Source organism: Pipistrellus hanaki (assembly GCF_964339955.1).
Source record: "Pipistrellus hanaki genome assembly, chromosome: 1".
Classification (NCBI taxonomy): domain Eukaryota; kingdom Metazoa; phylum Chordata; class Mammalia; order Chiroptera; family Vespertilionidae; genus Pipistrellus; species Pipistrellus hanaki.
Genome location: NC_140503.1, coordinates 19043252 through 19164094, shown reverse-complemented (window position 1 = coordinate 19164094; position 120843 = coordinate 19043252). Strand labels below are relative to the sequence as shown.

The window sequence follows — 120843 nt, the reverse complement described above, 5'->3', positions numbered from 1 at the left end:
CATGCCGGCCGGGCACTACCGGTTCTTAAGTGCCTGCAAGATGCAGCAAAAACCCACTGAGAGCGATCAATCAGACAAGACAGGACAGATGTTAAACATGAAACAGAAGAACCAGTTGAGGTCCCTCCCTCCTGTTCCTTCCTCCCTACTGTCCAGGCTCTTAGTGCCAATACAGCTCCTCTCTCACCCTTCTCGGATCCTCTCCACGGAGGATCTTGCCTGGGACATAAGTAATGACCTCCTGCCGGCGTCCCCTGGCACAGCCCAACAAGCATCCTCCTTCAGCCTTTCAGGGGTCTTCCCTAGGTGCTCACCTTTGATGGTGAGAAGACGTTCAGACTTTGTGTTTCAGTCTCGGAGGCTCCTGGTCCCAGAGGCAGAGAGTGTAGGGCAAAGCAAGGCCGTTTCTGGCTGGTAGCTATCGAGGCTCAGGTGTCAGAGCCTGGAAGCAAATGTCTCTTTGTAGTCACCAATCTGTTACCAATTTAGATCGTCCCTACTGTGGGAACCTGGGAGTTCATCTTTAGAAATTTTCATCCTTTTAAAAAATATATATATTTTATTGACTTTCACAGAGAGGAAGGGAGAGGGATAGAGAGTTAGAAACACTGATGAGAGAGAAACATCAGTCAGTTGCCTCCTGCACACCCTCTACTGGGGATGTGCCCACAACCAAGGTACATGCCCTTGACCGGAATCGAACCTGGGACCCTTCAGTCCGCAGGAAGACGCTCTGTCCACTGAGCCAAACCAGTTTCGGCAGAAGTTTTCATCTTGATGAAATTAAGTTTATCAAATTTTTTGTCATGCTTTTCGTGTTCTAAGAAATCATTGCCTACCCCAAAGTCATAGATTTCCTTTAGTATTTTCTCCTAGAAGTATTATATTTTAGTTTTCACGTTCATATCTATGACTTCTTTTATAGATGTTGAAAATGTGGACAAAAAAGGGGCCACATACTAAACTTCACAAGCTCAGGGGAGGCCAACCTTGCAGGCCCTACAAGGTACCACCTAGGATGGTCTGAACATAAAACTTCCTAACTAAAATCGATCATGGTGAGTCACCAGTCACAGCCAATAGCTTCCTTGACCAAAGTGCTTGCCCATGTGAGCTGGTCTATTGTCATTTTGCATCTAAGATAACATACCTTTGAAATGTCAGAGTAATCTCCTTTACAGACCCTTTAGGGCACAACATCCCAGCAGAACATGAGACCACAAAACCCCTCATTATTTATTTATTCCCAGAATCCCATCTCTAAGTGCCGTAAATATTACTCATTTCCCATCCTGTAAAAGAAGTGTGTGTCTATCCGTTTTACCTTTTATCCAATCCAGAGATTTCCCCACTTTACTTTTCCTGCTCCCTAATCTATCACCAGCAAATTTCATTAACCCTCCTTATGTCTCGATTCAAATGTATAAAACCGCAGAACTGCCAGTCTCCAGAGAATTTCCTCAATGCGTTGAGATTTTGTTTCCTGGCAATTGTCATCAATTAGGCTCAAATAAACTCGAAAAAAATTCTCTACAGGTTTGGATCTCAGCTCCCTGTATTTTTCTATTCTTAATCTCTCTTTCCCCCATCTCTTAATGTTAGCTACTTTTATACAGACGTCAGCAAAGGTCATTTCCCCTAAAATTCCAGCTGTTTCAACACCATTCACTGACCAACTGTACTTTCCCCATTAAATTAGCTTGACACTTGTCAAAAATCAATTAACCATGTATATGTGGGCCTATTTCTGAACTTTTGTCTGTTTTATTGTTCCACCCGGCTATCCTAATGCCAACTGTAGTCTCAGTTACTGCAGCTTTGTAGAGTTTTGAAATCAGGTAGTGTAATTTCCTTTTCAAAATGTTGTTTTGGCTATTCTAGGTCCTTTACATTTCCGTATAAATCTTATCAACTTGTCAATGCCTACAAAAAAAAAAGAAGAAAAAGAAAAAAAAAAAAAATGTGTTCTAACCAGTTTGGCTCAGTGGATAGAGCAGAGCGCCAGCCTCTGGACCAAAGGATCCTGGGTTTGATTCCAATCACGGGCACATACCTTGGTTGTAGGCTCCTTCCAATCAGGGCCCTGGTCTGGATTCATGCTTGAGGCTAGCAACCGATGTGTTTCTCTCACATCAATGTTTCTGTCTTTCCCTCTCTCTTCCACTCTCCCTAAAATTCAATGGAAAAATATCCTCGGGTGAGGGTTAAAAAAAACACCACCAATGGAATACTTATCTTTTCCAATGCTTTAACCTTTTCACCAGTGTCCCCAGAACACCAGACAGCCCACTGCAGCAGGCCGGCACCGCGTCCTCCCCTGCCCACCTCACCATCTCCCCTTTGCTCAGGGAGCACCAGCTACACTGTCGTTCACATCCTCCATTCCCTAGAGACGTTTTCTGTCTCAGCCCTGTCTAAACCAGACCCTGGTGAGTCTTTTACCGTGTTCTTTACTTTTCCTTTATGGTACTTAGCAGTTTGTAAAAAGACATTATGTTTACGTGCTTGTTTACTAGAAAGTAGGAACCATATCTATTATAGTTGTTGGCTGCTGTTATTGGTACTGCTCAGTGCAGGGCCTGGCATGCAAACAGCACTCAGCGTTTACTGGTTGATGAATAAAGGCAGATGTAGCTTTCTGAATATTTTATTGGGGCAAACCAATATTTGTGTGAGATGACTCTTAAGCAGTGGTTGCCAACCTTTTGGACTTCACGGACCACAGGTTGGTGACTGCTGAAGTTATCTCAAGTAGTTCCCCTTCAGTTTTTAAAATTATGAATTTATTGGGGCAACATTGGTTAATAAAATTATGTAGGTTTCAAGTGTACAGTTATGTAATTCACCACCTGTATATTGCATTGTGTTCACCACCCAAAGTAAAGTCTCCTTCCCTCACCATTTATTCCCTTTACCCGCTTCTGCCTTTTCCTCTGGTAATCCCCACACTATCTGTGTTTTTGAGTTTTATGCTTAATCCCTTCACCTTTTTTCACTCAGCCCTGCAACTCCCCTCCCCTCTGATACCCCTAAGTACTTAACATGCACCCTTAAAGCTTATACACCTACCCCAACCCACTTTTTATAGCTTTCCAGTCACTCAATAAAGTAAAATAAAATAAAATAAATAAAACCATGTGGCAAAAAAGGGAGACGGGATAAGGGAGAAAGAAAGAGGGACATTTTAACACCACTTACATTTTTATTGAATTTCCCCTTCTCTCCCTTTGTCAGATTATATGAGCATTGCAGCAATGGAGAGGGGTTATCACAGCACCTCTTGCAAATTCCAGGTTACAGGCAAATTGGTCAGTGGAAAAATATGGGCCAACAAAGTAAGATCTCAGCTCCCCATAAGCTATTTTTCTATTCTTATTTTCTCTTTCCCCTTCTCTTAATGCTAGCTACTTTTGTACAGAGAGGGATCATCGAGACTGTGAGCATGATTTCACCAGTTTCCTGTGAAGAACCATCCAGGATGACTCTTGTCATTCCAACCATTGGTTTAACATCACAGAAGTAAGACCTAATGTTTAGGGTGCAGACAAGTTACCATTCCACCCTAGTCCGTGACATGTCCCACACACCCTTGGAACCAAGGGACCACGCTTTTGCACAAGAAGCTTGGGAACTGTGTTGGAAAAAGCAGACTGTGACTTGGCTTAAGGCTCCACGTATATGGAAGGATCCACTTATCCATGCAGATGGCAGCAAGACGGGACACTTAGCCCATCAAGGTACTGCTCTTGTTTTACCTTTCATGTAACCTCCCCACCGCTGCTCCAAAAGAACAGAGCTTTGGGTATTGCTTCATTAAAAACACAGTAACTGCAGTTTAAGAGCCATTGCATTCTTTAGGGTCAGTTTATTATATCTCATCATACCACAAAGAATCACAGTTTAAGGCCATTTTTTCATGTGTACTATACACAGCTTCCCAATCAAGCCACTCCCAAGAGTGGACTGGGAATGTGATACCTGCGGACTCACCACAGAAGACTGGAATAAACATTTTCAATAGGGGCTCCAGCTAATCCCTTTGGTTTCCTCCCTAGAAAAGGCTCACTCCATAGCAAAAGACGCTTGGAATACAGGTCACTGGAAACAACAAAAGGGGCAAGAGCATTTTCCATACAACTAAAAGCAAGTGGATTACTGGCTAGTCCCAGCATTTCTTCAGTATGATAAGCAGAAAGCCAGCCTTCTAACTTGGCTATCTGGGCACACAGCAATTGACTAGGAGCCTGGACACTACATTTCATGAGGATAAAGCTGAGGAGAGAATGGACATGCATTCCGCCACATGGAAGTGTTTTGATTAACTGGCTTAATGGATCAAGATGCCTGCTGGGCACTGAGCTTCCATGATAAACAGGTAGCAGCACATCTATAGGTTCTTGGACTGCATTTAAGCAAACAGCTGCTTAACAGCTAGAAGAACCTTTTGACTTTTATAACCTTCACAATCCCTTTGGGCTATGCTGATTTTACCCGTGTGAAATGCACCAGTTCTGGATCTTCATGAAGGTAGACAGAAGGAAAACCACTACTCTCCCCACTGCCCAACCACACTGGTTTTAGCAAGTAGAGATCACAATCCATTTTGGTTTACCCAGAACACCAGAAGGCACCCTGGGAGTTAGGACACAGCAATTCTTTGCACAAGAGAACCAGGTGACAGGTTTTGCCACATCCCTATGAAGTCTAATAAAACAAGAATCCCCCAAATTCTTTTTCTTCACTGTCTGTGGAATTCTAAAAATCAAGAACAGAAAGAAAAGCCAAATACAGGAGGGAGGGAGTATAGAGACAAACCATGGGAAGAAAACCATTCCTTAGCCTCTGAAAGAGCACTAGGCACACACAGTCCTCAGTAGTTATGAAGGATATTCTGTCCACCTTACGTGACTACATGAGGAAGGAGCATGTTTTGATCATCTGAAATCCTCAGCCTATCATCAAAGTTTAATATAGAGACTTTGAGGTTCTGGAGAGTAGGATGTTTTAAATAGAGAAGAAATTTTCCAAAGCAAAGCCAAGTTGAAAAAGTGCTTCAAGCCCCTGAGCATTTCCCATAGTTCCTTGCTTTAGAATGTACACCACATTCTAGGGCAAAGGTGGGAGGATGATCTGTTATCTGCTCCATTCTTTGTGTGCAGTTTTGATGTCCCCTTTATAGATTTCCTGGGCTTTGATGTAATCTGCAGGAAAGTCTCCTAAGCCGGAAATGGATCAAGAATGCTAAATAGAGAGATGGGGAAATGTGATAAGGCTGAGTCCCACCTGCATTGATTAACTCAGATGATCAGCTTTGGTAGTCATGGTTAGCTGATGCCTGTTTGAATCCCATCAGATTCTCGAATCTGGCCCTGTTAAACTATGTACTAAGTAACACTTACATGTCCCAGATTTCGACTTGTTCTCAAGGACTGTATTTATATACACTTGTATTTCCCCAAGGGCTTGGTTCAAGAATGATACTTGCTATATGACTGGATCCTAGATTTATATTACAGTTTCAAGAAGAGACAACCAGCATGTATAATGTTTTGTCCTCTGGAAAGCAGAGGTCCTGAATAGCTCATAGGACTTTCGTTTCTTCAAAATAAACTTGTAATTTAACTACTTTTATACTGAAATAATTTTATGCCAGCAAAGTGATATATATTTTTAAATGCCCGTACTAACTGATATTTTATATTGCACTGTCTTCATGCAAGCCAAAATAAAGACTAGCAGTTAAGTTCATTGCTTAGTTTGTGACTTATGCAAACCCTACACCACTACATAGTAACTGTAGTGCAAAAGCCATCGGGTACTCTACGGGGTTCTAGGGTGAGACACTAGATGTGCAGGAAAGGGTAGCAATGCACTTTATTTTACAGGACGAGTTACTTGGTCACCACAATTTCTTTCTTACTGCAGCTTGTACATGCTAAGTATAGTCCCCGCATATCCACATGGTTCTTTTATTCACCCCTTGCTATTGTTTAAAAAAGTAAAATAAAACCTTGGAACATTTCAAGGGCTTAAGGCTCTCAGATGCTGAGAGTGACCAAAGACAACTTGAGACATGAAAACAAAATTTCACAAACAATAATAATGCATATATCCTTCACTACACGTATTAGCACAAACATACCACAGCTCATGATAAGATGCCCGAGAGAATCTGGACTGAGAATTCTTACCAATAAAAGGAGTGGTTTCACAATGAGAGATGTGCAAAAATACTTTCACAGGATTCTTTTCCATTTGGTGCTCAATCTTTCCCTATCATACCTGATGGCTACTAAAAGACAAGCTGATCTTGGGCAGAATAGAGTCAAAAGTTCTTTTCACTGAAGCTTTGGTTAACAGAAAAAAAAGAAAAAAAGAAAAAAGAACTTTAACAAGGTGATTTTCGGATGCGTTCTTTGGTCAAGCAGCATAAAACTCTCTGAAAGAAGTCCCCTTACCTGATATGAAAACAGAGTCAAGAGAGATATGTGTTCAGAATTTCTTTAAAAGAAGAGAAGGTAATGGAAGGCAAGGGAGACTAAACCCTTGGTGTCAGGTTAGAATTGTCTTAGACATCAAGAATAAAGAGAACCAGCACTTAGAAGAGTGGTATTTAAATGGGCCAACTTCTAAAAAGGGCAGGTTAATAACTTTAATCCTTATAGGAACATGACAAATGATTTCTGAGCAGAGGATTTACCAACATTTCCCTTTATCAGTTTAAATCCTAACCTGGACCCAGACCCGGGCGGAGGCCATCATAATTTTGAAAAGCAGATGGCATTAAGGAGCAAACCACAGTCAGTGTGGTTCTGCAAATAGTAATTAATTCTTCCAGCTGCCCCTGCCCCTCACCCAGCAGGACTGCACATCACTCCACAGAGCAGCTTTGAACACAGAATTGTGAAGTGTGAGTCAGCTTCACCACGGAGGGGCGGGGGCATTAAGTTAGAGTTCGGGAAGAATCTAGAAATTGGACAGACCCCCCAGACAGTGACCATCATGAAGAACTATTTGATGGTGAATGAAGACATCCTTGTTCCATTCCAGTAAATGGAACAAGACCACGCCTTGGGAGGCTCTTGACCAGGGGGTTACACAACGAGGGAGAATTTCAGCAGTGCTAACATTTTCTGTTTTTCTTAAAAGGCTAAACGTAAGACTAAAAGCAGAACACTTTGGTTGATTACTTGACTGGTTGAATAAGGATTCCCAGGTTGGCAACCTCCGGGATCTGGAGTGGAAGTAAGTGGAAGGCACTTGCTCCCGAGGGAGGGGGGTGAGGGGCCAGGTGAGTCTCGAGGCTGTGATGCCAGGCTGGCAGCTCTGGATGGGCCCAAAGCTGCGAGGCAGCTGGGAGAGGGCATTAGCCTGTGTGGTTAGCAGAGACAGGCTAGGGTCAGCGTGATTTCACAAATAGGATAGTTATAAAATAAAACATTTTTTAATGGACAAAAAAAGCAAAGTGAGTCACCTTTTTAAAAAGGTGAAATGCAGCAAAGGAAGACGTGGAGCAGTTTTTTTCTATTTACAAAATGCCATTTGGAGTGGAGGTGGCCACCGTCAGTAGTTGAGAAAATGTCTTTCACGTGAGACGGCCACAGAAGTGTGGTTCCTGGAACTGGCTCAGAAAGGCCACACGCTGTCCCGGGTGAGGGAGAGTTTCCGTAAGGGAGCACCAAAAAGGCTCAGTCTTCTGTTTCTTCATATGTGGTCTCATCAAAGGGCCTGTCCAGCAGCGGCACCAACCGGTGACGGGAATACTTCAGCTGTAGCAGGTCCCCAACTTCATCTATCTCCTTGAGAGCCTGAAACGTAAGACAGAGCAGAGGTGGTCAGAGCCAGACGCTGCAGGCGTGGCCAGTGCTTCGCATCCTTTGGTGGGAATGTCTGCATCCAGTGCATTTACTCGGGCCGGACCACAGAGCAGCTGTGCAAAGAGCTGCTTTCTGAGCAAGAACATGGGGCTGACTATGAATAATGGGTTGTGAGTAGCAGGTATTCAGGATAAAGGGTATAATTCATCACAGCATGTTATGCTTGGCAGGAAAAGGAACATGTGCCGTGGACCTGCCAGGCCGGCCACAATGTGTTCTCTCTCCTTTTATACTTCAGTGCTTACTCTTTCCGGAATCATGCTCTAGAAAACTGACGAGAAGTCTGCGCTGAGATGCCTCCCAGATGCAAGATGGAGAAAGTCCCCAAAGTGGACTGCTGCCCTGACTCAGTAAGACCAAGTGGGGAAGAGATGGTGTGGGTGAGGAATGTGCTGCAGGTGTGGGAGGAGCAGGGAAAGGACAGAGCTCGATTTGAGCTCCAGAACCCCAATCTTGGGAGATTATATCATCTTCCCATCATAACTCTGTCTCAGTATAATGTTCTTTCCTGTAAAATTAGCCCTTTATTTTTCAAAGAAAATAGGTTTCGTATAAAACAATTCAAACAGTAAGGCAAGCTATGAAATGCAAAGTCTTCTTGATTGCTACACTGGTCTACCTGGTAGCAGTAATCCATGTTTGTATGGTCCCTTACGTGTATTGAAGAAAGAAAGCTCTTAAAGTATGACATACATACAGCAACATATGAATCAAGAGTTCACAGAGTTAATGTTTCCAAAAAGCAGCATACACAGTCGAAATAGAGGATTCCAATACAAGAAAGGGATGTGTTCAAAATTTCTCAAAAATTTACTGCAAGGCGGTTCTCAACCTGTGGGTCTTGAACCACAGGTTGAGAACTGCTAGCAGGGTCGCCTAAGACCATCATAAAACACAGATATTTACATTACGATTTACATCACAAAAGTCAAACACATTTGAGTTTACTATGTTTATTTTGATAATTTTATTTTTGACATTCTTACTTTTATGCTACATTTTAATATTTTAATGTCAATATTTATTCATGGCTAATCAGTATGAATTTTAATATGTAATGCAATTTATGAATCACTAGTTTTCATCAACTGATTATTAATAAACTGTGATTATTTATTAAAAAAATTTACTGCAAGGATAGGGGAACTCTAAGCCTCATGTATAGCTCAGAAAAATTCAAGGAAGACGGAAAAATGTTTCAAATCCTAGATTCTAAGGTTTTCTAATAAAAGAACCTGGCACTGGTCAAAGAATACAGTTTTCAATTCACAGTAGCTCTGCAGCCCTGTTACTCCCCCCCGCCAAAACCCGTGGACGCTACCCAGCGCGTCTAATAACAAGCCTGGGGTGAATGTGCCTGGCTTCAGAGACAATGGCTCAATTTACAGCACCATCTCATTGATTAAGGAACAGTAAGGTGGGCAGTAGAAGCCCTGTAACTCTGCAGTCCATCATACCATCTACATCTTCTGCTCACTCTTATGGTTATAACATGTAAAAATGTACACCATCTACCTCAGAAGAGGGAATCAGTTCATTATTAGTAAAAAGACACATTTACCAATTCTTAAGTTTAAGGAAAAGCCACTAATAGTATTCCTTATTTATTCCAGCTCCAAATGTGAAAGATACAAAAAGTAAGTAAAAGCTGGATTTCAATGGCTATCAGAACAGTGGTGCTTTTGAGAAGAGGCTTAATTGAAAGCTCTATATGGAAACAATTTAAGGTTGAATTTCAGATGGGATAACCCATGAGCCATTTATGGTCCTGACCTTTGATATAGAGTTTTTATATTTAAAACAACACATGACTTACTAGGATCACAAAGTTAAGGACATTTATGAATTCAAACTTCAGAAGAACAATATTTTTCATCAATTTAAAAAGGAAAATGAATAGAAATAGGAGTAAACCCACAATAGCCCAAAGGGATCTAGATAACAAAATTTCTTCTGGTCCCAAACCAAATATTTCAGATGAGCAAGTTTTATTTACATAAAAGGTAAAATTGTAACTAGAAACTGCCTGCTATTATGTGGGGTTAGATTAGAAATAAGGAACCATTACAAAGACCAATATTTGTTAACAAATCGTCTACACCAGACCTCTGGATCACAGGGTAAGATGGGTTCTTAGTTAAAAAAGTGTTAATTGTAGAGTTGAGTGTGGTACTTTAATAAGAGTATTTTAGAACAGTTAGGCTCCTCAGGCCATAGCACTGCCCTTCTTATTTTTAAAAATAACACTTTAATGAGATACAATTTACATGCCACAAATTCACCTTCTGAAAGTGTACAAGTCAATGCTTTTAATATATTCATAGTTTGTACAACTTTCATCACTAATTGTAAAGCATATCACCTCAAAAAAGAAACCTCATACTCCTATCAATCAATCCTCATTCCTCCCTCGCCGCTAGCCCTGATAACTACCAATCGATTTTCTTTTCTTTCTTAGTTTTAAAGAGTAATTTTTAAAAATCCTCAATATGCAGCAGCTGCCAGGCTGGGAGCGGCCAGGCCCGGAGCAGCCGGGTCTGGTGCGGCCAGGCCCGGAGCAGCGGCTGACAGGCTGGGAGCGGCCAGGCCCGGAGCTGCCGGGACCGGAGCAACCGGGCCCAGAGCAGCCGGGTCGGGTGCGGCCAGGCCTGTAGCAGCAACAGCCAAGTCCAGAGCAACTAGGTCGGGAGCGGCAGTGACCAGACCCGGAGCAGCTGGTTGTGGAACGAACCAGAGCAACAGAGGCCAGGCCCGGAGCAACCAGGCCCGAAACGGCTTGCTCCTCGCCTGTCCCTGCCCCACGGCTGCCTCTCAGACATGGCTGCAAACTTTTGCGGGAACTTGAGGGTCTGCTGAATCAAGTGATGAAGGCTTAGATCTGGATGTGTTGAGTTAGTATAGCGCTGGGGTGTTGATCTGTGAGTGCCTTGGGTGGGGCCTGGATGAGGCTGGTTGACCTATTTGAAAATGTCTTTTGTGTGAAGTGTATCATTGGGCATGTGGAGGTATTATTGATATGAGAAAATGCTAAGTAACAGATTTACTATCTGAAAAGGGATTTACTATCGGGGAAAGGGAGGGAGGAAGAGACTGAACATAAACTGTGCACCTATGGATGAGGACAATGGGGGATGGGGAGGGGGCAGAGGGTGGGGTGGGAACCTGGTGGAGGGGGGAAGAAATGAGGAACCTTTGTAATAATATGAACAATAAAGATTGATTTAAAAAAAATAAAAAATAAAAATCCTCAATATGTTTATTAATTTTAGAGAGAGGAAAGGAAGGAAGGGGGAGAGAGAGAGAGAGAGAGAGAGAGAGAGAGAGAGAGAGAGAGAGAAAAGGGAGAGAGAGAAGAGAAAACACTGTTCGGTTGCCTCCCATACATGCCCTGGTCAGGAATTGAACCTGCAACCTAGGTATGTGCCCTGACTGGGAATTGAATCTGCAACTTTATTTTTTTGGGGGTGTACGGGATGACACTCAAAACTGAGTCACGTAGCCAGGGGCACCAATCTATTTTATGACCCTAGGAATTTGCCTATACAGAATGTTTTGTGTAAATGTGGTCTGGTGTCTGGCTTCTTTCACTTAATATAATGCTTTCTAAGTTCACCCATGCTGTAGGGTTCTGACTTTATCATTTTGCATGTGGTTATCCAATTGCCCAGCACCATTTGTTGAAGAGACTAGTCTTTCCCCATTGTCTAGCTTTGGCTCCCTTGTTGAAAATTAATTAGCCAGGTGCTTGGGTTTATTTCTCTCAATGCTATTCCACTGGCCTATAGGTATATCTGTATGCTAGAATCCCACTGTTTTGAATTTACTCTAGCTTTGTAGTAAGTTTTGAAATCAAGAACTTTGAGTCCTCCAACATCAATTTTCTTTTTTAATACTGTTTTGGCTATCTGGGGACCCTATAGTTCCATAAGATTTTAAGTTCCACTTTAAATTTTCTGCAAAGAAAGCCATTGGGATTTTGATAGGGATTCTGCATTGGATTTATGGATCTTGCTGTACTGCCTGCCATCTTAACAATATTAAATCTTCCAATCCACAAACTCAGGATGTCTTTCCATTTACTTAAATATTCTTTCAGCAATGTTTGAATGCTATCATAAATGTGCCTGACACTGTGTTAGGTCTTGGGATAGAGAATGGCAAAACATACTTAGCTCCTATCCTCAAGACTTAACTAATGGGGAGTATTTTAATAAACAATGAAAGGTGTGAATAATTCCCTAAGAAGAAATCTTTTAAAAAAATATATATATTTTATTGATTTTTTACAGAGAGGAAGAGAGTTAGAAACATCGATGAGAGAGAATCATCGACCAGCTGCCTCTTGCACCGCCTCCACTGGGGATGTGCTCGCAACCAAAGTACATGCTGCCCTTGACTGGAATCGAACCCGGACCTTTCAGTCTGCAGGCTGACACTCTATCCACTGAGCCAAACCGGTCTTGGCTAAGAAGAAATCTTTTTAAAAAATATTTCTTTATTGATTTCAGAGAGGAAGGAGGTAGAGAAACATCAATGATGAGAGAGAATCACTGATAGGCTGTATCTTGCATGCCCCCTACAGGGGTTTGAGCAAGCAATCCAGACATATGCCCTTTGCTGGAATTGAATCTGGAGCCCTCCAGTCTGCAGGCTGAGGCTCTATCCACTGAGCCAAACTGGCTAGGGCCCTAAGGAGATATAATAAGATTCCAAGGAAACATTAAGCAGGAGGGTTTGGGAATAGCCTTGGGCAAGTTTCCTTTAAGTGGAGATATGAAGAATGAGTAGGAGTTAGCAGGGAAAAGATAAGAGAAGGCTCAAGAGAGAAAAATCATACAGACAAAAAAACCATACAAGATCATTTAGAGTAGAAACACAGAGTGTATAGTTAGAACAAGGAAGGGTGTGGAACAAGATGAAACCAGAAAACTCCCCAGAGCCCAATGATCACACAGAGTCTGGTGGGTGATGCTAATGGTTTTTGTTTGTTCTTTTTTGGTAAACAGCAATGTTTTAAGTAACATTGTATATTCCCTACTCTACTTTACTGGTAAAATATCTTATGTGCTCAAAGGACATCACAATCAACAATTAATTTCACCTGATAATCAGGCCCTCTTAGTATAAGGTATTTTATACCAAGGTTAAAGTGTCTACTTACAGTATCAAGAATTTCTTTGGTATGAGCTGCTGACAGGCAAAACCTGGCTCTGGACTCAATAATTGGGGTGGCAGGAAATCCCACCACAACCACTCCGATGTTCCGCTTCAGCATCTCCCGTCCAAAGGCGCTACAAAGGGAAAGCAAGGAAAAGAAAGCAGCGAGAATCATAAAGCATACAGTACACAGGTCCTGCAGGGCTGAATGGGTTAAACTCCTGAGTGACAGGAGCTAGAGACTTCTATGAGGAATTTCCTCTTCAAGTTAACATGGACAGTTCACAGAGACTTTTTTGACTCAGTCCAAAAGTGGTTGTCTCCCAAATGGTTTTCTTCACAAAGGTGAAGAAGATAGTTGACAGAAACCAATTTTTAATGGGGCTTGTCTGAGTAACTTGCAGTTTTGGCCTTAAAGTGTCTCAGATTGTAACAGTGGTTCAGAGGCTTCAAAATGAACTAGCGTTTGAAACCTGGCTCTTGAAATGTTAGGCTTGGCAGTTTAAAAGACTCTTAAGGACGCAAAGGATCTGCTGTACCATGGACTTCGGCTGGTAGAATGGCCGAGTAGCTCTAACCCCCCAATAGCAGGCATTTCTTTGGCTGAGGGGGGCCTCAATCTGCCTCTGAAATTCAGGGTTTCCTTTGGTGTTGGTGAGGCCAGCGCATCCCCAGGCTCCAGCTGCGTGAGTACCCAGCTCTCATTATCCCCCCACTTCAAGGCAACCTGGTGGCCTGTGACCTTGCTCCACTTCTGTACCTTGTCTAAATAACATAATTCTCTCTCATGTAAATTCTGCTATATTTACTAAATTATGTTCTTTGTCTTTGCCTCTTTTTGACTTACTTTAATCCTTTTTTTTTTATTTTCCCCTTAGCTGTTTAAAGTGTTTGTTTAAAAAAAAGAAAAGAACCCACACATTTTAATTACATTAGCGCCAGCCAGTCCCCACTCCCTTGAGTACCAGTACAGTCTTCACAGTACTTCCTTTGTGGGAGCAAGGGTTCAAGTGCCTGCATCTTCAGCTCATACTCCCAAACTGTCCAGTGTCTTATTCCCATTCTGCTTCACTCTCTCTAAGTCTTAATTATGATGTACACAGTCAGCTTCACTGAGGCAAAATAGAGTCCTTTCTAAAGAAAGGGTTCTAGAATCAGTCAGTCTTCCAGACCAAAGAACTCTTCCAGTTTATTCATGATAATTGCATTTCCAGAATGAGGAAAATTCTAAACCTCTGCCTGGCTCATTTCCACCAATGCTTCTGAAGGCCACAAGGCCAACTGCCCATATGACTTCCTGTTGAAAACTAAACTCTTTTTTTTTTTTAATTTTTTTAAGTTTCATTTTTTTTAAAGTATATATTTTATTGATTTTTTAGAGAGAGGAAGAGAGAGGAATAGAAAGCCAGAAACATCGATGAGAAAGAAACATCGATCATCTGCCTCTTGCACACCCCCTACTGGGGATGTGCCCGCAACCAAGGTACATGCCCTTGACTGGAATTGAACCTTTTGGTCCACAGGCTGACGCTCTATCCACTGAGCCAAACCGGTTTTGGCCTGAACTCCTCTTTTTGCCTCAGTGAACACCTCTGCCCAATTTCCCCCTCATTATCATCATAGGAATCACCATATTTCCAGGTACCCTGATTGAATTTTCCTTCCTATTCACTTAATAAACATTACTGTGTGGCCTCTGAATGCCAGGGACTTTGGTTGGTAACTGGGGATTCAAAGATGAATAAAATATTTGCTCCCTTAATGAATTCAATTAAACCTTATCCAATTTTATATTTAATAATCAGTCAAAACTCTCAAATCTGAATTATTTTCTGTCTCTGGAACAATTTTGCATGTAATTACTTTGCAAATAATTATATTGGTTCATTTCATATTTGCTTTTCAAATGTCTTCTGGTTTTGTTATACACTGGAAGCCATTCTAAAACAAGGCTTCCTAGTATACATATCCAGTACAAGCCAAAGAAGCTGGTGCAAGCTGCACTTCTGATAATTAACATGGCCTGACCGCATGGCTCACTACTCGCCCTCAGGGGCACTGCACTTCAGCTCCACTCACCTCCGTGCTATTCTTCCCTTGGCTAAGCATGTTCCTGCCTGATGGTCTTTGCATAAAAGCTTCTTTCTCCAGGTGGCTAACTCTCTCTGCTCCTTTAAGTGCCGATATCATCTTCCCTTCCCACCGAGGCTCACCCTGACCATCCCATTTAATGCTGTAAACTGCCAGCCCACAGGACACACTTAATGCCCCTTATCTGCTCTGTATTCCCCATTGCTGTAAACACCGTCTCACATATAACATAATTTATTTATTTATTATGTTTGTCTGACTGTCGCCCCACTAGAATGTAAGCTCCACGGGAGAGGGATTTTTACTTCTGTGTTTTGTTTGCTGGTCTATCTCAACCCCACAGAAAAGTGCATTAAACTCAAATGTATGTTTCATGAAAGACTAACAAATTAACATATTTTACAAACTGAAATATACTAATCAATGTCATATCTAGCAAATACATGTTAACATGAAGAAGTCAAGACAATTTTCCCTGAAATTACCTAATCCTGAGTCTCACATCACAGAAACCTTTAAGTCTAGAGAGACCAGTTTGTATTGTGCAATAAAACGTACCCGATTTTGGCTGGCATATAAAGCATCAAAGGCACCACTGGAGAATCTTCATTCCCATAGATGATGAAGCCCATCTCTTTCAAACGTCTCCTGAAATACCTGGTATTTTCAGCTAATTGCTGTATACACGCTTTGCCTGGAAAATCATGGGAAGAGAAATAAAATAATACTAAGTAAAAAAGATAGCAATCGCCTCAATCTCCATTCTATCAGTCCTATAATTTATTTCTTCCTTTCCAACATAAAATATTTTTGGACAGCAAGCTGTATGAAATATAAATATATTTTGCTTTGGATTCTGTCATACTAGGTATTGACAACAGATTTTATAGTAATGCACAAAGTTTAACAACTAATATTTCCATTGCACATTAGCACCTCAAATATTGTCATCCTATTTAACAGCCTACCATCCCTTTGCAGTAGGTAGGGTATTTATTTTCATCTTCATTTTATAGATCAGGAGACTCTCACAAAGGCGGTGATTGGCTGGTAGTCACATGGTAATAAGTGGCACAGCGGAGGCTAGAATCTAGGTCTCTAAACTTTAATATTCATTCCACCTAACGGTGCTGTAAACAATTTACACATAAGACCAGAGATAGAGCCATGTAGAGACCCAAATTTTCCTATTAAGAGTTTGATTTTATGTTACTGTTTCCCTAAAACTCCTACCAGACAGCAATAGCATATCCATTTACATATATAAAAACCTAAGCGACCGGCTGACTGGTAGCTATGACTGACCACCATGGGGCAGATGCTCAATGCAGGAGTAGAAGCCACAGGCATTGAAACATGGAACAGACTAATGAATCTCAGAGGGAAGGTGGGAGGGGAGAGAGTGGGAAGAGATTAACCAAAGATCTTATATGCATACTAGAGGCCTGGTACACAGATTTGTGCACTGGTGGGGTCCCTTGGCCTGGACTGTGGGGATCAGATCAAAACTGGCTCTCTGACATCCCCTGAGTGGTCCAGGTTTGTGAGAGGCCTCTAGTAATAATATAAAACCATGTTTTAAATCCCACTTTGTCCATCTTCCCTATAACACCAATGGATGGAAACATACATTTCTCTAATTGCTAAGTGACTAAATGTTTGGCCTGTTTTTAACATTATGGTAGCTCAATCTATGAAGAGATGTCCCAACAACTGTTCTGTAATAGAAAGCAAGCCATGAGTTCAAAAGATGATCTTAATTACGAATACACCCAAGTAGGAAAAGGTTTGCTGAGGGGGTTGGGGGAGATTGGAGAGGGTGAAGGAAGATAAATGGTGATGCTTGAAGGACACTTGACTTGGAGTGTTGAATACACAATACAATATATTATAGAATTGTACACCTGAAACTTATATACTTTTATTAACCAATGTCATACCAATAAATCCAATAAGAAAAAGTTTTGCAGTTATTTTCTCATATGTATTAGGAAGCCAGAAAATTAATATTAAAAAAAACAAACATGCCGGGACCGGTTTGGCTCAATGGATAGAGCGTCGGTTTGGGGACTGAAAGGTCCCGGGTTCGATTCCGGTCAAGGGCATGTACCTTGGCTGCGTGCATATCCCCAGTAGGGGGTGTGCAACAGGCAGCTGATCGATGACTCTCTCTCATCGATGTTTCTAACTCTCTATCTCTCTCCCTTCCTCTCTGTACAAAATCAATAAAATATATTTAAAAAACAAACAAAACAAACAAACATCATACAGTTCAAAAGATAAATCAATCAACCATAAATACAGATGGTTAATATATTTCCTTAGAATTAGAATACTACTATATCCATCATTGATGGAAAGCTACTTTAGATATAGTTGCTACAAATAACCCAAAACTGCCCTAGCCAGTTTGGCTGAGGTGAATAATATCAGCCTGTGGACCAAAGGTCCTGGGATTCAATTCCAGCCAAGGGCATGCAGGCTTCTCCCTGGCCCAGGCCCTGGTTAGGGTTCATGCAGGAGGCAATCAATTGATGCGTCTCTCCCACATTTATGTTCCTCTCTGCTTTCACTCTCTCTCTTCTACTCTTCCTAAAAATCAGTAGAAAAATGAAAGAAATAGTGACAGAAAACTTCCCCCACCTGGTGAAAGAATTAGACTTACAAGTCCAGGAAGCACACAGAACTCCAAACAAAAGGAATCCAAAGAGGACCACACCAAGACAAATCATAATTAAAATTCCAAGAGCAAAAGACAAAGAGAGAATATTAAAAGCAGCAAGAGCAAAGAAGGTAGTTACCTATAAAGGAGCACCTATACGATTGTCAGCTGATTTCTCAACAGAAACCATGCAGGCCAGATGGGAATGGCAAGAAATATTCAAGGTGATGAATAGTAAGAACCTACAGCCAAAGATAATCTATCCAGCAAAGCTATCACTCAGAAATGAAGGTCAGATAAAGAGCTTCACTAATAAAAAAAAAGCTAAAGGAGTTTATCACCACCAAACCAGAATTATATGAATTGCTGAAGGGGGTTCTTTCAGAAGAGAAAGTAAATAAAGATAAAAATTATGAACAACAAATATGTAACTATCAACAAGTGAATCTAAAAACCAAGGAAATTGAAAAAAAAATCTGATGAACAATATTAACTGTTGAATATAATAGAATCAGAGGCATGGAAGGGGAGTGAACTGACGATTCTTGGGGAAAAGGGGAGAGGGGGATGTGGGAAGAGACTGAACATAAACTGTGCACCTATGGATGAGGACAATGGGGAGTGGGGAAAGGGCAGAGGGTGGGGTGGGAACCTGGTGGAGGAGAGCAATGGTGGGGGGGAAAGGAACATTTGTAATAATATGAACAATATAAATTTATTTTAAAAAAATAAATAAAATATTTTAAGATGAAAAAAAAAATTAAAAAAATTAATAATCAGTAGAAAAATATCCTTGGGTGAGAAATAACAAATAACCCGAATTTAATATTCCGTGTGTAAATAATTTCAAGTTGACCGAAATATAACACTCAAACATAGATTATTTTAGTATGAATGCTAATGAACATCACTAAAATTATGATATAACTCTTACAAATAATAAAACAGACATTAAAGTGTATTATATTTAAGTATATTAAGGAATGATGAGCCATGTATTATACTTTAGAAATAGCAATATATGCTTACTCTTATTTAAAAGAAGAGAATTCTCTGGCCATGATAGCATACCAGTGACCAGATTATCTTCCTGCTATAAACAATAGAAAACTGAATGAAGTATATAAAGCAATGGTTTCCAGGCACTGGGCCATAGGCAGTGGACTGAGAACGTTAACAGGAGGTGAGCCTTTGGATTGTCCCCAGGCTACTTAGAGGTCCCAATCTGTTGCATAGGGCGGGGAACCTAGTCTTGTCAGTTGAGGACACCAAAGATGGGAGTTGGAAAGGCTAAGGAGGCTAGGATTTGTTGGGCAGTATACAGGAGAGGATGAGGAGGATCTATGGAAGAGCCCCTTGAGAGCTACTTGCAGAGTGCTGCCTGCATAAGTATGAGAAGAAACCATCAGAAGCCAGGGAAGAATACAACAGAATGCAGCCAAATGAATTGGCAATAGTTTTTATTTTCACTCACCCACATGGAAAGACCTCAGAAGGGTATCACATTAGTAATGGAGCTAAATTAGTCTGTGACTGAAAGTTGTGCTGGGCTCACTCTAACAAACTTTAAAAGTGAGTCTCAAAAGGATCCAATTGATTTCAAGAACAAAATCCAAAATTATCAAAAGGAATATAACAAAATGCAACACCCAATAATGGAAATATATCTGACATATAGTAAAAACAATCCACGCATTCATAGAAATGGGAAAATATGACCTACCACTAGGAGGAAATTCAATCAACAGAAAAAGACCAGAAATAACAGAGCAATGCTATTAAAATATGCTCCTAGCCTGGCGAGTGTGGCTCATTGGTTGAGCGTCCACCCATGAACCAGGAAGTCCTGGGTTCAATTCCCAGTCAGGGCACATGCCTGGGTTGTGGGTTCAATCCCCAGTAGGGGGCATGAAGAAGGCAGCTGATCAATCATTCTCTTTCATCAGTGATGTTTCTATCCCTCTCTCCCCCTCTCCCTTCCTCTCTCTGAAATAAAAATACATTTTTAAAAATGCTTCTATATTTTGAAAGGTAGAGGAAATGAGACAAGAAGATAAAGAAAACATATAAAAAGAAACAATTGTGCCGAAACCGGTTTGGCTCAGCGGTAGAGCATCGATCTGTGGACTGAAAGGTCCCAGGTTTGATTCCGGTCAGGGGCATGTACGTTGGTTGCGGGCACATCCCCGGTGGGGGGTGTGCACGAGGCAGCTGGTCGATGGTTCTCTCTCATTGACATTTCTAGCTATCTCTCTCCCTTCCTCTCTGTAAAAAAGTCAATAAAATATATTAAAAAAACAAAAAACAATTGCTATAACAATGCTGATGAATCTCATAAGCATTATGTTAAATAAGCCAGTCACAAAAGACTATATACTAGTACACTGTATGAATTCATTTATATAAAAATTTAAAGAGACAATTATAGTGACAGGAAACAGATCTGTGGTTGCAAAGGAATGGAGTAAGGATTGGCAGCAAAAAGGATATGAGGAAACTTTTGAGGTGACAAAAATATTCTATCCCTTCATTGTATGGTTACATGACTATACATCTGTCAAAACTCATGGAATTATACACTTAAAATTGGTGAATTTCATTGTATGTAAATGCTATCTCATTAAAGATGGTTTCTAAAAAATTGAGTGAACTTTGCATAATAGTGTACATTAATTTTTCTCATGCTCACTTTATCATTTTGCAACTTGCTATTTTCTTATCATACACTAAAAACCTTTTATTTAAAAGTCCCAAGAAATATATTCCAAGAATATCAAGAAAAATTATCAATAAAGAAATGTTAAGAGATTTAGACCTTAACTTATCCACTAATTGCTATATCATTTTAAATGTTGTTTTTTTTTAAATGAAAGAGGTGGAAATCTCACTCTCACCATTCATCATCTGTTCCCTGACAATAAGAGTCCCCCCCAAAAATATATCTAAATTAACACATGTATACAAAACCCGAAGATACTAGGAATAGGCATTTAAAATCCAACTTATATATCCTTTATATTGCTGAATAGTATTCCTTTGTAAAAGTATACCAGAATTTCTTTATCCTTCAAACGTTAATGGATATCAGACTTGAGATTATCAACCTACATTTTGGCAGCTATAAATTCAGATGAAAAACAATTCTCTATTTCTAAGGACACTGATTCAAAAAGGTATATGTTCCCCTATATTCACTGCAACATTATTTACAATAGCCAAAAAACAGAAACAACCTAATTGTCCATCAATGAATGAGTCAATGAATGAGTGAATAAAGAAGATATGGGATGTGCGTGCCTGCGATGTGCGCACACACAGTCTCAGTCATAAAGAGGATGAAAAATTGCCATTTGTGATAACATGGATGGATGTTGAGGATATTACGCTAAGTGAAATAAATCAGATGGAAAAGAGCAAAACCTGTATGATTTCATTCATATGGAATATAAAACAAAAAGGTAATAAATTAATTAATAAACATAATAAAACAGAAAGGTAGTAATCAGAGGGAAAGGAATGTGGGAAGATGAAATGGGTAAAGAAGGTCAAATATATGGTAACGGAGAGACACTAGTAAATTAATTTCAGAATGTTTAGCTTTGTTAAAAAAAATATAACTCTTAAAAGGCTTTATCCTTGCCTAAGAGCACAGATGGTTTCATAAGAAGTCAGCATTCTTTCTACTTTTCAAACATAAATCTTTATTTTTAAGTGCAATAAAAAGCATAAGAGCAATTTGGAGAACACCTCTATTAATTTCTCATGAACTTTACAACTGAATCTCACTCTGTGGTGGTCCTTTAAGACTGCATCAATATGGTTTGTTAGAATGAAACCATTTTTAGAGCCTCTTTTATAAAAATCCACAGCTTGGCATGAAAAAGTAAATGTGTGTCATTTATTTCTCAGAGAACCCAGCATATATCTTTAATAAACTTTATCTCAGGAAAGAAGTCATTAATTTGAAATTATCAATAGATGGTGATGGAATTATTAGATTTAATTCCTTTAAGGAAACAGGAAGCTTTTTTAGGACAGAGATGGAAGAAGCATCACAATTATCTATCTATTGATAAAATGGTATAGTGATAACTTTTTTTTTTTTTTTAACAGAATGAGACTTTTGTTTTATTACTCAAAAAAGCTCTTCATTTTTAAATTTATTTAGCTTTCTGACTCTGTGCTTGTGCCTTCAACACTTTCACAACGATTTTCTGCTCCTCAATAAGGAAAGCACGCTTGATCCTGTCATGGACACATTTAGCACACGTGGATCCACCATAGGCCCGTTTTAGACAACCTCATTAGAACTTTAGGCCTCACAGCACAAACTCCTCGAAGTCGGCCTGGCACACACCACATGCAGATTTGGGTGCTTTCCCAACCTTCTTGGTATAAAGGCAAACAATTCTATTACCAGGGGCTCGGGACAGCCTAGTTTTGTTCGAGGCTGTACTGTAGGACAGCCTCCGGCGGTATGTCAAACGCTGGACCAGGGTGAATACCTGAAGTCACCGTCCCGGAAGAGGAAAAGGAAGGCGCTTGCGAGTTCAAAGGTCAAGCAGACTGCTGGTATAGTGATAACTTTAACTCACTTTTACAAAACAGAATGAGATTTAGAGGACTATATTTATTATCCACTGCCAAATAGATTGTGAAGTTGTACCTCTTGTATTTCAGCAATTTTCAAAAGAAATATTTTAATCAAGTCTTAATCCAGAACAAAATTCTCAGCCATGTAATCTTAAGGTCTGAAAGAACTACGCTATTATTACTCATTTTGTCTTAAGGCAAAGAAAGTATAGAATTAGTGCTATTTACACAGAATTTATGTTTCAAAGAATATAGCATGTACTCACCTGCTTAAATAGTAGTATAATTTTCAATTTAGCTGATGAACTTTTTTATATAACATGACATAATCAACAAAATGTGTTTGAGTCTGAAACTTCAAAAATAACATTCATGGTTTTAACTGAACTTTTTCAAAATAAAGGACAGAAATATAAATGATGTTCAGCCAGAGTTGCTTTCCTAATTTACAGCTCCTAATCTTCTTAGATTTCCTGGATATGCTGATATAATCTGCCTTCCTGGGGAAAATAAAATAAAATTACTGCTACTCTTCAGACTTATACTTTCCAGTTAATTATAACGGGCTGGAAAAATCTGAAATCACAGTACTTCTTTTCCCCTTCTCCTGTTCTTCCTAAAGGTCACAATCTCGAAGCAGATAAGGGTTTTCTAAATTTAGGGCCCCCCAAATAAAACAGCCCCCAAAATGGTTTCAGTTAGTTAAGGTACTTTAGATGGGATAAAATATAGAAAAATTCTACTCATTGCCATGTTCTAATTTATACTATCAAAAACATTACATTGTGGATAGTTCTTATCTCTTTATTTTAATATTATATGTCTAATAAAGTATTAACTATCAATCATTTACTTTAACCATCTGTCCAAGGTCTTGTTTTACTATTTGGAAAATTAGTTTTTCTAATATATATTACTTTGGTTGAATTATACTGCAGAGTAAAAAACAAATCGACATTTCTCTCTCTCTCCTCCTCTCCCTCTCTAAAATAAAAAACTAAAAATTAAAATGCACACACACATACACACACACAGATGAAAAACAGAATAAGCCCAGATAGCCTCAGTGTTTACTTGGCCTATATTAAGAATATGTCTCCACCGATAATCTAAAACTGGAGTTTATATCTTAAAGACCTTCTATACAAGTGTTTACAGTATCAGATAAGTCAAACTGCATGCAAACTATGTTTTCAAAGGCTAGTCCCATAGTAATTATGGAAGCTTTTAGTACAGACTCCTTTTAAGGCAAAGAAGTATGTAATATAGCAAGCACAATGCCAGGTTCGATAAGTGCTTTTTTCCCTCCCCCTTTTCTAGGAAAGTAATTTCCAACCATAAGAAAATTATATTTGCTTCAGTTACTATTAGCAGGTCAACTACCAACCCACCTTACCTCTGACAGATGTTGCCCAGTGGTTGAGCAGCAACCCATGAATAAAGAGATTATGGGTTTGATTCCTTGTCAGGGTACATGCCTGGGTTGCGGGCTCAATCACTAGCAGGGAGCATTCAGGAGACAGCCAATCAATGATGGTTCTCTCTCTCATAGATATTTTTACCTCTCTATCCTTCTCCCTTCCTCTCTTTCTCAAAAAATCAATTAAAAAATAGCATTAAAAAGAAAGATATACTGAGGCCCTAAATGGGTAGCTCAGTTGGTTAGTGTCATCTCGATACATCAAGGTTGAGGGTTTGATTCTTGGTCAAGGCACATAGAGGAATCAAACAATGGATGCATAAATAAATGGAACAACCAATCAATGTTTATGTCTCTGTCTTTCTCTCTAAAATCAATCAATTAAAAATTTTAAAAAAAAGATATACTAAACCTGAACATACTAGTATGCCTACTCTATGACCCAACAATTCCATTTCTAGGTACATATATGCAACAGAATTGTGTACCAAAAAACCCCCAAGGTAAAACAGGTACAAGAATGTCACTCTTGATAACAGCCAAAATCAGTACACAACCCAAATGCCCATCAGCACAATGGATAAATTATAAGAGTCAAACAATGGGAAACTAGGTAGCAATAAATATTTATTCCTACTAAACATATGGGTGAATCTCAAAGATATACTGATTAATAATATGACAGATTCAAAAGCAGGATTATACATAAAGACTGTACGTAAGCCTGGCAGGCATGGCTCAGTCTTTAATCATCGACATATGAACCAGAAGGTCACAGTTTGATTCCCGGTTGGGGCACATGCCCAGGTTGTGGACTCGATCCCTAGTGTAGGGAGTGCAGGAGGCAGCCAATGATTCTTTCTCATCACTGAAGTTTCTATCTCTCTCTTCCTCTCCCTTCTTCTCTGAAATCAATAAAAAATATATTTAAAAAAAAAAAAAAAGATTGTATGTAAGATTCCATTTATATGAATTTCAAGAATGGGCAAGTGAGTGAAAATATTGGTTTATTTTTGGCAAAGAGGAATGAACAAGAAGGAGCACAAGACAGTCTTCTGGGACACTAGAAATACTCTATTCCGTGATCAGGTGGTGGTTAGATGAGTGTGTTTTTATTCATTGAATTGAATGCTTAAGATTTGTGCACTTCACTGTATGAATATAAACACTTAAATAAAAATAAAAATTTAAATACTTGGAAAATCAACTGCAGTTAAAAATCTGGAATGAGCCCTAGCTGGTTTGGCTCAGTGGATAAAGCGTCAGCCTGTGGACTGAAGGGCCCCAGGTTCAATTCTGGTCAAAGGCACATGCCCGGGTTGCAGGCTTGGTCCTCAGTGGGGGCATGCAGGAAACAGCCAATTAATGATTTTCTCTCTCATTGATGTTTCTCTCTCCCCCTCTCCATTCCTCTCTGAAATCAATAAAAATGTTAAAAAACAAAACAAAACTAATGAGGTTGAAACTTCTGATATCTCAATTCATAATCTTAAATATATCCAACTATTTTAATAATCACCCTTTCACCATGCAAACAAAAAAACCAAACCCATATAGATTTTACAGTGAAAGACTCAGGCATTCTCTTAGCCTTTGTTGTTTCAGTTAAATTAGGAAAAATAAAAAATAAAACTTTTCCGCCGGGACCGGTTTGGCTCAATGGATAGAGCGTTGGCTTGGGGACTGAAGGGTCCCGGGTTCGATTCCGGTCAAGGGCATGTACCTTGGTTGCGGGCATATCCCCAGTAGGGGGTGTGCAAGAGGCAGCTGATCGATGACTCTCTCTCATTGATGTTTCTAACTCTCTATCTCTCTCCCTTTCTCTCTGTATAAAAATCAATAAAATATATTTAAAAAAATAAAAATAAAATAAAACTTTTTGATGTTGGGTGTTCCAGGAATTAAGACAGGGAAGTGTTATGAAAACCACTTCAGAGTTAAAGGCGGGAAACGAAAGGATAAAGAGCCTGGGCCTTACTCTTTCCTCTTTTCCTATTTATTTATTTATTTATTTATTTATTTATTTATATATATATTTTATTGACTTTTTACAGAGAGGAAGGGAGAGAGCTAGAGAGCTAGAAACGTCGATGAGAGAGAAACATTGACCAGCTGCCTCTTGCACACCCCCTACAGGGGATGTGCCCGCAACCAACGTACATGCCCCCGACCAGAATCGAACCGGGGACCTTTCAGTCCGCAGACCGACGCTCTACCACTGAGCCAAACCGGTTTCGGCTCCCTTTTAAAATAATCAGATGAATAAATGCACAAATCTGACAATGTTGGCCATTTATTTTCTATCTTTCATTCCCATAAAGTCATCTTTCCCCCTGGATGTTTTACTACTAGGTGTTTCTTGTACATATTCAGCTAAGAGGGAGCGGTTGATGGAAGCCTGGCACAGTAAATTGGCAGCTAATGGTGTTCAGGCTGCCTACAGGAAGACTGCCTTTTAGTAGCGCGGTGGGACATTATAACTGAAACTTTCAGGATGCAATGGAGTACAGAACAAATGGAGACAGCAAAGAAAAAGTTTAAATGACATCACTGTAGTACTAAAGCATGGACCAATATGTCATGCTCATGGAAAATGTCAATTTGGAATTTAAAAGCTTAAACATCTCTGGGTGAGCATAATATCAACGTATAACAAAAATTCTCCTGAAATTGTAGGGGGAAGAAAGAAGAATTTTCTAGGAAGACTGGAAACTGAAATTCTGAAGGTCAAATATAACATTGACAGTAAGTAATAATTTTCTTAGGACTAACACTTGCTGAATTAGAAAAGAGGGATGGGTTTGTTTGGAAAGTAGAGGGCTTGAGTTCCATTTTAAAAGAGGTGAAATTGAGCAGAATGAGTACACACAGAGAGTTTAAGGAAGGCTGGACTGTACCAGGGCTTAAGATGTTTTTAAACTAAACAGACCTTACGTAAACAGAACATTCCTTACATGTGCAAGCGTATTCTTTAATAGTGAGAATTGCTGGGATTCCTGATTCCACTTAATCAGGAAATCATTTACACAAATAACTTTTAATTCTTTTAAGAAAGGGAAGTAGGGTTGACAAGTGAACATTTAGAATTGATATTTACTAACTGTAATAAAAAATTTTTTCTGAGGTCTCTGGGGTTTTTAGGATCCCAGAGGTTGTTCCATATTATCTTATATAATTAAAGCATAGTAGGAAATTGTCCCCTAGACCAGGAGTTTGTCCAGGAGTTTGATCAGGGGGCGGGGCAGGCCAGGGAAAGGGAGGGAGGCCCCAGCTGGCTGCGGCAGGGGCAGCAGGCGGCTGGGGGAAGAGAGGGAGTACCCAGCTTACAGCTGGCAGCCTCTAGGGATCCGATCCAATTAATCCTAAAAGTGGGAGGCAATCAATTGATGTCTCTCACATTGATGTTTCTCTCTTTCTCCCCACCTTCCTTCCACTCTCTCTAAAAATCAATGAGAAAATATCCTTGGGTGAGGATTAAAAAAAAATATCCTTGAGTGATGATCAATTTTCATATCACTCTTTTATTAGATAGGATTTTTTAAAATCCTCACCAGAGGATATGTTTTAATTGATTTTAGAGAAAGAAGGAGAAAGAGAGAGAAAGGAGAGAAAAACATTAATGAGAGAAAGACCACAGAGAGAAACACCAATTGGCTACCTCACACCCTGACTGGGGGGTTGAACCCCCAACTTAAAATGTGCCCTGACTGGGAATTGAATTTGAAACCTTTTGGTGTATGGGACGACGCTCCAACCAACTGAGCAACCTGGCCAGGGCTGTTCTACATCATTCGATATGAGGGACTTGAGCATCAAAGATCTTGGCATCCACGGGATCCTAGAAACAGTATCCTGCAGAAACCGAGGGACAATTAGTAGTATATTTCAAAAGTAGACTGAAATGAATCTTGTCTAGGAGGGACAGACCAACTAGAGTCAGGAAAGATATCAAGGAGTCAAAATATTTTACTGCAACTCTTTGCATAGATTGTCTTCTAATTTTCAGCCCTGTTTATTTATCTTCATTCTTCCAAGTCATTTTTGTTTGACTGATCCATCTGCTATGTCTGACTATTAAATCCAGGTGAAAGGAGATAGGAATCATGCTAAGTTTAAGTAAGAACAATCCACAGGCTCTGGTGATTAAATACACAGGGAATAAAGAAGGATAGAAAATACAATAATAGAGATTCCTTGTTTTGACCACTTCATGAATAGTGATGTCACTATCTGAGATGGAGAACATAAAAGAAAAAACAGGTTTGAGAAGAAACAAATAGAAAAGGCAAGAAAACTTTAGAGAAACAAAACTCAATTTTTATAAGCAAGTATTTGTAGAATATAAAGGCTTAAGATTAAGTAAGTCAAGCTACTGCTTCCAAATTTGGATTGTATATTGAAAGCTAATTACTAGGGTGACGAAAAGATTCTGGAAATGGATAGTAGTGATGGTTGCACAACATTGTAAAATGTACTTAATGCCAATGAATTGTGAACCTAAAATTGGCTAAAATGATAAATTTTGTTATGTATATTTTACCACAACGTTCATTCATTACAAGTTGTTTTTTAAATTGAGACATAATTCACATACTATGCAACTAACCCCATTTAAAGTATACAATTCAAAGTTTCTTAGTATATTTACAGAGTTGTGCAACCATCACAATAATTAATTTTAGAACATTTTCATCATCCCTCCCAAAAAATAAGAAACCATTAGCAAATAATCCCCAATGTACCCCAATCTTTCCACCCTGTATCAGGTTTAATGTAATATATTTTATCCCACAATGCCTTTGTTTTCTATTCAATACATAAACATAAGCCTTATGGGACAACTTCTGAGGAAAAAAATACACAATCCTCTTTAAACTCTTAAATCTTTCTCTACCATTACTTGGGTGGTCAAGATAAAACTCTACTAATGAAAATTTCTATGGACACTTTTCTTGCAATTACATGAAAATCACACAAATCAGTAAATATGAGCAATTTATCTTTTCATTTTCATTTTGTTTTTGTTATTTTCTACTAACATGTATGTATTTTTACGCCAAAAGAACCAAGAGCAATGTGAAAGATGATGGCTAGAAGTAAAAAAACATTGGATATGGAAAAATTCCTGGCACATTTTAAGACATGCCTTTTACTTTGTACTTCATTAATTTGCTCTTGTTTATAAGTTCCTGTTTCTGTTCTTATGCCTTTCATGTGTGGTCTTGTGCCCTCAAAACCAACTCCAAACGCTGAGGGCAAATACTGTCTCCCTCCCGCCTGCCCCCCTACCTCTCCCAAGAATACACAGCAGACATTCAAGTTGAAATTTTCTGAGAAAATGAAAACCCTTTTATGTGTTCAAACTAATTTAAATTTCACAGCGGAATTACCTATGTTCATTACATTAAGGCAATTAATAATTAAATATCTCATACACAAAAAGCATTCTGGCACTGGACACCCAGGTGCAAATCATGGCCTTGGGTATCTCTCGGGGCTTCACTTTGTAAAGTAAGGAGAAGTATGTCTAACAATTTAATGAAAAGCACTTAGAACCCTGCTCAGTAGATAGTAAATACAATAAATGTCCACTATTTTATTGAATATTTCTTTCCATGCTTATATTTTTCCCTTAAAATTATGCCATTTAGTCCAGCTGGCATGGCTCAGGAATTGAGCATCGACCTATGAACTAAGAGGTCACAGTTCAATTCCCAGGCTTGATCCCATACTCCATATTGGAGGCAGCTGATCGATGATTCTCTCTCATCACTGATGTTTTTACCTCTCTCTCTCCCTTCCTCTCTGAAATCACACTCTTTTTTAAAAATATATTTTATTGATTTTTTTACAGAGAGGAAGAGAGAGGGATAGAGAGTCAGAAACATCGATGAGAGAGAACCATCAATCAGCTGTTTCCTGCACACCCCCCACTGGGGATGCGCCCACAACCAAGGTACATGCCCCTGATCGGAACTGAACCCGGACCCTTCAGTCCGCAGGCCGAAGCTCTATCCATTGAGCCAAACCGGTTTGGGCTGAAATCACACTCTTAATCGACAACTCAGGACACAGTTGACATTCTCCAACCCTCTGAGTTAGTTTGTAAACATGCTTCGTATACAAGGTGTCCCCCAAAAATGTATGTATACTTTGAAACCATTCCTTACTGTAACAGGGATAGAACCTGGTTACTGCCTGGGCTAAACTGACTCTCTCACCTAATGATCTGGAAGAGACATAAAAGGTGAAACCATCAAACAGCTATTTGGATGTAATATATCAAAGCAGTAAAAGCAGGTCTGAGAAAGAGAGGAACAAATACAATAATTCCACTATCTTCCTAAATTTCACTGATAACTTGTTTAGTTTGACTCTTTGGTGGTATAAGTATTTCGTAAGTTAGACCATCTGGGTTTGTATTGTAGTTCCATAATCTACTAGCAGTATGGATGGCTTTGGCCAAGACAGTTAACCTCCCCCAGTTTCCTCATCTGCAAAACAGTAATGATGATTATGATTACATCTACTTCATAAGGTTGTTTTAAGGATTAAATGAGATAATGCATGTAAAGTGCTTAATGAAAATGCCAGATACATGGTGTTTAAAAAACTCCTTTTTCATTTACATATCTAAGATGATTTATATTATTTTTATTATTTTACTTATAATACTTTAAGGTATTGTCCTTCTGTCTTCAAATTGGAAAAACCCAGGCATAGATGAATATATATACTTTTGTTTTCTAAGGAGATGTTAAAGATCTTGAGTAAAAAGAGAAAAAGCATGCCAACTGATTTTTCTAACTCTAAGACCTAATCAGACACCAAGAAAGCAGAGAATAAAATTAATAAAACACAGAAAGGGTTAAGAGGTATTTACAAATGCTAAAGACATGTCATTTTGAGAATTCATAAAACAGAATACTTTGCCTTAAGAAGCTGTTGAGGATACTATGTCATTTGTCATGGGTGGAACACAGAAAATAGTAAAAAAAAAAAAAAAAAAAAAAAAGCTGAATGAATGAAATTCTTACTGTGGCTGTGATGGGGCAAAATTTGCCACCTCAAGATGTGTCTCACTGCTTGGCTGACAGAAGCTGCCCTCTCACTGCAATAAGACTTGTTTGAGAGCTCTTGTACCCATGGTGTGGGCAAGTGGGTTTTTAATATCCAAGTCCAGCCTAGTAGTAGGAATGCTCAGGCCCTTCTCAAGAAGGCAAATAACATTTCCACTAATACACACATGGTAAATAAATACACGGCTAATGGAAATAAACAAATATTCTAGAAAAACTGATTGTACTGTACAAAAAGCTGTTTCTAAAGTGTTAACAAAAATTCTTATTGGCAGAGCATCTCATGGTAAATTGCATAACATGTAATGAACCTAAAGCAGTCATAGTTTAGCACAAATAATTAAAATGTAAAAACTATCAAGACTACATTATAAAATTTCCAAAAGCCTTCTATTAAATTAAAAAAGGGGGTGACAGTGGAAGAATATCATGTAAGGAAAAATATCCTGAGAGTAAATTACATCTAAAAAATTTGTACTTTAGGAAATTAACCTACATTCGAAACACTAACAGCAAGATACCCATGAAAATACACACATGGTGTCAAAACAAGCCAGAGAAAACACATTTTTTTGGAGGGGAGTGGGGAAAGAAAGAAAAAAGATCCCAAGTAAAATTTATAGAAAATATCCCTTTATTAACTTTTGGTCGAGAATATGTTTGTATATTTTCAGAAAACAACTCCGAGACCATCTGGAATCCTGTAACAGAGAGAAATAGACAGAAGTGCTCCAGCCATGAAGACAGAAGAGAAACAGTTCAGAGATTGAAGACGCTGATGATACCTCGCCATACCAGCAGACAGCAGCTGCGTGTTGCTGAAGGATGCTCAGGACCAAACCAGAGATGGTCAGACCTGCATCATCACCATTTGTCCACCAACCAGATCTGAAATATCATGGCTGACATACACATATAAGAATTTTTTTGACATTAAAATTGGGACTCAAAAGAACTGTTGGTCCCGAAAGAAACTCACTACAGACTGATCAAATAGAACTTATCTACTTTTGTTCTTGCCAAAATTATGGAGGAAATTCTAACAACCCTATTATGAAAATATCCCCAATAACTGCTGAAAAGGCAATAAATATTCTTATCCCTCCCTCCCATAAAAACCAACTATCAAACTCTCCTACTCAAGTGGCTATTGCTTGATTAAAATATATTGCTAAAAAGTAACAGCAGTTACCCTAGCTGGTTTGGCTCAGTGGATAAGAGCATCGGCCTAAGGACTGAAGGGTCCTAGGTTCGATTCTGGCCAGGGGCACAGGCCTAGGTTGTGGGCTCGATCCCCCAGTGGGGGACATGCAGGAGGCAGCGGATCAGTGATTCTCTCTCATCATTGATGTTTCTATATCTCTATCCCTCTCCCTTCCTCTCTAAGATCAATAAAAATATATTTTTTTAAAAAGTAACAGCAGTAATAAAAATCATTTGTATATAAGTACATGCACATGAAGAAATCTGTAGATTATATGCCAAACAACTGACACTGGTTAGTGAGATCACAGAGAACTGTTTCTGTGACATGTATCTGTACTATTTGGGTTTTTGAAAAGGTATATGTACTGCTTTTATGAACAAAATAAATATGAATAAATAAATAAGCAATTAAATGTGATATTAAAAATCTCATATTTGTGTGATAGGCACTTAGATAGACATGAGCGAGAGCAAGGACGATGGGTCAGGTACAGGTCACGGTGGAAAGCCTGGTGCAATAGGAAAAACTGGGAAAACAAGGAGCTCACCCCAGGGTAACCTTTCCTTCCTTACGTACCAGCTAAATGGCACTGGACATGTTCATGACTCAGTGAACAGTCTCGTAAAAGCTTTATTTATAAGCAACTTCTAGGCAGCAAGAGTTCAGTACCTTTATAACACTGAAGCAAAATGAATGAGAACTACTAGGTTTACCATCTCTTAGGGACAGCTCTTATATAGCTAGACTGGGAACAACTATGAAAGTGCTCAGCATGGGCAATTGTCAAGCGGATGAGCATCAAATCAGATTCCTCTCCCTACCCTAGAGATACTGTTTTAAAGCAGCCCTTGGGTTTGTTTTTTACCTCTGAACAAGAATGTGTCCAACTATTTTAATCTACTTTCCCATATTACTATTGCTATTTCTCTCATCTGCAACTAGAGCAGCCTTTGTTAACACCAGGCCCTGCACAGTAAATTTCTCTCACAAGCAGTCTATCACCCACTCCCTAGTAGTAGCTTAATCCTTTAATTAGTTTCAATGCCAAAAAATAGGATTTCCTGAGGACAGCGGCAGGATGTGCGACAAGCAGCAGGGGCCAAGGCTTAAAGTTGTTGATTCAATATAATCAAGAGTTTAAAAGAATGGTTGCCAACGAACAGCTAAAAACAGAGGGTCTTAAACAAAGGAAGAAAGGAGCCTAGTACCTTTGAAAAATTAAGGCACTGAATTTTAAACACTACCAGCTCACAGGCAGGACAGAAAGTCTTAATTTGTCCAAAGATGATCCTACCATCCCCCTTCAGGGCTGGAAAGTATCACAGGACCCTTCTAGACAGAGCTAAAAGGATGAGGACATATGTGTACTGTGGTCAAGCATCCACCTTCAGATGAAGAAGGCTATTAACAAATAAGGCAATAAAGGCTAGACTTGGAATGCAACCAATAGTTTTAGAGGTAGAAGGCAAGGCAATAAAGAGTTTCACAAAATGATTAGTATTGAAAAATTTTTTTAAGTTTATAGTGGGCAAGGCCATTTGTAAGTTATGTACTAGAAATTTTGAGATTCTGGATAATTAATACTTTATAAAAAAAAAATTAAAAAGGTAATTCTAACCAGCCTTAAGAAGCCTGACCATAGATCTCTGAATCCTTAGCTTTCTTTTTTCCTCTCCCTAATTGGTTTTGAACTTCATGTATGCCAATTCATTCAGCAAGAATCATCAGAAGGAAGCATCGAGGCATTTAGATTTCCCAAAACAATGAAAATTAGCAACTTAGCTTTACCACCAAAGTCCTGTTCCAGAAGTCAACATTTCCCTTATTTTTTTAAAAAAGAGATCATACATCTTGCCTTCAGATTTCCTTTCTTTTCCCCAATTAACATCAATCAGTAGAGTTCTTTTTGGTTCTGTTAGATGCAAGCAAGCTCAAAAAACAGGGCAATTCTTTTCTTTTTTTTCTTTGTTGATTAAGGTATTACATATGTGTCCTTATCCCTCATTTTGTAAATAATGTATATTTTTTATTGATTTTAGAGAGGGAGAGGGAGATAGAAACATCAATGATGAGAGAGAATCATTGATCCTGCATGCCCCATGTTGGAATCAAGCCCACAACCCAGGCATGTGCCCTTGACCGGAATAGAACCAGGGACCCTTCATTCTGCAGGCTAATACTCTATCCAGAGCCAAGCCAGCTAGGGCTATGGGGGAAATTTTAAAAGATATTTTATTATGAGAAGAAAAAAAAAAAAAAAACTACAGTAATTCCCCCACTTCAATCTGGCAAATACAGTCTGACTCACAGTACCATACTTCAATTAAGAGGTTAGTTCCTTTATATCATCTTACGCCATCTACTAAAGGAGGAACATCTAGTTCAGGGCTCCTTTCCTGTCCCAGAGGAACTCAAACTCCTTATTTATGTTTTGAATTAAGAACGATATTTCACTAAATGAACAAGTCTACATTTGTTCAAAGGTTAGCTTTCAGCCTGCTGCCTGTGGGCATCTTAATAGCCAGCTTCAAACAAACTCTGAAACAAGACAAAAAGGAGAGACCACTCTTGTGGCAGGAAACTTTTATTAGCATTTGGATTTGGAAGAAAGAGACGGGAGTGGAAGAAGAAATAGACAGACCATGATATAAAAGTTCATGAGTACTCAGAATAGATTTCTGGAGCAGAGAGGGTGGTGAAAAGGATTACTAATCCTCAGAGAGGAAACAGGTAGGCAGAGGCCCCAAAGGGCCTTCATTTGTAGGGCCGATCACTCACAAGTCAACTTTGCTGCCTTTTGGAAAAGAAGCAGACCAGAGATCACCAAATCAGAGATAGGCTGTAAAATACCCCGTTTTAATAAAATATTAAATATCATTAATGCAATTTTAGAAGTAGAAGTGGATGGAGTTCAGGCAAGTACATTCTACTCAGAGACAAGCTATTAAGAAAACTTGGTGCATTTGTAAGCTCAAGTTTCTTCACCTATAGTGTTCATATTGCTTGCTGATGTCAGAAAGCTTAAGTCAATGGTTAAAAGCTCTATAAGCTAGATGATAATGAGGCTACTTTACAAAAGAAAAATCTTTATTTTTCTTTGCTTGCTAGTAATTTAGTACAGTGAAATTGTCTAAGAAAAAAAATAGACATAGAAAGGTTGATAAACAGAAGACCTGAGTTTGCTTCAAATAATTAGCTGGTGTTAAGGAAGTTTAAGGTTTTGGGGGGTGGTGGATGAGCGAGAAAGAAGAAACAGAAAAGAGGAAGCTGAACGAAGGAAGAATTTATCTATGGCTCTGAGATCAGTCCTTCAACGGACTCCAACCCCTACCACTAGACTAGACAAGTAGCATGCACTGTTCAACTCCACACTCCTAAAGAGCATACCCACCACAGGAGTAGGTTTAATTAATGTCTGATTCATGTGAAACTGAATATTTTTTAATGGTGTTCTAGGTAGTAAGTTATAAGACAGGAGGAATCTAGTCTGACCTCAGGTGCACTACTAAACATACCATGGCTAGGCATAAAACTGTGTTCACTAGAAAACTTGACTTTTATTTAGATGAATTTCTAATAGTAACATGACAAGTTATGTAAAACAGACAAATATAATAAAGAAAAAATGACACCCAAACATTACTGGGCTCAGAAAGCACAGGGTTTAGAGAGGGGAGTACCCAGGCCCAGCCAAAGGAAAATTCTGCCTGCCAAGCATAACAAGTGAATGTTAGAAGCTGTTAGCCTCCTGGGGAGAAGCAGGAAATTCTCTTTATAACACCCACCCCCAAAACACTGTTTCTTGAACAGTTCTGCCCCTCAGCATGGGAATCCTGGAAGGCTTTTTAGTTTATTTGTTTGTTTGGTTTTTAAGTTTTCTAGTTCTCTTAAATTTATTTTTGACAGTTCCTGGGCTTCTCAAGGTGGTCATTCAACACCTCATTAACAAGTCTATTATAGGAATTAAGGCAAATGAGGCAAACCTAATTTTAATTACACCTCAATCTGCCCATACCAACATTGCTCAATGGTCCTAATTCCTTTCAAAACAAAGTACTAAAAGTAGTTTTCTAGAAAGTTATCTGTCATCATTTATCTAGTAAAAGGTTTCTATCTAGCTTACTTCATTTCATGATTTCACCATTCTGGCTTAACATTCCACTATATAAGAACCCACTCATTTTCTAGTTATCTCTGATCACATGTGCACTCATTCATTCAGCAAAATTACTGAGAGGCTTATACTAAATGTCAGACACTAAGCTGGGCACATTTTATTAACTATGTTTTTATCCAGAAATAAAACACATCAAAGCAAAGCTCTGAAAAATGGACAAGCACAATTTTAGTTGCTTTGGTCAGACAATTTGCCTTGATTCATAAATAGATCTTACAGCTACATTTCCATTACTGGACTTGGATTAGTAATGTGAGAAGTAAAAGCTAGAACTTCAAATGTCTAAAGGAATTTGTCAGAATTTCCTAGGCTTCATTTTTTTCCTCTCCACCTGCCTGTTCTAACTCAATATACCCACTTAAGATACAAGCACATAAACAGCACAATCTCCACCCATTGTCAACCTATTTTGGTTCCTAGTCACATGTCTCTCTCTTCTTTGGGAAAAGGACAGGAACTGGAGAGCAAATGTGGGGAAGGTAGGGAGGAAGGAGAAAGGAGAATTTACAAAGTAGGTAGGGAACAGATCTCAACCCTTGTATTGGTAAGCTGCAGCTTTTCTGAAGGCTCCACTCTAGTCCCCAAAGAATAACGTGTCTTCCCACAAAAAGATGAAAACATTTATTAATAATCAACTATATACTATTTGTGTATGTGTTTAGGCCTTACTTTCAACCTTGTAAGCAGGATTTATTTCCATATGTTATAAATGTACTCTGGAATCTAAAAATAGAACAGTTTTAACCACATGATAAAATTCCACTAGTATAGAGTATGAACTAAAAATTAGAAGTCTCCCCCTCTGACCAGGAAGTGGCTCCAGGTTGGGTTTCTGGCTTTTCTGGTAGCTAATACCACAACGCTAAGCAATACACCTACATCTCTTTATCCTGTTCCACCTACATGGTATGTGTTTGTACTTCTATTACTTTCCATGTTGGCTCCACTAATCACAACCTATTTTGTAATATTACTATTTATAAGTCTTCTCATGGCTGATTACATAACTTCATAAATTTAAAGACTACTTCTTAACTTCAAAATGTGTTATTTACAAACCTGATTTAGTATCTAATTGTCAGAAATAAGGCTAGCCCCCCCCCAAGTCAGGGGTCCTGGTAGAATACAAAATACACTCGGGAGCCAAGCAGCAAGGCAAACATCTTTACTTTTACGTAGAAGGGTGCGCACACATGGTCTGAATGTACATGCACACCTGCTCGGTTGTCTGCTTGGCTTTATAACCCCTGACACACGTGATCTGTCCTTTGCTCTTGACTAGAGCCCAGGTGCACAGCCTTTCGTGATTGGCTAATTCAAAGGGAGGGGTTGGCCTTTGCTGCTTTAAGATGGCAGCCCCCGGGGAGCTGTAAGCCATGTGGCTTACCGAGTCATGCAGTCCAAAATGACAGAAAAAATGATTTGTTTATTTCACATACTGACTTTCCAACAAGCATGATGACAGAAATGGACACACTTGCACGGCCTCAACTTCCTCTCCCTACTTTCTACATCTCCAGCCTTCTTGTGGCTACTTTTACATTGTCAAGATTTTTTATTTTACATCTGGTTTATAACCATAGCTAAACCTTGAATGCTTAGCTATAACTGGCCCTAAACACTAGGAACTAATTAAAAACAATATTATTTCACTACATTTGTGTTTAAACCAAAGAAAATTTCTCAAGTGTCAAGGCTAAGTGTATTCTCCTTTTTTAACACCCTAAAACTCAATTCATATTTTAGTTTTGACTTCATCTTAAATAAAAGAGTTGTTTTATATTTCATAGCTCATTAAGTATTATCATTACGAAACAACTATTTCAGATCCACTAACTCTGGTTACGGGGGCAAAAAGATAAAATTCATACCACGCCCACAGAGAGAGAATAGCAGCCACTAAATGTGAAGGACATATAGTGCCATAAATTCTATAGATCAACCGAAGGACTTGTATACATCCATATAAGTACAACCAATGGACATAAAACTCTGGGGAGGGAGGGTATGTACGGGAGGGAGGGAGGGGGGCAAAAAAAAAATCAATAAAATATATTAAAAAAAATAAAAATAAAAAAAATAAAAAATAAAATTCTACTATCTGACACAGGTCATGTCTTTGCTTGGAATAAAATAGATATTAATAGACAACCCTAAAATCAACTGAAGTGTTTAATGACAAGTATTTACATTTTAATTGAAATCTAACCTGCTTTGTAGTTACATGTAAGTCCTTTTTATAAAAAAACTAAGTTTAGCTTCTCTATCCTAATTTAATTTTTAATGTTTTTCCAAGAGTTAGTTTCCATATCTATATCATTAATGAGATACAGAATCTGCAAGTTAAAATGGAGCAAATGCTTTCCTGGCTCTGAAACCTAACTTATAAATGATTGCTTCTGGTTACAAGAGGACCTGGCTAAGATAGTAAAGGCCAATGTCACATTGGTCAGTATACATGAGGCTTCAATTCAGAAATAATCCTGAAAGAATGAATGATTAATGTTATCCTCTTTAGGTGACAGAATTCTTACCTTCTCAGAGTTTAAGAATATAATAAAGAACTAAATCATAGGTAACTAAGTCATAATTGCCTCTCTTCAAGGCACCAAAAGATTATTCATTTAATCATTCACCAAGAATTTACTGCATACCTACTATGTGCCAAACACAGCTCTAAACAGAAAAACAAAAGGTGGCCAAAACTGCCTATTTTCATTCTACTTGGGGAAGAGAGATAATAATTTTGAGAACAATGAAGTCAAACAATTATTGACTCTAAGGGTCTTGAAATAAGCACTATTTAAGATAGAAAGGAGCCCTGGCCAGTTTGGCTCAGTGAATAGAGTGTTGGTCTGTGGATTGAAGGGTTCTGGTTTTGATTCCAATCAAGTGCATAAACCTCAGTTGGAGGCTGGATCTCTAGCTCAGGTCACAGTGAGTGTGGAAAAGAACCAATCTGTGTGTCTCTCTCAAATCGATGTTTCTCTCTCTGTCTCTCCCCTCTCTTTCACTCTCTCAAAAAAAAAAAAAAAAAAAAAAAATCAATGGAAAGAATATCCTCTGTTGAGGATAAAAAAAAAAAAGAAGGAGCAAGACATGGGTCCCTGCCCTCAGAGAATTTATAATCTGATAGGGGGGGATGACGTATACTTTGAAAAAATTTAGTGAAGTGTTAGTCTCCTTTCATACATTCATCTTTGGTATAAACTCATACTTTCATACATAATACAATGAAATCCCTAGCCTATCTACTCTGACTGACCAGTGGGCTTTTAGTGTTTCTGCCCAATAATATTGCCTATTAACTGAAAGCTCATTTTTGGTGAAGTCTCCATCTTTCTATAACAGCATTATTCTAATATTTTATTACACTCATCCTTGTACTACCAAAAATGTGTCTGTTTTTGTATCAACCTAATACTTTTATAAGATAAGACTGCCCCCTGCTGGAACTTCTACACTCTGCACAGCCTCTATCCTCACTTCACTCACTCAACTCACCCAGTCAGTCATTCATCTACCTGTACTATTATGCTCTGGCCATAGTAGCCTCCTTGCTATTCCTAAACACAAAATAAAAGCATCAAACATTTTCATTACCTCAGGCCTCCACCTGAGGGCCTTCTATCCCTGGATTTTCAGGGCTAAAGCTTCCCCTCCTTCAAGTCCTTGCTAAAATCCTACCTTTTCAATGACCACCTTATTTAAAATTGCATACTGGGTCCCCAGAACCCCTGATTGCCCGTCTTCCTGGCTTACCTTTTTCCCAGAGTACTTACCACTGGCTAACACACAGCATGTGTTATGATTAATAAAACTTCAATTTTTCTATGCAGCACTAGTCTCTGGTACTAACAACTACTATCCCATGCATCCCTAATACTCCCCACATATATACTTCACTTAAATGATCTCTTTATATGCCTATTTCCTATGGATTCTAATTTACACAGTCTAACATGTAGTGAGATACTCAGCGTTTGTGAGATCGATGAAATGCCATGTACTGAACGCCAAAGATTAAATTTCTCTTAAAGCAGGCCATCCTATTATAAAATCACACTCAGGTAATTAATTGGAGATGCCTCTTTTCAAGGCCACTTTAAGACATAGTAAAGAGGTTCTTGCATGGTTCACAGCTCTTTTTCTACAAGGACAATAAAAAGATGCTTTCAGTGGTGCCATAAAAATAAACATTACCTTAATGCACTCAAATCTAAAATAAATTAGGCCAAATTAATTAAAATCAGTTAAAAGAAAAATGGTATCTAAGTCTACTTTTGGTTAGATTTTTATTATCCTGTATTTTGGCAGAGAAACAATGTAGGCAACAGAAGTTTGTCATACTAATTTAAAATTTTAGTGAGGAGGGTGGGAGCTGGGTGAAGGAGGGTAAAGGGGGACAAAATAACAGTGTCAAAAATGAAGAAAAGCTTTAGGGAGTAATTTTAAAAATATATTATTTAAAAGCTAGTAGTGGCAATTTTTTTAAAGGGCCATAAATTCTTTGACCCACCTCGCATTTGAGATGGAGTATTATTTCCCATGTCCTGCAATCTGGGTTGGCCTTAGTCACCTGCCCATTACAACAGATCGGAAAAGGTCACAAGGTTGCAGCAGGTTCCTTGGATCTCTTGTTTGCTGACGCATCCTCTCTGGATACCTTAGTCATCATGTTATGAACCAAAGCCACATGGTGAGGACATATGAAGGTGTTCTGGTCAAGAGCCTCAGCTGGGCCCAGCCTTCTAGTCACTCCAGCCCAGGTTAGACTCAAGCTTAAGCCCCAGATATTGTGGAGCAAAGATAAGCCATCCCTGACCGAATTCCTGACCCGCAGAATCTGTGAGCATAATAAGGTGGCTGTTGTTTCACGCCACTAAGCTTAGGGGGGGTTAGAGAGGCAATAGATAAACTGGAAAACAAATGATAACCCAAAGTCTATTTAATTACCATATTTCATTTTCTCACCACCTAGATTTCATTATTTAGTACAGATAATCACTTATCCTTATCTAGAGGTCATGCATCACACAAATTCACGCTCTGGGGTAGGGCAAATAAATTATCCAAAGTTAACTTTGATAATTGTTAGCCGCCCATTTTTTTAAATTGTCTAAAGCTGTCTGCTGAATCAATAAGGTTGATGCACCTATGTGTGCTAGCTATATAGATAGCTAGGTATATCTCAGATCAAAGCACACTATTTAAATAACACAATGTGGGGAGGAGAGAAGATAACGTTATGACTGTTGAGAGGGAGCTACGCTCAAGGCTCCATGTTATGTTCACAACATTATGAAATGTTTTTTCTCCAGGAATCAATTCATCAAATTGAAAACGATCAACACTTCAAAAATGTATTTCCAAAAACTCTCACTAGAGATAACAAGGATGTATCACAGATCAGAAGTAATATTAAGGTAAAATTATGACTTAAGAAAACAGATTTAAGTCAATCAAAATCAGACATATCACTTCTTTCTTGTTTTTCAATGCAAACCAAATTAATCTTACCACAGTGTTATTTAACTAAAAAGTCTAGAGCTCAAGGCTGAGAATGTGAGATCTTTTATGACAGTAAAAATTATTTTAGAAGCATTAAAAAAATGTACAATTAATGTATAGTTCTTTAATGAAAATACTTTTAAAAGTGAAAAAAACAAAACAAAAATCCACCTGTTCCCCTTTCACTGTAACTTTTTTGCAGTTAACACTGCCCCCTAGTGATACAGAATAAAAGTGAACTATTGAAAGCAAACGTCACACCTAATTGTTCATTTCAGTATTTTAAGTTAGGGCACCTAATCTACAAATTCCACCAAAGACAGAATAAACAAATTCAGGATGAACTATATTAGCTACTGTATGTTAAATTATAAATTCTTTTCAAGGCACCAAATCAAGGACACTAATTCATAAAAACAGCAGCTTTTAAACACCATGGGAATGAAATATCACTATATAGTGAATTCTATTTTCACATAAAATTGTGCACTTCAAGAAAGACCCTAAAGGCTTATTACCTGTGATTTATAAGGGTAGGGAGGATTGTTAGATTGAAGTCTCACCACCAACAGAGAATAAAATTCAACAGGAAGCAAGCCAGACTATTCTCATGGCATATGTATCAAACACTGAAGTGTCCATAGAAACCAAGGCCTCACAGACCTGCCAGCTTGCTGATTAGGGTACCTAGCTCATTTTAGGAAAAAAGCTCTACAACAAACCTGTTTGGTTGCTCAGTATTTACGGAGCCCAGGGCACTTTCTAAGGAAAGAACAACTCACCAAGGGTGGTGCCATCCTTCCCCATGATGCACTCCATCGAGGTGATGATCTGCTGCACAACAGGTGGTGACAGTGACGTGGCATACACTGCACTATGAGAATGTGTTCGCAGATAGTCTATCAGCTCCTGGGGAGTTCACAGAAGCAAGGCATCAGAGGCAATGTCTGAGTTCACTGGCAATGTCACTGCCTCCCTTCCTGGAGGAAGCAGGCTCCTCCTCCCTTCAGCACACTGGAATATGGACACTAATCTGAGAGGCAAGGGCAACCAACTGGGTTGGACACAGGGCAACGTCCTTACGCTTTGTTTTATATTTTAACCTGCCACACGGAATGAGGAACTAGTTTTAAAGAACCCCTCTAAATTTGGAAAGCGTTATTATTTAATGATATAAATAGATCTACAATGCAGAATTAAACAAGAAAGTGTTTAATTCCTTTTGGACAAGTGGTTTACTTGTAAGTATTACAGAAAATATCATCTACATCTTACCCCACATCTGCAAAGCCCTCCTTACACTCCTAAATCAGAGAAAGGCAACTCTCTAAATCATTTTAAAGGTATTCAATATCCTCCACACAGATATTTATAAAATTTTATTTGTCAGAAATTCACTGGGTCTTTCACAGAACACTAAAGCCTGCAATAAAGAATAAAGAAAAACCTTGTCTGTCAGATACAAGGTTTTCAAAGCAATCAGTTGTCTATCCCCAATCTTTGATGTCTTCTAACTCCACTAAGTCTTTAAACATTCACACAAAAAAGTTTATGTACCAGAATCAAGAAGACACATAATGTGGCTTTTTTTTTTTTTTACAGTGTATCACTTCAAAAATACGCAAAATTATGTAAAACCCACAATAAATATAATGTACCTAAAATATCTCCCAGAGTATTATTGTCTGTCCTCTGATTTAGCAATAAATCTCACCAAAAGGCAATCAATTTTCCAAAGTAGCCTGGTCCCATTAACAAAATTCAAGATAAAAAATCTACCAAACTTGACTACACCCACTGATAATGGATTTTCTCTAAAGGGCAATCAATTATTAAGTTTGGCTCAGTGGATAGAACGTCAGCCTGCGGACTGAAGGGTCCCAGGTTCGATTCCGGTCAAGGGCACGTACCTTGGTTGTGGGCACATTCCCATTGGGGGGTGTGCATGAGGCAGCTGATCGATGTTTCTCATCGATGTTTCTAACTATCTCTCTCCCTTCCTCTCTGTAAAAAATTAATAATATATATATATTTTTTAAAAGAGAAAGTCTATGTTTTAAAATTTCCAAAATATTAAAGAGGAATTAAAGAAATCTATGATTGCCTACTACTAGTATATGCCACATACAAATACTTAACACACACTGGTTTTTTCCCTAAAACTGCACTTTTTTAAAGTAACAGGGTTTGTTTTTTTTGTTTTGTTTGTTTTTTCTTAATCCTTACCTGAGGATATTTGTCCATTGATTTTTAAAGAGAGTGGAAGGGAAGGAGAGAGCAGAGAGAGAAAATCTGATGTGAGAGAGACACTTCAATTGGTTGCTGCGGAGCTCCGATCATGCCAGGGAGAATCAAACCTGCAACCTTGTCTGGAATCAAACCTGGGACCCTTCAGTCTGCAGGCCGACACTATGTCCACTGAGCCAAACTGGCCAGGGCAAAGTAACAGTTTTAATGAGATGTAATTCCTATATGATAGTATTCCCCTTTTAAAAGTGTACAATTCAGTGTTTTTTAGTATATTCACAGAACTATACAACTTTCATCACTACCTAATTTTAGAACATTTTCATTACCTCAAAAAGAAACCTCACACCCATTAGCAGCCACTTTCCACCTCCCCCAGCTCCTCAACCCCTAGCAACCACCAACCTACTTTCTATCTCTATGATCTGCCTATTCTAGATAAAGCATATTGAAGAAATAATATAATGTGTGACCTATTGTGACTTCCTTCTTTAACTTAACATAAGGTTCATCCATATTGCAGCATGGACATACATTATTATTTCTTAAACCCTTACTACAATCTTATAAGCCAGCATATTTATCTCTGTTTTACTGATAAGGAAACTGAAAAGTTAAATGCTCTGACCAAGGTCTCACAAAGTTAACCCTTTGCACTCCACTGTCCCCTCTCAGGGGACATCGGAATTCTAGCATATCACTCGGATGTCCCCTCTCAGGGGACATTGCAGTTTATTAGTGATTACGGGTTACTGAGTTATTTCAACGCACAGTAGCGTCGAGTAGCTGGTAGCCAATGTCCAGAATGGTTCGGAGTGCAAAGGATTAAATAATCAAACCCAGACCTCTGTCTCCATGGTTCAAACATTTCTACCATGCCACACACCTCGAATGCCTTAAGTCAGTATATGATTTTTAAATTGAAAACACAAAACACACACACATACACAAACCCACAAAACAAAAAACAAAGCCTTATAATACACCAGAACTAATGAAATAATCTTTTTTTCTTCCTGACTTTATGTTCACCTAAGAGAACTTGTATTTTATTCCCATCGGCTCCCATGACAACCCCACTACTCGAAACTGTGAGCACAACTCAAACCCAGCAAGAGTGTGGCGAACAGGCAGCACCACTGTGTGTTCTTTCATACAAGAGGGTATTCTATATCTCAAACCAGCATGTAGTTTAGAACGAAGCTCAAAGAAGAAAACAACAAACAATGAACAGAACCAGCCTTCAATGCCTCAGTCACTCACCAGGCAGCTGAAGTGTGAACTCGCTGGCACCATGAGCCTAAGCCACAAATTCAGGATCTCCGCACCCAGTTTGGAAGCTATTAGATGTGACTTAGCAAACATAGAAGTCAGTGCCTTTATTCTTAACTGCTCAATAATCACAGCCCATTTACCTTCTTCCCACCAATGTATCCTCCAGAAGCACCAAAGCTCTTGGTAAATGTTCCCATCATAATGTCCACATCCTCAGGATCCAGGCCAAAGTAATCTACCACACCTCGCCCCGCAGGGCCCAGAGCCCCAATGCTGTGGGCTTCATCAAGATACAGGTATGCCTTGTATTTCTTCTTAAGGGCAATCACCTCAGGAAGGCGAACAATGGATCCCTCCATGCTGGCAAAAGAGAGTAAAACAATACATACACTGAGACTTCTTAACTCTCAAAATTAGGAGCGGGCCACTTCATTAATTTCTGATTTTATTGCTTTTTGAAATAATCTAACAACTCTGTCGGTGGTTTTAAACTGGCAAATTCAAATGATGCCATGGCTAAACGATCTTTTATTTTTTAATATATTTTATTGTTTGTTTTTTTACAGAGAGTAAGAGAGAGGGATAGAGAGTTAGAAACATCAATGAGAGAGAATCATTGATCAGCTGCCTCTTGTACACACCCCATTGAGGATGTGCCCGCAACCAAGGTACATGCCCTTGACTGGAATCAAACCTGGGACCCTTCAGTCCGCAGGCTGATGCTCTATCCACTGAGCCAAACCGGTTTCGGCGGCTAGAAGATCTTTTAAAACAAGTATCAGAACACAATTAATCTTAATTCACTACAGAGGAATAAAAGTCACAGCAGATTCTTCTAAAGCTTATAATTATAGTCAACATTAGACTCTGCATCACATAGGTATGCAATTAAAATTCTACAGAAAGAATTAAAAAACATTAGGAGGTAAGAAAATAAGTGAAAGGGCTGCAAACAGATAAAATAAAAATTTCTTAACGTTAAAATCTGTATAACTTGTTTTGACATATTAGAAAACGTATTTTAATTATTGACCTATAAACAAATTCCCTCTACAAACAGAAAAACAAAGGATCCAAATAGAAGGGATATTTGAGGATCATGTAGCATGATGGAAAGATTAAAAGCCAGACAAAAAGGCTTCTGTCCCAGAGCTAACTCTGCTTCCAGGTAATTTAGCAAGTCAGAAACACTGTCTCCTTAGTTTCCAGAGTAGTCTAATTAGTGTTCCTTGAAAATGAAGTGAGGCCCTGACCGGTTTGGCTCGGTGGATAGAGCGTCTGCCTGCGGACTGAAAAATCCCAGGTTCAATTCCGGTCAAGGGCATGTGCCTTGGTTGCGGGCACATCCCTGGTGGGAGGTGTGCAGGAGGCAGCTGATCAATGTTTCTCATTCATTGATGTTTCTGACTCCCTCTCCCTCTCCCTTCCTCTCTGTAAAAAATCAATAATAAATATATAATAAAGAAAATGAAGTGAGGCTGAAAAATTCTAAGACTTCATGGAGCCAAATCAGAAAGATTAGAATCATAAAGCAGGATTACCTATATATTCCCTCCACAAGGATTAGAATCTTCTTCCAGGGTCTTCGTGTCCGAGGCTGACCACAAACAATAGCATCTTTCAATAGCTTCTCTAGGCTCTGCATGTCTATAGCACACACAAAAATATGTCAGCATAAAGTACCTTCTTCTTTCCTAACTTTATTCCAGAAATGAAAATAAACATTTCTTATTTAGGAAGAGTGTCTTGGACAGCAAAGGACATTAACAAAGTCAGAACAGGGCAGAAAAAGATGGGGCAAAATGAGTGAGCTACTGCTATCTTTAATTAAAATCTCACCTGAAATGCAACAAATGTTCAAAGTCACAGAAACTCAACAAACGACTATGGCACAGTTGAGTCAGGTTGTTAGCAGGCTTATGAAATGACCAATGTTTCATGTTAAATACCTGGCCATTCAGTTAGCTTTTTTTTTATACTTATAAAGTCAACTGTATCTTTAATCTTAATGAGTCATTCAGAAATAATGCATTAGAAGACTGAGCAAGACTATGAAAACCACTATAAATATATACACCTTCTAAAAATCATATATGGGGAAAAACTTCAAAGTACATGCCCATTTCCTTTCACAGAAGATATACTTGATAAATGCTTGTTAAATAACTTTATCTTAGTAGTGGGTTAAAAATACAATAGCCTGGTTAATGCTATAGAATAAATCCCTAAATGTATGAGTATGTGTTAAGCAAGCTTGGCAATCAGTTGAGATTGTTTCTGTTTGATTTGATCTGCTCTCTGTACACAACCAGTTCTTATGGCTCTATTGGTTAGAAGATGGTTAAAAGGTCTAGAAAACAACATGGCTAGTACTAACACTAATGAGGGTCATAATTTTCCTGTTAAAGATAAATGTTTTGAAGACCATTTTTGCGCCACTATCGACTTCATATTTAAATTTGTTTGCCCTGAAGCACTGCCCTTAAGAAACCCCCGCTCAAAAAAAAAAAAAAAAAAAAAAAAAAACCTAAAAAAAACTGCAGTATATTTAACAAGGGTGGGAGACATGCCATCAAAAAATCTGATTTTATAGTCTTTATTGCTCCTCACTGCAGGAGGGCATTAAAAGGTACATGATTTTGCTCTTTTCATAGAAAGGACTAAGTAGAAAAGAGAAATAATAAAAACACCACAAACACAGAGAAAATGGCCATAGACTGTGTTGCGTTGACACCTTCAGTTATTCATAAGAACACAATCTGTCTGCTACCTGACCCAGAGACAGGAGATGCTATCCCGGAAATGTTGAAGCGTCTAATCCTGCTGCAGAGGGCAGCATCTGGCAATCAGCAAAAGCCAGTAAAAATGTAGTCATTGTTTTAGTTTCCTCTGTTTACATACAGAAAAGAGTAGAAAAAATAAATACTGATTCAAAATTTTAGATGAAAGGAAATATCTGTAGTAGAATGCTTAAGCATATTATCAACTTGGGGGGGGGGGCGGAATCTAGTATCCATTTGAAAATGGCCAATTTACAAAGAAAATAAGAGAATAACCTTATTATCTTAGAATATGGAAGGCATTAACACAAAATGCAAGTTGTAAGACAATAAATGTGACAACATAAGCATTTTAATAAGTCTACAGAGCAAGAAACTAAAAACAAAGTTAAAAGTAACATAAAAAATAAGGCAACATTGCCAAATCCAGTTTGGCTCAGTGGATAAAGCCTCAGCCTGCGGACTGAGAGGTCCCGGGTTCGATTCCCGTTAGGGGCATGTACCTTGATTGTGGGCACATCCCCAGTAGGGGGTGTGCAGGAGGCAGCTGATCAATGTTTCTCTATCATCGATGTTTCTAACTCTCTGTCTCTCTCCCTTCCTCTCTGTAAAAAAATCAATAAAATATATTTAAAAAATAATAATGTAACATCAAAGAAAATAGGAAGGGCTCTTACAATCAGTAAAAAAGAGAAACCATTTGAAAATGGCCAATTTACAAAGAAATTCAAACACAATACTGTATTCAAAGTTGCTTGACACCTAGTAATTAAAGAAATAAAATTAACATGTTGTTGATTATTGGAGAAGGGAAGTTTTAAAATGTTTCATAATGGCCTAGGCTGGCGTGAGTCACTGTCATGTTGCTGAGTAAAAGTCTGCTTGGAGGCAATTTGGAAAAGTACAAAAATATTTGTGCCCTTTTAACCAGGCATTCTAAGACTGCTAGGAATTCATCCTAAGGCACTAATCACACCATTGAGCAAAAATGTGGGTAACAGGTAGTACCACTTCTAGTAGAAAATTTTAGAAACAACCTCGATGTCCAAACTGAGAGACAATCTGAATCAGGGCGCTTCTAGCACTGCCTGCCACCCTGACATTAGGGGAGGAGGAGAATCACATGTATTGCCAAAGTTCACGATGTGTTGTAAGAAAAGAGCAGGTTCCACAGTGGTGTTTAATAAGCCCCATTTACATAAAGCAAAATGCTATTTGCATCATTCTTATTGTAAAACATTTCAGATAAGACAAAGACAAAAGGCAGGAAGTTATTACCATCTCTAACCTTCCAATTAGGAGCACAGACCTACTATATTGGTGTATATTCTTCTAGACTCGTTTGTACGCGTACTCACTTTGGTGAAAGATGATATTAAAAATAGAGTTGGTAATCTTTCTTCTCTACATGTTTTAACTACAAAAGTTATGTATTTTTATTGCAAATAATTATTGTAATAATACATAAAGATATTTCCATTTAGGAAGTTAAGGCTTTCAAAGGGAGAAGGGAGGGTGGGAGGGAGAGAGATTTGTTGTTCCACTTATTTATTCATTCATTGGTTGATTCTTGTATGTGCCCTGACTGGAGAATCAAACCCACAACCTTGGTGTATTGGAATGACACTCTAACCAACTAAGCTATCCGGCCAGGGCTCAGAAAAAAACTTTTTAAATGTTGCTATCTTCATTTATATTTCCTATTATTAATATACCACTGCCACTAATCCAAAGAATACCAAACACTAAGGCCTCCACAACAAACTCACTGTTGTGTTTGAAGACTCGAATGGTTGCTCCTGACAGCCGGGCTCCCAGAACCAGTGACGCATGGTTCAGTTCATCACTCAGAATCAAGCAACCCTGCAAAACCACAAGCACAGGAAGTAAGAAGCTGGCGTGGAGGCGGGGGAGGTTTCATTACACAAAAGACCAAATGCTAAAATCATTAATAATATTTATATCCTATTAAGGAAAGCTTGTAAAAGCAAACTATCAAATTCAAGAAGGAAAAAAAGTATAGTTGGTTGGTTTGTTTTATAAATATATTTTATTGATTTTTTACAGAAAGGAAGGGAGAGGGATAGAGAGTTAGAAACATCGATGAGAGAGAGACATCGATCAGCCGCCTCCTACACACCCCCCACAAATGATGTGCCCGCAACCAAGGTACATGCCCCTGACCGGAATCGAACCCGGACCGACGCTCTATCCACTGAGCCAAACTGGTTTTGGCTAGTTGGTTTTTTTACAAAATTAATTTAGAAGTAGATGCAAAATTCTAGCCTTTTAATTTAATTTCTTCATTCCTAAGATGGACATAAATATCCAGATATATAGCAATAGATTTTTTTATTTATATCTAAAATCTGATATACGTATCAGATAGTCTTCATAGTTTCAGTTATGTTGGTCTGATATCATTTCATGAGTTTGGTATGATGTACTATTTGAGTCATGGAAGAAGTATGTGGGGGAGAAGGCAGCTGAGGGAGTAATGCTTGTGGAAACAGTGCATTCTTCTTCCCGCTCCTAACCATCCAGAGTTCAATGACAACCCCACTTATTAGTCTACTAGAGGCTCAATGCACGAAATTCAAGCAAGGGGAGGCCCTCGCAGTCACCCTGGCTGCTGCCTCAGCCCTCACAGCCCCAGCTTCGTCCTGAAGGTTGTTCTGCTGTTCAGTCTAATTAGCATATTACATAGGATTCCCAAAATGACATGGAGTATAGGCTTAGTTTTGCCCTTACAATCTCTGAACAAGTTTTTCTTTAAATCCATGTAAACATGGGTTTCTGTTAAGGCAACAAGATACATCTGAAGCTCTCAGAATTTTTATTTCTTTCCTAGTTCTTACTCTTCCACATCTCATGCAGGTTCCAACCTATAAAGTCTGAACTCAGAAACAGGTTCTTCTCTGTCAACAATGGCCTTCAAAATATCCGATTAGATGAAAAAAGTAAGGAGCAGAAAGTGTCAGTGTGTTCCCAAATAAAAGGAAAAGTATTCCTGGCTGGATACTTAAGAACTTGCAATAGCAGTCGTCTGCCTGAAATTTTTACTGTATGTAAAGTTTTCATTATTAAGATTTTAAAAAGCTCCCTCATTAAAAATGTGCAGATTAAAAATAAAGAGAAGTAGAGTTGGAATTATCCATATGGACTAATAGTTTTTAAAATTTATAAATATACACATGCACACTAATCAATATGCTTATGCATGAGTTAGTATACATGTTTTTATTTTTCTAACTCTATCCATTGAGAGGCAGATACCCCAGTAGCAATAAACATACCAAAACTTGGTTTCTAAATATAATCCTCCAATATAAAGTATCAGGACTCAATGAAGAACTTACTGGTTGACCCCAAGGTTAGGATAGGTTAAAAAAAAAAAAAAAAGCCTGGGGCATCTTGTTATGCTACAAAGAAAGTGCTTTAGGAAAAAAACAAACAAAACAAAAAAAACGGGGCATATTCAAAGGGCATAGGAGCCCACCTGAAAGATCACCTAATGGCCAAAACTGGATCAACTTGAGCAAAAAAGTTAAAAGTAATCATGTTGAACCCAAATGATAAAATATTCATGAACCCATCTTACTAATACAAGCTTAGGTGGTCCTCACACCATCATGCCGTCACAAGATGCCCTCACGCTGTCACAAGATGGCCGTGTGCACAATGGAGACGGGGTTCCCATGGCCCTGCACCCACCGCGGAAGTGGAACCCCTGACTCCAACCTACCTCTTTGGGGCTATCAATCGCGGGGCTTCCACACTGAAAGGGCACAGGCCAGACTGGGGGACCCCCCCGCCCCACTTAGAGTGCATGAATTTCATGCACCAGGCCTCTAGTACTGATATAAATAAATAGGAGAGAAGCAACAACTCTTCCTTCAGAAGAGTCAAGGTAGGAAGGACAAGAACTCAATGCAATGAAGATACTCAATTGGATATTGGAACAGGAAAATGGTTATCAGTGGGAAAACTGTTGAAACTGAAAAAAGTTCTATTTTTTAGTTAGTAGTATTGAATCAAGATTAGTTTTTTAGGTTTGGTAAATGCTCTACTGTTATGTAAGATATTAACATACTGGGAGGCTGAATGAAAAGTACCCAGGAACTCTCTATACTAGGGGTGTCGAACTCAATCAGAGAAAGGGCCAAAATCTAAAATCCAGCCAAAATCGCGGGCTGAATGGTTTACTGAACAGTCATAAACTGACAATGTCATAAACTGACAGCGGAGTGCAGTGATGACAGCGCGGTGCGGGCCACATTGCAAGGCCTGGCTGGCCGGATTTGGCCAGCAGGCCTTGTGTTTGACACATGTGCTCTATACTCTCTTGTAACTCTTCTGTAAATCTAAATTTATCTTTGAAAAAAAAGTGTTAAAATTGAAAAAAATGAGAAAAACTAGGGGGGAAAAATGGAAAGGCTGAATTCCTCTTCTGCAAATCTTTAAATCCTTTCCTTAACCACTCTTGGCATTCCACTGCACCTTAAAAAGGATGCAATTTTCTTTTCCCATCTAATTTTTTTCCAAAATTGCAAATATAATTATGTTCTTTTTGTCATCTCCTTTTTAGATAGCCTAATTCACTATTTCTGTGTACCAACCTATTTTCCCTTCTAATATACTAGGAGGGTCTATTATGTCATTTGTGCAAAAATAAAAATTAAATGCCAGCAGTTATCATCTAAATGCTTAATATGGTTTCAGGCACTATGTTAAGGGTTGTAATCACATTGTTATTTTTAATCCTCACAACAATCTGTGAGATAAGAACTATTATTATTATCCCCACTTTACCATATGAAAACAAAGAGTTACAATCTTGCCCAAGGTCATAACTTATACTCATACAAAGCTTTTGCTTTTAGGATACATGCTCTTAGTTAATATACTGTCTGCCTCTGACTTAATGCTGAATAATTGATCACCTCCCATAGAAATGTAATATAAGTCTTAAAGAAAGAGTAAAACTGGAGTAGTTGTGAAGGAGAAACCAAGATGGTGGCATAGGTAAATACCTGAACTTGCTGCCTTGCAAAACTATAACTAAAAGATAAAACGGACATCATCCAGAACCACAGGAAGGCTGGCTAAGTGGAAAGTCTACAACTAGAAGGAAATAGAAAAGCACACTGAGACTCAGAGGAGCTGCAGAAGTAAAGTGCAGAGGTATAGAGGCGCGCACATGGAAAGGGCTGGCAGCTGAGTACTCGGCTGTCTTTTTCAATCCAAAGGAAGACACAAGCTCCCGACTGCTCTGAACTCCAGTTCTGAGCAAGACTCTGGGGACCCAGACTCATACAGGGAGAAAATGGACTGCCTGGCATTGGGTGGAACTCAAGGGCAGCTTTCTCTCAGAGGTGCTTGCAGTGATTATCTCAGGAAACTGAGACCCAGGGGCCTCTTAGGGCAGGGCTGATGGGAAGCAATTGCTGTTTGCTCCGCCCTGAGACCCCACCCCACCCAACCTGTGTGCAGAGGCTTTTGCATATGAATGGCCTGATCCTTTGAAATCTAAAATTACCTAATAAACTACAGCTGAGACAGAGAGACCCAGAACATACAAAAGAAGGCCTAAGGCCCCACAACAGCTTGCATTGTTTCACAGCTGGGGCTCATCTGGGCACCTCCAAACCCCAAACAAAGAAGAGGAATCTGCAGATCTCTCCATTGTGCCTGCTGAGTGACCTCAGGCAGTGGCTGACTTTGCACCTCCTTGGAGATCCAAGAGCCAGTGTACCCAGTGGTCAGAGTGGGACCATCCAGAATACAACTCCTCAGATCCATATGGGACACACCCAGGGGCAGACTCAGTGAGCACCAAAGCCCCACTGAAGCAAGTCTTGCCTCATAAGGGTATCTCCAGCACAGAAGTGCTCCCATTGTAGACACAGCTGATCCTCACAGACAATTGGCCTGGAGGTCAATTCCTCCCAGTGATACCAACAATAATCAAGGCTTAACTACAACAAGACTGTGCATACTGCCCACAAAGGGGTGCACCAAGAGTGTCCACATCAGGTAACTGGGGAGGCTGAGCCACTGGGCCCAATAGGACACCTAGCACACAAAGCCACTCTATCAACACAGAGAAGCAGCCAAAATGCAGATACACAGAAACGGGCCACAAATGAAAGAAATTGGATATAGAGTTCAAAACCATGGCTTTTTATAAGAATTTTCTAGAATCTGCTGATAAATTTAGTGAGAGCCTTGAGGATATAAAAAAGGATCTATTATAAATTAGGCATACACTGACTGAAATAAAGAATAATATACAGAAATCCAACAGCAGACTAGAGGATCGCAAGAATCAAGTAAAAGATTTGAAATACAAAGAAGCAAAAACACCCAACTGGAAAAGAAAAAAAATACAAAAATATGAAGATAGTGTAAGGAACCTCTGGGACAACTTCAAGTATACCAACATCCAAATTATGGGGGTGCCAGAAGAAGAGAGAGAGCAAGATATTGAAAACCTATTTGAAGAAATGACAGAAAACTTTCCCCACCTGGTGAAAGAAATAGACTTATAAGTCCAGGAAGCACAGAGAACCCCAAACAAAAGGAATGCAAAGAGGACCACACCAAAACGCATCATAATTAAAATGCCAAGAGCAAAAGACAAAGAGAGAATCTTACAAACAGCAAGAGAAAAACAGTTAGTTACCTACAAGGGAGCACCCATACGATTATCAGCTGATTTCTCAACAGAAACTATGCAGGCTAGACGGGAGTGGCAAGAACCTACAACCAAGATTACTCTACCCAGCAAAGCTGTCATTCAGAACTGAAGGGTAGATAAAGAGCTTCACAGACAAAAAAAAAAACAAAAAAACAAAAAAAACTAAAGGAGTTCATCACCACCAAACCAGGATTAAATGAAATGCTGAAGGATATTCTTTAAGAAAAAGAAAAAGGTAAAGATAAAAATTATGAACAACAAATACATTATCTATCAACAAGTGAATCTAAAAATAAAGTGAATAAAAAATCTGACGTACAGAATAAACTGGTGAATATAATAGAATTGGGGAATAGAAAGGGAGTGTACTGACAATCCTCAGCGGGAAAGGGGTGTGGGGAGTGCAGGCAGAGACTGGACAAAAATCATACACCTAAGGATGAGAACTGTGGGGGTGGAGGGTAAGAGCATGGGGTGTGATGGGAACTGGGTGGAGGGATCTATGGGGCGGGGGAAGAGGAACAAATGTAATAATCTGAACAATAAAGATTTTTTTAAAAGAAAACTGGAGTAGTTGTTGCCTTGAATAGATTAAAATACATTTCATAACATTTCAACTATATTTGATTTATACAATAAATATTTAAGGAAGTATCTTCCATGTCTGTATATAAGACATCTAATTCTAGATAGTAATTATTAGTTTGTGAGCACACAGGAGAAGCAAAATGAAATTATTTAACCCTTTAGTGTAAAAAATTCTATGAAATTCCAAATAAGAATATAAAGTTTATGATACCAAAATGTACTATAATCAATGAATCATACATTTATTTTTTTCTCAAGAAATTTGTCCATTGCCATAACTGATTTGGCTCAATGCCTGCGGACTGAAGGTTCCCAGGTTTGAGTCTGGTCAAGGGCACATGCCTGGGTTACGGGTTTGATCCCCAGTAGGGGGAGTGCAGGAGGCAGCCACTCAATGATTCTCTCTCATCATTGATGTTTATCTCTCTCTCTCCCTTTTCCTTTCTCTCTAAAATCAGTAAAATATATTTAAAAAGAAATTTGTCCATTGTAGCTAAGTTGTTGAATTTATCAGCATGAAGTTGTTCTTAATATTTCCTTATATCCTTTTAATGTCCATAGGATATGTAGTGAAGTAGCCTCTTTTATGCCTACTACTAGTAATTTTTGTCTTCTCTCTTTTTTATCCTGACCAGTCTGGCTAGAGATCTATCAATTGCATTCATTTTCTCAAAGAATCAGTTTTGGTTTCACTGATTTCACTTATTATCTATTTTCTGTTTCGTTGATTTCTGCGTTTACCTGTATTCTTCCTCTGAAATCTTTGGTTTTAATTTGCTCTTTTACTAATTTTGTGTGGTAGAAATTTAGATGGCTGATTCGAAACTTTCCCCCCCATAATATAAGCATTTAATGCTATATATTTCCATCAAAGCATGGCTTTAGCTTCCTCCTACAAATAATATTAAATTTCTAGTTAGTTCAAGTATTTTTGATTTTGCTTTGCTTTGAGTCTGGGTTATTTAAAAGTGTACTTTGCAATTGTTTGAGGATTTTCTAGATATCTTTGCAATTGTTTGAGGATTTTCTAGATATCTTTCTTTATGTTACTGATTTCAAATTTAATTCTATTATGGTTAGAGAATATATTTTGAATAATTTCAATTCTTTTAAATTTGTTAAGGTTGGTTTAATGGCCCAGAAAATGGTCTCTTGGTAAATGTTTTGCTGTTGTTGGTTGGAGTGTTTCATAAATGTGAAGTTGGTTAATTATGTTTTTAAATGTTCTATCCCCTTAGATCAGGGGTCTTCAAACTTTTTAAAGTGGGGGCCAGATCACGGTCCCTCAGAGAGCTGGAGGGCCGGACTATATGAACTACTAATTCCTACTGTAACACCTTGGCTGCGCTCACTGCCCAAAAAACCTGGCGGGCAGGATCAGACTCCCCTGGGGGCTGCATGTGGCCCGCGGGCCGTAGTTTGAAGACCCCTGCCTTAGATTTTCATACTAGTTCTATCAATTTTTTTGTTCTTCCTTTACTTTTTTTAAAATTTTTAGATAGGAAGAGAAACACCGATGTGAGAAATTTTGATCAGTTGCCTCCTGCACGCACCCCAAGTGGGGATTGAACCCACAACCTGGGTATATGCCCTGACTAGGACTCAAACCTGCCACTTTTTGGTGTACAGGATGAGGCTCCAACTGAGTCATCCAGGACTGATGATTTTTTCAATATACCATTCACAGATACCACTGTTAAAATGAGAATAAATAACCACTGAGGAACAGCTCAAACTGAAAGTGTTAATCTGCTAAAATGTGATTTACAATGTCTCATCTCTTCTCTCCTAACTGTCACCTCACAAAAGCTCTACCCACATTATTAACATACATTATTACTAACATATAAATAGGCACATATATAATTTGCTCATATGTCTTTCAGTAATATACATTACAGTGAGGACAAGTATATATTTTCAATTAAATAGCTTTCCAAACAAAATTCTTTCTTCCATAATTTTAGCCATTTATAAGATTTTATTTATTAGAATCCCTTTAAAACCATATGAAATGGAGAAGGCAAGAGTCACCTAATGGGAGAGGAAGGGATCATGGGTTGTAATAATAAAGCTTTAAGGGATGTAAGTCTCCATGGAACATACTTATCAAAAGTTTATGATAGAAATATCTTTGGGCAGACTATATTTAACCTAAATTTACGATAGTTCCTGGCTTACTCTGAATATTTTATAAAACCAAATATGATACATACAAGGAGTCTTCATTAATGACAGACTAAGTCTTACTTTGCTAACAAGAGCAGGAATGTTCATTGAATTTGTTGCAAATCCCATGCCATATGCCATAGCAGCTTCTACTCCCAAAAAACTTGCCACAAGCTTTTCTAGTTCTTCATGCTTGTCCAGATTTCCTGTGTGAAGAAATTAATGAAGTCAATATCACCAAACCCAAAATTTAAGAATCATTCATTACTTTACTGCCTGAAATCTAGCTGAAGAAAAAACCTACAACTAATATTTTTTTAAAAGCCACATTGAGATTGGTTGGAGAGGGGAGATGGAAGACAGCAACCAAAGACTTGTGCGCATGCATACTAGTATAAGCATAACTCATGGTCCACAGAGAGTAGAGGGCTGAGTCATGTGCTAGGGAGTGGGAATGGCCAGGGAGAGTTCAATGGGGGGAAAAGGAGACATATGTAATACTTTAAACAATAAAGAATTTTTTTAAAAAAATCAGGAGGGATATCTAAACTGTGGAGGTCCCCTCTGAGAAGTGAGGGGCCCCAGCCCTCAGCCCAGCTTTCCAGCCCAGGGTTCCAGTGCCAGGAAGAGAAGTCCCCATAACTTCAAGGGAGAAAAGCCTGTGTTGACTGTGGCTGAGATGGAGGGCTGCTGGAATCCTAGGCAGTTCCTCATAAAGGGTCCATGCATAGACTTGCTCTGACTCATACACTCTGGGTTCCAGCATTGGGGCAGCAGCTCAAAAGGCACCAGGGAAACAAAGGAAGGAACTGAACTGTCTGGCATCAGGGCAAGACCTGGAGGGGCAGCTTTCTCCCAGACAGAAGTGCTGGCAGAAGCCATTGTTCCTTTTTTGAGACCCTCCCCATTCCCAACCCACAGAACTGGTAGGTGTGCACCATATTTGAGTCTCCATCAAACTGGCTAACGCTGTTTTCCTGGCCCTGGTGATGCCCTGAGACTCCCATCCCATCCAACTGTGGGTCTACCCAACCTGTTTCCAGTTGCTTTCCCAAACAGAACAGCCTGTTTTGGCTTGCGCTTCAGATTTTCCTAAAATCTCTCAAACAACATGCCCTGTTGTTCTCATAAAGTGGCGCCAGGCCCAGCACTAGCAGCAGCCAGCCTTGGTTTGCAGCTTGGCCTTTCTGGGGCACCCCAAGTCCAGCATAAGTAGCAGCCATCTGCAGATTGCTTTGTAGCTCATGCTAGGTGTCCCCAGGCAGCAGTTGACCTTGCCTGCACTTTAGAATCAAGCACTTTATAAAATTTAAACTGCCATAAAGATGTGTGATTTCTATATGTTGTTAATGCTCCCTTAACCACATCATTAGGGACCCTAAATGAAAACAACCCAGCTGTACTTGCCACTCCCATGAGAAAACAATGAATTATTGTTTATTTTTTATTACTTCAGAGAGAGGAAGAGAAAGGGAAAGATACATCAATGATGAGAGAGAATCATTGATTGGTTGCCTCCTGCATGCACCCTACTGGGGATTGAGCCCACAACCCGGGTATGTGCCCTGACTGTAATCAAACCATAACCTCCTGGTTCATGGGCCCATGCTCAACCACTGAGCCACACTGGCTATGCTGAATTGTTTTAATCCACTAAGTTTTAATGTGCTTCACAGTAATAAATATCCAGAACGATGTCTTATAACTTCTATGGTTATCAGTAGCTGGAACAAAATGGAAGAATTTGAAATTTTCCTTTTAACTAAATAAATCTCTTTACATAAATTTGTCATCTTTTACATTTTATAGACTTGTACTACTCATAAAAAGAATTGGCACTTAATGAGTATTTACCATGTTACAAGCACTTTACATGAATTAGCTTCTTATAACAGTCCTATAAGGTGGGCATTATTATTAGCTCCAAATTACCAATACAGAAATAGGTTAACCTCCATATGTCCACAGGCTCAGATATGAAGTGGTGCTCTTTAATGAGCTATCATTTGCCAAAATCAATAAAGTCAACACTAAAGTTATAAGTAAAACAATAGGAACATACTCTGTATGTATAACATAATGGAAAAGATAAATACGTCTCAAAATGTGTTGAAAGCATTAAAATCATCCATTAATTCAGAAAAAATAAAGCATTCTTTATCTGATCTAAACTACATGGCAAAGTATGTATTTGGACACATACTCTATCCATATTACTCCCTCCTGAGTAAAAAAGTTAAGAACATCAGTTAGTCAAAGAGCCTACACTCACCAATTTCCTGCCGAGTGCTGCACACGCCAACTCCATACTCCTCTAGGATTTTGGCAGCTGCCTCCTGACATGATCCAGTATTCCGTGCAAATCCAAGATAGTTGTAGGAACCCATGTTTATAACATCTTTAATTGTATTCCCTGTGTACCTGTATTTCAATAGGATGAAAGTTCATGAAACCCATGAACAAGGTCTAATACTTACATATGATAATAAATGTACTGTAATACCAAAGGAAGCAACATATATAGGAAATAGAGAGAATATGGTCTAAATTAAAAATAGCTCAAACTCACTACCAATTAAATGAAATAAATGAAAGTTAAAATACCAATTTTTGCTTATCAATAATGATAATAAAGATTTAAAAACTGACCATAGCCAGTATTAGCCAGGACTATTTCATACACTGTAGATAAGAATATCAGAGTACTTTTTGGGGGGGAGGGCAGTTTGGCAGTACTTATCCATGAAATGATATCATTCAGTGAGGATTAACCAAAGGAAAAGAAAGAGTCACTATACAACTGACCATGTCCCTTTCCCAGGCACACAAACCAGTGACATTCCTAATTGTGGAAGTTCAGACCGTCTGACTCCTCAAGTGCAGACGACATGGTTTAGAGACCCATCTAACTTAAGATGGACATTACGTATGAACAAGAAATAAATTGCCAATCTTTTAACTTGAGACTTTGGAGTTTTAAACACAGGATGATGCAGCCCTACCTGCATGTGTATACTATATACATCAATATTATAGAATACTAAGTAGTCACTACAAACAATGAGCTTGCTGTCAATATACACAAAGATGTTACTGATTGTTAGCAAGTAAAAAACAAGATGCAATATCACTTCTACAGTATGATACCATTTTTGTAAATCAAAAACTGTGTGTAATCCTAATAGATACATCATATACATATCCCACGGGAAATATCTGGCGGAATAACACTACAAATTGATAACAACGGTTACCTCTGGGGAGTGAGGATTAGTAGGGCAGTGGATTTGAAAAGGTATAGTGTTAGTTTTCACGGGAGACTTTCAATTTATCTTATTGTTTGTCTTTTTTTTTAATAGCAATGCAATCATGCAATACTTGAGCAATCTAACAACAAAAGTAAGTTTAATAAGTATCATTTTCTAAACTACTGAATCCATTTAAGTAAAAACTGTACATATCCTTGAATCATTTGAGAAATCAAAATATCCAGAAATAAATTCAGATATTTGATTCTGGTAAGTAGTATAATAGAAAGGACAGTTTTTCTTTGTGTGTGTGTGTGTTTTGTTTGCTTTTTTGTTTTTTTGGTTGTTTTTTTAAAAAAAAATATTTTTATTGACTTCAGAGAGGAAGGGAAAGGGAGAAATAGAAACATCAATGAGAGAGAATCATTGATTGGCTGCCTCCAGCATGCCCCCTAATGGAGATTGAGCCTGAAACCCATGCATGTGCCCTTGACCGGAATCAAACCAGGTATCCTTCAGTCCACAGGCCGATGCTCTATCCACTGAGCAAAACCAGCTAAGGCTTATTTTGTTTTAATAGGTCAAATTTTGCTTTCAACTATAACCCAACACAGTATCAAACTAATAAAAAAATGTATTTTAAACATCCCAATAACAATGAACAATATGCAAGGAAACTAATCATGTTGTACTATATTTTCTGCTTCTACTGCTGTTTTGACAAAATACTGTCAAATTTGCAATATAATATTTTAAAAAGTAAAAAAATCCCTTTTTCTGTTGTTAGGAAATAATTTCCCAAAGAAGACTTACCTGAATGACCAGTTGTAATCATGAGACTCTCTCTCCATGATGTCCATTCTGGCTCCAGGCACACTACAGATTGGTCGATTCCAGTTGTCTCTAATCCTCATGTAGAGGTTCCTTGTATAGAAGTTTTCGAAATCCTGATACAACGGCACAAAGTCCTACCAACAAATGGTGAAATACCATAAATTTAACTGAGTTACTTTTTAAAAATTTACATCTTCCCTTTTCATATGGCAATAACGCTTGAGAATAACTCAATTATACTGAGTTAGCTCAGCCAGCATGGCTCTGTGGTTGGCCCATGAATCAGAGGTTGAGATTCAATTCCTGGTCAGCACACATGCCTGAATTGTGAGCTTGATCCCTAATAGGCGGCATGCAGGAGGCAGCTGATTGATATTTCTATCTCATGGATGTTTCTATCTCTCTATCCCTTTCCTTTCCTCTCCCTAAAATCAACCCTATATAATAAAAGGGTAATATGCAAATTGACTGAATGGCAGAATGCCAATTGCTTGAATGACCGGTTGCTATGATGTGCACTGACCACAAGGAGGCAGAAGCTCAACACGAAACTGCCCCCTGATGGTCAGTATGCTCCCACAAGGAGAGCTCCACTCAAGCACAAGCCGGGCTGACAGCTGGTGAGCTCAGGGGTGGTGGGGGGAGCCTCTCCTGCTTCTGTGGCAGTGCTATGGATGTCCAACTGTGGCATAGGCCCACTCCCCGCAGGTCTAACCGCAGTCGGACATCCCCCAAGGGCTCCCGGACTGTGAAAGGGCACAGGCTGACTGAGGGACCCCACCCAGTGCACAAAATTTTGTACACCGGGCCTCTAGTAGAAATATAATTTTTAAAAAGATTAAATAAAATTCTACTGAGTTAACTGACACAGAAGACATTTTGAGAGGCAGAAATTCTGTTTTTTTAGAAACAATTCTTAATCAGGTAAACGTCATGTAGCTTTGATAGTTGATCTATAAGAAATGGTTGAGCCCTGGCCGATTTGGCTCAGTGGATAGAGCGTCAGCCTGTGGACTGAAGAGTCCCAGGTTCGATTCCAGTCAAGGGCATGCACCTTGGTTGCTGGCACATCCCCATAAAGGATGTGCAAGAGGCAGCTGATCGATGTTTCTCTCTCATCGATGTTTCTAACTCTCTATTCCTCTCCCTTCCTCTCTGTAAAAAAATCAATAAAATATATTTAAAAGAAAGAAATGGTTGAATGTAGAGCCAAAGAATTGAATAAAGCAGGCCTCAAAAAATAAACTTAGTTGTGCATTTCTGTCATTAAAGGTTTTCATTCCTAATAAAATCCAAAAGACTAGTCTTCTGCCCCTTATCCCAAGTAAAATACTGATTGGGGGAGATGCCATAAAAACTATCATTTCAGTTTCTAAAAAGAAAAATATTTCCAAAATTAAGATTCCATTCTTGGCACATTTTCAAGAATCAAATGAAATTAATTCAAAGAAAAATGATAAAATATAGCTGAAACCGTTTGGCTCAGTGGATAGAGCATCAGCCTGCAGACTGAAGGGTCCCAAGTTTGATTCTGGTCAAGGGCATGTACCTTGGTTGCGGCACATCCCCAGTGGGGGGTGTGCAGGAGGCAGCTAATGGATGTTTCTGATGTTTCTCTCTCTCTCATCGATGTTTCTAACTCTCTGCCCCTCTCTCTTCTTCTCTGTAAAAATATCAATAAAATATATTTTTAAAAAGAAGAAGCTTATAGAAAGATCCCTACATGTGGTTTCTTTCCTTAAATGGGAGTTTTTAATAAATATTAAAAAACAGCCCTACCCGGTTTGGCTCAGTGGATAAAACTTTGGCCTTCGGACCAAAGAGTGGGTCCAGGATTCGATTCTGGCAAGGGCATGTACCTCGGTTGCAGGCTCCTCCCTGGCCCAGGCCCTGGTCAGGGCGCTTGTGGGAGGTAACCAATCGGTGTTTCTCTCACAGCAATGATTTTGTCTTTCCTTCTCTCCCCCACTCTCTCTAAAAAATCAATGGAAAAATATCCTCAGGTGAGGATTAAAAATAAATTACTAATAATAAAAAATAATTTTTGCTGAAACCGGTTTGGCTCAGTGAATAGAGTGTCGGCCTGCAGACTCAAGGGTCCCGGGTTTGATTCCAGTCAGGAGTATATGCCTTGGTTGCGGGCACATCCCCAGTGGGGGGGTGGGGGGGGTACAGGAGGCACCTGGTTGATGTTTCTCTCTAATCGATGTTTCTCTCACCCTCTCCCTTCCTCTCTGTAAAAAATCAACAAAATATATATATTAAAAAGAAGAAAAAAATACATATATAAAAAAGATTCTCAAAATGAATCTCCACAATCAAGAACTTAACACCCTTTTTTCATCGCTGAAATTAAGTCATACTAAAATTAAGCCTGTAAAAAAAATAAAGTCACAGTAGAGCTAAAATGAATGAATGAATATGCCATGTCCCATGTGGTCTGACCACTGCTCAGAATACACATGACTAGACCAAATAAAATCTACTTAAATCCTGAAGGTAAAGTGTAAAACACATAAATAAAACTGTATTACAGTTTTACTAGTCAGAAAACCACTGAGCTTCAAGGTCTCAGGTCTGGGCTTGGTGCCAAACAATAAAAGGGTAATATGCTAATTAGACCAGACAGCCGAAATACCTTCCAGATGTCCTTACAGACGAAGCAGAGGTGGCAGGGGCCAAGGCAGAAGTGGTTAGGGGCGATCAGGCAAACAGGCAAGTGGTTAGGGGTGATCAAGCAGGCAGGCCAGCAGTTAGGAGACAGTGGTCCCGGATTGCGAGAGGGATGGCTGACTGCTGGTTTAGGCCCGAACAGTGGGACATCCCCACAAGGGGTCCCGGATTGCAAGAGGGTGCAGGCTGGGCTGAGGGGACCGGCCCCCATGCACAAATTTTGTGTACCAGGGCCTCTAGTTTGTCAAATAAAGTTGTTGTTTTTTTTGTTTTTGTTTTTTAATATATTTTATTGATTTTACACAGAGAGGAATTGAGAGGGACAGAGAGTTAAAAACATCGATGAGAGAGAAACATCGACCAGCTGCCTCTTGCACGCCCCCCACTGGGGATGTGCCCGCAACCAAGATACATGCCCTTGACCGGAATCGAACCCGGGACCTTTCAGTCCGCAGGCCGACGCTCTATCCATTAAGCCAAACCAGTCCCGGCTAAAGTTTAAGTTTTATTTTATAAAAGATTTTCATTGTTAAGAAGACCCTACATGAAACTTTGAAATCAATAACCTTCTATAATATTGGACTCTAAAGTGCCCAGTAAATAAGCCTCACAATAGATGAAATTTCTTTACAAAAGTCCAGCATAGTCAGAAAGGAGCCTATGTATTTGCAGTACCTGATACCATCTGTCTTAAAATTGGTTCTAACATTTACATTTCTTTAAGAGAAAAATATCTATAAATGATATGTTTATCACAATTGGAAATTTATTACTTAAATAGTATGTGCTTTTTGATAGTTTCCTCTCCTGTTTGTTAAATGACAGAAGAAAATAGACTTGCACAGTGATGTCACTCCAAGGAATATTACAGACCAAAAGCAGTTGGGGCAGAAGGCAGAAGAGAGGATTCCCTTAGCTAAGCTCAAGGGTAGCAGCTTTACTAGTAACTGCAGTTAAAGTTAAGTAGAGAGCACTGAAGGGTAGCTAACCAAACTCCCCGCAGCCCAGCAATGAACTAAGAAAGGAGACAGAAGGGGATAGCTACTTGGGATTCCAGTTCTGTGCAAGAGGAATATCTGTTTCCAAAAAATACTTGAAATATTCTAGGACTAGAGGTAACTGAGAGGACTTCTCTTTTCATTCATTCATTCAAATACCTTTACCAAACATCCTTTTAAATGGCATACTTATTTTTAAAAAACTACATTCTCACTGAGGGAATTGGATACTAATAAGGCAAAAAAAAAAAAAAAAAGGAGGGGGACTTTGATCTAAACCTTACATCCCATAGAGAAATTAATTTGAAACGAATCAAAGTCTTAAGTGTAAACTATGCAACTATAAAATCTTTAGAAAAATCTTCACACAGTGCTGTCAATGTAAAGTGGTGCAGTCACAGTGGAAAACAGTTTGGTGGTTTCTTAAAAGGGTAAACATATATTTCTGTATGACACAGTATTTTTAGGTATATTCCAAAAGAACTGAAAATAGATATTTAAACAAGTACACAAATGTATATAGCAGCACTATTCACAACAGCCAAAAGTTGGTAACAATCCATCATCAATGGATGGATGGATGGATAAACAAAATGTGGTATACCCATACAGTAGAACAGTATCTATACTAATAAAAGGGTAATATGCTACTTAGACCGAGTCCACCAGACATCTTCTGGTCATCTGATCCTCCTTCTAGACAAAGGCACGGTGGTGGGGGCCAAGGCAGAGGCGGATAGGTGCAATCAGGCAGGCAAAAAGAGGGGTTAGGGGCCATCAGGCAGGCATACAGGTGAGCAATTAGGAGTCAGCAGTCCCATATTGCAAAAGAAATGTTGGACTGCTGGGTCAGGCCTAAACTGGCAGTCAGACATCCCCTGAGGGGTCCCAGGCCTAAACCTGCAGTCAGACATCCCATGAAGGGTTCCAGATTGGAGAGGGTGCAGGCAGGCTGAGGGAACCCCCATTCCCGTGCATGAATTTCATGCACTGGGCATCTAGTTAATAATAATTAATCTTTCTCCACAACAAAATTCAATTAGTGAAAATCTTATATTTAATGTTTTGGCCAATTTAAGAACACAATAGAAACACACAAAATTAACACAAGGCTCTGCCCATCACAGTTTACTGGACATTAAAACAGTGCCACAATAGGGGTAGAAGAGTAAAAGCTGAATGTGCTTTACATGACTTGTGGTGTGAGTCTAAGTTATGATTGCAAATCTAGAATTTCCCAATGTCTCCAGATAAACTCCACAGTCCTATTATACAAAAGGACTATTGCTCCTATGATAAAGAAGCTTTCTCTGAAAAGCTAAATATTGCTGAAATATTTCAAGACATTTGATGATAATAAAAAACATAATACTGTACACCAAAAACAGGCTAGTGAAAAACTCCAGTGTTTTAATTTCTGGTAACATCTTTGCTAGAGAAGGAAATAACTCCATAAGATATATAGAGATATGGTTATAACATAACAAAATTGTTTCAAAACTTCAACTAAGAGAATTTTTAAATCCCAAATAATTTCCACCTGAAATGTTAAAATTGGAGTCATCCTATGGTTAAAAAGCATTATACAGTTAGGAGTATTTATTTTATAAACCAACAATGTTGTCTTTACCTCTATCTAATTAAGAAAACTAGGTGATATAACTTGTAAAAGGTTATTAGACTGGTGACTAAACTCTGTGAACCACAACTAAGAGCTTTCCCTACTAGTCATATAAGTCATACTATTATTTGTTCTTTCCTGTTTTTACAGACAGCTACTTCCTTGCTGTTTCTATGCTGTCCATCAAGGCATAAAATGTGATTTCAAGATAAAAATGCTTGTTTTCCCTAGATCTAAAACTGAATCATCTATGTGTTTTATATGTGCATATGTATTATATATACACACACACCTTCAAAAGACTCAAGACTTTTTACTATTACCACCAATCACCATACCACTCCGATCTCAAACATTTACTAAATGGATAATATATGTCAGGCACTCTTCTGGCACTAGGTAGAAAGTAGTAAATAAAAAGATAACAATAGATGCTAAGCAAGAAAAATGTATAAAATGTAAAGTATGTTAGTGAAAAATACTAATGGAAACAGAAATCAAACAAGAAAGGAGAATGTAAAATGCTAAAGTCATGCTAAAATTTAGCTTAGGTGGCAAGGGTAAAATAAAGAAGGAAAAGGAAGCAGGAGAACTATCCTTGATACCATCTGGAGGAAGAGCTTTCCTGGCAGGCAAACAGCAAATGGCAATGAGGCAGACGTGTACTTGGTGTGTTCAAGAAACTGCAAAGGCCAGTGTGACTGGAGCAGATGAGTGAGGGGCTAAGCAGTCAGAGATGAGGTTTGGGTGATAATGAAGGCTGATAAGAAGTAGCTGATTTGGCCAAAACTGGTTTGGCTCAGTGGATAGAGCGTCAGCCTGCAGACTGAGGGGTCCCGGGTTCAATTCTGGTCAGGGGCATGTGCATTGATTGCGGGTGCATCCTCAGTGGAGGGTGTGCGGGGGGGGCAGCTGATCGATGGTTCTCTCTCATTGATGTTTCTGACTCTCTATCCCTCTCTCTTCCTCTCTCTGTAAAAAAGATCAATAAAATGTATTAAAAAAAAAAAAAGTAGCTGATTTGGATCTGCTGATGGACCACACATGGCATGTGACGGAAAGAAGAATCAAGGGTAACTCCAAGGTTTTTTGCTTAAGCAACTGGCAGATGAGAACTGAGATTCATAGAGACTGAGAAGACAGCTAATTGGTTAGGGGGCAGGGCAGGTCAGTTTTAGATATGTAAAACTGAAATTCCTATGTGAAGATGTCAAGTGGGCAGTTGGATATAAGGTCTAGAGTTCAATGAGTTAGTCAGTATAGAATGGAATCACATTCCATTCTACACAATGGAATGATTCATCAATTAAAAGGAATGAATTACTGAAATATATAACATGGATTAACCTCAATAATACTATGCCACGTGAAAAAAGCCAGTCACAAAAGATCTCATGTTGTGTGTCCCATTTTAATAAATGTCTAGAGACAGAAAGTAGCTTAGTGGTAGGGAAGAAAAGGAAGGAGTGTCAACTAATTGGTACAGGGTTTCTTTTTCAGATGATAAAAATTTTATAGAAATCAAATAAGGATTTGGTGCTGGCTGCACAACTCTATAAAAAACACTGAATTGTACATTGTAAACAGGTGATCTTTATAGCATGTACTAATATGTTTTCTCAAATAAAGCTGTTGGCTACTGGCCTGGGCTCCACACATACCACAAAACAATGGAAAGTACCGCTCTTTTTAAATCCATGGAACCAAAAAGATAAACCAAGTGATAATCCCCAGCTTACTACATCAGGCAACTATACTCCTTTAAAAGTTTCCAAAATTACTGCTAAAATGACAACTGTCAAAATATTCATAGTAAGCTACTTTTTGAAGGAGATAAAAAGTAAGACCCTCTGAATATATTTCAATCAAGTTCCTTCTTTTGTATTTTGAAAATCAAACATATCAGGATGTAAACTATCTTATCCCTTCCATTTTTGATCATGAACAAATTGTAGAGGCAAAATGTTAAGTTTAAAATTTAGTAAGGGTGTAGCAACTTCTTATCACAATTTGCTCCTTAGACTTCTAGGTATTTCCTATCTGACCACTAGAACATTTTCATTAATTCAAGCTTTTGCTTTACCTATCACATTAATGTTTCTGGCTTACTAGCTTCATTTCACATGAAAACAGAAATAAACCACAGACTAGTAGAAACAACATTCTCATCCAAATCAGGACTGTTAATAAGAGGATACAGCAGCAGGGAATTCCAAAAATTTTAAGCAATGTATATAAAATATAACAAACTCATACAAATTCATCTTTTTTAGAAACTAGAGGACTGGTGCACGACATTTGTGCCCTGGGTGGGGCGGAGGTCCCCTCAGCCCAGCCTGTGCCCTTTTGCAGTCCTGGACCCCTCAAGGGATGTCTGCCTGCCAGCTTAGACCTGGTCACCCTGGACCTAAACCGACAGGCAGACATCCCTCTCGCAGTCTGTGGCTCTCACAGTCCGGGACCCCTAGCTCCTTACTGCCCGCCTGCAGCAGAAGAGGCTCCTGCCACTGCCACTGCACTCACCAGCGGTGTGTCAGCTGAGTGGTGCTCCCCTTGTGGGAGTGCACTGACAGTCCTGTGTTGAATGTCTGCCTGGTGGCCAGTGCGCATAATAGCAACCTACCACTCGTTCTGCTGTTCAGTTGATTTGCATATTAGCCTTTTATTATATTAGAAATGTGTAATTCAGTTCTACCCAAAGTAACATACTAAGAATTAGCATAAATAGTTAAAATGGGCTCTCCTTTGTAATGGAATGAGGAAGAAAATAAGACTGATTATGAATACCACTCACTGGGTGAAATGAGGAAGTGGCAACCTTATACCGGTATTTGCATTTTATGATCTCAAGCAAGCACTTTCCCTCACCTCTTTTCAATGTTAACACTAAAATTTGCCTATCCCTGGACTACATCTAATCCAGCATCAAAAAACAAGCTCTAGCCGAAACTGGTTTGGCTCAGTGGATAGAGCATTGGCCTGCGGACTGAAAGGTCCCAGTTTCGATTCAGGTCAAGGGCATGTACCTTGGTTGGGGGCACACCCCCAGTAAAGGGTGTGCAAGAGGCAGCTGATCGATAATTTTCTCTAATCGATGTTTCTAACTCTCTATCCCTCTCTGTAAAAAATCAATAAAAAATATATTAAAAAAAAAAAAACAAGCTCTACCATAAGACTGAATTATTCTTTCTTTCCCTCTAAAAGTAATCAAAGAATTATATGCATATATGCAAGGCCCATGGACACAGACAATAATGTGGTGAAGATTTGGGGCAGGGTCTGGGTGGAGGGGAGAAAGGTTTGAGAGGATGGGGGACATCTGTAATACTGTCAACAATAAAATAAATAAATAGTCCTAGCCGGTTTGGCTCAGTGGACCAAAGGGTCCCTGGTTCGATTCCAGTCACGGACATGTACCTCAGTTGCAGGCTCAATCCTTGGCCCTGTTGGAAAGCCTGAGGGAGGCAATCAACTGATGCATTTCTCTCACATCGATGTTTCTTTCTGTCTCTCCCCTTCCCTTTCACTCTCTCTAAAAAAAAAAAATCAATGGAAAATATCCTCAGGTGAAGATTAATATTTGTTATTACTTCCTCCAAGAATTATTTCCTGACTAATCCTATGCTACTCAGTTTACTTTTTTGTTCTAAATTTGCATACAATTCAAGGACTATTTACCTATAGAAAGCTTTGCAAAGGCCCATAAATTCAAAGTGTTAATGTTTCTTCAACAAATTTAGAAACTGAAAGAATAAAATCTATGTGTTCCAATTTTTTCACATAGAGTTAGACACACGTAGATAGTCCCAATACTTAAACAATTTACCCTAAAACATGAAACAAGTTCCAAAGATTATTCACCAACTTATTCACCAAGTAATTCAGATGAATCCCCTCCATCACACTTGGCAGAGCACCAGCTGTGCAAACTCTATGGTCATTCTCCTGCTCAAAAACTGCCCAGGACTCCTCGGTGCCTACCAAACCTCTTAGTTTACATTCAAAACACAATTTTTCATATACCCAAACACTTCTCATATCTTTACTCACACTATCCTCTCTATACCACAATCAGCTCATCCCCACCTCTACCCCTACCTGTCATTTATTAGTTCTCTACAGGATGTTGTCACTATAAGAAGTCCCTGTAGATAAAGACTTTCTAGTTTGAGTATGTGATAAAACTTTAGGTCCCATCAGTCATAACTGCCATCAATTCAGTCTAGTAGGAAAAGATTGCCTGTAAAAAAGTAATTGCAATACCACACAATACAGTAAGTGTAGTGAACTACAAGTTGTGGTAAGTAAGCCATACCTGAGAGATGTAAAAACAAAACAAAACAAAAACACACACACAAAAAAAAAAACCACATACACATCAATATAATATGGATGCATACTAGCTAAAAAGTCTATTCAGGCCTTAATCGGTTTGGCTCAGTGGATAGAGTGTCAGCCTGTGGATTCAAGGGTACCAGATTCAATTCCAGTCAAGGGCATGTACGCTGGTTGTGGGCACATACCCAGTAGGGAGTATGCAGGAGGCAGCTGATGGATGTTTCTAACCCTAACCCTAACCCTTCATCTCTGTAAAAAAATAAATAAATTATACATATATATATATATATATATATATATATATATATATATATATATATTTTATTGATTTTTTACAGAGAGGAAGAAAGAGGGATAGAGTTAGAAACATCGATGAGAGAGAATCATCGATCAGCTGCCTCTTGCACACCCCCTACTGGGGATGTGCCCGCAACCAAGGTACATGCCCTTGACCGGAATCGAACCTGGGACCTTTCAGTCCGCAGGCCAACGCTCTATCCACTGAGCCAAACCGGTTTCGGCAAAATATATATATATATTTTTAAAAGTTTAATCGGGACAAACAGGGGTCAAAAAATGGTAAAGAAAATTTTAATTTGTTCTGGTTTTCAATTATGAAAATTAGTTTGGCCAACTGGATCAAGTTCTGAATGCAGGGCTTTGTTTGCATTACGTATTTAAAAAATACCTTTTTAATGAAATTAAGTTCTAGGGATTTCAGGGCCAACTTGTGCTTGAACTGGGAAGGATGCAGAATGGTTGAGATGACAAAGAAGAATGCCTGGGCCCTGAGTTTTCCCAGAGCCAGAATCTTCAACCTATATCCTGATTGGCTTTGGCTTCCTAGTTCCAGAGAGGTCCTTTCCCTCTCGCATGTTTCCGAATACCCTCACATGATCACAATACATTCCTAGTGTTTCCTGGCTCCTCTCTCAGTGGTGACCTTGCTGCCACTTAGATCTGCCCCTCTCCTCTAACACCCACAAAAGTGTAGGACAACAGGAGTCTAACTTCTGCCGAAACCAGTTTGGCTCAGTGGATAAAGCGTCGGTCTGTGGACTGAAAGGTCCCAGGTTCGATTCCAGTCCAGGGCACATCCCTGGTGAGGGGTATGCAGGAGGCAGCTGGTTAATGTTTCTCTCTCATCAATGTTTCTAGCTTTCTATCCCTCTCCCTTTCTCTCTGTAAAAAAATTAAAAAAAAAAAAAAAGTCTAACTTCTGATTCCCTTCCCTTCTCTAATCTAGTACACACCCTGGGCTTCAGGACAACCTCTCCATACCTCACAGACCAAGAACAATTTTCTTTTTTGTAAAATCAGGCATTTCACTCTAACTTTATTTATTTATTTATTTATTTATTTTTTAATAGATTTTATTGAATTTCCACAGAGAGGAAGGAGAAGGGATAGAGAGCTAGAAACATCAACCAGCTGCCTCCTACAAACCCCCTACCGGAGTTGTGCCCGCAACCAAGGTACATGCCCTTGACTGGAATCGAACCTGGGACCTTTTAGTCCGCAGACCGACGCTCTATCCACTGAGCCAAACAGGTTTCAGCCTAACTTTATTTCTTTTTGAGAATAAGTAACATGTGTTTATTGTACAAAACTCTAGGGGGGCAAAGTAGTATCAGAGAAAAGAGAAGTGAATTAGGTCCTCCCCCCCAGAGACATTATCACTGCTGTTTACCATTACTAACATAAGGTGGTTTCTACTGTAAACAGAGTAGTTCAGCCATTCTGCTTATTTGTTTGTGGACAGGACCTGATTTGTGAACCAGACATTTATATATAATGTGTCTATGAGAAAACATCCTGAGTTCTAAAGAACAAAATCTTTTCAGGTGACTGTGGACACAACTTTGGATACAATATGGTATTGTGAAGAGAAAGAACATGGGTTTCGGCTCTTCACTAACCTGTGCCTGCATACCAGTTCTGAAACTAAGCATCTTAGGAAAACATTACTTAACTTGGACACATATCCAGGTTTCAGGTTTGATCCCAAGTCATGGTGTACATTGGAGGCAAAGGCTCAATGTTTTTCCCTTACATAAATGTTTCTCTCTCCCCCTCTTCTCTTCTCTTCTCTTCTCTTCTCTTCTCTTCTCTTCTCTTCTCTTCTCTTCTCTTCTCTTCTCTTCTCTTCTCTCTCTCTCATCAATGAAAAAACATATCCTTGATGAGGACTGAAAATAAAGTTAAGTACTTTTTTTTAATTTATATTTTTTATTGATTTCAGAGAGGAAAGGAGAGGGGGAGAGAGAAAAATCAATGGTGAGAAAGAATCACTGATCAGCTCCCTCCTGACCACCCCCTACTGGGGATTCGAGCCCACAACCTGGACATGTGCCTTTGACCAACGCTCCATCCACTGAGCCAAACCAGCTAGGGCAAGAAAAGTTAAGTTCTTTAGTTTCTCCATGCCTTTAACTTTGTTTTCAGCTTTCTTTGTGAAAACTTTAACTGCATCTGGAATATTTTTATTTTAATGTGTACCAAAATATATAATAATAAAAAACTGAGTGAAAATAGCAAGATTTCTATAAAAGGCTTCCATTCACAGAATTAAAAATTCTCTTAACAATTACCTTTTGTTCTTCTCTTTCTGTTGCATAGTGACACTTTTCAATTCTCCAATACCTCAAGAAATCTCGAAGGTATCCAAAGAGGGTGAGTACACCATACCCCACATAAGTAAGCACAGCAACCAGCATTGGTGTTTCTTCAAAAGCTTCGTTAAAGGGTCTTTTATACAGTCCTCCATTTTGTGTAACATGATGGACCTGAAAGAGAGATTTAAAATGTTTACTTCAATAACACTAAGAAAGATTTCTATTTAAAAAATCTAAGCAGTCTTCACAAATTTGTATACCTTTGAAATTCTCTACATAATAGTTTAAAAAACCCACAAAGATCTAAACAGGGCATCACTTTTTTTCCCAAGAGAAGTAAGTTACACATAATTGAGATGAACAGCAAATAAAAAAAGAGAGGGAGAGAGACTGTTTAAGAACAATGCCTGACTCTTTTCTCTTATTATTTGATTTCATGAATTAGACCCTAAAATATTATTGTTGGAGAATACATAATTTCCTTTGTTCTAATAAAGAAAACAAGAAATACTGGGGGGAACACTTTGTAAAGTATGTGACTGTCTAACTACTATGCCTGAAACTAATACAAAATAATATTGAATGTAAACCATAATTGGGGGGGAAAAAGCAAACAAAAATATAAATCAACCGAAAAAGCCTATCCTGAAAAATAGTATATTAGCTAATAAAGTGATCAAAAGTAAACTCAGTTTTAGAATTAAATATTTATAAATGTGTTTTACTGCTCTATGTCCTTAAAGACTCAATCATAGTATTCCAAATATCAGCATTAGGCCCCTGTGACAACATACACAATGCTTACTTTTGTGAGTGGTCCAGCAATGTGTAAAAGGAGAAAGTGAAATCCAATGCAAGGGATATAGTAATCAGTAACTGTCATGAAATCATTCTGCCCCTCCATCTAAGTGTCCATTCAAATGCTATAAGATTATCCCTGGTTTCATTCATTCTTTGAGGGACCTGAATTTCATATTTTTAAATTTATTTTTAAAATATATTTTATTGATTTTTTACAAAAAGGAAGGGAGAGAGAGAGTTAGAAACATCAATGAGAGAGAAACATTGATCAGCTGTCTCCTGCACACACACCCCCCCCCCCCCCCCCCTGCCCACTGGAGATGCGCCCGCAACCAAGGTACATGCCCCTGACCGGAACCAAACTCGGGACCCTTCAGACAGTCTATCCACTGAGCCAAACCGGCTTTGGCGGGACCTGAATTTTAATATACAGATACCAAGTCACCTTACTTTTAATATCATAACTTAAAGCTTTTTATTTTTTGGTCAATTTTAATGGAAATCTTATTTTACAGAAAAAATTCACTAGAGCATTTTTTAATTGATTACAGAGAGAAAAGAAAGGAGGAAGGGAGGAAGAGAGGGAGGGAGGAAGAGAAGGAGAAAGACATCAATGATGAGAGAGATTCATTGATCGGCTGCCCGGCCTCTTGTATGCCCCACACTGGGGATCAAGCCCACAACCTGGGCATGTGCCCTGACCAAGAATGGAGCCCTGACTTCCTGGCTCATAGGCTGACGCTCAATCACTGAGGCACACACCAAGCAGGAACATATTTTTCAAGTGAGCTATGTACTAGAGTTATGAAAAGTCCCAAAGGAAGAAAAGACTTTTGCCCTCTCAGGTAACCTGATCAGAGATCTGATGTAAACTAATAAGAACAAATTAATAAAAATTTACAAAACTGTAGAAACTAATATATACATACCCTTGGGCTAAATATGGCTTAGAATATTGTATCCTGATAATGTTAGTTTGAGAAAGTTACTTGAATGCTTCAAATTAGAACAGTTTGAGAAAAAATAGCTGTATTTGACAAAGAAAAGACATACAGATAGGCATAATACATGGGATCTATTGGTACTGATTCAATTTGACTGCCCAAAGAACTTAGGAAAACTATTCGTAAAACTGATTTAAGTCTTCATCAATCTCTTCTTTAATATTAATTATTAAATACTGATACAAAAGATTGTATCAATATTTAATACTTAAACTTTCTATGCAGAAGTAAGGTTGTAATATGTTTAGAAGAGAATAGCTAGCAATGAGCCAATATCTAAAGACAGAAAATTATTTTAAAGTTAATAACACATAAGCTATTAAGGTAAACAAAACAAAATCAAAAGCATTCAAAACACAAGAAAAATAACATTCTGATCATCACTTTAAAAAAACTACATTTAAAAATATTTTGTCATACCAGTACCCAACTCTCCTTTACTCTAAAATTGTTTCAAGTATTTTCTCTCAATTGAACAGAAAAGTAAAATGTGAGGAAATTTTCAGAGCTCCTAAGTCTAAAAAAATGTATGACACATTTATGCCAGGAATGCTGTGGTTAGATCTCTTTAAAAGATATCCACCTGGATTTGAGACACACCCAAACCAGCAGGTCCAAGTAAATGCAAACAATTGGTTGGACTGTCTAGGAAGAAGGAAGTTAAACCATTAGTTTGCTTTTAAATACTATGTGATTCTATCGAAGCCCCTTTGAAAATGGAATGTATTTGAAGGAATTGAGATTCAACTCTGAAGGAATTTTTGGAATGTGGCCTCAGTAAAAAACTCAGGTCATTCTTCTGTGTCACTGAATCTGCTGCTGATTCCATCTAAGTAGTCTTCATTTCAATTATTATATCCTTCACCTTCTGACTGTTGTTGTTTATGGTTTCTCTCTGTGTCTAAGTTCTCTCTGAGTTCACCTACTCATTGAGCATCCTATAACCAGTGTCTTAAACTCTGTATCTGGTAGATTGCTAGTTTCCATTTTTGGTCACATGCCTATAAGCAACCAACCATACTTTTAAGTCACAGGAAAGACACTAACAACCAAAGCAAAAATGGGGTGCTGTATAATAAAAAAAAAAAAAAAAAAAACCATAAACTTAATATATATGCATTAAAATCATCTGGAAGGAGACACAAGAAACTGGGATGGGAGTAAAATGGGGGAAGGAAACATAATTCCTACTTATAACCCTCTGAACCAATTTATTTTTCATTTCTAACTAAGACTATATATTATTGAATTTTTGTTTATCATTTTATTTTTTAAATGTTTAAACTAAATTTTTTCACTGATTTTATTCACTATTTGGATAAAATGTTATTAATAAAAGCAACATACACTTCCCATCCTAACTTCAGGTCAGCTCACAGTCTACAAACTCTCTAGAGAATTCTCATCTACTTGTTAGATCTCAAAAGGACTTGACATGCTAATGAGTAAGTGAAAATTTACATTTTAATCTCCAATTCCCCCACCCCCACCCCCCCAAACTCTAAATTTCCACCAGCCTCCTATCTAGCTCCACTTGGATATGCCAAAATCAACAACTCTGAAGCTGAATTTATCTCACCATCTTAACTCCTCCCTCAATTCAAACCTGACCTCCTCTCTCCTGTATTACCTACCTAGTTGACAGAATCACCATCCAGTCAACCCAGTCTCCCAAGTTTGGAGTCATCTTTAGCTCCACCTTATCTTCTGGTTTCCACCTAGAACTAGTAATGAATTTTCATGCCTTAATTCAAAACTTTCTTGTGGGACACCAAGGAATTTTAAAGAGACTGGGAATGTCCTACATCTTGAGGGAAGTATTGGAGACACAGTATACATACAGGTAAAAAATCATGGAATTGTACAGCTAGCACATATTATGTACTTAACTGAATGTATATTACTCCTCAATTTAAAAACAAAACCTCAATACCTCTTCCTTCAGTGAGCTACTGCAATACTCTCCCCACACTCAATTATCCTTCCAGTCACACTAAACTTCTTGCCACAGTCTTTCCAAAAAGAATCCTCCTCCATGAGGAATGAAAATCTAATAAGTCAATGACTAGTGTCCAATACTGGAAAGTCAAGAAGCAGTAATATAAGCATGTTAGATTATGGAGGTAAACGTTAAAAGAATCTGCTAAAATATAAATTAGTTATCTCTGAAGATGAAGAATATGGTAGAAGAGAGCAGAAGACTTGTATATCTGAAAACAAACCTTGTGGTACTGTCCGATGCTCCATACCAAGTGCTTTAGATAAAGGGTTGCTAGGAATTCTTAGGTCCTACGGCATTGGACCACAGAGCTACTTTGGCTGTGAATGTGCACTATTTTCAAGACAAGGGAATAATGACTCCAGCCCTGGCCAGTGTTACTCACTGGATAGAGCGTCGACCCATGCACTGAAAAGTCATGGGTTCCATTCCTGGTCAAGGGCACATATCGGGTGACAGACCTGATCCCCTGCTCCAGTTGGGGTGCATAGGGGAACCGATCACTTTGTCTCTCTCTTCCTCTCCCACCCTACCACTCTCTAAAAAAAGTCAATGGTAAAAATATCCTTGGGTAAAAATTAACAATAACAACAAAAATGGCTATAAAGTTGATTCAGAGATCATTGAGTTCTAGGGGGAATTCACCTCAGATTCAACAGTTCAGAGACTCAGAATGACAGCCTGGAGCATGGGGAATTGAGAAGGCTGGAAAAACACATGACCTCCATACTTCAAAAGGTCCAGAGGGCAAAGCACTGAACACTGAACCTAAAAGGATTATTCCTGAGCCCTTGGGAGATAATTAGGTTCAGATTAGGTACAAATTATGTCATGATATGATTAAGGCCCTTTAAGAAGAATAAGCAAAGATCTCCACTGAGGAAATTCCATGTGAGCACGCTATGAGAGGACCTCTACAAGCCAAGAAGAGGACCCTCACCAAGAATCAAGTCTTCCTGGCCTTCAGAACCAGAAGAAATAAATGTCTGTTGTTTAAGCCAGCCAGTCTTAGGTATTTTGTTCTGGCAGCCTGAAGAAACAGACATAATGCATACAACGCACTCTCAATTGGTTTAGGATAAAATAATCATGTTTGTGCATGAGCACATGTGTAAAGAGAATGATAGAGAATTTTCTTCATGGACCATTTGTGAATCAGTTGCATTTACAATGTACCTTTACCTTTTATTATTATTAGTTTTAATTCTCACCCATGGAGTGAGGATATTTTTTCCATTTATTTTTTGAAAGAGAATAGAAGTGTGGGGGGCGGGGAGAGAGAAGAGAGAAACATCAGTGTGGAAGAGGCATACTGATTGCTTCCCACACAGCCCAACAGAGGGAGGATCAAACCTGCAACCCAGGTAGATGCCCTTGACAGGGAATCGAACCCAAGACCCTCCATTGAGCAGGTGGACATTCTAACCATTGAACCACACCAGCCAGGGTATGTATCTTTACCATTTATTTTATTTTGTTTTTATTTTTGGTTAATCCTCACCTGAGGATATCTTTTGCATTGTTTTTTGTGGGTTTTTTTGTTTGTTTTTTTCATCGACAGAAGGAAGGGAGGGAGGGAGAGAGAGATAAACAGGGAAACATTGACGAAAGAGACACTTTGATTGGCTGCCCTCTAGGGAATTGAACCCAAGACCTTCTGGGGTGCAGGCCAACACTCTAACCACAGAACCACATTAGCAATGGCTTATTTATTTTAAATTTATCTTTATTATTTAAAGCACATGTGTCAAACACAAGGCCCGCGGGCCAAATCCAGCCCGCCAGGCCTTGCAATGTGGCCCGCACCGCGCTGTCATCACTGCACTCCGCTGTCAGTTTATGACATTGTCAGTTTATGACTGTTCAGTAAACCATTCGGCCCGCGATTTAGGCTGGATTTTAGATTTTGGCCCCTTCTCTGATTGAGTTCGACACCCCTAATTTAAAGTATTATAAATGTACTTCCTCCCCCCCTCCCCCCCCATTGACCTCCTCCATCCCACTCCCATCCCACCACCAGGCATTCACAATATTATTGTCTGTCTCTATAGGTTATATATATATGCATATAAGTTCTTTAGTTAAACTCTTTCCACCCACCCCCTCTGAAATATGTCAGTCTATTGCTGCTTCAATGTCTCTGGACCTATTTTGTTTATCAGTTTATTTTGTTCATTAAATTCCACACCTAAGTGAGATTATGTGATACTTGTCTTTCTCTGACAGACTTATTTCACGTAGCATAATACTCTCCAGATCCCTCCATGCTGTCTCAAAGAGTAAGAGATCCTTATTTTTTACAGCCACACAGTATTCCTTTGTGTAAATGGAATCAGTACCTTTTAATACTTCAGTATGACTTCAAAACAGACATTCTCTTACATAACTACAGAACAATTACCAAAATCAGAAAATTGATAGAATACTAATAACTAGTCCACATTCTTAATTGTCCTAATGATGTCCTTTACAACAAAAGAAAGTCCTGGATCACCCTGGCTAGGTAGCTCAATTGGTTGGAGTGTCATTCCCATACACCGGGTCAGGGCACATACAAAAGTCAACAAGTGAATGTATGGATGGGTGGAACAAATCTTAGTCATTCTCTCTTTCTCTCTCTCTCTCTCTCTCTCTCTCTCTCTCTCTCTCTCTCTCTCTCTCTCCCTCCCTCCCTCCCTCCCTCCCTCCCTCCCTCTCTCCTTCCCTCCCTCCCTCTCAAAAATCAATAAATAAAAATTTTAAAATAAAAAGCTAATAGAAAAAAAGAAAGTCCTAGATCATGTGTTGCATTCTGTCTCTTTAGTTTCAGAAAAGAAAATATTTTGACTTGAACTGAATGATTTTGAGCAGAGGTTTCAAGAATCCCATGAAAGGCCTTAGCTCAGTGGTCAACAAACTGTGGTTCGCGAGCCACATGCGGCTCTTTGGCCCCTTGAGTTTTTAGCAAAGGCCAGCTTAGGAGTACCCTAATTAACAATGTACCTACCTCTATAGTTTAAATTTAAAAATTTGGCTCTCAAAAGAAATTTCGATCATTGTGTTGATATTTGGTTCTGTTGACTAATGAGTTTGCCAACCACTGCACTAGTTGGTTTGGCTCAGTGGATGGAGCATTGGCCTGAGGAATGAAGGGTCCTGGGTTTGATTCTGGTCAGGAGCACATGACTGAGGTGCGGGCTCAATCACCAGTGGGGGGGTGAGAGGGCTGCGTGCAAGAGGCAGCTGATCAATGATTCTCTCTCATCACTGATGTTTCTATCTCTCTCACCTTCTCCCTTCCTCTCTGAAATCAGTGAAAATAAAAATAAAAAAAGAATCCCATGAAAGGAACAGAGTATGTAATTATACAACAATGAGGAAGTAATTATTGGGAAACAGTGTAAATTTCTGATAAGAATACAAAAACCACATGAGTATCTTTGTTTAAAGCAAATAAACATTCCTACTGAATGTGGCAGTAGGATGAGTGAACCTGCCCCATCACCAGACACTGCCCACCTGATGTACAATTTCGAACATTATATTAAAAAAAGTCAAATGTCCAATATGAAATACCCATTATTCTTCAACAATCAAAGGGATGTTACTATGCATTTTCCAGTAAATAAGCCCTATTCATTTCCAGTGGTATAGCCTGCTATTCCTTAGAAGTTTTGCTTAAATGGCCTTTTCTTGGAATTTTACTGCAGTGTTTTGGTCTCTCCTTACTGCATACTATACATACTAGCGAAAATAGTTTAGAGCTTTGAGCTTGTCACACAAGCTATTCCATGTTCCGAACATATCTATAATAATTTATAATAATAAAAGCATAATATGCTAATTAGACCAGACGTTCAGGACGAAGCAGGGGCTGCGAGGGAACCCGGTGCCGGCCGCCAGGGGAAGGAAGGCCTACTCTTGCACGAAGAGTTTCAAAGTCTTTTTTTTTTTTTTTTTTTGAGCAGGCATATTTTGAAAAGTAGGGAGCACACATTTTTTTTTCTTGCAAACTGGATAAGTTCCCTAATTTTGTCACTAAGTATCTCATATAGAATGCACTGAAAAGTGCTTCCAAAATTGCCCAGCTCATGTGCTCGGTGGTTGAGCGTCAACCTATGAACCAGGAGGTCATGGTTCAATTCCTGGTGAGGGCACATGCCAAGGTTGAAGGCTCAATCCTCAATAGGGGGTGTGTAGGAGGCAGCCGATCAGTGATTCTCTCTCATCGCTGATGTATCTATCTCTCTCAGCCTCCATGCTTCTCTGAAATCAATAAAAATATTAAAAAAGAAAAAGTTCTTTCAAAGCTATCTGTAAACAAATTCATATTTTGACTATTTTCCTATTAAAGACCCAAAAATGGAGGCCTCAAAGTACATGTGAACTGGACACTGCAGTTCATTGGCATCCTGTGTACTGTGCATGGGTGTGACCACTTTCACTTGCCACCCACATCTCCTCTGTAGCACTTTCCTACCCCTAGATAAGCATCATGGAATAACAAACAATGTGATAGTTAGGAAATGAGTACCAGTGCAGCTCTGCTGCGGATTCTGCATCATCGGCGCTCTCTTCTGCCTCTAATATGTTCTGAGCCTATAACTCCATGCCCTCTACACACTCCACAGAGGTTTTGTAAAGAACTCCAGTTGGAGAGACAAACGGGTTGACATCAATTTTCCCTCTCTGGAAATATGCCCTGAGACACAAGGGTGGTCCCCTGGTGGTCACATCTGTGCAATATGACTGTATTTCCTCGGTCATAACTGACTGACAAAGGGTAAGCCAAAATAAACCCAGCACACCCTCTCATTGGGATTGGAAATTTCAATGGGGAAAGAGTCTGAAGGCATTGTACCAACATCCTGGAGGAAAGAGTCCATAAGCTCCTGCCACTAAGGTCCCAATCGCTGTGCCATTTCTTGCACTTCTGACTTTCTGAGACTTAGCTGTTCATCAATTCCTCCCCATCCTGTTTTTTGGTTTGTTTGATTTTTTGCATATCTATCATCCTCAAAATAAATCCCCTTTTTGTTTAGCTAGAGTCAGTTTCTGCTATTATCAAAACTGACAGAAATCTGATACAGACTCTACATTAAAATCTCTTAGAACTTCTTTTCTACTTTTACTGTTGTTTTTTAATCCTCACCTGTGGGTATTTTTCTATTGATTTTTATAGAGTGGGAAAGAGGGAAAGACAGAGAAAAATAAAAATTGAGAGAAACACATCAATTGGTTGTCCCCTGTATGAGCTCTGACCAGGGCCCAGGGCCAGGAAGGAGCCTAACAAGGTATGTGCTCTTGGCCAGAATCGAACCCGGGACCCTTTGGTCTGCAGGCCAATGCTCTATCCACTGAGCCAAACTAGCTATGATACTATGTATTTATGTGTTAAGATTGCCTGAAACTTTTAGGTCTTCATTTTTTTTTAAATGGTTCCCAACCTAGTCAATGTTGTATATTTGGACACTGTTTACTATCTTCTCTAGGATAAGGGATGGCTGGTTCAAAATTATTAGTAGGCACTTCATTATACATAATTAGAGGCCCAGCACATGAAATCATGCGCATGTAGGGTCCCTAGGCCATGTACGCTGTCCTGTGACACCCCATGAATCTGCTCTCCATCGCCCTGGAATGCTCTGCAACACCCTGCCACCACCCCATGAAGCTGCTTGCCACTGCCGCCGGAGTCCAGTCCCCAGTCCCACTCCACTGCTACCCAGCCCGGTTCCGTGGTTCCCGGTTGGCCATCTAGCTATGGGAGCATGCAGGCTGGAGGGAGGGACCGAGAGGTGGTCAATGTACCTCATAGCGACTGTATGGAGCATCTGCCCCTGGTGGTCAGTTGTTCTGGCATTCCTCTGTTCTCGGCACTCTCTTCCGCCTCTAATACGTTCTGGGCCTATAGCACCATGCCCTCCACACACTCCACAGAGGTTTTGTAAAGAACTCCAGTTGGAGAGACAAACCGGGTAACATCAATTTTCCCTCTCTGGAAAAATGCCCTGATACACAGGGATGGTCCCCTGGTGGTCACATCCGTGCAAATTGACTGTATTTCCTGAGTCATAACTGACTGACAAAGGGTAAGCCAAAATAAACCCAGCACACCCTCTCATTGGGATATACATAGATGGACATCAGAATCTAACTGCCTGCTATAACCAATTACTTCTCAGATTATCATTCATACACATGAAGACAAACCAAAAAAATAAATTCAGAGCTAGTATTTAAAAAGGGCAACAGAAGACCACAAATCAAAATTTAAAGTGTCTAACTACATAGAACATGCTCATAACATTATTTTAGACAGTGTCCAACTACAGAGAACATGTTCATAACCATTAAACAAGATGAACTCTTTCGTGGCAAGAACAATCACAAACAAAAAGGGAAGTATTTGATTACTTAATACAAGACCTGAGGAAAACTGACTATTTGAAAAAAATAACTCCAGTTAGAACTTCTCATGCCATATTGTGGCAGAGACCATTAACTGCTCCCGTATAGATTCTCTCTATCTCCCCTTTAGTAATGGAATCTGTTTTCGCTGAGTACCTGGTCTCCCAGCTACAAGCTTAATTCCCCGTCTCTCTTGCAGCTAGAAGTAGCCATGGTATGAAATTCTGGCCAACAGGAAGTGAACATGGTGATGGATACCAGAGCTGGATTACATCCTTTAAGAAAGAAATTGCTTTCCCTCCACTTTCCTTCCCTCTGCCTATGGCCTGCAATATAGATGTGGCTGAAGAATCAGATGTCAATGAAGACAAAATGCTAAAATAATGCAGAATAACAGAACATACCTCACAACCTACCTACCTAGGACTACTTATCTACCTCCAGACTCTACAAAAATTATAATAATTTATATATTAATGAACAACTTAATTTTCTTCCAAAAGGAAGATGTTTTTATTTTCTTTAAAAATTTATTTTTCAATTACAATGGATATATAATATATTAGGTTCAGGTACATAATATTACAATTAGATATTTATATACCTTATGAAATGATCACCTGATAAATCTAGTAACCTTCTGAAATCATATATATATATATATATATATATATATATATATATATATATATCACAATATTATTAACTATATTCCCTATCGGATAGGGCCTATCCTGTACTTTTCTTTACAACTGGCAATTTATACTTAATCCCTTTCACCTTTTTCGCTCATCCTAATACCCCTTCCATCTGGCAACCATCAGTTTGTTCTCTGTAAATAAATATTAGTGTGTTTTGGCAACTTTATTTTTATACCTCTTATATAAACAAAACCAAAAAAATAAAAAACCAATATTGAGACATCCACTTCCAGGTTGGAGTTAAAAGTTAGAGGCAAGCCATCACTTACATAGAACTTAGATAAAACTACAGATTATTCAAAACAAGAAACATTTTTTTTAAAATCGGTTATTGATTTTAGAGAGAGGAAGGGAAAGGGATAGAGAGATGGAAACATCGATGGGAGAGAAACATCGATGATCAGCTGCCTCCTACACTCTCCCTACTGGGGATGGAGCCAGAATCAGGGCCTATGCCCTGACTGGGAATCAAACTGGTGATCTCTTAATTCATGGATTGCCAGTCAACCACTGAGCAATACCAGCAGGGCAGAAAAAGAAACAATTTTTAAAAAAATATATATTTTATTGATTTTTTACAGAGAGGAAGGGAGAGAGATAGAGAGCTAGAAACATCTATGAGAGAGAAACATCGACCAGTTGCCTCTTGCACACCCCCTACCAGGGATGTACTCGCAACCAAGGTACATGCCCTTGACCAGAATCGAACCCAGGACCTTTCAGTCTGACGCTCTACCACTGAGCCAAAGCGGTTTCAGCAAAAGAAACAATTTTAATGACACTGTAGAGTTGTCTTCAATGCAAAGCAAAGAGCACATGATGAACTAAAATTCCAGAGATGGAAGAGCCCTTGGTAAGTTGAAATTGCTAGCCATTTTCTTTCTTATTGGTATCTGCAGGGTTTGAGCATGAACTGATCATAATTGGGCTTGCCATAGGCAGAAGCATTCTACCAACAGGAATAAAAACCAGCGGAGCATATGATAGCTGCACAGGCTGGTATGACTGAATTCCAGATGAACACCAAACACATGGCCAATTTTCTGCATAGAGCATCTACCAAGTTCTAGAAAAGCTAGAGGGCTGCACTAGAAAGGTGACTTGAAACTAACCACAATCTCAGGAGATAAAGTCATACATACTACAGGGAGGGCTCCCAACAAACACACAATGGATCCCACCCTTGAGGCACTGTGCTCACTAGAGTGGATGAATCTACCCAAAAATTCAGCCCAGCCCTACTCTATTCAATCTCTGGTTAGATGACAGTGCTTAGCCCCTTACTGTATCTACCTCAGAGGGCAAAAGCTGGGGGGGAAAACACCGACTTTAGTCTCTGCAGGTCTTTTATTCATACTGTCCAGCAATCAAAAGCTTCTGCTTTCCTAGTAGGCAGGGAGGGAATATGAATATGATTGAAAAAGAGAGAAGGCACAGTGTACAGTAGTCTACACATTCACCTCTCATTATTTCAGCACTGCTAGCCTTGGGAAATCTCTCTCAACCTGATCTTCCCTTCCTCCCTTTAATTTCACCTGCTGAGAAGTGGAGATTCCTCCCATTTAATTTTTTGACATTTCCAAAACTGCAAAAATAATTTTCATACATCAAAGTCTCTCCTAAGAACCCAGAGTCCCATTCTACCAAGGTGCTCAAAATCATCGTAATTATCTTTCTTTTTCACTCATTCAAAAAATATTTCATTTCTCTATATATGTCAAGTGTAGTTGATATGAGTAAAAGATAATTCTTGTCTTCAAGCTGAAACAGGTTTGGCTCAGTGGATAGAGCATTGGCCTGCGAACTGAAAGGTCCCGGGTTTGATTCCGGTCAAGGGCATGTACCTTGGTTGCAGGCACATCCCCAGTAGGGGGTGTGTAGGAGGCAGCTGATCGATGTTTCTCTCTCATCGATGTTTCTAACTCTCTATCCCTCTCTTCCTCTCTGTAAAAAAATCAATAAAATATATATTTTTTTAAATTCCTGTCTTCAAGAAGTCTGCAGATTTTTTTAAGAGGGCAAAACAATGCAAAGATCAACATTTTTGTGAGGTATTTTTTATTGAGGTATAATTGACATGTAACAACACATGACTTTCAGGTGTATAACACATAATTTGATATATTTGCATACTATACTGTAAAATGATTACCACAAAAGTCCAGATAACATCATACATACATAATTACATATTTTTTTATGCTGAGAACTTTCAAGATCCATTTTTCTAACTACTTTCAAATATGCATACATGGTTTTTAAGATAAGAGAATAACAAAAACTATTTTAAAGAATACTGATTGAAGGGATTTATATTTAAACTAAACGAAATTAGTGCATGCAATTAGTGGGGGGGAGGGGGGGCCTGTCCCTCAGCCCAGGCTGCACCCTCTCCAATCTGGGATTCCTCTCACAATCCAGGACTGCTGGCTCCCAACTGCTTACCTGCTTGCCTGCCTGATTGCCCCTAACCTCTTTGCTTGCCAGCCTGATTACCCCGTAACCTCTCTCCTGCCAGCCTGATTGATACCTAACTGCTTCCCTGCCGGCCCAATTGCCCCTAACTGCCTCCCCTGATGGCCTGGTCACCCCTGAATGCCCTCCTCCCCTGATGGCCCAGTAACCCCTAACTGCCTTCCCTTGCCAGCCTGGTCGCCCCCAAATGCCCTCCCTTGCAGGCCTGGTCCCTCCCAACTGCCCTCCCCTGCTGGCCTGATCACCCACAACTGCCCTCCCCTGCTGGCCATCTTGTGGCAGCCATCTTGTGTCCACTTGGGGGTTGCCATCTTGTGTGTTGGAGTGATGGCCAATTTGCATATTGCCTCTTTATTATATAGGATGAAATGGCAAAATCAAGGAAAGGAGATTAAGCAATTTGTCTAGGCACAAAAAAGTTAAATTCAAAGTTGGGACTAGAATCCAAGTCTTTACCTTTCCCACTTATTGGCATTTCTTAACCATATTCCTGAGATTTTCTATGAATCAAATTTTCTCTGGATTATATCAGAGATATTACAACTTAATCTGATTGTTTTAAAATCATCAAGTGGCTTAATATTAGAATTTCACTTCAAACTCACCCTTCATGCTTATTTTCTATTCATATAATTAGCAGTTTTTGCTATTTGTATTACTAGCTATCCTAGAATGGAGGTAAATGATGTTATATGAATTTTCTCTGTTAAAAAAAAAGATGTCTTTTTAGGAAACCAGAAGTAATTTAGATGTACTGGAAATAACCTGCTTCTTTTGCCTCTACACAAGCCATGCTTATGTAGGAGGTGATAAAGATATCAATTACCTTTAGCACATACAGCTGGAGTCTCCACAGGTAGTTCTGTTACAGTCTAATCAGTGATCACAGGCCAGGTTTCTCAGCCCAGCTTCTTGGCATTCCAAGTCAAGGTGAGAGAGGGTGGCAAGGCAGAAAGAAAGTCAAAGCTGATAGGTTTCCTTTCCTTGGAAGCACCAATCAGCATCTCACAGCTTACACTCCTTGTAAGACTATTGGAAGGGGTGCTGCAGAAGTGATTACTGGCCATGCTGGTTCTTAGCAGAGCTAACAGAAAGGTGATTAAATATACTGAAGTGTGTCCGTGCCATTTCCTGACTATTAGGAATGTCACTGACCACTTCCCACTCTTCCTCATGAGCAGTCACCCTTCCTAGTAAGAACCTTCAGTAAGCCCCTATTATTTTAACCACCTGGAAACCTGGAACACTAAAAATTATGCTATGAGTTTCTTTACTGGCACAACCTATTTCTCTTATCTACTAGTATAATAATAAAAGTGTAATATGCTATTTAAACCGGACAGCCAAATGACCTGCTGGATGGAGCCAGGGCTGCAAGGGCTGAGCCCTTTGCACAAATTTCGTGCATTGGGCCTCTAGCATGTTTATATTATTTTGGGAAACTGGTTTTCATCAACAAGCAAGCACATATAAAATACCATACTATAATTAATTTTTAAAAATAGAGATAAAAATATAATCAACACTTACAATTATCAAAATTTAACAACTAGCTTATATGATTTAGATCTTATTTTTCCTTTAAATAAAACACCGAAGTTACCATTCTTTCCCTCATTCATTTACTCCATTAATACTCATTGAGTCCCTATTATAAAGTAGGCATTATCTGAGCACTAAAATGCATATATTCTGGTGAGAGAGGCAGACAATAAATAAGCAAAAAGATACATAATTTAATATCAGGCAATTATAAATGCTATAACTAGAAAAATATAGTAATAAGTGGAAAACATTTTAGACAGGGACACGTTGTCTGAAGGATGTAAGGGGTAAGCAGAAACCTACATGGATTGCAGAAATGAACTAAGGAAAAAATATTTTTCAGGCCAAGGTAAAAAGGGCAAAAGCCTTGAGGCAAGCATGCTTGATGTGTTCAGGAAAAAGCAGAAAGGCCAGCTTGGCTGGAGTGACCTGGCAGGATGTGAAGTCAGGGAGGTATGGGAGAGCCACATGAAATTTGTCCTTTTAAGAAATTTGCCCTGGGGAAGTGTTATTTCACTTCTTCGCTATAAGTATAGAAGTTATTCTTTTCTTTTAAATATATTTTATTGATTTTTTTACAGAGAGGAAGAGATAGGGACAGAGAGTTAGAAACATCGATGAAAGAGAATCATCAATCAGCTGCTCCCTGCACACCCCCCACTGGGAATGTGCCTGCAACATGCCCTTGACAGGAATCAAACCTGGGACCTTTCAGTCCAGAGGCTGATGCTCTATCCACCGAGCCAAACCGGTTTTGGCTAGAAGTTACTCTTAATTTGGTGTTTATCATTCCCATTAATTTAAAAATACCTTTACTATAAAAATACATAGCCATATAGTCCTGCATGTTTTTAGTCCTTAAAAATCACATTATTCTGTATGTATTTATCTGCAACTTTTTATAGTATGTACCTGAGATTTACCCAAGTTCATAATGTAGAGAGCAATTCACCTTTTCACTACTATCTGGTATTGCACTGTATGACTGTCTTTGTTGATTTAAAAAAATATATTTTTATTGCCCTAGCTGGTTTGGCTCAGTGGATAGAGTGTTGGCCTGAGGAAATGAAGGATCCAAGATTCAATTCTGGTCAAGGGCACATGTTTGGGTTTCGGGCTTGATCTCCAAGGTAGAACGATGATTCTTTCTCATCATGGATGTTTCTATCTCCCTCTTCCTTCTCCTCTGAAATCAATTAAAAAATGTATTTAAAAATATTTTTTATTGATTTCAGAGAGGAAAGGAGAGGGAGAGAAACATCAATGATAAGAATCATTGATGGGCTGCCTCCTGCATGCTCCACACTGGAGATCAAGCCCGCAACCTGGCATGTGCCCTGACCTCGTGGTTCATAGGTCAATGCTTTATCACTGAGCCACACCAGTTTGTTGGGCTTGTTGATTTTTACAGTAAACATTCTTAAATATGTCTCCTGTGACAGTGAGCAGAATCTGTTGGCAAAACATTGTCTTATGGGCTGAACTAACCCCCCCAAAGTTGATACGTTAAAGTTCTAACCCCAATACATCAAATGTGACTATATTTGGAGATAAGGTTTTTAAAGAGATAATTAGATTAAAATGAGGTCATTAGGGTAGGTCCTAATCCAATGACTAGTGTCCTTATAAGAAGAAATTTGGACACAGAGGGAAGACCAGGTAAGGATACAGGGAGAAGAGGCTCATCTACAAGGCAAGGAGAGAGGCATTAGAAGAAACCAACCTTGCCCAAACCTTTTAGTCTCCACAACTATGAGAAAACACATTTTTGTTGTTTAAGCCACCTATTCTGTGGTACTTTGTTATAACAGCCCTAGTAATGTTCAAACTGTGGGTTACAGCCAATCAGTGATTCATGAAGTCAATTCACTGATTTGTGATCAGCATATTTTAAACTTGCAGTTTAAAACTCTCATTGAGTAGTACAAAATAAAAGACAATCAGATGATCAGTGTTGCATGGATAAACACTAATTTGTGAAACCTTGTTTCAGTTATATATATGTAGACATAAAACATTTAAAGCAGCTGAAACTAGTTTGACTCAGTGGATAGAGCGTTGGCCTGTGGACTGAAGGGTCCCAGGTTCGATTCCGGTTAAGGGCATGTACCTTGGTTGTGGGCACATCCCCAGCAGAAGGTGTGCAGAAGACAGCTAATCGATGTGTCTCTCTCATTGATGTTTCTAACTCTCTATCTTTCCCTTCCTCTCTGTAAAAAAAAAATCAATAAAATATATATTTAAAAAAATTTGTAAAGTGCATAAAATATACATACATTATGAGTGCACTGGGTTGTGATATAAAAATGTTACTTCTTGGTGTGGGTTGAAATAAAAAGATTTGGAAACCTCTGCTATCATATATATCTAATAGAGACTTAGTAGAACAATCATTATAAATATGCATATCTCAACTCTTCTAGAAACTGTTCTCCAAAGCAACTGTACCATTTTATAGTAAGAGCACCCACATACACATTTCCATTGCTAAAATTTTGTCAACATTTAATACTGTCACATTTTAAGTTTTCAAATTGGAAAAGATGAAAACATTATCTCACTGTTTTAACTTACAGTAACTCAAGAACTAGTGAGAATTAACATATTCATATATTTATTTTTCAATCAAGTTTTTTCCCTACAAATTGCCAATTCCTATCTTTTGCCCATTTTTACTGAATTGTATGCTTATTTCAGAAAGCAGACTGATTTACAACTAACAATATTTAAAAATGAACCCCCAACACAGGGGCATCCCAATATTTAGGGCCTTATGATACACGTGCATTATTTCTAATCAGAAGCAAAAGTTATTTTAAAATATAAGGAAAAAATACCCACTTTAACATTCATAATGGGTCTTGAAGGTAATCTTAAACACAATAAAAATAAGCTAAATTTTCTGAAATTAAATGGGTCAAGAGCAAAAGGCGTATTTGCTTAATCAGTCACAAAACACAAACTACATTATTGAAGGCTTCTTAGAAGCTATTCAGAAGCCAACTGACTTTTGATGCCACAAACCATGTATTTAGTCAAAGAAGGCACACCCACTCAGAATGCAAACACAGCCTCTACCCATTCCTCTCAATTGCCTATTCTGCCAATAAACACTGCTTCTTTCTTTCAAAAATTGAATCTCAACCAATTAACTATCTTGCTCTGAGCACTAGGAAGTTCCTAGGGCACCTAGGCCAACTTTAAAAAGCAGGCAAGTGTGCCTTCCCTGAATATCCAAGTTCTAAAGCACTACTGGTCTCATTTCTCAAGAATTTTTATTAGATAATTCCTGAGTTCATCAAATGACTCTGGAATCTTTCAGCTCCAGATAGAAATGCTCTTCCTGTTGGAACAAAAACATTTGAAACAATAACTCAGTCCCAGAAGTTGTAAACAGTTACAACATTTTTGCAAAGCCTTGGGGTCTTCCAGTGTCTCATCAGGCCCTGGGAAACCTGAACAGGTATACTGGACATTCTAGCTCCTCCTATTCTTGTCTCATAACTTATTTTCAGAGTTACAGTTTCTATTAAGTGGAAACAAAAGCTAGTAACTATTTAGTAAACCACCCTTCATTAGTTATTCATTTGCAGCCTTCTAAGAACCTTATAAGAAGCAGGACCAGCACTTTGTTCTTCCTATTTCTCCTGGCTTATTACTTAAATAAGAACATAACTTGTACCTTAATTCCTCTTTTAGAATCTTACTTATTTTGGTAGCTAAAAGGCTATCATCCTCCTAATATCTCATTAAAATTAGTACTAAAGAAAAGAAAGTTAGGTTCAAAACTTACTCAAAAGCAGATAATTTTTTCCCTTCTATACTTATTAATTAATTAAGGTACATCTCACAAGGTTCTATAAAGAAATTAAAGATCTTTAAAAAAAAAAAAGTGCCATTAACAAGGAGCTTTAAAAAAAAACATCCCAACTCTTAGAAATTAAGATCACTGAATACTGTAACATACTAATGAGAAAATTTCCTGCAAATCCTCCAGAGGTCTTTAAAAATAGGATGGAATCATCTATTAAGATTAATTTTAATAAAGTCCTACAAAGAGATAAAGAGACTGAACTACATAACCCCCTAAAGGTTCCTTCCAGTTCTAATTCTGCCAGAGCTTCCAATTCTCTTTCAAAGTTTCCCTAATGCTAATAGAACTCTTTACCTCCAATAAAGGCTAATGACCCTTTTCTCATTCCTCTGAATGGTAGGGAGAAAAAATTACTGCTTTATTGCTATGCTTCCTTGTGAATCCTGTCTATTGTCATCATTAAAAAACAGTGATAACAGTAATATCGTCCTGGACCGTGTGGCTCAGTTAGCTGAGTGCCATCCTGTGCACCAAAAGGTCACCAGTTTGGGGCTCAGTCCCTGGTGGGGGGCATGCAGGAGGCAGCAGGTCAATGTTTCTCTCTTACATGGATGTTTCTTCTTCTGTCCCTCTCTCTTCCTCTAAGAATAAAAACATTTAAAAAACAAAACAGTAATGTCTACCCCCCTGAGAATGACTAATGTAAAGAAAAAAACTAACACCAGCACTCCTGTGATGTTTCTCATTTATTCCCACTAATGTGTTACCACACTCACAACACTTTTGACACCAGAATGGGGGGCAATAAGCATGTGTTTCCACATCAGCAAGCAACACTTGGACAACAATTCAGTGTCTTACAATTAACTCAATTCTAATGCTATTCACCTGGAGATATCATCACATTCCACTGGTGAAGGGCTCAGTCACATAAAACTATCTCCCATCCCCCAACTTCAGATGCCAATGACAATCCTAGATTGTCACCCGTGCTTCTCAAGATCAACTATAAATTGGAGGTATCCACCATCCCCCTCCTCCAGTTTAATTTGCTAGAGCAGTGCACAGAACTCAGGAAAATTGTTTATTTACTGTTTACTAGTTTATTATAAAAAGATATAAAAGATATGGGTGAGCATCTAGTTTGAAGAGAAGGTGTGTGGGAAAGGGGTATGCTCCTCTCCCAGCACCTCCATGTGTTCAGCAACCCAGAAGCTCTCTGAACCCGGACTTCTGGGAATTTTTATGGAGGAGGCTTCAGTATATAGGCATGATCAATCATTAACTCCATGTCCAGCCCCTCCTTCCTCTCTGGAAAACAGAAGGTAGGGCTGAGCATTCCAAGCTTCTAATCATGGCTTAGTCCTTCTGGTGACCAGCCCCCATCCAGAAGCCCACCCAGAGTCAGAACAAAGAACATCATGATCAGAACAAAAGATACCATGGTCACCCAGAACACGCCAAGAGATTTAGGGACTCTGTGGTTAGGAATCAGGGTCAAAGATCAAATATTAGAACAAAACATGCTCTTAATACACTTCTCACTTAGGAAATCACACAGGTTTTGGGAGTTCTGTGCCAGAAACAGTGGAGATACACACACACACACACACTCTAGAGGCCTGGTGCACAGGATTTGTGCACTGGTGGGGAGCGTGACCTGCGGGGACTGGCCCGCTGTGGGAGTGCCGCTCATCCCATCAGCAGAGCCCCCGTGGACCTGCCCTCTGAGTGGCTGCTCCTTTGTCCGGCATCTTCCATGGAGCAGGAGCAATCGCCTCTCCAGGGGTCGGGCCCAGGAACAATAGCACTGAGAGATGGCAGAGTAAGCCTCAGTCCCACAGTGGCCAGGAACCTGCCTCCCAGCCTCCAGGGTCAGCTCTGCCAGCCCAGCAGCAGCGCTGCATGGCCTGTGGGCATCCACAGGAGGTGGCAGGGAGCAATGAGGAGCTTGGGGCAAAGAAGTGATAATTGCAGCCTGGTTTCCTGCCCATTGGCCCAGGGTTCACAATGGGAGCAGCCACTCGTCCTGGTCAGCGGAGCTGTGCTCCCACTGTGGTAGCGCACTGACCAGGGGGGAGAGGGGCGCGACAGCAACTGGTAGATCAGTTGTTCTGGTCATTCCACCATTCGGTCACTGGGCTTTTATGATACAGAATATATATGGTGTCCCAAGAAATGTTTGTACACTTTAACAGCTAATAGTTGTTAAATGAAATGCATTTTAATAACAGTGCCTTTATAATTATATTCAAAATGTGTATACATTTTTGTCACATCCTATATTTCCTATTATCTCTCAGCTATCACCAAGGGAAAAAAAACAACAGAAAATGTTACCCCATTGTAAGTTGAGCATCTGTACATTTGTAACCCACCCACTATTTTTCTGACACTGTTCCTGTAAATGCTGATTCTGACAAATACGTAGCTTGTAAATAAACAGTACATATGTATAATAATCCTAGGAACTAATTTCAGAAGTTACAAACTCCGACCTTCAGTCATCCCAGTCCCAGGAGATTTGCTGACCTTCAAACACAGAACCAGGATGACGAAGAACCAGGATGACCCACACTAGATTATCACTTGAGCAGTTTTGAAGGTCTTACTAGAATGGACTGTGCGGGGCTGCACATAGAGAATTTTTCAACCCCCTTCCCTTGACTTCTTTGTTCTGCTTTGCCTCTCCCTCCTTATAAAAATTTTGCCTGCACTGAGATGTTGAGATGGGCTTTGTGACAAGAGTTCCCTATCTCCTCAGCTGACTGGCACTTGAATAAAACCTTTCTTTTTCACCAGCATCTGTCTAGTGAGTTTGGTTTTTGTGGCAGCAGGCAGCCCACCTTGGGTTCCTGTTACACATTCATCCCTTCAAATACATAGACTCTGGAGAATGTAAAGAGATTTTAAAAGTTTCTAACTTCTCTCCTGTTCATAAAAGATAAATGTAGGAATATGTGAGGAAATGAACTTAAATATTGGGTTTAAAAACATGTTGTACTATAAATTTGTAGTAAGAGCATGATGCACACCTGTGCATTTAACATCTTTTTTTTTTTTTTAATTTATCTTCATTGTTGAAAACATTACAGATGTCCCCAGTATTTAACATCTTATGTGTATTTTTATGGCACACATATCCCATAGAAACTGCAGATCGTAGTTAGAGCAGTAGCATATCACTTTAAATAAAACAAAATAAAATATTTTAAAGGCCCCATCTGATTCAGCTCAGTAGACAAGAGTGTCAACCTGTGTACTGATTCCAGTCAAGGGCATGTGCTTCCATTGCAGGCTTAGTCCCCAGCCCTGGTTGGGGCATCTGTGAGAGGTAACCAATTGATGTGTCTCACATTGATTTTCTCTCTCTCTGTCTCTCCCCGCCCCTTCCACTCTCTCTTTAAAAAAAAAAAAAAAAAAAAAAAAAAAAAAAAAAAAATCAATGGAAAAATATCCTCAGGTGAGGATTAACTAATATATATATAATTTCAGAGAGGAAAGGAGAGGGAGAGAGAGATAGAAACATGAATGATGAGAGAGAATCATTGAACGGCTGCCTCCTGCAAGTCTCCCACTGGGGATTGAGCCCACAACCTGGTCATGTGCCCGACAGGGAATCAAACAGTGACCTCTTGGTTCATAGGTTGACACTCAACCACTGACCATGCCGGCCAAACTAAAATGTATTTTTAAGATGTTCTGGTTCTCATGAAGTTACCAAAAATCTCTTTTGCATAAAAGGAAAGAAAAAAACTCACACAATACAATATACTTAAATTCTTTGTTTTAAAAAGACTTCTAAAAGACTTCCTAGAAGCAGCCCTAAACATTCTTTAGGGTACTCCATTAGAGCATTCTCCCAAATACCATCATAGTGCTTTGAGAGGAATTTCCCCCTAAAATATATTAGGAAAGTCAGGAAGATTTTTAAGTTTCATTTTAACAACTTGATATTTCTTCATCATATTGGTCGGCAATGCTGCAGAAACATTATGCTTACTAATGCTCAATTGTTAGGAATTATGGGAGGGAGAAGTTTAATTTACTACTAAATCAGAACATAACTCCTATGATAAATGAATAGAACACTTAAACACAAAACACCTGGAAAATGTGAATACCTTTCTCTCAATTTCCTTTTCCCTTTTAAATAACCCACTGGGCCCTGGCTGGGTAGCTCAGTTGTTAGAGCATCGATCTGATACACCAAGGTTGCAGGTTCAAGCCCCAGGAGCACATACAAGAACCAACCAATGAATGCATAAAGAGATGGAACAACAAACTAATTGATAAATAAATAAATAAATAAATAAATAAATAATTCACTCATTCACCTGCAATGTATTTTCTGACTCCTCCTGTTAGGTTTCCCTGTTACATTCTATACCACAATTTTGTCTTACTAGCCACTGACATGACTAGGAAAACAATTACTCCCAGTGCTTATTTTAACATTCCTTTTTTTTAACAAAAAATATATTTTATTGATTTTTTACAGAGAGGAAGGGAGAGGATTAGAGAGTTAGAAACATGGATGAGAGAGAAACATGGATCAGCAGCATCCTGCACATCCCCCACTGGGGTTGTGCCCGCAACCAAGGCACGTGCCCTTGACCGGAATTGAACCTGGTACCCCTCAGTCCGAAGGCCAACGCTCTGTCCACTGAGCCAAACCGGTTTTGGCTAATGAGCCCATTCTTATCATTTCCTCTCTCACACAGTTATTTATTTAAAGAATGAAAACAAATCTTTTGAATTTAGTATTATACTGCCTTACGCCTTACAAATTCTGGGGAGGTCGAATCTCTTACACATATTCCTCTCCTCAACTCTTAGTAATATGTTTTCTTCTCTCAACATGACCTGGAGAAATGTTTTATTTTGTTTCACACCAAACAGCAACAGGCCTATCTAGAATATCTACTGATAGGGGGAGGAGCCTGCCAGATATTTATGTGAAAGCCAAATTAAACCACAGTCACAAGCCTAATACAGGGAACAGATTACTTTTTTGGGGGGAGGGGGGAGAGGGAGTTTGAATATCTGAACAGATTTATAAAAGTATGAAAGACAATTGCAAATATCACAGCACTCTGAACCAGCAACACTGATCTTACATCCTTTTAACCGGTGTGTCTTTAAGAGCACATTTCAGCAGACTATACCACTCCAGAGAATTGGGAATTCAAAGGTTAATAAATAGTCTCGAATGGAGAACTTTTCAAAATATTTCAGAACTGCCTGGATTTGCTTGATGATTCAGCCTCGGGTAATTAGAATAGAGTCATCACAAGTCACCGCCAGCTTAAACAACCCCCCTTTGGGTGACAGAACTGCCGTTCAAAGGGCCCAGGGGACCACCTCCCTCAACCTGGAGCCTGGGATGAGGTCTCACCACGGGCGAAGGGCTGAACGCTCTCGAGGCACCGGACCTGGAAGGACCTGGTTTACTTCCAGGCGGCTGGTCCAATGTCTCGCTTGCAGAAGGGGTAGGGTGTGTGGTAGGAAGTGACTAATTTCGTTTCCGCCTGGTACCACCTCTTAACTTTCTTTGCCTTCCGAGAAGCCCATCGAGAAGCCCAGGATGGTTTTCCTAGGAGGGCTTCAGGGCTCCAAGAGGAAGCAACCAACGAGGGCGTGAGGAAGGCGCCTGGGGAGAATCGAGAGCACCCTAAGCGGTTCCTCCAGGGTCCGAGGAGTCAACCCTGCCTCCGCATTTCTGGCCCCATCGGAGAGAGGAAAAGTACCCGGACTTGGAGCACACCCCACACCTCCAGGCACTGGAGAGGAGTACCTCGAAACAAGGAGAGACCGGGGAGCCCCCGTGCTGCCCTTGAAGGCTCCAGCTCGCGACAGGCCCGGCTAGCTAGCGCCAGGAGCCGCCTGGAGCACACACCTGAGCCGCCGCCGCCGGACGCGCACCCGGCGGACGGTCATCGCGACCTCGCCCCGTCCGGCCGCCTCCTCCGCCGGTTCCGTGCAGGTGCCAGCTCGTGGGGTCCCGGAGCCCCGGCCCCGGCCCGGCCGCCCGCTCCCACCGTACCTTGCTGGCTGCGGTGGCGGCGGCGGCGGCAGCGGCGCTGCTCCTCACGTACCCGTTCCGCACCTCCCCGTTCGCCACGCAGCCGTTCGCCCGCAGCGGGCGGCGGCAGCAGCAGCCTCCTGGCTCCGGCCGCATGGTCCAGGCAGCACCAGGCGCAAGGCAGACTCTGTAGGCGGTGGCCTACGCGGCGGCAGCCCCGAGTCCCGCTCCGCACCCCACCCACCTCCCCGAAACCGGAAATGGCTGCACGCTGCCGCCAATTCCCGGCTGTCACAGGGGGGCGGGGCCCGCTCCCGGGGAGGCCCGGCCGCCTGCGGGAAGTCCGGGCGGGGGCGCTGGGAGGAGGGTCAGGACATTACGGACCACTGACCAATCTGGAGGAGGAGGAGGCGGAACCCATGCTGCCGCCTGGCCAATCAGAGGCGAGAGTAGAGCTGGCCGCCTTGTCCAGGGGCCTTTAGGAGGGACTCGTGGACCCGGCACCCGATTGGCTTGGCTTATGTTTAATGGTCCACCCTGACGAGGAGGCGGGGCCTAAGAGAATGAGCCAATTAGAGTGTGAGGGTAAAAAAGGGGGCCGAGCCCGTCTCCGAAGCCGGTTCCCCAGTTCTCCTGGACAGCTGGCGCCCCCTCTCTCTTGCCTCCGGGTAAATTCTCGGGTGTAATTCCAGGCCAAGATAGTGCTCCTTTATTTACTTAATTCCTCTATGGGTGTTCTAAGAATAGAATATTTTACATTATCTCACCATTATTCAGTTTTCATTAACACATCTTTTTCCCCCACCTGCCTACATTTTTTTTTCATATTTTTAAACCTTATTTTTCAATTATAATTTACATTCTATATTAATTTGTATTAGTTACAGGTGTACAGTGTAGTGTTTAAACAATCATATACGTTAATGCATTAACACATTTTTTAAGTAATCATTCAAATGTCTCTTTGCCCTCCACACTGTCTCTATCAATTTTTTGTGTTCAATTTCCTTTAAAGAGCACTTCCTTGAAAGTCAGGAAATCTGGTCTCCTTCCAACTCTGCCAATAACTGGAAGCTACACCTTGAATATTTAACAACTTTAGGAGCCACATTCTTTTATATATATATACATATATATATATATATATATATATATATGATTGATTTTTTTTACAGAGAGGAAGAAAGAGGGAGAGTTAGAAACATTGATGAGAGAGAAACATTGATCAGTTGCCTCTTGCACAGCCCCACTGGGGATGTGCCCGCAACCAAGGTACATGCCCTTGACCGGAATCAAACCTAGGACCCTTCAGTCCGCAGGCCGACGCTCTATCCACTGAGCCAAACCGGTTTCGGCAGGAGCCTCATTCTTTAAAATGGAGTTAATACTTCCTGCTTCATAGACTCATTGCAAGAATTTTTAAAATACATATTTCATTTATTTCTTTACAGAGAGGAAGGGAGGGGTATAGAGAGCTAGAAACATCAATGAGAGAGAAACATCGACCAGCCGCCTCCTGCACACCCCCCATCAGGGATGTGCCCACAGCCAAGGCACAGGCCCTGGACTGGAATCGAACCTGGGACCCTTTAGTCTGTAGGCTGACGCTCTATCCACTGAGTCAAACTGGTTAGGGCTGCAAGAATTATTTTAATAAAGCATTGTGCACCTATCATAATATCTGGCTCACACTAGAAGTATAATAAATCCTGTGTTATTTTCTCACTCCTTTAATCCTCTTTTCCTACATAGGTTAGAAAGAAAGGAAATGGATGTATATTATAGCAAGAGACTTTCGGTTACCCATAAAGAATTTAATGTCGGAGTTAAAAGTATGGACTCAACTCAGGCTGCGTTTCAATCCTGGCTGCACCACTTACAAGCAGAGTGACCTCTATACATCTTCATCTGTTCAGGGGGGTAACAGCCATCCTAAGGATTTAATAAGTTAATACATGTAATGTGTTTTGTACAGGACCTGGCAATTAATAAACATTATTAAGTGTTGGTTATTATTAATTGCTGAATGTGCCTGTGAGAGCCCCTACATTCTTCTCCCACCCTCCAGGAGCGTTAGAAAGGGGGTCTGACAAGTTAGCAGATTTGCATGATTTGGGAGCTAAACAATCTAACAGCAGGTGGGCAGAACACATATCCTGTTTGAACTAACAAACAACATGATCCAAAAGAACCCAAGTTTGCCATAGATGTATGAAGCTAAACAAGAAGCATGTGGTTTGTGTCTCACATTCTAGTGAAAGATAAGATATGCACATAGTAAACAACAATAAAAGGTCGACTGAAGGCTCGAGAGATTAGGCAACAGGAGTTTTGATGAGGAATGCTGGATGACAGTGATGAGTCTAGACCAGTGGTTGACAAACTCATTAGTCAACAGAGCCAAATATCAACAGTACAACTATTGAAATTTCTTTCGAGAGCTAAAAACCGACTTCTGGTTGGGACCCGTTTGGCCTGTGGACTGAGGAGTCCCGGGTTCGATTCCCGGCAGGGGCATGTGCCTTGGTTGCGGGCACATCCCCAGTGGGGGGTGTGCAGGAGGCAGCTGATTGATGATTCTCTCTCATCGATGTTTCTAACTCTATCCCTCTCTCTTCCTCTCTGTGAAAAATCAATAAAATATATATTAAAAAATAAATAAAATAAAATAAAATAAAAACCGACTTCTGTGCATGGGCCACAAAGTTTCAATCACACTCTATGTGCGCGCCCACACGTGGTGTTTTGTGGAAGAGCCACACTCAAGGGGTCAAAGAGCCGTATGTGGCTCGCGAGTCACAGTTTGCTGACCACTGATCTAGATTTTATAAATAAGACACTTTTGGGGCAAAAATTTGGTTGGAAACATGGCTAAGGGATTTTAATTGATATTCAGGTAGTGGGCTGAATGAATTTGGAGACCACTTGAGAGGATGATGTGGGATGAGCTTAATCTTAAGGATGATCAGGATTTAGAAAGTTGGAAATGAGAAAGAATGAGAGGGTGTATCTGGGAGAGGGAGCCCTCAGAAGCTCAGATGTAGAGGCTGTGAAGAGCAAAGCCTTAAATTGGAGACTCAGAGTAAAGAAGCCTGACTGGATTAGAGGTATCCTGTTAGCCAATCTCTCCCTCCGGAGGGCAGAATACCAGGCCCTTGTCTAGTTCTGCCACTTATTCACTATGTGTGGTCTTGGACAAGTCATGCAACATCAGCCTTGGTTTCTTCACCCATCTTAAGAAGTTAATAGTACTACCTCAGAAGCCTTTTGTGAGCATCAATGATACACTACACAATGATGACCTTGTACGCCATTGCTAAATCACAAAAAGGATGCCTCAGACAACAGTAGGAAACACCCCAGGCTCCATGTAGGCTGAAAAACAACTCCTCCCAGATGCATAAGCAGCCTCATCATCATTTTACTGAGTTCATATGCAAAATTCTGTGTTAGGCACCAGGGTTACAACTCTTCTCTTCCTCCAAGATTGCTCAAGCCACTTTAACTGTAAAACCTCTGTTGACCTCCAACCTCCACACACTTGTGTAAGCATGTGGGACACTGCTTTGGGATTCCATTTTGAAAGGGAGGTTGCACAGTGGTGAGAAGCCAGAGTTCTGTGGTTAGAGAGGATTGGAGATCCAGCTCTAGCACTTAGAAGCCTTGTGACTTTGGCAAAATTGCCTAACCTCTCTGTGACTCAGTTCCTTCCTCTGTAAAATGGGACATACTTAATAGGAAAGCATTTAGTATCAGGATCTATTACATAATATTTAATAAGTACTGGTGATTATTAGTTGAATGAATGAATTATTTATTAAAAGAATGAATGAATGATTGAATACAATTATATTCCAACCAGACAGAGAGCAGGCTCCTTGAGTTCAGGGAACTGTCAAATTCATTTTTAGGTTCATAGCACCTAGCACTGTGCACATAGTAAGTACCCAATAAATAGTGAATGAATGAAATCTGCCACTATCTCCAAAGAGGCTTTTATCACATGGAGACTGTTTTTATATATATTGATCTTTTACAGAGAGGAAGCGAGAGGGATAGAGAGTTAGAAACATCGATCAGCTGCCTCCTGCACACCCCCTAGTGGGGATGTGCTGGCATCCAAGGTACATGCCCTTGACTGGAATCGAACCTGGGACCTTCCAGTTCACAAGCTGATGCTTTAGCCACTGAGCCAAACTGGTTTTGGCTAGAGATTGTTAATTAAGATTTGTTTGGTTGCAGATAACATAAGCTAATAATAGAAAACTTAATCAAGAAATGCCGATTTATTGGAACTCTCCTCAAGATAGGTAAGTGTTAGGACCCAGAAAAAAATCTGAAACCTCAGAAACAAAAATTACAGACCTTCCTCTTGGCATCAAGTTACTTGTGAGGCTCAGCTCCCAACAACCAACAACTTTCACATTCCCTAGGTCAAACATAAACTACCAGAAAAGAGAAATCCGATTGGTTCAGTTTAGGATAAGATGTCTAATGCTTGACCAATCAATCAGCGATGGCCAAAGCACAAAGTCAAGCTGCTGGAGGTGAGGAATCAGTTACAGGAAAGGAGGATTTGCTGCAGAGAAGGAAGGAACAACTTTATCACTCTCCATTACAAGGAATGGGAATGGAAAGGACAAATAACCATTGCTTGTAATGGATATTAAAAGAGGAAGCTTCCGCCGAAGCCAGTTTGGCTCAGTGGTAGAGCATTGGTCTGCGGACTGAAAGGTCCCAGGTTCGATTCTGGTCAAGGGCATGTACATTGGTTGCAGGCACATCCCTGGTAGGGGGTGTGCAAGAGGCAGCTGGTTGATGTTTCTCTCTCACTGATGTTTCTAGCTTTCTATCACTCTCCCTTCCTCTCTGTAAAAAAATCAATAAAATATATTAAAAAGGAAAAAAAAAAAAAGAGGAAGCTTCCAAGACTGCATTTCTTAAAGGGACAAGCAGAACTGCAGCCTAGGAAAAGAAATGAAGTGAGAGAAACCAGATTATTGAGCTTAGCAGCACACCTGCACTATCAGAAAAAGGCCTTGGTTGTGTGCAGTCCAAGACCTCAATCTAGGTCTACTTACACAAAAGGGAATTCAGGGAATTCTTTGGAAGGTCATTAGCAGCTCAGAGACCTGGCTGGAGGCTGAGAGTCAAGGCTCCACAGGGGCTCCAGTGGGCTAGGCAGCAAGAACTTCAGCAAGGGTTTGTGGCAGAAACTGTCTGGAGAACGAACCACCAAAATAAATGAGCTCCAACCAGCTCTTCCTCTTCCATCCTTGGCCTCTTGTCCGAGAGTCCAAGTCCTGGGAGAGATCATCAGGTTGAGTGACTCTAGGTCACATTGTTCCAAATGGGAGGGTGGCGCAAACAAAAGAAGGATGTGCTCTCTTCACCTTTCGTGTGGGAGGTGCTTACCGGGATTCACCCTCCCAAAAAGAGGACACAAACTGAGGAGAGGATGTTCCCAAAAGGAAATTAGGGACCTCTTAGAAAAAGGAAATAGATGTTGGCAGGCAAAAATGACCAAGGTGCCCAATATCTGTTAAGATAGCAGATGTAGAGGCAATCTACTTCTGTACAAAACCCAGAGATATTATCTGATCCTGACTGAGAGCATCATTTGTTCTTCCTTTTCCAAATCTTTCCGACTTCATTCATTCTGGGCATCATGCTGGGCACTACAAATACAATGATAACCAACAACCAAATTAACAACATGGTCTCTGCTTTCATGGATCTGCCATCCTGGTTTACAAGAAATGGACCTGCGATTGCCCTTTTTATTACTTCTAATATAATACAATGATTGAAGAGTTTACTTCTTCCCCTGGGTTTCTGGCCCTACACTTGCAGGAAAGTCTTAGCTCACATTTTTGGACCATTTTTCAGTGATAATATTTGTTTGCATCTACAAAAACAGAGTCAGCTTCACGATCAGTTTAGAACTGCAGTATCATTGCTAGGCTTGAGCTATTTAAAAGGATGATGCATGCAAATAAGAAGCTTTAAGAGAAAAGGGTGGTTTCTGATTGGCTCAAGGTGCCTGTTGAACATCCACTAGAGTGATTTTAATCTGTGTCTAACAAGGCTTTTGTAATTGGAGCTTGGAGATCAAATAGATGAGCATTCCAGGAACAGGCAGCCAGAGCCCGTCTCTCAATGGTAGGTCTCCGCCGTTGTGTTTCCTCTGCTCTAGAAGCATCTCAGAGCCTCCTACTCAACTGCCATGCCCCACACTGCCACCCTGGACTTCCTGTGGGTACACATGCGACTGAGTGTTGCAATCATATGAGGCTCTGCTTCAGGAAGTGGACTTTTACTTCTGGCGCCAGGAAGGAGGAGAAGTGGTGGTGCTGCAGATAACAGTTATGATGGTGACGGTATTAGTTTAGACTTTCAGTTTTGAAACTAAATTCAAATTGGATTGAGCATAGAGATTTGTTGGCTCATATAGCCAAAAAGACTAGTTTGGACGAAAGCGGCCACATGCTGACCTGACAGGCTCAGGGGAGGCCTGCATGGCAGTTTTGCAAATTCAGAGACCTAACGTAGCCACAAAGGATGGTCTGAAATTAAACTTTAACTAAAAGCAGCTAGGCCGGTATCTTCACTGACAAGGTCAACCTTTACCTTAACTGAGCCCTTGAAATGTCTAAGTAACTTGTAACTTCTTTTTTTCTGGAGTCCCTGGGGCACAACCAAATGTGCTGGACACCAGGACAGATGCCACAAATGTCTTCATTATCATTCACCCACCTAAGTATGTGTCCATCATTATACTTAAAAAAATTTTTTTTTACAGAGAGGAAGGGAGAGAGATAGAGAGTTCAAAACACTGATGAGAGAGAAACATCAATCAGCTGCCTCCTGCACATTCCCCACTGGGGATGTGCCCCCAACCAAGTTACATGCCCTTGACCAGAATCAAACTTGGGACCTTTCAGTCCACAGGCCAAAGCTCCATCCTCTGAGCCAAACCGGTTAGGGCCATCATTTTATTTTTTATCCAATCCCAGGGGTGTCCCCTGATTTGCTTTATCCCACCTCCTTAATCTATCATCAATAAGGTTCATTGGTTCCTAGGCAATATAGTATATGCATTCTATGGCATGAGGGGTTTTGCATATTTATTTATTTATTTATTTATTTAATATATTTTATTGATTTTGTACAGAGAGGAAGGGAGAGAGATAGAGAGTTAGAAACATCGATGAGAGAGAGTCATCGATCAGCTGCCTCTTGCACACCCCCTACTGGGGATATGCCCGCAACCAAGGTACATGCCCTTGACCGGAATCGAACCCGGGACACTTCAGTCCCCAAGCCGACGCTCTATCCATTGAGCCAAACCAGTTTCGGCAGGGGCTTTGCATATTTAAATAGAATAGGTTTAAGTGAGGCTGCCATTTCTTTTCCACTCCGTTATAAAACCATTTTGCATTCTTCACCATCACTCTCTAGATATTTATTTGGTAATGCTACATATTCTTGGACAAAATAACTTTCTTTAAAGTTGCCTTTTAGAGCTCTTCCTTCTGCCCTCAATATTTCTGAACTTTTTCTCATGTTTTTTCCTATCTTGTACCAACCCCCAAAACAACAATTTCTGGTGCCAAATGTCTAGGAAAGCCATTTAAACCTGTGAGTGTTATTCTATAGTTTATGCTCACAAGGTATCTTACTAGTAAAAGCCACATGACAATTTCTCTCAAAGAATTCCTGAAAATCAGAGGAATTGGAACAGGCAGTGGGGATACAACAGTGGTGTCCAAACAGTTGACAGGGAAAATGAACTTTCTTGTACCTATTTTAAGAGGTACAGGAGAGCTGCAGAGAAAGCCTCAGTCCTCATAGGGAATATGCAAGGCATCTTGAACAGAACGTAGGTAGAAATATGGACCACTCTGATGAGGTCTAAGACGGAAATGAGTAACGCGCTATTGGACAGGGGAGGAAAGACCATTCTTGTTATAAAGTGGCAAAGAACTTGACTGAATTGTGTTCATGTCCTAGTGTTTTGGGGATGGTAAAACTTGTGAGTGATGCAATTATGTATTTGCCTGAGGAACTATCTAAGCCAAGTGTTGAAGGAGTGGGCCTGGTTCCTCTTGACTATTTATGGAAAAATGAAGGAAGAAATTATTTTAAAATTAATTGTTAGTAAAAAAGGAAGCAGAACTTCAAGATTTGAAAAATCCCCTGCCTATCCATATTGTAAAGAATGAGAAAATACCTCTGAGAAGTGTGGCACAGGAACTTAGTCAGCCATTTTTAAAAAATATATTTTATTGATTTTTTATAGAGAGGAAGAGAGAGGGATAGTTAGAGACATCGATGAGAGAGAATCATCGATCAGCTGCTTCTTGCACACCCGCTACTGGGGACATGCCCGCAACCAAGGTACGTGCCCTTGACCGGAATGGAACCCGGGACCTTTCAGTCCGCAGACCGACACTCTATCCACTGAGCCAAACCGGTTTCAGTGGTAGTCAGCCATTTCAACAGAAACCTTGAGCTATTGTCCAAGACAATGGAAGTGTACAAAGGAGGGGCCACCATTACCTGAGGAACTTCAGCCCACGATTTCTCTTGAGTCAGACTCTTCTTATATTCTTTGGGGGGTGGGGCAGTCAATTAGCATATTCCCTCCTTATTGGCTGTGGGCACTGCCATCTTTGCAATAGCATGAGGGTCAATTAGCATATCCCCTCTTTATTAGATACCCTGTTTCCCTGAAAATAAGACAGTGTCTTATATTAATTTTTTCTTCCAAAGTTGCGCTAGGTCTTATTTTCAGGAGACGTCTTATCTTTCCATGCGCAAGGTCTTATTTTCGGAGGATGTCTTATTTTCGGGGAAACACAGTAGGATTATTGGCTATATTCCCTATGCTGTACTTTATATCCCCATGACTACAGAGAGAGAGAAAGAGAGAGAGAGAGAGAGAGTGAGAGAGAGGGAGTGTGTGTAGGGGTGGGGGGTTAAAAAGATACCCCTAATTGAAACTGGTTTGATTCAGTGGATAGAGCATCGGCCTGCGGACTGAAAGGTCCCAGGTTCAATTCCGGTCAAGGGCATGTACCTTGATTGCAGGCACATCCCCGGTAGAGGGTGTGCAGGAGGCAGCTTGTCGATATTTCTCTCTCAACAATGTTTTTAGCTCTCTATCTCTCTCCCTTCCTCTCTGTAAAAAATCAATAAAATATTTAAAAAAAAATAAAAAAAAATAAAGATACCCCTTATTGTCTATCATATTGGGTGAGGAAGAAGCGAAGTGATAAAAAGTTGGGTTAAGTATGTAAAAAATCAATAAAATATTTTTAAAAAAAATAAAAAAAAATAAAGATACCCCTTATTGTCTATCATATTGGGTGAGGAAGAAGCGAAGTGATAAAAAGTCGGGTTAAGTATGTTAGGGAATGAGTGGGTGGAAAGGGGCCATCCAGTCTGGGAGAGATGACCAGGTTGCAGCAACAGGTGGAAAAGCTTAGAGGTAAAAACTCTTCTTGGGAGCAGCTGAGAAATTCCTTAGAAAAGAAGTAAAAATGCAATCTCCTAAGGACTTTCCTTGAATTTGTGTGGAAAAGAGGTGGGTAGAGAAATAACAATGAAGGGAAGGAGTGGCCCTAGAGAAAAAAAAGTTGTCACTGAGAAAATAGAAGGTAGAATTAGTTGTCATTCTAACCTTCCTAACACTGTGATGAAAGAAAAGAAAGTGAAAGCCAGGAGTTCTGGAGTGTTATTTGAGGCTGACTTCCCACAGAGTGTGAGTTCTTATAATTTGAGTGCATTTCCTGACAATTGCTGGCAGCAACTTCTCTCTTTAGAAAAGTTCACAAAAACAGACTGGGGTCAGCCTGACCAGGGTTTCCCCACGGAGATAAGGACGCTGTGGAGGCCGGCACAGTGCCCTGAGGTGGCCAGGTTTCCACAGCGCCTTCCCTGTAAGGGCAGTGGTCAGAGGGAGGCTAGGGGTGGGGCAGGGAGCAATTCTGAGAAGTGAGAGCAGGAAGGGGGGGCGGGAGCGAGCGGGGACCTGCTGGGGAGAAGGGTGTGATATCCAAGCTCAAGCTCCTCTCCCCTGTGTGCTGGGAAGGGTCAGGGGTGAAAAGGATGAGCTGGCACAGGCACTAGGCCCAGAAACTAAAGGACGTGCTTAGAGAAAACACGGGAAGGAAGTCAGGGAGGCAGGATAGCAGGAACTTGGCAGTAACGGTGGGACAATTCTGGGAACACAGAAGCTGGGCTTGATTTGACTCCAACTCTCCCTCCCTCTCTCTGCATTCCACACAGTTCATCCCCACAGCCCTTGACCCCTGCATATGCACTTGCCACGGCTCCTCCTGTAGGGACCACGTCTGTTTTGTTCACTACAAAACATCCGGTACCATGCTCTGCACATAGGAGGTGCTTAACAACTATTATTTTAATAAGTGAACAGAAGTTTGTAATTAGAAGAAAGGACCCAAGGCATAAACAAATGCATTGCCTGTCGAATAAGGGAGTACTCAGAGAGGAAAGGCACTTTTATGACATTTGAGCTCTACCTTTGGCCTGTTACCGTTGGATTTATTTTGTGCCGGTAAAGGCTAAGGAGGCAGGGGGGAAAATAAAGATTTGGAACCATTGGACCAATGAGTAATTTCCCAAACTAAATTGTAGGAGGCGGACTTTTCCTTTAAATGAAATTTTACCTGGAAGCCTAAACAAATAAGAGAGTTGGAAAGAATAACAACACGAACCAGCAGTGTTCCCCCGCCCCATCCTCACTGAAGGACTGGTTTTCAAAAACACTCACCTGAGGCTCCAGGATTACCAAGAAAGAACCGAGGCCCAGGTGGGTGGGTGTTAGCTGAAATTCCTATGGTCATCATTTCACAACGTACGTATGTCTGGTCATTGTATTGTGCACCTTAAAACTTATACAGTGTTGCATGTCAATTATACCTCCATAAAACTGAAAAACAAATTAATTATTTAATTAGAGAAAAACCCTGAGGCCCAGAGAGGCTAAGTGACGGATTCAGTGTCACACAGCATAGAAGGAAAGAAAGAAGGCAACAACTGAAAAAGCACAGGAGCTTGAGTAAATGGAACTTGAGAAAAGTATGGTCTGCAGGCCAAATTCTGCCCGTTGCCTGTTGCTGCCCAGACTGAGAGCTAAGAATGTTTTTTGGTGTTGTTTTTTTTTTTTAACATGTGTAAATGGTTTTTAAAAAAAAATCAAAAGAGGCATAATATTTTGTGACCAGTGAAAATTATACAAAATTCAAATGTTGGTATCCATAAAGTTTTATTGGTACACAGCCACACCTATTCATTTACTGTTGTGGGTAAATTATAAGAGCACTTTGGTAATTATAGCTGACAATGCCAGCTTCTCACCATGCCCTGTCCTTCCGCCTACTATATTAGCTAATGCTACACACTTTTTCTGTGCTAAATACCTCTCAAGCATTATTTCCTCTACAGAAGAGACTTTAGGATTTTTATCCTCATTTTACAGAAACTGAAGCTTAGGGAGACTAAATGTCACACTATTAATGATGGAACAAGGAAGTGGATGAGGTCAGGATTCAAACTCAGGTCAGCCTAATTTGATAGTGTATTTCTTTATTTAAAATTTTTAAAAATTTTTATTGGTTTCTGAGAGGGAGAGAGGAGAGAGAGATAGGAACATCAATGAGAATCATTGATCAGCTGCCTCCTGCACGCCCCCTACTGGGGATCGAGCCCACACCTGGGCATGTGCTCCTTGACCAGGATCAAACCTCAGACCCTTATGTTCACAGGAGATAGAGAGTTAGAAATATCGATTAGAGAGAGTCATCGATCAGCTGCCTCTTGCACACCCCCTACTGGGGACGTGCCCGCAACCAAGGTACATGCCCTTGACCGGAATCGAACCCGGGACTCTTCAGTCCCCAAGCCGATGCTCTATCCATTGAGCCAAACCGGTCCCGGCACGATAGTGCATTTCTTATGCAGCACACTGTATCACCAGAGACTGGAGAATGATATATACTAGTCCAGTGGTCGGCAAACTCATTAGTCAACAGAGCCAAATATCAACAGTACAATGATTGAAATTTCTTCTGAGAGCCAAATTTTTTAAACTTAAACTATATAGGTAGGTACATTGCTATTAACTTTTTTAAAAATATATATTTTAAAAAGTGAGATAGAGAGAGATAGAGAATCAGAAACATCAATCAGCTGCCTCTTGCACACACACCCCCACACACCCAGGGATGTGCCCACAACCAAGGCACATGACCTGAATCGAACTTGGGACCTTTCAGTCCTCAGGCCAATGCTTCATCCACTGAGCCAAACCGGTTTCGGCTGTTACTAATTTAATTAGGGTACTCCTAAGCTGGCCTTTGCTAAAAAACTCAAGAGGCCAAAGAGCTGCATATAGCTCTCGAGCCTCAGTTGCTGACCACTGGGTTAAGCTATGCTGCTAAAATAGGTTAGGCTATGCTGCCATAACAAATGTGGCATGTTACAAAGGTTAACTTCTCACTGACATCCTCGCCACTCACATTTTATTGTCAGATCACATGGTCAAGCCCAATGTCAACAAGGCAAGGAAATAGGATCCTATCCAAGGGAGAGGCAGGAGTCCTCACACACAACAACACAGCCTGCCACAGCAAAACACTGCAGAACTCTGGGTTAGCAGAAAGATCTGGAGGAATGATAAAAGCTCACCTGGCAATCTCAAGGACTCTAATTAAATGAACCCCCAACCTTGCAATAAAAATGAGAAAGCTTGTTTCAAAGTTGAATACCAAGGACTGAGCTTATTACTTATCATAAATATAAAAGTCAGACTAGCTGCACACACCTTAGAATAAGCATTACATTTCTTATGTCATTATCACCATGTGATGTGTTAAGCATTCACTTTTTATTGTCCAACTGACTCTTACCCTGTGATAAGAATGTGTTTCTAGAAGATACACCTGACCTTGGCTCCTGCATTTAATTAAGTGCTTCAGGGGAGAACCCACTTGGATAAGGTACCAGGCCTGGAATTTTCAATAAGAACCAGGGCAGAGGTACAGCTTTCCTCATCAGTCAAGAAAATCATGGCAGGAAAATTCACCCACTGTTCTAAAGCCTGGCTAGCTAGTTATCGTGTCCAAATACAAAAATAGAGAGGGCTTGGAAATCCCAGTACCTGGAAGCGTCAGGCCAATAAGGTAAGTGATAAAAATGATAACAAAGAGCAATTGACCCTCAGATTCATGGTCAGCAGGCTGTAGGGAAGGGAGGAGACAGATAAATGTAAAGAATCTGGCCAAAACCGGTTTGGCTCAGTGGATGAATCGTAGGCCTGCGGACTGAAAGGTCCCAGGTTCAATTCTGGTCAAGGTCATGTATCTTGGATGCGGGCACATCCCCGGTGAAGGGTGTGCAAGAGGCAGCCGATCAATGATTCTCTCTCATCGATTTTCTAACTCTCTGTCCCTCTCTCTTCTTCTCTGTAAAAAATCAATAAAATATATAAAATTAAAAAAAAGAAAGAATCTGCAGCACTTGTAAAGGGGGCAGATGCTGTCCAGCTGTTGCTATGTAGAAAAAAAGCCTTATGAGATACCACCTCGCACTTGTCAGAATGGCTGTTATCAACAACACAGGAAATAACAAGGATTGGAAAGGTTATGGAGAAAAAGGAACCCACTGCTGATGGGGTTGTAAACTGGTACAGCCGCTATGGAAAACAGTATACAAGCTCCTCAAAAAATTAAGAATATGACCCTAACTGGTTTGGCTCAGTGGATAGAGAGTCAGACTGTGGAATGAAGGGTCCCAGGTTCGATTCTGGTCAGAAGCATGTACCTTGGTTGCAGGCACATCCCCAGTGGGAGGTGTATAGGAGGCAGCTGATTGATGTTTCTCTCTCATCAATGTTTCTATCCTTCTCCCTTCCTCTCTGTAAAAAAAAAAACCAATAAAATAGAAAAAATTGGGGGAAAAATTAAGAATACGACCCAGTTTATCTACCTGAAAAACTCGAAAACATTTATTAGCAAATATTTATGCACCTACGTTCATTGCAGCATTATTCCTGGGGCCAGGACCTGAAGACAACCTTCGATAGAGAATTGGATAAAGAAGATGTGGTACATATATATTATGAAATGCTATTCAATCCAAAGAAAAGATGAAATATTGCCATTTGTGACAACATGGCTGGGCCTTAGGAATATCACACTAAGCAAAATGAGTCAGAAAAAGCTAAGAACCATCACTTCTCGGCCTTTTGGCTAAGATCAAGTGTAGAAAAAGCTAAGAACCATGTGATTTCACTCATATGTGAGATATAAAGCTTGTAGACACAGACAGCAGTATGGTGGTTACCAGAGGGAAGTGCCTGAGAGGTAGTAAAGGGTAAAGGGAGCCAAATATATGGTGACGGAAGCTTTTGTGACTTTTGGGTGGTGGGCACATAAGGCAATGGACAGAGCATGAATCATAGACACGTACCGTTGAAACCTGTATGATCTTATTAACCATTGTCACCCCCATAAATTTAATTTTAAGAGTTGCAAATCAAATTTGTATGTGAAATCTGTGGGGTTTTAAATACTTGTACTAATTCAAAATTCTGAAATACAGTATGGCCCAAGTGAGACACTTTTATAGGTTGTGTTTGGGGTTATCAATCTGTAATCCCTGAGATCAGTCGCCGTGGGAAAGATCTTGGAAGAGGGAGGAAAAATCTGGAGGGCCTAAAGGCCTAGAGGAGGAATCCTGAAAGAGGGACGGTGGGATGGGGCAGAGATGGGGGAGGAAAGGGGTGTGGACAGCTGCTGGAGGGAGAGGGACCTGAGGGAAAAGACACAGATGGGATATTGAGAAAGTTTTGTGATCTGTGACCTCTTCATTCTTCTTTTCAGAGAACCTTTAGGAAAATGGACTTTCAGCGTGAGTGCTTCTGGAGTCAGATTTGTGCTCTTTGTAGTACATTTTTTGCATTGAAATTTCTTTCTTTCTTTTATTTCTTTCTCTCTCTCTCTCTCTCTCTCTCTCTCTCTTTCTCTCTCTCTCTCTCTCTCACACACACACACACACACACACACACACACACACACACACACGTGGCATAGTATACCCCAAATTGATAGCAGTGATTATCTTGTGGTGTGACTAACACTATTCACTTTCTATTTTAAACATTTATGTGTTTGCATTTTTTTCCAAAATATATTTTTATTGATTTCAGAGAGAAAGGGACAGGGGAGAGAGGCAGAAACATTAATGATGAGAATCACTGATCAGCTGTCTCCTGCACGCCCCTCACTGGGAATCAAGATCACTGACCAGAACCAAACCCAGAATCCTTCAGTCCGCAGCCAATGCTCTGTCCACTGAGCCAAACCAGCCAGGACTGCATTTTGTTTTTTTCACAAAAGGACATAGTCGTTCATAGTCAGAAAGAAAAAAATAACATTCAGTATTTCCATTTTGAAGGGAAAAAAAGGAAGAAATGAAACCTGGTAGTCTGCGTACTCCAGACAGACAAAAAAAGGAATTATTTGATGGCCGCACAGGTAAACACCTAGCCACAGCCGCACACAACAATTTCAATAAAATACAACTAAAATATAAAATGGACATTACCCAGAACTACAGGAAAGTCGACTGACTGGAAATTCCACAACGAGAAGCAAGGAGAAAACCAGAAGGAAGAGTGGAGGAGCTGTAAAAGCCTAAGGTACGGAGACACGCGGTGCGCTCAGAGAGGACAGCCGGAGAGGAGGAGGGAGGCTGAGTGCCTGGCTGGCATTCCCTAGCGGGAAGGAGATAAAAGTTCCAACTGTGCTGGGCCCCAGTTCCGACTGCTCTGAACCCCAGTTCTAGGCCAGACCCTGGGGACCCAGGCTCAATCATAGGGAGCTGGGCTGTAAGGCGAAACCCTGGGGGAGCCGCGAAAGGCAGAGCCCTCGGAGGCCCGCACATAGTGTGCAGAGAAGGGACCGTTGGCTGTGCCGCGGGATTGCCCTGGCTGGAAGGAGACAAAAGCTCCAGACTGCTCTGAACGCCACCTCCAACTCCACTTTCAACTGAACTGAACCCCAGTTCCGGGCTCATTGGGGGAGAGCCTAGACTGATTGGTAGCAGGCGAAAATCGAGGGCACCTTTCTCTCAGAGGTGCTTGCAACGAGTACTGAAGGACCCTGGGGATTACTGAGACTCAGGAACAGCATAGGGCGGGGCTGATGGAAGCCAGGGTGTAGGCTCCACCCTGAAACCCCATCCCATCAGGTAAGCTGTGAAAATGCCGAGACAACGAAATAGATCACAAATGAAAGAAATGGAGGACAAAAAGCGACTGGATATAGAGTTCAAATCTACACTTATAAGGTTTTTCAAGAATTTCCTAGAAAAGGCCGATAAGACCTATGAGGTTATGAAAAGGGATCAACTAGAATTAATAAGGAATCAACAAGAAATGATAAGGGATCAACAAGAAATAAAGAATACATTGTCTGAAATAAAAAATATTATACAGAGTCCTAAAAACAGAATGGAAGATCGCAAGAATCAAGTCAAAGATTTGGAACATAAAGAGCCAGAAGACACTCCTCCGCAGAAGCTAGAAGGCAAGAGAATCCAGAAAATTGAAGATAATGTAAGAAAACTCTGGGACAACTTCAAGTGAACCAACATCAGAATTATGGGGGTCCCAGAAGATGAGAGAGAGCAAGATATCGAAAACATACTGATAGAAATAGTGACAGAAAACTTCCCCCATCTGGTGAAAGAATTGGACTTACAAGTCCAGGAAGCGCACAGAACTCCAAACAAAAGGAATCCAAAGAAGACCACAACAAGACACATCATAATTAAAATTCCAAGAGCAAAAGGCAAAGAGAGAATATTAAAAGCAGCAAGAGCAAAGCAGGTAGTTACCTATAAAGGAGCACCCATATGATTGTCAGCTGATTTCTCATCAGAAACCATGCAGGCCAGACAGGAATGGCAAGAAATATTCAAGGTGATGAATAGTAAGAACCTACAGCCAAAGATAATCTACCCAGCAAAGCTATCACTCAGAATCGAAGGCCAGATAAAGAGCTTCACTAATAAAAAAAAAAGCTAAAGGAGTTCATCACCACCAAACCAGAATTATATGAATTGCTGAAGGGGGTTCTTTCAGAAGAGAAAGTAAATAAAGATAAAAATTATGAACAACAAATACGTAACCATCAACAAGTGAATCTAAAAACCAAGGAAATTAAAAAAAAAATCTGATGAACAATATTAACTGTTGTATATAATAGAATCAGAGGTATGGAAGGGGAGTGAACTGACGATTCTTGAGGAAAAGGGGAGAGGGGGATGTGGGAAGAGACTGAACATAAACTGTGCACTTATGGATGAGGACAATGGGGGGTGGGGAAAGGGCAGAGGGTGGGGTGGGAACCTGGTGGAGGAGAGCAATGGAGGGGGGGGAAAGGAACATTTGTAATAATATGAACAATAAAAATTTATTTAAAAAAAGGAATTATTTAATGTTTTGTTGCCTAAACTAAAGAAAAGCGAGTCAAGGAGGAAGGCAGAACAGCAGGGAGAAAGGATGGAGGGAGACAGGCTGGCGGCTAGTCCCATCAGAGAGGAAGGACAGAAGGACTGCGGGCCTGGGCTAGGGAAGCAGCCCTCTGGCACCAGGCAGTTCTGAGGGAGCCGCTGGGTGTGTGAGCACAAACCCCGGAGTCCTGGCCAGTTTGGAGAGAGTTGATTTAGAGATGGGGGGATTGGGTACCAGATGTTTTGGCCACCAGCACAAAGCTACACCCTGTTTCTTACTCTCAGTGAATCTTTACACTGCAAAGTGTGCCCACAGCTTCTGTCCTCACATGTTAAGAATGTGTGACTGGCCCTAACCGGTTTGGCTCAGTGGATAGAGCATCGGCCTATCGACTGAAGGGTCCCAGGTTTGATTCCGGTCAAGGGCATGTACAATACCTTGGTTGCGGGCACATCCCCAGTAGGGGGTGTGCAGGAGGCTGCTGATTGATATTTCTCTCTCATCTCTCTCTTTGATGTTTCTAACTCTATCCCTTCTCCCTTCCTCTCTGTAAAAATCAATAAAATATATTAAAAAAAAAAAAAGAATGTATGACTGGTTATAGTCAGGAGCAAGACTTCTAGCCTAAGGGTGGTGGTGGTGGTGTGGGGGCGTTAAGAATCAGGGTCCAAGCCGGGACCGGTTTAGCTCAGTGGATAGAGCATCAGCCTGCGGACTGAAAGGTCCCGGGTTCGATTCCGGTCAAGGGCATGTACCTTGCTTGCGGGCACATCCCCAGTAGGGGGTGTGCAAGAGGCAGCTGATCAATGATTCTCTCTCATCGATGTTTCTAACTCTCTGTCCCTCTCAATTCCTCTCTGTGTAAAATCAATAAAATATATTAAAAAAAAAAAAAGAATCAGGGTCCAGGCCCAAAGGACATGAGGAAAACTGTAGCACACAAAGCCAACCCTTCCTGCCAGTCATTGTTCAGGTGACAGATTGAGAGCTGTCCAGACACCAGGCTCGGGGTCTCGTGTTCCACTTGGGGATTCAGAAAGAGCACAGGATTCCCCCAGACATCCTCTAAGGCAGGAAACAAGAGCCGCCGTTGAGGAGGTGGCTTGAGGTCAAGGGAGAGCACTTGTGACCACAGTGCTCTTTCACTTGCTGTCCATGTGACAGTGGTCATGTGACTAACCCATCTCCTCTGTTTCCGCTTCTAAAATAGGGATGGTAGGTTCCTGGCTTTTAGGGTTACTGGGAGGATGAAATGAGATAATGCTTCTCGAATCCTCAGCTGAGGGGCTGGCGTTCTGTGTTGCTATTACTCTGCGCAAACGTGAGGGGAATCCATAGGGGGCCAGGGAAAGCCACAAAGGAGCATGGCGTGGGTCGTTATGGAGGAGTAAGAGTTTGTTGGGAAAATGTGGGCAGTTTATCACCAGCAAAGGAAGAGAGGCACAAAATATATGTATGGTGTTGGTGAAGAGCAAGGACTTAAGCACAGGTGGGTGTTTGGTAGGGAAGCAGAGGTGGTGGCCCCGTGTGTTAGGTGGGGAGTGTCAGGGGGAGGTGGCAGACGCTGGCTCTGAGTTGCCGTGGAAATGTCGACTGGATCCGCTATGTGTCCTGGAGAATAGGGTTCTGGAAGAGGTGTCTGTTTGGGAGAGTGGCCAAGAGCTTATGGCTGTTGTCCCCAGACTGGTCACTAGAGGGAGGCCTGGGCTCAGAAGTGGTGCCCCACTGCATATTGTTGAGGGGCTGCTGGTCCCTGACCTCCACGTAGGGGCAGCCAAATCCCAACTCCCATCAGTCCCTCACACAGCCTGAGACAGGTTTGCTGGATCATGGACAAGGGCATGATCCAGCAAACCTGTTCATGGCAAGTTAGGAAGAAACCCCCTGATGTGCTATGGGAACCTTGACCTCCATGCATCTGACAACTGACCTCTTTTCACCCTCCCAGTTCATCCTCCTCCTCTTTCTGTCTCTGCCTGTCCCATATCAGGTGTATGGACACCCCAGCCTCTGGGGCCAAGTTTTCTCCTCACACCCACAAGCAGCTGCTGTGGACCTAGGGGTGCACATACACTGGTGGGACGATGATCAGTAAGGACTCCACCGGTCCAGGGAGCAGGCTGGGCCATTTGGGAAGAGAATCCTGGGTGCCGAGAGCACAGAATAGCAGGGATTGAAGACCTTCCCTCAGGTCTGTGGACGAATCGCCTCCAAGGGAGGGGTATGGCTAAAGAACAGACCCTGCATGAAAGGATCTTGCACACAATGTGCCCAGCATGGTGCCTAGCAATGAGTGGGCTCTTAACAAAAGCTACTTGGACAAATGAGTTCTTCTTCGACTCTTAACTGGCAGTGTGGCAGAGCCCAGTCACTTTCCTTTGTTGAGAGCTCTGCGTTATTTTTATTTTACTTATTTATTTTTAAAATACATTTTTATTGATTTCAGAGAAGCAGAGAGAGGGAGATAGAAACATCAATAATGAGAACCATTGATCGGTTGCCTCCTGCACAGTCCACACTGGGGATCAAGCCCACATCCTGGGTATGTGCCCCGACTGGGAATCGAACTGTGACTTCCTGGTTCATAGGTCAATGCTCAACCACTGAGCCATACCAGTGAGGTGAGGGCTCTGTAGTTTTTTTGGGTTTTGTTTTTAAATATATTTTATTGATTTTTACAGAGAGGAAGGGAGAGAGATAGAGAGTTAGAAACATTGATGAGAGAGAAACATCGATCATCTGCCTCCTGCAAACCCCTTACTGGGAATGTGTCCACAACCAAGGTACATGCCCTTTTTTTTATTTTTATGTATCCATACTTATTTATTGTTTGCAATGGCAAAAATGGAAATAATCTAAATACCTCATGAATAAAAATTAGTTAATTAACTGTAATACATCCACATCATTAAATGTCTTACAGCCATTTTTCACCTGGAAAGCCATGCATCATATGTTTTAAGTGAAAAAGGTAAGCTTCAAAACAATGAATATAATATGTAATTTTGCTGAAAAATATTGAGAAAATTGTTTTAAATGCTTTTTATCTGCATCATTACAAAAACTATTTAAAACACTTGATTCAGAATTAAATTTGAAACAAATCTTTTTTTTAAAAATACATTTTATTGATTTTATACAGAGAGAAAGGGAGAGAGATAGAGTTAGAAACATCAATGAGAGAGTCATCGATCAGCTGCCTCTTGCACACCCCCTACTGGGAATATGCCCGCAACCAAGGTACATGCCCTTGACCGGAATCGAACCCGGGACCCTTCAGTCCCCAAGCTGATGATCTATCCATTGAGCCAAACCGGTCCTGGCTAAATTTGAAACAAATCTATGTGCATCTTCGTATTACCTTTTTTTCTATGCTCTAAAAAAATAGAAAGCCTTATGAACAGCCCCCTACCAACCATACTTACTAGTTTTGTATCTATTGAAAATTTTATCTGTAAAGTCTCTTTTTAGCAAAAAGACCTTGTTGAATTACTTTCAAAATATTATCTTTTATTTTATTTTATTTTTGTTTTAAAATGTTTTTTTTTTTTTTTTTTTTTTTGGCACATGCCCTTAATCAGAATTGAACCTGGGACCCTTTAGTCCACAGGCCAACTCTCTATCCACTGAGCCAAATCAGTCAGAGCAAAAGCTCTGTAGTTTGCTCTGTAGTTTTAAGAAAGATGTACAAGTCCTTTGACACTCTCCTGAGGAGATGGAGCCTACATTCCCTTCTGGAACAGATTTGCTTGCTTCTTCTTCTTGCTTCTTCTTCCTCTTCTTCTTCTTTTCTAAAAATATTTTATTGATTTTTTTACAGAGAGGAAGGGAGAGGAATAGAGAGTTAGAAACATTGATGAGAGAGAAACATTGATCAGCTGCCTCCTGAACACCCCCTACTGGGGATGTGCCCTTAACCAAGGTATATGACCTTGACCAGAATCAATCCTGGGACCCTTCAGTCCCAGGCCAATGCTCTATCCACTGAGCCAAAGCGGTCAGGGATTCTTCTTCTTTTTTTTTTTCAAATTGATTTTAGAGAGAGGAAGGTAGGAAGACAGAGAGAGAGGGGAGGGGGAACATTGACTTGTTCTATTTATATTATAACTTATGCTTTCATTGGTTGATTCTTATATGTGCTCTGGCTGGGGACTGAACCTACAACCTTGGTGTATCAGGATGATGCTCCAACCAACTGAGCTACCCAGCTAGTCGGACTTGCTTGCTTCTAAAGAATAAAATGTAAGTGATGGCCTCTGTGGTCCTATCCCATACATGACACATGACCTCTGTCTTCCCTGTGGGGTTGGCATCTTCACCCAAGTAGTCTTAGTCTTCTGCCCCTCCTTGTGTGTCTTGGGAACTTTTTATTAACTTGGTACTTTGCACAGTGCTCTGCGTATACCCTCTCCCCTCAGGACAGAATGAAAAGCGAGATGCTTCACCCATGGCATTTTGAAACCGAGATTTTCTTTTCTTTTTAGCTGGTCTCTTTTTCCCCCCCTAGCCTTTGGGAAATGCTGATGGATCCAACCATCTTTACAAGACCACCATATAAATGTGAAATCATTACTCCTCTTTCACAAAGACCACACCATAAAGATTCATTCCATTTTATGGGTGGGGATGTGGTTGCAGATTACTTAATGATCCTCAAACGATGGCAGAGAGCCAGAAGAGAATG

The 120843-nt window shown here is 40.0% G+C and overlaps 1 protein-coding gene and 1 pseudogene across 2 annotated transcripts; both read right to left on the bottom strand.

Moving 5' to 3' along the window:
• Positions 1 to 3182: 3182 nt before the first annotated feature.
• Positions 3183 to 99062, bottom strand: SPTLC2 (serine palmitoyltransferase long chain base subunit 2). The gene is made up of 12 exons (XM_084891604.1): positions 98636 to 99062; positions 73837 to 74031; positions 61595 to 61749; positions 59806 to 59954; positions 57615 to 57739; positions 49846 to 49939; positions 46838 to 46943; positions 45437 to 45656; positions 42557 to 42683; positions 15684 to 15819; positions 13039 to 13168; positions 3183 to 7808 (listed from the first exon to the last, which is right to left on the bottom strand). The coding sequence occupies exons 1-12, from the start codon at positions 98768 to 98770 to the stop codon at positions 7689 to 7691; spliced, it is 1692 nt and encodes a 563-aa protein (XP_084747730.1). The 5' UTR covers positions 98771 to 99062; the 3' UTR covers positions 3183 to 7688.
• LOC311611719 (large ribosomal subunit protein eL34-like) lies at positions 21919 to 37641 on the bottom strand (annotated as a pseudogene). Its single transcript has 2 exons — positions 37480 to 37641; positions 21919 to 22292 (listed from the first exon to the last, which is right to left on the bottom strand). The product of its transcript is annotated as a large ribosomal subunit protein eL34-like (transcript).
• Positions 99063 to 120843: the final 21781 nt, after the last annotated feature.

Excerpts from the sequence above, each read along its gene's own strand:
- SPTLC2 (XM_084891604.1), bottom strand. The coding sequence starts at position 98,770 with ATGCGGCCGGAGCCAGGAGGCTGCTGCTGCCGCCGCCCGCTGCGGGCG. Across the intron at positions 49,940-57,614 it reads TTCCTGCTCTTGTTAGCAAA|GGTTGCTTGATTCTGAGTGA; the intron begins GTAAGACTTAGT and ends GTGGTTTTGCAG. Across the intron at positions 15,820-42,556 it reads GAAGGATGGCACCACCCTTG|GCAAAGCGTGTATACAGCAA; the intron begins GTGAGTTGTTCT and ends ATGATTTTCCAG.